Source organism: Mercurialis annua, linkage group LG2, assembly GCF_937616625.2.
Source record: "Mercurialis annua linkage group LG2, ddMerAnnu1.2, whole genome shotgun sequence".
NCBI classification, from domain to species: domain Eukaryota; kingdom Viridiplantae; phylum Streptophyta; class Magnoliopsida; order Malpighiales; family Euphorbiaceae; genus Mercurialis; species Mercurialis annua.
The window spans coordinates 34,749,474-34,893,652 of NC_065571.1; the positions used below are offsets into that span (position 1 = coordinate 34,749,474).

Here is a 144,179-nt window from a genome sequence, read left to right on the forward strand (position 1 = left end):
GCAGAACTAGTATATATATTGATTATCGTACTTTAGATTGTCGGATTGGTCTCATTGTTTTATTATTACCTTTGGCATGTATACTCTAAATTTATCTTGTTATATATAAGGCATGCTGTTGAGACTCGGTTCAGCTGAGCATTTCAGATATTTAAGTTTTCTATGTTAGAATTGTGATATAAATTGCTAGATTTAGGTTGGAGTCTCGGTTGCCCCTGAGCAGTGTTTCTGTAGGTTTATATGTTTGATTGTTTTTTGCAAGACTTGCTACATGTTTTGGTACGACCATACCCATACCCTAGCGCCGGTCGCGATCCATGAAATTGGGTCGTGACAGATTTGTTTGGTAACGTTTGCAAGGTTTGGCTAAACGTTTTCAAACGTTTGGCTTAAAATGCTAAAAAGGTGAAACGTTTGAATTTGTTTCGTAACGTGTTAAAATTTTGTTTTTGTTTCGTAACATTTGTAACATTTGGCTTAAATTGCTAAAAAGGTGAAACGCTTGGATTTGTTTCATAACATTTGTAAACGTTTGGCTTAAATCGCTAAGAAGGTGAAACGTTCGGTTTTGTTTCATAACGTTTGTAAACATTTGGCTTAAATCGCTAAAAAGGTGAAACACTTGGATTTGTTTCGTAACATTTGTAAACGTTTGGCTTAAATTGCTAAAACGGTGAAACTCTTGGATTTGTTTCGTAACGTTTTAAACGTTTGGTTTAAATGGCAAAAAGGTGAAACGATTGGATTTGTTTTGCAACGTCTTAAACGTTTGGCTTAAATCGCTAAAATGGGGAAACGTTTAATTTGGTTTCTTAACATTTTAAACGTTTGGCTTAAATCGCTAAAATGGGGAAAAGTTTGGATTTGTTTCGGAACGTTCGTAAACGTTTTGCTTAAATCGCTAAAACATTTAAAAACGTTTGGTTTTGTTTTGTAACGATTGTAAACGTTTGGCTTAAATCGCTAAAACGTGAAATGTTCGGTTTTGTTTCCTAACGTTTGTAAACATTTGGCTTAAATAACTAAAAAGGTGAGACGTTTGGTTTTGTTTCTTAACGTTGTAAATGTTTTGCTTAAATTGCTAAAAAGTTGAAACTCTTGGATTTGTTTCGTAATGTTTTTAAACGTTATGAAACAAAACCAAACGTTTCACCTTCTTAGCGATTTAAGACAAACATTTACAAAGGTTACGAAACAAATCCAAACGTGTCACCTTTTAGCAATTTATGCCAAATGTTTACAAACGTTACGATACAAAACTAAATGTTTCACCTTTTTAGAAAATTAATCCGAACGTTTGCAAACGTTACAAAATTAATCCAAACGTTTCACCTTGTTAGCGATTTAAGATAAAGGTTTATAAACGTTTAGAAACAAATCCAAGCGTTTCACCTTTTTAGCGATTTAAGCAGAACGTTTACAAACGTTATGAAACAAATCCAAGCGTTTCACGTTTTAGAAATTTAAGCCAAACGTTTTCAAACGTTATGAAACAAATCCAAACGTTTCACATTTTTAGCGATTTAAGCCAAACGTTTACAAATATTATGAAACAAAACCAAACGTTTCACCATTTTAGCGATTTAAGCCAAACGTTTACAAATGTTACGAGACAAATCAAAACGTTTCATATTTTTAGCGATTTAAGCCAAACTTTGGATTTGTTTCGTAACGTTTGGATTTGTTTTGTAATGTTTGTAAACGTTTGGCTTAAATAGCTAAAAAGGTGAAACATTTGAATTTTTTTCATAACGTTTGTAAACGTTTGGCTTAAATCGCTAAAAAGGTGAAATGTTTCGATTTGTTTCGTAACGTTTTTAAACGTTTGGCTTAAATTTCTAAAAATGTGAAACGTTTGGATTTGTTTCGTAACGTTTGTAAACGTTTGGCTTCAATCGCTAATAAGGTGAAACGCTTGGATTGTAAAATTTTTGTTTTAAAACGTTACGAAACAAAACCTAACGTTTCACCTTTTTAGCGATTTAAGATGGATATTTAATATAATATCCGCAAGTTTTGGTTAATTTCAATTTATTTTAAGAAAATTTCCATTAAATATAAATTAAGGACTCTAGGGTTGATATTTAAAATAATATCCGTATTTTTCGTCATTTGGATTATTTTAAGAGAATCCATATATAATTGGAATATTAATTTTTAAATATGGGTTTAAATGCGACAAATAAATTATACGGTTAAATAATAAGTTTTAGGAAAAAGGCAATGTTTAATATTCTGGATTAAGAAAAGGACCCTATATAATTTATAGTCGTTTTAAAAATTGGATTTAAGCTCGACATAATAACGACGTGGTTAATCGATGACATTAATTATTATGGATTTAAAACTAGATATAAGTGAAAAGAAGAGTTTAAGTGATTTGAGTTGTTTGAGGATTAGATTAGGAGAGCCCATTTGAAATAATAAGCACAATTTCTTTTCTTTTAAGTCTAGACATATAGCATTTCCAGAAACTTTAATCTCTCAGAACATTCATCTTCAACCTTCTACATTCAAGAACATGGAGAAGATAAGGTCCATGATTTGGTTTCAAATTCAAATACCATTTCTGAAAAGGAAAACATTGGCCATCTAGCATCCAATAAAAGCTGAAATTAAAGGTTCGTGGTTCTAATTCATGGTTATATTTAATAATTAAAGAGTTAATGTTTATGATATAAATGAACAAGATAATTAAAGGTTTATTTGATGGTTTATACATGTTTATGAGTGAGTTTGCAAGAAATTTATGATAAATTCTTATGAAAATTGAAGTGAATTGCTTAGGTGATGATTTAGGGTGATTATTGGCTGAATTAAAGGACAAAATAGGAGCTGAGTGCAGGCCATGGGAGGCCTGAATCCGACATGCTGACAAGAGCAGAGTCAGCTTGCTCGACGAGCAAGCAGGGCTGCTTAGAGAGCAGACCCTACTGTCTGCCCTGAGAGCAGCCCAGGTCTTCTATAAAAGCAGACCTTCTCCGGCCAATGGATAGGCCAGAGATGGTGGTGGTGGTGATGGTTAGGTGCCAACCTAACCACGTTATTTATCGAGCTAAAATGTTGATAATTTGGACAAGTTGTTAAAGGTAAATTGTATGTGATTGAGCTTGAAGTTTGTGGGTTTAAGTAAACCTTTAAAATATAAAGGATTTGGCAAAGATAAATACGAAAGACGTTAAGTAATTTCGTATGAAAATGCTAGATATTCAAAAGTGTAGTTTAAGAAAGAAAGTGTTTAAGTGAAGGAATAGTTTTAAACTCAAGTATAAATACTTGAATATGGATTTTAAGATAGTTTATTTAAACAAATTGTTAAAAAGATAAATTGAGAAGATTACGTGTGTTTAAGAAGAAAAGCGTAAAGAAAGGGTTTATGTCGATTCAAGTTCATATACTTAAATATAAGTTTTAAGTTTATTAAAGGAACTCAGTTCATTAATAAAATATAATATAACATTATATTTTTATTTATAGATTCTACGAACCAGTTGACTGACGATTCGAAGGAAGTGGGCGATTAAGCGACATGCAGTTCCTTTTATTTGCTTGTTATTATTTTTGGAATAAGTGATCAAAGTGAGTTCGAGATTTACTTTCGAGTATTATTATTTTTATTTATTAATAGATACATGTATTTGATTGAATGTTTTAGTTTTAAACTTTTGTATTTATTTATAGAACTGATATTAATACTACTGAAGTTTCATTAAAGTATTTTAAATAATAAGTTTATGGCTTTTATTAATACTTTATTTTATGCATAAACGATTGAAATATATTATACTTTATTAAAGGTCGCATAAATTGAGTTTGAAATATATTGAAAAAATGTTTGATACTAGACTTTGATTTTCTTAAGGATAATATGATTTATAGTTGGCGATGCCTAGATCGTGAGATCGCCTTTGAAATAGCATCGTTTATTTCAAAAGAGCATGTTTTATTTAATTAATGCTCTTTATTTTTTTTAATTCCTTTAAGCATGTATATTACTATAGAGAATTTGAGAATTTAATCATAGTACTTATTATTTTAATAGCTTCGCTATGTGTATGTTTATTATAAGAACTTATAAATCGTTTGTCTTGCGGAGTTATTATTTAAATCCAATAAGTGATCCGAGGGAAACGAGCTACCTATTGGGCGTCAAGAGGCTGTGTGATCATCAGTACTAATACGATTCTAGGCGTCTATGGTCAATAAATTGCAATGATAAATTATGAATATCGATGGAATAAGGAAAAGAAGGATAAAGAGAAATTTGATAGACACGAGGTTTAACTCGGTGGAACTATCTCGGGACCCGTGTCAAGCGGGTTTACTCGGTCAAACTATTTCGGGACCCACAACTTGGGATTAAGAGATGGTTGTGGTTTACTCGGTGGAACTATCTCGGGATCCAACCACTTGGACGATATGATCGAAAAAGTCATTATCGATGCATTAAGTAAGTCGTAGCATTTGGGTTTAGGGTTCCAAACGGATCCAATATTGGAAACTATTAAATTATATTTTATATTGATTTATGTTTAGTTAATCGTTTATTATCGAAGTATGTTAAATACAAGTTTATTGTTTAAATATTTAAAAAAGTATGTTTTATCGTTAATGCGACCTTGTTTTAATTATAATACAGTTAGTAAATTTTGAAGTCACTCAGCGTTGTCTGATCCCCCAACAGTGTTATCTTTCAGGATTAATATATGACGATGTGGTCGAGCATCCATTCGTTGTTCCGGAAGTCTCAGTTATGGGAGGTCTTATTCTTCTTAGAGCTGCAGTAGTCATGATAGTAGACCTAGCTAGTAGCAAATGATTTATGTTTATTTTATGTCCTGGCAAAATGATGTATTTTGGGAAAGTGAATTATCCATGAATTTAATATACGGTTAATTTGTTTTTTATACAGGGTGATTTGATAGGTGAGGTTTATTAAATTTTCAGGCGTTACATTGCCGATTTTTCAAAAACAGTTTTACTAAGTATTATATGATTTTAAAACGCGAAAAAGTTTTAACTAATCTAGGCTTGCTACGGGTTTCGGAGCTACCACTCCCATTTTCTAGTGCCAGTCGCGGCCCTCTATTTCGGATCGTGACAAAGGTGGTATCAGAGCAGTTGGTCCAGGATACCACTGCTTATGTGTGAGCCTACCTAGGAAACTACTGCAGCATATAGGATTCGAGTCATGTCTTTTGCATGTTGTCTTTTGTTTTTTGTCGTTTCAGCCTTCCTATTTAGGATATAAGTCCGCAATTGTTTTGTGTGATTGTGGGTGAACTAAATAATTAGTATTTATGCGATTTGATGACTAGGCTTACGTATGAAGTAGTATATGGTGCAAGGATGGTATGATAAGCATACGATATAAGCGTTAAAGGGTGATTGACAGAAAGGCGTGGATTCAAAGAGGTAGGGGAACTTATCAAGTTACAGAGTTTAATGTCTGAAGAACTTACAAAGTTGATGATTTATGATTTAAAGTTAATTATTTAAAATGGTTTTAAAACCATAATTGTGCCTATACCCGAGATAAAAATGCATTATTGCCACGGCATGAATAGAATTGCATCACTACATACACATTAAGTGTAAAGAATAATAAATGGATTCATACATTAGTAGGACATGCATCATGCTGATTTGGCTCAGGCAAGAGGTGGGTTGTGGCAACTCTTTGGGGATGAGAGACGTCATCACCCTAGAGCACAATTATGCTAATCAATAAAGGATTTGAATATGATTTAGGAAGGGTCATTTTCTTTGAATTGCAAAGATAATTGAATTATTTTTAAAAAAGATTTGTTTTAAAATGTAAGTATACCTAGACCGGAACTCTGTAACGAAGGTAAAATGGTCGAGGTCAAGCTGCAAGCAACTCGCGAAGGCACAACAAATGGGCATTAGAATACTAAATGAAGATTTACGTTTTGATTATACCAGGTTTGTCGTGGTTCAACGAACTATATTTAGTGCGAGTAAAATAGTAAGATGTATCTGTATATCGATGTATATACTATTAAGCGGTAAGCTAGGACGTTTCTATCTGTAAATGAGGTTTTTAGGATATCATGCTATAAGAGAGTAGATGTATAAAGAAAGATAGCAGAATCTAGTAAGCGAATTGAAAGATTAAGGTAATAACGATATGGGGGAAGTCTTTACTAACTAAAGAAGCGAATTTTAGGCGATACCGGAAAATTGCCAAGATTAGTAAAACAAAATCTTTTGATGGAACCATTGGATTGGTTTGACGTCGGAGTATGACATTCCTAAGAAGGTTACTTAGGAAGGAACCGGGGTGATCGTCAAACAAAGAATCACGCGAAAGTGTTTATGAAAAGTATACTAGAAGACTTATATGAATAGAAACGGCCAGGCTAGTGAACCAGCTGTGGGGATATAAGATATATTGAAATTATTTATGGAAAATCCATATAAATACGAATGATGTGAAGTATTTAGTTAGTGAGATTAAGAGACGGGACATGTGTATTATAGGGAGTAAGTTAATAAAGTTAGAAATTCTGATCAAGAAACTAAGGAACGTATATATGAAAATGTATGAGAAGTGTATTTAAAATATAAGATCACGAGACCCTAATCTGAATGGTGAAGAATGAAAGTTATAGTACAGTAGCTATAAAATATTGTCAATGACTTTTAAAGGAGAACATGAACGCTGCATGTGAAAGGTTAGCACATGTTAGATATCGCTGATGGTACTAAATATATAATTTAAAGATTTGTATATTAGGATCAATGAAGGAACCAAAATAAACTTACGTTTAAAGTATATAAAGTATTAAAGACAGAGGTAACTGGATAAGAACCTTGTGATGAGGATAAGAAAAGGAATAACTTAATGCAAGTAAGAAAGGTAGAAAATGGTGTATAATGCATATAGAGATGCAGTGGAGCTCAACGAGAAAGAAAAGTACATAAATCGATTTAGGCACAAAGGTTGTAAGCATTTGACATAAGAATTAACCATGTGCGGGATGAGTGACAGTTACGAAAGAATCATTCATAACAGTATTAATGAAAAGGGTGAGATACCTAAGGTTAAATATATGTTAAAGATAGATGAGCAATGATTCTCAAATCAATAGACGGTGATGAGAACAATAAGGGACATGAAAGTATAACTAAGAACAACAATAATAAGAATATAAGTCGTGATGATAGTTATGAATAAGGAATTGAATAGGTGAACCTTTAGAGTTAGGACACTGATAAGGATATGATGTATGAGCATGTACAGGATCGGATGCGAGGAAGACAAAAAACGTCAAGAAAGATGACGTCGAACTCCGATAACTATAAGGTTTACACGATGTGAGAAAGAAATAGCAATTTATCATGAAGTATATTAGAAAATAACAGTTGGAATGGGATGTGGGAAATGATTCATGGTGGAATAATACAAGCTACTTATAACGTTCTCAATAATGATGAAGACGTAAGGTTAACAAAAGCTACATGAAAGACGCAAAGGTACGCAAACTTACTGGAAAAGATTGAGGTAAGGAAACTTCACAAGTACCAAAGTTATACTATAGGTTAGCTAAATCTCGTTTTATAATAAATGTTATTTAAATATATGCTCTTGACCAATGAAATAGGACGGAAAGATGGTATATGAGTTGTAAAACTTTAATGAAGAGACAAGCCATTAAAGTAGTTGTATAAGGTCATAGTAGAAGAAGAGATATGGAGGAGCCAGTAAGCATATTAGCTGTCGGCATTAAATTATTAATGAAGTTATAATATAAGGTTCAGGCGTCCGCGGAATGGATGCAGACACTAAATAAAAAGATTTCAATGGATTATTCTGTCACGACCCAATCTCATGGGCCGAGACCGGCGCTAGGGAATGGGAGTGGTTTCTCCGAAACCCGTAGCAAGCCTAAAAAAGTAAAACAATTTTTTCGCGAAAATAAACGTCATGCATGACATACATAAACATAGACATCATGCAGAAGCACACATGCCAGGCACACATATCCTCTGGCAATCACAAATATCACAACGCAGCAAGCGTAAACGTTTAAAACTTTAAAACGTTAAAGTTATATTTACAGAAAACTACACATACAAGCTGACTTACAAAACACTTATCTACTGCAGCTCTAAGAGTAAAGTACTGTTACTTTACATACTCAAAAATACAGACTTCTGGAAGTAGGATAGAAGTCCGTTGCTTCAAAGCGTCTTTATCCTGAAAGGAAATCTGTGAGGGGTCGGTATATTGGGATATACTGAGTGAGTTCATACATTTACCAATAAGTATTCAAATAAAATCATAAACGATACTTAATCGTATGCAGCCAAGTACAGGATCCGATTGAAACCTTAATCCTCAAACATACTAATAATCAATCGAGCAACCCAATCATAAATATCAATTGCGAGTCCAACTCGCTGGTGGCCCAGCCACTAGATACGAGGACTCCAGACTACACCGTAGCCGAGTGCTCTCTCGTATCAAAATCATAAACCCAATCGTAAATTTCATATTCATCATCAGCTCCCAGCTGAGTCATATCAAAACTGGTGATCACACAGTCCTATTGTCGCCCAATAGGTAGCACGTTCTATCGGATCAATGCTGGTTTCAAATCAAGCATATGCAATTCATAAAAAGAATTCGCATCGCAATTATGCAAAACAAACATAAAGCAATATAAAATATTTGCTTAAATAAATACTTTAAAAGCAAATCATATAAACTCACAGAAAACGCTTATCCAAAAATATGTCGGGGCTTTGGAACGTCAAGCTTCCCGAACTACTGGTCCAGCTGCTTCTTGCCTCGCCGGATCTAAAACAATTTTAAAACATTTGACTCATATCAGAATCCTATTCTAAGATTAACTCTAGACTCGAGACACGACACGCTAAACTTATTAACAGTTGTGCTCCTCACGCAATATTCCGATTAATGGTTTCTAACTCGTTTATGAATCGTATCTCTTTCCGAATCCATTCTCATGTATTGTGTCCAAATTTCACTTTTTCAAAGTCCATAGGTCAAAACCAAGCTGAAATATATCGCGTCGGATCTCGGAATGCATTCCCCATCTCAAAATGGGTTTGGCATGTCGTGTCAGGCCCTCCTCACGTCGTGAGGGCCTTCCTCGCGTCGTGAGGCATGCCCTCACGTCGTGAGGGACTGTCCTCACGTCGCGAGGACGTGATTCCGACTCCGAAACTTGATTCCGATGTGTTTTAGCTCAAAAACGACCAATTTCACATTCCCAATGATGCTACAATGCTTAGAAACATCCACAACATACAATCCAAGCTTAAAACGTCAAAAATCGAATTCAAAATCGTTGAAATAACAAAACCGCTCGAAACCTTAAACTTTAAATCGATTTTCCATCAAATTCACTCAACCAAACACTAAAACGACGAGCTTACCTTGATTACCGGTTGAAATACGATCGATTCGAGTAATAGAACGTCGAAAACGGACGAGAAACGGAGACGTACGAAAGAAACGTAAATGGACGATGAAAGGAACGAAAGAGATGAAGATCAGCTTCTGGATCCTTCATCCTTAAGGTTATATATATATCTATAATTGGCTAATTTGTACTTTGGTCCTTGAAACTTTTTAAAAGTTGCAATTTAGCCCAAAACCTAACCGCGTCCAAATTTTAAACGGTCTCCGATTGACTCGAGACTTTTTCCATAATTACTATAAATTATTCCGCGGACTTTGGCGAAATAATTATCGTCACGGGGTTTATATTTTATTTTATATTAATTTTCGAAGTTATATCTTTAAATCACGTAAATCCACTTAATAAAAATTATTCTAAATTCCTGATATAATTAAATTAAATTCTCCTTAATTTAATTTATCGGAATTCACGACACGTGGCACGACTTAATTACCTTAAAATATTTTGGGGTATTACATATTCAATGGCAATGTGAGGTGAAGGTGAGCGTAACTACGAACATTTCACATGGACTTTGGTTATATATTAAGTGGAATAATCCAAAACTTATAACTACGTTTGGACTAGTGCTTAATTTTGGATAAGTTCAAAAAAACAAATTCAACAATAGAAAATACATGTCGAATTAAGAAAAGTTTAGATGCCAGGGGTAGGTAGTTTGGACAAGCTTTCTGACCCCTTACGCTTGTCAAAAGTCAATTCAAGTCTAAATTGATATTGTAGAGAAAGTTGTAGAATGCATTTGAAGAAAGTAATAAACAATCAGACAATTTTAAATGATTCATTTAATGGTTTAAAGCTATCATTAAATCATCAACATTTTGGAATACATCGACTTTGACAGAAGTTATAATATTAAAATTTTAACAATTAGAGTACCACGAATTTGTTTATAATTGAGGTATTAGTTCATTTGTGTTTGGAACGCAATTTTATATTGAAATTGGTTAAAGTTAAGGGAGTTTATTGGATTTAGGATGTGAAGGGAAAGAATCAAAATAAGTGATTAAGATAGCTACTTTGGAGGCAATTTTGATCGTGTTCACGGAAACATATTATAATTGTTTTTAATTACATGCGAAGAGGGTATGTCGGAAAGGATAACGACAAGCTCGAATCGGTCCCGAAAAGCAACACCTGCCTTAGGCAAGCAGGCAAACATACACACTTAAGTAAGCCTATAAATTAAAGGTTAAGTATATTTTAAAGCTAATCTAAGAATGCTACTTCTGGATAAATTTTAGATCCCAAGAAGTGTTATTTTGGATCTAGGACCAAAATGAAAGTTGTAGGCGACGTTGCATAGGATAAATTTCAAGTGACAAATTAAAAATTTGGACAGATTTAGACGTTGGTTTTATGGCTTGAAGTTGGCTAAAAACCTACATTTACAAAGTTGAAAAAAAGCGATTTTTAATTAGTTTGAAAAACTAACTATGTGATATTCGGATAACATAAAATGAAAATGAACACATGATTCGGAAAATAATAGAATAAGATATTTTATGAGATTATGCTCTAAGGAAATGGCAGAAGTAATTAGCACTAACAAATAAAAAGGCGATATTAAAATAATTAAACGATAAGTATTTTTAGAAAATTCGAGGACGAATTTTTCTAAGGGGGGAAGAATGTAATACCCCGTATGCTGGGTAAAAGAATAAATTGAATTATTTATATTATTTTAGCTGATTAGAGCTAAAATTTAAGGATGTCTCCGGAGTTAAATTAAAAAATTAAAATTTTGTCTCGTATTTGGGTACTAATATTTAGCATGTCAAGATTTAATGGAAAATTGAAGAAAATTCCACTAAATCAAATTTATAACCTTAAGATGGATATTTAAAATAATATCCGCAAGTTTTTGTTAATTTGGATTTATTTTATGAATTTTTTTAATAAATAAATTAAGGACTCTAAGGTGGATATTTTAAATAATATCCGTATTTTTTGTCATTTGGATTATTTTAAGAGAATCCATAAATAATTGGAATATTAATTTTAAAATACGGGTTTAAACGCGATAAATAAATTATACGGTTAAATAATAAGTTTTAGGAAAAAAGCAATGTTTAATATTTTGGATTAAGAAAAGGACCCCGTATAATTTATAGTCGTTTGAAAAATCGGATTTAACCTCGACATAATAACGACATGGTTAATCGATGAGATTAATTATTATGGATTTTAAACTAAAAATAAGTGAAAAGAAGAGTTTAAGTGATTTGGGTTAAGTTTGAGGATTAGATTAGAAGAGCCCATTTGAAATAATAAACCCAATTTCTTTTCTTTTAAGTCTAGACATATAGCATTTCCAGAAACTTCAATCTCTCACAACATTCATCTTCAACCTTCTACATTCAAGAACATGGAAAAGATAGGGTTCATGATTTGGTTTCAAATTCAAATACCCACTTCTAAGAAGGATTAAATTGGCCATCTAGCATCCAATTGAAGCTAGAATTAAAGGTTAGTGTTTCTAATTCATGGTTGAATTTTATAATTAAAGAGTTAACATTTATGAGATTAAAGAACAAGATAATTAAAGGTTTAATTGATGGTTTGTACATGTTTATGAGTGAGTTTGCAAGAAATTTATGATGAATACTTATGGAAACTGAAGTGAATTGCTTAAGTGGTGATTTATGGTGATTATTGGCTGATTTAAAGGACAAAATAGGAGCTGAGTTCAGGCCATGGGAGGCCTGAACCCGACCTGCTCGCAAGAGCAGCAGGTATTGCTCTTAGGAGCAGAGTCAGCTTGCTCGACGAGCAAGCAAGGTTGCTCAGAGAGCAGACCCTAAGGTCTGCCCTGAGAGCAGCCCAGGTCTGCTGTAAAGGCATACCTTCTCCGGCCAATGGACAGGCCGAAGATGGTGGTGGCGGTGATGGTAAGGTGCCAACCTAATCATGCTATTTATCGAGCTAGAATGTTGATAATTTGGACAAGTTGTTAAAAGGTAAATTGTATGTGATTGAGCTTGGAGTTTGTGGGTTTAATTAAAGGGTTAATGTCATAAAAATTCACAAACTTTACACATTTTCTCATTTTAATCACGTAGTTTAAATTTTCTCATTTTCATGCACGAACTACCACTTTTTCTCAAATTCATACACGATGCTGAGGTGTCACGGTTCCATTGGTGTAATTCATTGAGGTGGAGGTCATTTTACACCAATGAATGAGTGACACCTCAGCACCATGCATAAATTTGAGAAAAGTGGTAGTTCGTGCATGAAAATGAAAAAAATTTAAACAGTGTGATTAAAATGAGATGAAGTGTAAAGTTCGTAATTTTTTTTAACATTAAACCCTTCAAATATTAAGGATTCGGCAAAGCTAAATACGAAAAACGTTAAGGTTTTGTAATTTAAACAAATGTTTTGTACCGTTTTAAACGTTTGGATTTGTTTGTAACCAATCAGAATATTTCACCTTTTTAGCGGTTTAATCCAAACAATTACAAACGTTACGAAACAAATCCAAACGTTTCACCTTTTTAGCGATTTAAGGCAAACGCTTTATAAACGTTATAAAACAAAACCAAACGTTTACAAACGTCACGAAACAAATCCAAATGTTTCACCTTTTTAGCAATTTAAGCCAAACGTTTACAAACGTTTCGAAACAAAACCAAACGTTTAAAACGTTTCAAAACAAATCCAAACGTTTCATATTTTTAGCGATTTAAGCCAAACGTTTACAAACGTTACGAAACAAAACTAAATTTTTCAGCTTTTTATCGATTTAAGCCAAACGTTTATAAATGTTACGGAACAAAACCAAATGTTTACAAACGTTACGATACGAATCAAACGTTCCACCTTTTTTGCGATTGAAGCCAAACGTTTACAAACATTACACAACAAATTCAAACGGTTACATACGTTACGAAAAAAATCCAAACGTTTCCTCATTTTAGCGATTAAAGCCAAACGTTTACAAACGTTACGAAACAAGTCCAAACGTTTCACCTTTTTAGAAATTTAAGCCAAATGTTTACAAATGTTACAGAACAAATCCAAACGTTTCATATTTTTAGCAATTTAAGCCAAACGTTTGTGAAACGTTACAAAACAAATCCAAACATTTCACCTTTTTAGCGATTTAAGCCAAACGTTTACAAACGTTTCGAAACAAAACCAAACGTTTCCCCTTTTTAAAGATTTAAGCCAAACTTTTACAAACGTTTCGAAACAAATCCAAACGTTTCATCTTTTTAGCTATTTAAGAAAAACGTTTACAAAAGTTACGAAGCAAATCCAAACGTTTCACCTTTTTAGCGATTTAAGCCAAACGTTTACAAACGATATGAAACAAATCCAAATGTTTCACCTTTTTAGCGATTTAAGCCAAACATTTATAAACGCTACGAAACAAAACCAAACGTTTAAAACGTTACGAAACAAATCCAAACGTTTCATATTTTTAGCGATTTATGCCAAATATTTACAAACGTTACAAAACAAAGCCAAACATTTAAAACGTTACGAAAAAAATCCAAACGTTTCACGTTTTAAGCGATTTAAGCAAAACGTTTACAAATGTTACAAAAAAATGTAAATGTTTCACCTTTTTAGCTATTTAAGTCAGACGTTTACAAAATATACGAAAAAAATCCAAACATTTCCCCATTTTAGCGATTTAAGCCAAACGCTTAAAATGTTACAAAACAAATTCAAGCGCTTACAAACGTTACGAAACAATTCCAAACCTTTCACCTTTTTAGCGATTGAAGCCAAACGTTTAGAAACGTCACGAAACAGAACCAAACGTTTATGAACGTTATGAAACAAAACCAAACGTTTTAAATGTTACGAAACAAATCCAAACGTTTCACAATGTTTGTAAACGTTTGGCTTAAATCACTAATAATAAGAAACGTTTGGTTTTGTTTCGTAATGCTTGTAAAACGTTTGGCTTAAATCGCTAAAAAGGCAAAACGTTTGGATTTGTTTCGTAACGTTTGTAAACGTTTGGCTTAAATCACTAAAAAGGTGAAATGTTTGGATTAGTTTCGTGACGTTTGGCTTAAATTGCTAAAAAGGTGAAACGCTTGGATTCGTTCCGTAACATTTGTAAACATTTGGCATACATTGCTAAAAAGGTGAAAAGCTTGGATTTGTTTCGTAACGTTTGTAAACGTGTGGCTTAACTTGCTAAAAAGGTGAAACGTTTGGATTTGTTTCGTAACGTTTCCAAACGTTTGTTTTGGTTTCGTAACGTTTGTAAACGTTTGTCTTAAATCGCTAAAAAGGTGAAACATTTTGTTTTGTTTCGTAACGTTAATAAACGTTTGTCTTAAATCGCTAAAAAGGTCAAACGTTTGGATTTGTTTTATAAAGTTTGTAAATGTTTGGTTTAAATCGCTAAAAAAGTTAAATGTTTGGATTTGTTTGGTAAAGTTTGTAAACGTTTTGCTTAAATCGATAAATAGGTCAAATATATGGATTTGTTTCGTAACGTTTGTAAACGTTTGGCTTAAATCGCTAAAAAGGTGAAACGTTTGGATTTGTTTCGTAATGTTTGTAAAAAGTTTGGCTTAAATCGCTAAAAAGGTGAAATGTTTTAATTTGTTTCGTAATATTTATAAACGTTTGGCTTAAATTGCTAAAAAGGTGAGAGGCTTGGATTTGTTTTGCAACGTTTGTAAATGTTTGGCTTAAATTGCTAAAAACGTGAAACATTTGAATTTGTTTCATAACGTTTGTCAGCGTTTAATTTTTTTCGTAGTGTTTGTAAACGTTTGGCTTATATTTCTAAAAAGGTAAAACGTTTGGTTTTGTTTCGTAATGTTTGTAAACGTTTGGCTTAAATCAATAAAAAAGGGAAACGTTTGGATTTGTTTTGTAACGTTTGTAAACGTTTGGCTTAAATCGCTAAAAAGGTGAAACGTTTGGATTTGTTTCGTAACGTTTGTAAACGTATGGCTTAAATTGCAAAAAATGTGAACTATTTAGATTTGTTTTGTAACATTTGTAAACGTTTGGCTTAATTCGTTAAAATGGGGAAATGTGTGGATTTGTTTCGTAACATTTGTAAACATTTGGCTTAAATCGCTAAAATGGGGAAATGTTTGGATTTGTTTCGTAACTTTTGTAACGTTTAGCTTATATCGTTAAAAAGGTGAAACGTTTGGATTTGTTTCGTAGCGTTTGTAAATGTTTGGCTTAAATCCTAAAAAGGGGAAACATTTATATTTGTTTCGTATCATTTGTAATTGTTCAACTTAAATTGCTAAAAATGGGAAACGTTTGGCATTGTTTCATAACATTTGGCTTAAATCGCTAAAAATGTGAAACGTTTGGATTTTTTCATAACGTTTTAGACGTTTAGTTTTGTTTCCTAACGTTTATTTATGTTTGGTTTAAATCTCTAAAAAGGTGAAATGTTTGGTTTTGTTTCGTAACGTTTGTAAGCGTTCGGTTTAAACTACTAAAAAGGTGAAACGTTTGGTTTTATTCTGTAACGTTTGTAAACATTTGGCTTAGATCGCTAAAAATGTGAAACGTTTGGATTTTTTTTCATAACGGCTGTAAACGTTTTGTTTTGTTTCGTAATGTTTGTAAACGTTTTAAACGTTTTGCTCATAACGTTTTAAATGTTTGGTTTTGTTACCTAGCGTTTGTAAACGTTTGGGTTAAATTGCTAAACATGTGAAACATTTGGATTTGTTTCATAACGTTTTAAACGTTTGGTTTAGTTTCGTAATCTTTGTAAACGTTTGGCTAAAATCGCTAAAAATGTGAAACGTTTGGTTTTGTTTTGTAACGTTTGTAAACGTTTGGCTTATATCGCTAAAAATGTGAAACGTTTGGATTTGTTTCGTAACGTTATAAACGTTTGGTTTTGTTTCGTAACGTTTATAAATGTTTGGTTTAAATCGCAAAGAAGGTGAAACGCTTGGTTTTGTATCGTAACGTTTGTAATGTTTCACCTTTTTGGCGATTTAAGCCAAACATTTACAAACGTTACGAAACAAATCGAAACGTTTCACATTTATAGCCATTTAAGCCAAACATTTACAAACGTTACGTAACAAATCCAAGAGTTTCACCTTTTTAGCGATTTAAGCCAAACGTTTATAAACGTTACGAAAAAAAACCAAACGTTACACTTTTTAGCGATTTTAGCCAAACTTTTGCAAACGTTAAGAAACAAAACCAAGAGTTTCACTTTTTTAGAAATTTAAACCAAACGTTTACAAACGTAACGAAATAAATCCAAGCGTTTCATCTCTTTAGCAATTTAAGCAAAACGTTGACAAACGTTACGAAACAAATCCAAGCGTTTCACCTTTTTAGCTATTTAAGCCAAACGTTTACAAACGTTACGAAACAAATCCAAGAATTTCACCATTTTAGCAATTTAAGCCAAACGTTTACGAACGTTACGAAACAAATCCAAACGTTTCACCTTTTTAGCGATTTAAGCCAAACATTAACAATCGTTACGAAACAAATCCAAGCGTTTCACCTTTTTAGCGATTTAAATCAAACTTTACAAACATTACAAAACAAATCCAAACGTTTCACCTTTTTAGAGATTTAGGCCAAACGTTTACAAACGTGACGAAAGAAATCCAATTTTTTCACATTTTTAGCAATTTAAACCAAACATTTACAAATACTAAGAAACAAATACAAGTGTTTTACCTATTTTGCGATTTAAGCCAAACGTTTACAAACGTTACAAAATTTAAGCCAAACGTTTACAAACGTTACGAAATTTAAGCCAAACGTTTCCAAACAAAGCTAAACGTTTGCAAACAATACCAAGCGAATCCAAACGTGTACAAACATTGCGAAACAACACCGTACGTTTTATTTATAGCGATTTAAGCCAAACTTTTACAAAGGTTACGAAATAAATCCAAATGTTTCAACTTTTTAGAAATTTAAGCGAAACGTTTACAAACGTTACGAAACAAATCCAAACGTTTGAAATAAATTTTGTAACGTTTGTAAACGTTTGGCTAAAATCGCAAAAAAGGTAAAACACTTGGATTTGTTTCGTAACATCTGTAAACGTTTGGCTTTAATCGCTAAAAAGGGAAAACGTTTGGATTTGTTTCGTAATGTTTTTAAACGTTTGGCTTACATAGCTAAAAACGTGTCCCGTTTTGATTAAATTGGCTTAAATCGCTAAAACGGTTAAATCCCAACCTTTCACCTTTTTAGCGATTTAAGCATAACATTTAGAAACGTTACGAAACGAATCCAAATGTTTCACCTTTTTAGCGATTTAAGCCAAACGTTTACAAACGTTACCAAACAAATCCAAGTGTTTCACCTTTTTAGCGATTTAAGCCAAACGTTTACAAATGTTACGAAATTTAAGCCAAACGTTTACAAACAAAGCCAAACATTTACAAACATTAAGAAACAAATCAAAACGTTTACAAACTTTACGAAACAAATCAAAATATTTCATTTTTAGCGATTTAAGCCAAATGTTTACAAACGTTACGAAACAAATCAAAACGTTTCATATTTATTGCAATTCAAGCAAAACGTTTTGAAACGTTACGAAACAAATCCTAACGTTTGAAAAAAAAATTGTAACGTTTGTAAACGTTTGGCCTAAATCGCTAAAAAGGTAAAACGTTTGGATTTGTTTCACAACGTCTGTAAACGTTTGGATATGTTTCGTAACGTTTGTAAACGTTTGGCATAAATGGCTTAAAAGGTGAAACGTTGGGATTTTCTTCGTAATGTTTGTAAACGTTTGGCTTATATCGCTAAAAAGGTGAAACTTTTGGTTTTGTTTCGTAACGTTTGTAAATGTTTGTCTTCAATCACTAAAAAGGTGAAACGTTTGGATTTGTTTCGTAACGTTAGTAAACGTTTGGCTTAAAGGTGAAATGTTTGGATTTGTTTTATAATGTTTGTAAACGTTTGGCTTAAATCGCTAAAAAGGTGAAATGTTTTGTTTTGTTTGGTAACGCTAAAAAGGTAAAACGTTTGGATTTGTTTTGTAACGTTTGTAAACGTTTGGCTTAATTCAATAAAAAGGTGAAATTTTTGGATTTGTTTTGTAATGTTTGTTAACGTTTGGCTTAAATCGCAAAAAAAGTGAAATCTTTTGTTTTGTTTCGTAACGCTAAAAAGGTGAAACGTTTGGATTTGTTTTGTAACGTTTGTAAACGTTTGGCTTAAATCGCTAAAAAGGTGAAACGTTTAGATTTGTTCTGTAACATTTGTAAACGTTTGACTTAAATTGCTAATAAGGTGAAATGTTTGGATTTGTTTTATAAAGTTTTAAGCATTTAGCTTTGTTTCATAATATTTGTAAATGTTTTGCTTCAATCGATAAAAAGGTGAAACGTTTGGATTGGTTTCGTAGCTTTTGTAAACGTTTGGCTTAAATCGCTAAAAATGTGAAACGTTTTGGTTTCGGCCTGTAACGTTTGTAAACGTTCGGCTTAAATCGCTAAAAAGGTAAAACGTTTGGATTTGTTTCGTAACATTCGTAATCGTTTGGCTTAATTCCTTAAAAGCAGAAACCTTTGGTTTTATTTCGTAACGTTTGTAAACATTTGGCTTAAATCGCTAAAAAGGTGAAACGTTTGGATTTATTTCGTATCGTTTTTTAACGTTTGGTCTAAATCGTTAAAAGGGGACATGTTTTGTTTTGCTTCGTAACGTTTGTAAATGTTTGCCTTCAATCGCTAAAAAGGGGAAACGTTTGGATTTTTTTCGTAATGTTTGGCTTAAATCACTAAAAAGGTGAAACGGTTGGATTTGTTTCGTAACGTTTGTAAACGTTTAGCTTAAAGTGCTAAAAAGGTGAAATGTTTGGATTTGTTTCGTAACGTTTGTAAACGTGTAGCTTAAATTGCGAAAAATGGGAAACTTTTGGATTTGTTTCGTAACGTTTTAAACGTTTTTTTGTTTCGTAACGTTTGTAAATGTTTGGCTTAATTCGCTAAAAAGGTGAAATGCTTGGATTTCTTTCATAGCGTTTGTAAACGTTTGGCTTTGTTTCGTAATGTTTGTAAACGTTTGGCTTAAATCGCTAAAAATGTGAAACTTTTGGATTTGTTTCGTAACGTTTGTAAACATTTGGTTTTAATCGCTAAAAAGATGAAACGTTTGGCTTTGTTTCGTAAGGTTTGTAAACATTTGGCTTAAATCCCTAAAAAGGTCAAACGTTTGGCTTTGTTTTGTAACGTTTGTAAACGTTTGGCTTAAATCGCTAAAAAGGGGAAACATTTGGATTTGTTTTGTAACGTTTGTAAACGTTTGGCTTAAATCGCTAAAAAGGTGAAATGTTTGGTTTTGTTTCGTAACGCTAAAAAGGTGAATCGTTTGGATTTGTTTTGTAACATTTGTAAACATTTGGCTTAAATAGCTAAAAAGGTGAAACATTTGGATTTGTTTCGTAACGTTTGAAAATATTTGGCTTAAATTACTAATAAGGGGAAACGTTTGGATTTGTTTTGTAACGTTTGTAAATGTTTGGCTTAAATGGCTAAAAAGGTGAAATGTTTGGTTGTGTTTCGTAATGCCAAAAAGGTGAGACGTTTGGATTTGTTTTGTAACATTTGTAAACATTTGGGTTAAATATCTAAAAAGGGCAAACGTTTCGATTTGTTTCGTAATGCTTGTAAATGTTTTGCTTAAATCGCTAATAAGGTGAAACGTTTAGATTTGTTTTGTAACATTTTAAACGTTTGGCTTTGTTTCGGAACGTTTGTAAACGTTTGTGTCACGACCCAAACTATTGAGCCGCGACCGGCGCTATGGAACGGGAGTGGTAGCTCCGGAACCCGTAGCAAGCCTAAAACCACTGTAAATTTTTCGCGATTAAAACATATTATTATATATAATACATTATCAGAAATTTTCTTTAAATAATAATTCAATTATTAAAATATCGTATTCCTTTTCTGAAAACATTCGCGAAACAATTCTTAGAAACCAGGGTCTTACCGAGCGATATCTCATATCCAGCACCGCCCTGTTTCTGATCACAAACATCACCAATTCCACTCATGGCAATTGGTATCAATTTCAAACGGATAAACGCCATCTTTCTAAATAACTTATCTATAAAATTTATATCAGAGTTCACATTTTAAATACCGTTTGAAATCAAATCACAAATCTTATTTTGACACCTATTGACTTCTGCAGCTCTAAGGACTCGTACTTTGTGCAAGTCAGAAGACTTCCAACACAAAGGAGATGGTCTGTCTGATCCGACTCCGATCACCTGAAATAAAACACTGTGAGGGAGTCAGTATTTTGGAAAATACTGAGTGAGCTTGCAAGTTACTAACGGTATTAATATAAAAATATAACATCGCATCTCAATAAAACATATAAACAGGTATTTGATCCGTACGAAACTAATATCCTAGCATGCGACACAACTCTCGAATAATCATATATCGTTCAACCCAATCGTATATCTCAAGTTGTGAGTCCAACTCACTGGTGGGCCCAGCCCACTAGATACGAGGACTTCCAGGCTACACCGTAACCGAGTTCACTCTCGTATCGAATTCATATCCAATCATTTCTCAAATGCAAACACACTAGACTGACTCAATACTGGTGATCACACAGCCTATTGACACCCAATAGGTAGCTAGTTTCTTCGGATCGCATACTAGTTCTCGTATATACATTTGATAGAAACATATAATATTTAATCAAATCATATAACATGCGATGCGTATAAACAGTATATATCTATATAAAATAACTTTATATATATAATACACGAAAGTAAATTGCAACTCACAGTGACCGCTATCCAATCTATAATGCACTCGATATGCTGGTCAAACACTGCTAATCCCAAAACGTCTATCTCGTAGCTTGCCGGTACGTCTGGTACATATACAAACCAAATACACGTTTAGATTATAAACGTGAACCTCGTAAACCTAACGTCCTAGGTTATAGATTTAGGTTTTCCCAATTCATTCTTATCGATTTCCAATTACCCGTTATATTTATTACAAAACCCTAATCATATCCTCCATGTTCTATGTCCGAATTGCACATTTTCAGAGTCCGTAAGCTCTTATGGACTTAAGATATGATACGTCTAACTCCCATGCAGCAACTGGGCCGAAAACGATCAAGGCAACCTTGCCTTGGTGTTGGCACGTCGTGCCAACCATTGGCGCGTCGTGCTAATCATTGGCGCGTCGTGAAAATTTTGGCACGTCGTGCGGCCGTCGTGCTGACCACGACAGCAAGCTTAAATCTCCACAAAATCGATCAAAAACCCATTCCGACTTTCTTGAGACATTCCCGCACATACCCAACATCATTTTTACACAAAATCGATATTAAAAACCGTCAAAAACGTTAAATTTAAATTCAAATTCGATCCTATCCCGAAACAGCCAAATATATCAATTTTAACCAAGATTCTCGAATATTTACCTTGGAATGAAGCTTAGGATCGATAGAGGATTCGATTCTGAATAAATCGCCGCGAAAATCGCTCGAATCGGATGTCGAACGGAGAAACGGCGGCGAAACGACGGTATCGCTCGTTAACTCTCAAACTCTCTCGATCATTCTTCTCCCTTCTCTGATCCAATTTTCTTTATATACTAGTACATAACCCTCGCTATGCTTCGGGATTTTTAATAATTATAATTAATATGTAGCTAATTAATTAGTGAATTGTATTTATTAAGATTAACTGACATTATAGCACAGATAATTAATTCAAAACATAAATGTTTCAGAAAAAATATATTTGCTCATTAATGTTGGATATATTTTTATTAAATTTTTTTAATGTTCCACTTCATGTTAAAGACCAAATAATTTTTTTATCATTTTTTCTTTCTTTTTATTTCTCTAACACCTCATTCGATAGGTGCATGAATTTTTTATAGACCGAGTCTATGTAAGAATTTTTCATATTAATAATTGAAAAAAGAATATAGCTTCACTTTAGTACTACGGCTAAACAATAATTTACTTTAAAATAACTAATTGTAATGATATAAAAAATAACTTTTAATGAAAATGGTATTTAATCATATATGCTGCTAAATAAGTGATCCAAACAATACCAATCACAATCAATTAACTACCCGTCAAAGCTAAACTCAGATATTGGGATTGAATTTCAGTTTAAATACCAAATCTTGTCAATTTGGACACCAAATTGATTGATAAACTTCAAGACTTGTTTTGGGATTAAAATTTAATTTAAATTAATTTAAATGAATAACAATTTAAGTAATAAAAATAAATATCAAGTTTATTGCAACCTTGGACATCAAGTTTATGGATAAACTTGAACACCAAATTTGTGGATAGCCTCTTAAAAAAATAACGATAAATTTAAACACTTGTTTTGAGATCAAATTTTAATTTAAAATAGTGAGTTACTCCAAGTAATACAAACAAATATCAAGATTATTGTTAACTTGGATACCAAGTTTGGAATTAAATTGGCAAAAAAATTTTAGGATTAAATTTACATTTAAAATAATTTAAGCAGAAGTCCAATTTCAGTATTAAAAATAATTGTAAATTTGAACACCACATCAAGTTTATGGATAAACTTTTACACTTACTTTAGAAATGAATTTCAATTTAAAACAATTTGAATAAATAAACAATTTTAGCAATAAAATAAATGTCAAGATAATTTGTAAACTTGACAGTAAGTTTACTGCTATACTTGGATAGCAAATTTATTGTTAAACTTAGAGTCTTGCTTTTAAATTGAATTTCAATTTTAAATAGTTAGAATAAATAAATAATTTTAAATAGTTAGAATAAATAAATAGTTTTAGAATCTAAATAATATATTCAATTCCATTTCATAATTATTTTATTTCCAAGTACATTTCTAGACTTGCTTTTAATTTGAATCACATTCTGAGCGCCGATCTCATTGATTTTTAAAAATTGGAAGATTAGAGAAATCATTATCCCTATATATTAAATAAACATAAAAATTAAAGAAACAAAATTTATAAATTTTTTAAACGGTCGTGTCAATCTGGACATAGAAAATTACAAACAAAAACATAGGAAGGAAATGAAAGAAAATTAAGTGAGATTTTGTTGCTACTAATAAATTTCACAACAGTAAAATCAAGGAGTACATGATTTAGCAAACAATATCATAAAAAAAAAGAGAATACAACTTTTCTATCGTACAATCCAAACAGTCATTTTAGTAATTAAATAACCTCACATAAAATTTGTAGTCTTATAATTAAATAACCTAACATAAAATATGTAGTCTTTAGCTAAAGGACCTCTTCTAACTGTAGCAAAGGCCAAAGAGAATCAATTATCAACTCTTCTCTTTATGAATTCCTTTGAATTAAAATCAGTATTTGCAATTTCACTGATCATCTATAGCTCCCTGCAAAATAAAAATTGCATTATCACTAAACATCATCTAGACGTCAGGTGCTTTCATTAAAAAAACTCGAGGAGCAATTAATGTTAACTATGCCCATGTGTTTGTAAACTTTCATCATAAAAAAAAGTACAGAACCAAGAATGTTAATGAATATTAATAAACAAAACATAAGTTTGATTTCAAAAAGTTAACTTCAGTGCAAGTAATATAGATATATAAATTTATGTAACTTTTACATGTTAGTATAGTTCCGTCAATTTAAATAATTGAGGGATAACAATAACATTTAAAATCTATTAAACAAAAACTTTAGATTTGTGTAATATCACGATGACTCACTGAAAAAACAGAGAATTTAATGAAGAACCCAAATATATGAAGGGAAAAAAAAGCAAAGTTGTCGATGCAAAGGAGAGAATTTGGTAGATCTGGCAGTGGAGGTGCCCATAATGATGAGTGAATCAGATGGTAGAAGATGTGGAGATACTTGAAGAGAAATCTTCATCAAGTCCAAGAATCTGATAGCATAATAGAGCAAAATATACATAAGAAATCTAAAAAAACTTGAGATCAATTCATCAGATAAGTTAAATAAAAAATAAAGAATTCTGAAAAATCTTACTAAAATTCTAATAAATTTTCTTCTCGAATTATAGACAACAACGACAGGCCTGTTGTTCATAAAAAAAACAGGCTTGTTATCCATCTCCTCTCCAGATGAGATATTTTTCACATAGAACAGTTTTAATTTTTAAGTGGCTGCAAGTAGAGCATACAACTTTACCAAAAATATTCACGAAAGCTTCATGTTGGCGTGGTGTCTGTAGACTTACCTGAAAACAAAAATAAATAAATGGTAAATATCAGCATAAATAAAATACAATAAAGGAAGTTCTGAAATAATATTACCGGAAAAAATAATATATGAAGGTGTTTACACCGGCCCAAATACTTACCGGATAGAACTTCATGTGGGCTTATCAGGGATTAAGGCCCAACGGAAAGCCTGTTTATTATTGCTTTTTTCTGTTTTATAGGAATTTGTAACTTATTAGGAGTGATTCTCTATTAGAGTTTTAGTCTTAGTTAAATTAGGAGTCTCGATTGTGAGGAGCTATAAATAGCTCAGAGCTTCATTATTTTTGTGTCAACAAATCAATCAATCAAAAACCAAGCCCAGTGCTTTTTATCTCGCAATCTCCGGATTGTTTTAATTTAGGAGTAGTTTTCGGTATTAATCTCGCCTGAGTTCTTAACTCCCAGATTATTACTTCTTAGATCACGTGGTTAAGTGTCTTTAACCAAACAAGCCCTGTGAATATCTGCATAGGTTCGTTAAAGTATCAAACCTCAAACCGATCCCGATTATAAATTCAAAGATTCGAGTCCGGAATATTTCCAGGCGAACATCTTTTGGCGACTCCACTGGGGACTAGTTTATGGTTAGCACAAAAACGGACTTTAAGGACGATTCCAGGCACGCTCGGTCCATACGCCGACAACAACGGAAGGAAGGTGACATAGTAGACGAATCAGATTCGGATAGATCAGAAACCATGGCCAAGGACAAACAGGTGAACCAATCAAGCAAGGTGCCGAATACAACGGATACCGAAGGAAACCTACCTAAGGACAAGGTCGACGACGCGACCGATGACATGATAGACTACTCGCGCCAGCTTCCTCCCTCTCGCCCTTCTTTATCACAGGCCGATTTCTCGGCCATGAGGGGCGAGATAGCGCAGGAGAACAAACAAATGTTCGACGGTGCTATGCATCAGATGTCCGAAGTAATGAGGAACATCATGGCCGACCAAACGTCGGTCCAAAGGCAGATCCAAGGGAACTTAGACGGCCTCAACAAGGCAATGGAAAACCTAGGGCGATTATTTTCTGGGCAATCCACGGCCGATCAGGGATACAGGAGGGCCGAACAGAACCAAACACCGAGCCGTGTTGGTCAACCAGGTTGTTCGGCCGAACAACAACCCAGCAAGATGGGGTATACATATGGTTCCGTTAAGCTCTTAACGAGGAACGAGGCCGAGTTCTCAGGAAGGGCCGATCACCCGGGGGCAAGCTCGTCCAACCCACAAGGCGAAGCTAGACCACAAGGGGGAGCTACTGGGTCCAACACCCAGGAGCCCAACACGGGCGAACGATCGTACTCCGAGGGAGGCGATCCAAATATATACAATCAAGGGCAACTCGTGGACATGCTAGAAAGGCTCGGGGTGGACCTGCGACCCATGCCTCGCCCATCGTACATGAAACCGTATCCGGACTGGATCGACAAGTTATATCCTTTCCCAAGAGGGTATAAAGTGCCGGAGTTTAGTCTGTTTTCAGGCGAAGAGAAGGGCCAATCTACGGTTGAACATGTCGCCCAATTTTCAGCCCAATGCGGCGAAGCAGCCGCTCACGATTTCTGGAAGCTCCGGCTTTTCGCCAGCTCTTTGACAAAAATGGCGTTTACATGGTACTCTAGGTTGTCGCCCAATTCGGTTGACACATGGAAGGACCTCGAAATCCTCTTCCATGAAGAGTTTTACAGGGCACCACCTGATGTCACCTTGGCCGACCTCGCCCGAATCTCGCAGCTACCAAGCGAATCGGCAGAGAAGTATATCGGCCGATTTTGAAATCTCAGGACTAGGTGCTCCACCAAAATGTCAGAGGCCGATTGCGTACCTATGGTGGTAAGAGGGATGAGTTTCGCCATGAGGGAGCACTTCGAGGGCCACAGGTTTCGTGACTTGTTCGAGCTAACGAACAGGGTGACGAGCTACGAAAGACTCCTCCAGGAGAAAGAACAGAGGAGAGGCGCATCTAAAGGGACCTATTACAAAGACCAGCTTGACGTGGCCTTGGTGTCCGATAGCGAGGATAGTGGTTCCGAGGATGAAGTCAACATGGCCGAATTTTTGGGAACGAAACCCCTGGAGTGTTCGGCCTTGCGAAAGCCTGGCTTTGTTAAGAGGAATAAAACTGCGGTGGTACAAAAGGAGTATTCATTCGACCTGACTAAAACCGACGACATATTCGATGCCTTGTTGAAGGATGGACAGATCGCCTTAAGCGAAGGGCATACAATTCCACCGTCGGAGGAGCTGGTCGGTAAGGATTACTGCAAGTACCACAATTCCTGGAGGCACAGCACGAACAATTGCGTAAATTTCAGAAACGTGATCCAGAAGGCGATTAACGAAGGGAAACTTCTGTTCCCAACAAAGAAAGAGGCCGATGCTAAATACGTGTCTATTAACACAGTTCGGCCTCACTTTGATAGCTACCTAGAGCAAGGGCAGATACAAAGCAAGTGGAACCCTAGAAGGCCCAAGCCGAGAGTAGAGACCGACGGTTCAAAGTGGCGAGGAGAAAAAGGACGACCTCAGCAACAGAAGAGGAAGCGATACAGCTCGCCCACTGCAGATATGACATGCCCATCATGCAGAACGTGTTTTGAGGTCAAGGGAGGCGAGAAGACGAGAAAGCATCCCAAAACCTTTAAACCGAGATCGCCCACAGAGCAGTGGCAGAGGCATGAGCCACAGTGGAGGCCTACTACTAACGTATTCAAGAGGATATTTCGGCCAACGGAGGAGACCCCTCGTATGACGAAAACCCAGAAAAGGCGAATGCAAAGGCTGCGACAAGAGTCGCGGGCGAATCACGGGGCAGAATCGGCTCCCAGAGAGCAGCACGGAAATAGGCCAATAGCCGAGAGACTGGGGGCAAGGAACCAGGCCGATGCGGATACCAAATCACCTGATAGGCGAAATGCCAAGGTAAGGAAGGTATGGATGCCGAAGGGCGAAAAACAAGCGGCCGATGTGTCCGTTACGGCAGTAGTTCACGAGGATGACGAAGATTCCAGCGGCCGATCGTCCTACAAGGACGTACTCGTATCACACCAGGGTGGCCAGCTTAAAGCAAGATTGCCCAAAGACCGCGAGGTCGTTGTCTCGCACAAGAAGGGCGTGTTGAAAGCCTGGGTCCCGGTGGTAAGGGACGAATACGGAGTAAAAGTGGTCACGCTCCCCAGCTCATACAGAAGTAAACCTGGGCAGAAGGCAACGTTGGAAGGCGATGTAATCGTACCAGAAGGAGATAGCGCCGATAATACCGCGGTAGTTTCTCTTAGCAAACCTCCAACAAGGATGACTAGGCACATTCGGCCACTGTACATCAAGGCCGATCTGAACGGGGTATCGATTAACAGAGTCCTCATTGATAACGGGGCTGGCGTCAACATACTACCGGCGAAAATGCTCAAAAAACTGGGCATATCGCGGGATCAGCTTGACCCGACCGATGTTTACATGACCGACTTCGCAGGGGGCGAGACGCCGGCCGAGGGGTACATCACCCTCAGAATCAAGATAGGGCGTGTGGAAACCGAAGAAGGGTTTTTCGTATTCAACGCCCGGAGCAACTATAACATTTTGCTCGGCCGCGATTGGATACACTCCAACATGTGTATACCGTCGACTATGCATCAAATGCTCTTCATATGGCGAGATGACGGCGAGGCCGAAGTTGTGCAGGGTGACCCCAACCCTTTCGGCGAGGACCATAACGTACTCGAAGCACGGTTATACGATGAAGAGGTGCACAACATACAATCCCTTAGTTCGAAAGGAGAGACGAGCGTTCCTCGCTTGCTTGTTAACTCGGATCGGCCGGCATCAGTGACCCTCGGGGGCAAAGGCCGATCCATCATCCTCAAAGATTCAAAATGATAGCACGACATAAAGAGTTGAGGGAGAAAATTAGGCAGTTAACCCCGCTGCATGATATTACATCGGCCGAATGCATCTATGAGGACCAAGATCAAGACCCAACAGGATCGTTGCGGATTGGGGACATACGATTGGCGACCGGGAAGTTAGAAGATGATCCCGCCCAAGTACAGGACGATCTCCTCGAAATCAATCTGGGGACAGCTGAATCGCCTAAACCTATATATATCAACGCAGGACTGGACGAAGGATTCAGAAAGCAGCTGGTCGCCCTACTCATTGAGTTCCGCGACTGTTTTGCCTGGTCATACGATGAAATGCCGGGCCTTGATCCTGACATCGCCGAACACAAGCTTCCATTAAAGAGTGGGTTTCGGCCATTTCGGCAACCTCCCCGGCGAATGTCCAGGGAAGTGGATAATCTCATCCAGGATGAGATTAAGCGGCTGGAAGACGCCAAGTTTATTCGGGAAGCCCAGTACACCGAATGGCTCTCTAACATCGTACCAGTAATGAAGAAAAACGGGAAGCTACGAGTATGCGTCGATTTTCGGAACCTCAACCTGGCCACACCCAAGGACGAATACCCGATGCCTGTGGCCGATATGCTAATCGACAGGGCAGCTGGACACACGATACTCAGTTTCCTCGATGCGCACTCCGGGTACAACCAAGTTCCAATCAGCAAGGAAGACATCTCCAAAACGGCTTTTAGATGCCCCGGGCCGATCGGAGCCTACGAATGGGTCGTGATGCCTTTTGGCTTAAAAAACGCGGGGGCAACATATCAGAGGGCGATGAACAAGATGTTCAGAGGCCTTGACTGCCTTGAGGTCTACATCGACGATGTCGTAATCAAGTCAAATACCGGCGAAGTTCATCTGGCCGATCTCCGGAAAGGTTTCGAGCGTATACGACGCAATGGGTTAAAAATGAACCCTCTGAAATGCGCGTTTGGCGTTTCGGCTGGAAACTTCTTGGGTTTCTTGGTTCACCAGCGGGGAGTAGAAATAGACAAGAACAAAGCCAAGGCGATTATCAATGCTGAACCACCCAAAACCAAGAAGCAGCTCCAGAGGCTCATCGGTCAAATCAATTTTTTAAGAAGATTCATAGCAAACACAGCGGGCCGACTTCGCAGCTGGAGTGTTTTGCTGAGAGGAAAAGAGACCGACGAGTGGATATGGACGGACGAGCAACAGAGGGTGTTCGACGATTTGAAAGGTTACTTGGCAAAACCTCCGGTTATGACCCCTCCAAAGCCGAATAAGCCGTTGTTGCTACACCTATCGGCTGCACACGAATCCCTAGGATGTATGCTCGCCCAAGAGGACGATGGGGTCGAGAGAGCAGTCTACTACTTAAGCCGAGGATTGACGGACACAGAGATTCACTATACTGACATAGAAAAAATGTGTCTATGCCTGTACTTCACATGCTGCAAGCTGCGATACTATATGTTGCCGGTCGTAGTGTATGTATTGTCCCAGACCGATATCATTAAGTATATCTTATCGAAGCCATACCTGAGGAATCGGATTGGAAAATGGGCGATTGCTATGTCCGAATTTACGTTGGTATATGTTCCCCAAAGAGCAGTAAAAGGACAAGTATTGGCAGATTTCCTGGCCGATCACCCTGGTATTACCCTTAAGGAGGAAACGGTCACGTTTTGCGACATCGCCATGTGGGAGATGTGGTTCGATGGGTCCAGAACAAGCCAGGGGGCAGGCGCCGGAGTTCACATCATCACACCCTTGGGGGCATCCTACCGGTTGTCATTTTCACTCCAGTTCGAATGCACGAACAATCAAGCAGAATATGAGGCCCTGATATTCGGTTTCGAGATTTTAGCCGAGCTGGGGGCAAAGGTGATCAGCGTCAAAGGAGATTCTTTACTAGTCATCAAGCAAGTGACAGGAGAATTCAAATGTGAGTCCGAGCTATTAGTGAGATATTGCAACAAGGCGAAACACTTGGTCGAAGGCTTTCAGGATACGAGGATAGAATATACAGAGAGGGCCGATAACAGCGTTGCAAACGACCTAGCTCAGCACGGTAGCGGTTACAAGGTGAACCATCAGTTCGATGCTATAGAAAGGGAAACGCCGAATCTCCATACCGGGGGCATCACCATCAACGAAAGGATATTTTCGGCCTACCAACTCGACGTTAACCAAGATTGGAGAAGCGAAGTATTAAATTGGTTTGAAAAGCCAGACCATACGAATAGAAGGTTGAGAACCTTGGCACTAAACTATATAGTTCTAGCAGGCGAACTATATAAAAAGGGCTTTGAAGGGCTACTTTTTAGATGTATCGGCCCTAAGGAAGCAATGCTAGCGATGGCCGAAGTTCACGAAGGAATAGCCGGTGCTCACCAAGCGGGTCCTAGAATGAGGTGGTTGATCCACAAATACGGTTTTTATTGGCCGAAAATGGAACAGGACTGCATAAGGTATGCCAAAGGTTGTGAAGCCTGTCAAAAGTTCGGCCCAATACAACACGTCCCGGCCGAAGACCTGCATTCTATTATCAAGCCGTGGCCATTCAGAGGATGGGCAGTCGACCTGATAGGAAAAATATACCCCGGCTCATCAGACGGTCATACTTTTGTAATTATCGCCACGTGCTATTTTACCAAATGGGTCGAAGCTAAACCTTTGAAGTCGCCGACACAAGAAGCGGTGATCAAATTCTTCAAAGAATACATCGTCCACCGACACGGGTTACCCGAGTCTATAACCACAGATCAAGGGACGATGTTTACGGGAAGCGACATGAGTTGGTGGGCCTCCCAAATGAAGATAAAAATGTTGCACTCAACACCGTACTACGCCCAGGCCAACGGACAAGCCGAAGCCACGAACAAAGCCATCAAGCTCATAGTTCAAAAGATGATTGAAGAAAACCCAAGGCAATGGCATGTGTTTTTATCAGAAGCTGTTTGGGCGAATAGAACCAGTCAGAAGTCGGCTACTGGGACCTCGCCTTTCAGATTGGTTTATGGCTACAATGCGATGTTGCCAATGGAGCTGACCGTCACGTCTACTCGCCGAAGATACCAGAGCGAATTATCCAAAGAGGATTACTTTGACAAGATGGTGATAGATTCTCTTGACCTTGACGAAGAACGTTTGACGGCGTTAGATCACTTAGAAGCTCAGAAAAGGAGGGTCGAGAGAGCTTATAACAAACGGGTAAAACGGAAAGTTTTTGCGGTGGGCGATATAGTGTGGAAAGCGGTCTTGCCTATCGGCCATAAAGACACTCGGCTTGGTAAATGGAGCCCGAACTGGGAAGGCCCCTTTATTGTGGTCAACAAGCTAACAGGCGGAGCATACTTGTTGGCGGATATTGATGGGGAAGAACACGACAGGGCGATCAACGGTCAGTTCCTGAAAAAGTACGTTCCTAGCTGTTGGGAGGGCGTAGACCGTCGGTTATTTGGAGCCGACGAAGAGTAATGCTGTTTGTAATTTCCCGCCGAGCATCCTGGAATGTCACAATTTACAGAGTATGCGGCGAATATAGGTAAACGCCGATCATTTGGTAGTACCATTTGCTTTTTCGGCGTTTCACATCAGTTGAGTTTTTTCAACGGGTTCTCCGTTTTTCTCAACACCTTGTAATTGTTTTTTTTTTTAGCTTAATAACATTATTTCGTATCGGACTAACTATGGGCCGATAATATAAAAATAATCAAACAAGGCGCAAATGTGAAAGTGAAACTTTCGGCTCTGTGGCCGAATGAGCATTGAAATTGCAAAAACAATATACGGCCCCCAGGCCGATCAAAGGGTTTTAATATTCAGAATTAACATGAAAATACAAAATTGTAAAATTGTTATGGACTTAAAATGTTAAAAATGACTAAACATGTCGCCTATCTCACTACGAAGAGTGCTGAATTGAGAGCGGGCGTCTGCCACCTTTGACTTCATCTTCGCAAGACTTTGCTTCAGGGCGTTTCGATCTTTCTTGACAGCGATACCCTCAAGCAAGTCCTTGTCCATTGCCACTTCAAGATCGCCGATGGATTGTTCTTCCGCCTCCAACTCAGACTTCATCGCAGCGATCTTCTCCTGGAGCTCTTTGGCATGATTCCGACGAGACGTGAGAGTCGACACGGCCGATTTTACATTTAACTTCAGCCCATCCAGTTTTTCCTTGACAGCATTCTCTTGGGCGAAGAGTTTGTCATGCTCGGATTGTATCGCCGTTGACTCGTCATAGATAGCCTTGAAAGCGGGGAGCGAGGCCGACAGCTTGACCATAGCGCTACGAGCCTTCTCACTTAAGACTTCTGGAGGAGCGTCGGCCAAAGCAGTCGCCGATTTTTGTAGTTGCTCAACATCTTTAGGCGACTTAAAAAGGGAGACGCCTTGGGACTTCAAAGCAGAAACAGCATCTAAATGATCGCCCCAGCTTTCAGAGCCTTTGGCTTCTTTTGGCACTTCAGTTTCTTGGACAGGCGAATCATCCATATCGCTGTCAGAGTCCAGAAAAGCAGCAGCTTTCGCCGCAACGTCGTCGCAGCCAGCGGTGTCGTCGGGGATCTGCCAGGTTTGACCATAATAAAAGATCAGCTGATAACTTTACTATTGAAGCAAAGTAAAGCGGATATGAGGTACCTTAGTATTGGAAGCAAGCTTTGCCGGCAGATTGGCAAGAGACGAGCTCAATGGAGACAGCAGCTTCGGCATGGGCGAAAACGCCAGCATCTGGGACACGGTAGGTGTCACCGTGGAATTGGATTTCTGAGAAACCACCGGCTCCACTGATCGGCCCTCGTCTCCAGTGAGCTCCTCGGCCGTTTCAGTATCGCCCCGAGAAGAAGATTGCGCGCTTGAAGGTCTGGTGAGTGGGGTTTCAACAAGTGCAGGGTCGAACATCCGGGACCCCGATGTATCTTTTTTCGCCCTCTTCGCTTTAGGCTCCTTCTTAGAGGGTTTCTTGGCAGGACGTTTTTGTTTCGCCCTCTTAGATTCGGAGCGCTCCTCGCCGTCGGTGTCGAATACATCTCCCTTACCCCACTTAGGAACGCCAACTGAGAAAAGAAACAAAATTAGAGGGCGAATTCAATAAGAATAAATGGAAAAATAGGCAAGTTACCTGGTATCCTATTATAGCCAACTCGAACAAGTTCGGCTATCGCCTCGACATCAGAAGGGCATCTGATGCCGGTATATGTTACACCTTCGCTCGTTATTTCAGGTTTTCGCCTTTTTAATTTTTTCTTGGGAAGTTTTATTTGATCGACGGTGGACATGTTAACTTTGGGTACTGGTGGGCTCTTATATTTAAATTTAGGGCGAATATGAGCAAGATAAAATTCATAAGAGTATTTTTGTTCGTAATGTTCTTTCCACACTTTCTTCATTTTTTCATCATATTTTGCCCTAGCCATTCGTCTATGTTTTTGCATCCTAAGGTTCATACCAGGGCGATCTAAAGGGTCATATTTGAACTTATAGAAACGCTCAAATTTAGCTATTTCGAAAAGATGAAAGAGATTACCTTCATATTTCGGACGTTTTGGTGCCTGCAAAAGAAACAGATCGGCATGAGTAGGGTTTCGTGATAAAGGAGGCAATGAAAAATTATGAAGACTGAGGATTTCTTTGGGGGAGAGATCGAAATAAGACTCTACGACTGAAGCCCACCAGCTTTCATACTCAAGTGTCCGAATCATTGACAAAGAAGGGCGAGAGATTTCGGAAATGGGGGGAAGATAGGCTCGGTTTAGGCGACAGATAAACTGGAGGTCTGGGTAATTTTCTAAAGAAGGTTTATAGGTCCCGCGATTATTGACGGAGATCAATAAAGGACAGGGAATCCCTTGACTATAGCCGAATTGATGGGCGACATAATTCGGGCAGTATGCTTCAATGCTACTGCGGTTGTATTCCAGCCCGGCGATTAGGTTTCGTGATTTTAAGGCGCTACCCCAGTTTTGACCGCCGAGTTTTAACCGAGGATCGGCCATTGCTTCTTCAGAATCGGCGCCATCCCAAGGGAGATACAACCAAGTAGGGGGATATTGAAGGGATAAAATGGGGCAGAACAATTCGGCAGTTCTGACTGAGTTGGTGAAAACTTCCAGTACGTCTAGTACGTGGGGGAGGCGAGTACCGGCAGCAATCAATTGGTAACCGCATAATTCGGCTTTTATTTGTGGACCAACTTCAAAGAGTTCCGGGAAATAAAGAGCCAGCCATAATTGTAACACCCATAATGGACCACTTGGGCATTGGAAGATCCGTTTGTCTCCGTGAGGGGCGATTTCATTCAAACTCCTGTATAGATGGGCGAGCATGAATTCTCCAAGATTGCATTTTCGGCCTTCAGCAAGGGCGGAAGCCAAGGTGAAACAGTCTGTGGTAACTCTGAAGGAAGAGGTGCAAAGGACGAATTTTGCTATGAAGAACGCCAAGAAGGCGATGTGTTCTCGGGTATCCGGCTTGTAATGTTCTTCGCCCATAAAAAGCTTGACGAAGGGACCATAGCTTCTCTGAGCCTTCGTTAGTTTGAACTGGGGGACTTCGGCGTCCAGGTTGGGCGAAACGCGTTCGCCAGTGATGGGGATATTTAGCATGACCGCCATATCAAGCAGAGTAATTGTCATCATGCCGAACTTGAAGCAGAAGCAGTGGACGACAGTAGACCAGAAAAGTGAGGAGCCCATGATGTAGTGTTTGGCGATAGGCCTGCTTGCCTTGCAGAGACCAATCATGTCATAGATGCCGACGTCCTTCCATAATTGGCCGAAATGGGGTTTCAATCTATTTACCCAATCTTGGTACCCTTTGTGTTCGGTCAGCCAGTTTCTGAACATTGTGTTGACCCAAACGGAGGACTGATGAGGTAATGAAAAGCGTGGTGGGACTTCTTCATGAAATAGAGTTGCTATTTTGCAGAGATGACTGGGCGAGACAATTATTGGACCAACACATTCTTTGTCGTCGTTGGTTTTTACTATTACCTGAAGATCGGTATTTGGAGCAGCAGCGTGAATTTCGTTCATCTTATCGGTCACTTGAGCGGCGATAGCATCATTAGGAGCAGCCATGATAACTGCAGAATGAAGTACCTCGGTTAGACGAATATTTGGGAGGGCGATTCAAATGTATGAGGGGCGAGGATAGTTACTTACCAAGCAGTAATACGGAGAGCGCTTGAGATTTGTCTAGAGAGAGAAAGCTTCACAAATGCAGAGAGTAAGTGAGAGAGAAAATGAGGTTGTTTTTCTTAAAAGATAAAATTAAAGGAAGCCGAAAGGTCGTGGGGGCCAAAACGTGGCATCATGGAGAACAGCTGGAGATGACGTGGCCCAAAGGGGGTACCGAAAGGTTTATAGATGCGCACCCCTTTAAATTTTTTCAAAATGATTTGGGCCTCGGTAGTGGGCTTGGAAGTGCTGAGAAAGAAGAACAAGCCTAAAAGATAAACATTTCAGACTTGTTGGGGGCATTGTTTACACCGGCCCAAATACTTACCGGATAGAACTTCATGTGGGCTTATCAGGGATTAAGGCCCAACGGAAAGCCTGTTTATTATTGCTTTTTTCTGTTTTATAGGAATTTGTAGCTTATTAGGAGTGATTCTCTATTAGAGTTTTAGTCTTAGTTAAATTAGGAGTCTCGATTGTGAGGAGCTATAAATAGCTCAGAGCATCATTATTTTTGTGTCAACAAATCAATCAATCAAAAACCAAGCCCAGTGCTTTTTATCTCGCAATCTCCGGATTGTTTTAATTTAGGAGTAGTTTTCGGTATTAATCTCGCCTGAGTTCTTAACTTCCAGATTATTACTTCTTAGATCACGTGGTTAAGTGTCTTTAACCAAACAAGCCCTGTGAATATCTGCATAGGTTCGTTAAAGTATCAAACCTCAAACCGATCCCGATTATAAATTCAAAGATTCGAGTCCGGAATATTTCCAGGCGAACAGAAGGTAAAAGAAAAAAACGTGAACCATGAAGAAAAAGAGGAAGGTATGATGATGAAGAAGAAGAAGAAGAAAGAAACAGGAGAGAGAAGATTTTCTTTTTAAATTGATTAGGGATAATTTATTCACGGGATTAAGAGAAGCAGAAATGAAAAGGATATTAGAATTAACTTTTTTTAGCAGATTATATTGGTGGATGACACCTGAGAGACAGGTGTACCAACATGCAATTTAAAATGGACAGATGGCAGCCAACTCGTCAACCACGATTTGTGGTGTCAAGAGGAGATTGGAACTTGCAAAATAAGCAAAACGACATTAAAGTATCTTTGACAAAAATATACCCTCAGATTTATAGATCTTAGAGAGAATTTTGTGAAAATAGATCAAGAGTAAAGGGTTTTTATTGGCAAAACTAATATCCATGTGAAGACAAAATAGACAGGTGATAATTTATGCTGGTTTTTTCGAAAGTAAATAGAAAAGTTAGGCTTAACTCATTAAATAAATTAGGAAGTTACCTAAAAGACCAAAAGCCAAAACAAATGTGATGATGGTTTTTCTGTAATAAAATCAAAAGGCTTGGGCTAAACCCAAAAACACTGTTAAATGTACAGTTTTTTTGGGTATATATAGATATATAGATATATTTTGGCAAATATACCACTTTGGTCCTTGTTCTTTTTATTTATTATCATTTATCTTTTAAACTTTTCTTTCGTACGATTTAGTCCATAACTAAATCGATAAACTCTTAAATTTTTACTTTTACGTATTATTTATATCCGATAAATAATACGAAGCTCGATATTAATACTTTCCCGTCAAAATCTAAAATTTACGTTTTCGACACAAAGTGGCTAAATTACCACTTTGGTCCTTATACTCTATTTCGAGCTTTTCTTAACATTTTTCCTTTTAATTCCAATTCTAACTTTAGAATTGACTTATAATATTAAATTCCTCGCATATAATCCTTTCCGAAACCGACCTACTAAAATTTAATTATCGGAAACTTTCCGATTTTACCACTCTGGCAAATCCAGACTGGACACGTGCTCAAATTAGATAATTAAATATTTTGGGGTATTACATTCTTCCCCACTTATAAAAATTCGTCCTCGAATTTTCCTTAAAATTGTCCTTACACTTTCTTCAGTGTTCATTAGTACGTTTTAGTTGCAGCTTTTTCTATTACATAACTCGTAGCTTCCCATACACAGCTATAACTTTATACTTATTGCTGATTGATTGTCTATCTTACTCATAACTTCTTGCCGCTGTGGAATTGAGAATCTTCTCATTATCACTTTTATCCTATTCGTCATCTTTCTAAAATAGTGTGGCTCAAGGCGTATCACCGATATCGTAATCCCGACATCTTGTACAACTGGTTGTGATCTTTCTTCTGTTCCTCATTAGCGTCGATTAATCCTCACTTTATACTCTCCCAGTCTACTGTTTCATTCTTAATTGTTATCGGGTCGCTACTTGTCTCCTCTGTACGTGACTAGTCACGACGTGTCAGTTACATCTTTAATGATGTGCTTACCTTATTCATACTCCCATGAGTATTTCCTCTTACAAGCACAGTCTACGACTTTTAATCCTTGCTATTATCTAACGATGTCATCTTTCTTCCTTAACTGATTATCGTCGTTTCTTACTTCTCTCTATCGTTATCTGACATCTCATTCCTAATTAGCTAATCTCTTTCAACTTGTACCTTGTTTATCACACTTGCTATTTCTTAACGTAGTTGAGACTGGTACTTCCTTTACTCCCTTCAACTCCTCCTTTCTTTGCTTTTATCCAATATGTCTAGTTTTAGCTTCATTCCTTGTTGAGTGATGTAAACTCTCAAATGGCTCGTGCTTCACTACTTACGTAGTTCCTTCCGCATTAATGCTACTGTTGTCTGATTACTATTCGTCGTGGTGATGGGAATTTAATCCCATTGTCCTCTATCCTCGTAAGTCTTATTTACTTACCTTATGCAACTTCATCCTTTACTATCGTCGTTTATCGACGGTCATCTATGAGATGCTCCTCATGACGCGTCCTTATAATGTCTTTGTTTTCCCTTTAGTGACTTACTCGATCTTTCTCCTTCTTACGTTTTTACACCTTATGTACTGCTTCTTTCGCCGTATCCTTATATGCGTTGTACTTTCTTGTCGCTAAGTGTGATGCACTAAACGTTGAAATTTCTTATCTATTCTTATTTCACATCAATCTGTTTCATCTTTCATTCATTACATTCTTGGATAACTGTCTTTGTTATCCTGTCCTTTATTCCACTTCATGATTATTGCTAACATCTTTTAAAGATTGTTAGTCTTACATTATGTTTCTTTATACCACAGATGCTCGCACATTATTGCTTAATGTCTTATAGGAAAGAGATATTTAATCTCTTTGTGAATCTTCTTAGTTCGAGCATAGCTGTTACGTATACGATATTCATAATAGTGGGACAACAATTGTCACCGCGTTGGAGCTCTACTCCCGATTTGTTCAATATACATCGTTTATTCATTTCCTATGAGGATCATTGATTCTTTCAACTATTGTCATCATGTATTGCCTTTAATAATATTGTCACTGTAATCATCTTCATTTATCGCATATATCTTTCACTAATCTTCCAATTCGTTAACCCATTCTCTTACTTGTTCAATTTCTCTCCGTATTTTTGCAAAGTTCTTTGTTTATACGTATTATGAATATAAACATTCTTTACGATTTTCATGACATATTGATCCTTATGACCATTACGATATTCAAATTCTTATTGCCACATTTGGCACTTTACAACCCCTTCACACCAATTTTCTTTTAGTGAGCGTTTCCTATTCGCTTTGTTGTAATCCATCTTTTGGAATTCCAATATTTAACTTCCGTAATAGTCTTTAGGTTATACTTGTCTTTAATTCCTTATTCATCTTTTTATATCATCTTAACTATGCTCTTCTTTCCATTAGCGTCTTCTTGACATCGATCGTCTTTCGATCCTCAGAAGTGCTTTTAACATTCATCGTTATAATCTAACTCTTTCTCATATCTATTGCTGCTTTTCCACATCGTGATGTGAGGTTTACTCCTTACTATCCACAGTCATGTTATTTTCACTCGTTACTTCTTTCTTATATCTATACCGTAAATATATTTCCTCATGTTTCTTCCTTGACTTCTTGTTCTTAATTAACCAGTAGGATTAATAGTCTTAATGCTACAACCCTATGGTACCCTTCTTGTGTTCCATATTTATGCTCTTATAGCGTTTCTCGATTATCTTCTCTTGTATCCTTTATCTTCCTCCTCATCGCATCTTGTATATCGTGTAGTTTTTCTTTTCACATGCACAACTTCGATCATGAATAATAAGTTGTAGTCCACTTCACCTGAATTCCTCGACGTGGTGTGTTCTCGATCGCGTACGTATCGTCCTATTACATGCACTGACATCATGACTGTCAGTAATGTCGATCACATACTCGTGTCATCTTTATCTCTCTTTATCTTTATGTATAACGACTACATAAAGTTTGATTCATCTAATCTTCTTGTCTACTCTTCACGTGACCTTCTCTTTTCCTTTATTCGATCACTCTTATCGGATTCCTTGCGACGTATGCGGATTATTCATACTTTCTTAATATGGCTCAATTTCAATATTGAGTTTCTTCTTCACATTCTTTCACGTATTTCGATATATAAGGCTTCATTCATATGCTCGATAAATTCGATGCTACATAATGCATCTAACTTTTCAAAGATTACTATTAATCTTCTATATCAATCGCACTATGCACTCTATTCCTTATTAGCCAAACTTGAAACTTAAGATCCCACGCTCTACGTACATCCATCACGTTTATACTTGCCCTAATCCTTTCATTCGCGTCATAATCGTAAATTTGTAATGGAAGTTCTAACTTCTAACTCATTTATTGCAACACTTGTCGTTTATCTCTTGATCTTTCTTATCGTATACCTCCCTATCCATTCTTATGCGAGATTGATGTTGGTTGTACTTAGTACGCCCATTCTTACACTTTAAACTATTCAATCCCATGCGAAACTGACATTAACTATATTAGTTAATCCACTTTTTATGCCTCGTACTTCATATTCTTGCCACTCATTTACTTAGTTCGTCGCTTTTATTCATATACGTCAATCGTTGATATTCTTATTAAAACTAATTCAAGTCCTCGGTTTGACAATCACAACGGTTAATACTTAGGTAATCATCTTAGGAACATCGTGTCCCAATAAGAACTTGATCCAACGGTCCAATCAGAAGTTATCACGGTTTTACTAACCTTCACGATTCGTAAATCATAGGTATAGCTTATCACGTCGATGCATAGTAAACTATGCATGTCCCTTGCACTATGATACGCATCTGTCAATCTTTCGATTATATCTTCTTATATACTTCTTCTCTTATATCGTAGTTTAATATCTTTGCGTCTCGTCAAACAGATACTCCCTTTCTAGCTTACCACTAATCGGGTACGCATCACTTTTCAATACATCTGTGATTTTTAGCTATATTCTAGCTCGTCAACTCGAAACTAAGCTCATATCCTAAAGGCATAACCTCTATGTTCTCGCAATTACGTATTCATTCGCCTCATGGTCTTGATTGCAGTTTGCTTGCGAGCACTTCACTTCCGTCACAGAGTTCTGGTCTAGATATACTTACATAAAGAAAAAACTCCTTGAAAACTTTTTCAAATAAAGCGTCTCGCTTCAAAATTTAAATCAAAATTACATTTAAATCTTAGCAAAATTGTGCACTAGGGTGATGACGTCTCTCATCTCCAAAGAGTTGCCACATCTCACCTTTTCGTCTGAGCATAATGCATATGATTCATATATTATTAATGCATGTATTCATTTATTGTTCTTTTCATTAGCAATGTATGTAGTGATGCACTTCTATCAATGTCGTGGCATTTATCAATGACTATCTCGGGTCTAGGCACAATTATGCTTTCAAAATCGTTTAAACAAAACAACTTTAGAAGGTTATAAAGTTTGAGTTTTGTAAGCTCTCTAGACCTTCAAACTCTGAATCTGGAAAGTTCTTCAACTTTTGTAACTTTGCATTCCTTCTTCATTTTGACACTTCGATCGATCGAATTCGACAGCATATGGCGTTATTCGATGCCAATCAAGTACGTGTTACTATCAAGTCATAATAACATCAGTTATATTCTAGTCATAGGGGGCATTGCATCTCCCCGAGATTCCATCTGGATATGCATGTCGCATATGCATATCCTATCGAAAACAAAATATGCGTATGCATCTCATATATGCATGTCACAAAAACAAACAAGTATTTAACAATCCAACCTATCGCACTTATCGCAAAACAAGCAATGCAAACTACTTGGATTAGACAAAACTCAACTCTATTGCTGCAGTAGTTCCTAGGTCACTTAACTAACAAAACGCATATTAGCAGAGGTAACTGGACCAACTGCTCTGATACCACAATTGTCACGACCCAAACTATTAAGCCCCGACCGGCGCTAGGGAACGGGAGTGGTAGCTCCGGAACCCGTAGCAAGCCTAAAACCACTGTAAATTTTTCGCGATTAAAACATATTATTATATATAATACATTATCAGAAATATTCTTTAAATAATAATTCAATTATTAAAATATCGTATTCCTTTTCTGAAAACATTCGCGAAACAATTCTTAGAAACCAGGGTCTTACCGAGCGATATCTCATATCCAGCACCGCCCTGTTTCTGATCACAAACATCACCAATTCCACTCATGGCAATTGGTATCAATTTCAAACGGATAAACGCCATCTTTCTAAATAACTTATCTATAAAATTTATATCAGAGTTTCACATTTTAAATACCGTTTGAAATCAAATCATAAATCTTATTTTGACACCTATTGACTACTGCAGCTCTAAGGACTCGTACTTTGTGCAAGTCAGAAGACTTCCAACACAAAGGAGATGGTCTGTCTGATCCGACTCCGATCACCTGAAATAAAACACTGTGAGGGAGTCAGTATTTTGGGAAATACTGAGTGAGCTTGCAAGTTACTAACGGTATTAATATAAAAATATAACATCGCATCTCAATAAAACAATAATATAAAACATATAAACAGGTATTTGATCCGTACGAAACTAATATCCTAGCATGCGACACAACTCTCGAATAATCATATATCGTTCAACCCAATCGTATATCTCAAGTTGTGAGTCCAACTCACTGGTGGGCCCAGCCCACTAGATACGGGGACTTCCAGGCTACACCGTAGCCGAGTTCACTCTCGTATCGAATTCATATCATATCATACATATCCAATCATTTCTCAAATGCAAACACACTAAACTGACTCAATACTGGTGATCACACAGCCTATTGACACCCAATAGGTAGCTAGTTTCTTCGGATCGCATACTAGTTCTCGTATATACATTTGATAGGAACATATAATATTTAATCAAATCATATAACATGCGATGCGTATAAACAGTATATATCTATATAAAATAACTTTATATATATAATACACGAAAGTAAATTGCAAATCACAGTGACCGCTATCCAATCTATAAAGCACTCGATATGCTGGTCAAACACTGTTAATCCCAAAATGTCACGACCCATTTTCATGAATCGCGACCGGCGCTAGGGTATGGGTATGGTTGTACCAAAACCCGTAGCTAGCCTTGCGGATAATCAATTTATAACATTTAAACAATGTACCTGCATAAAACCACATGCTCGGGGGCAACCGAGACTTCAGCCTAGTCTAGCAGTACATAAAGCAATATATATTTAAATTACGCTTATCTCAGAAAAATCTCCAACAGTATGGCAATATAATATAAATACCATAAACACAGTAATCATGCCAAAAGCGATAAAGTAATAGTTGGACAAATCCAACAACAATAGTCAAAAATATAAATAAAAGACTAAGACATGAATAACTGATACTACTACTGCGGTCTAAGAGTTTAAAACAGTTCGACTCTTTTATTCTGAAAATAAAATAAAACCTCCGAGAATGAAGAAACGGAGATCGACCAACGCTCAAATCATAAACCTGGAAAATTTGGGAAAACAACGGGGTCAGATTTACTGAGTAGAGTTTATATAACCATTTACATTTATTAAGTTAAAAACCTTTAAAACGTTTAATAAAACATTTTCATTATGGATTATCAATGAAACCCTAAACCACAATTCTAAATCCATTGTCGTGTCGGTGAGACGTATCTCAATAACCGATCCCCGACTATCACTTAATAAATAGTGAGCCCAGGAGACGTATCTTCCACCGGTGCCCTCACTAAGGTGAGACGTATCTCAAACCTACCTCAATACCATAATCTTTACCGGTGCGCACGCAGTCCCGATGATGCCCATCGAGTAGCACGTTCCAAATCAAATCCACAATGCCGAAAACAGTCCAAAGCTGCTTATACATATATATATATATACAAAATAATACATTTGCTTAATAAAGAGGTAAATAGAGATATAAACTCACTGCTTGCTATTTCACGTGAAACTTGACAAGCAATCTAACTCTGGTTCGCCTCTGAAGTACGAACAGTCGACGGGTCTAAATAAAATATTAAAATTATAATTAAAATCAGACCCTAACTCTAAAGAGTACTAGACACCACATAGGACTAGCACAACGCAAAACCAAGTCACATTTAATAAACACTTATATTAAATGCATTCCAAATATAACCCAAGTTATGAGGTACAAATCATATAAACATATTTAAAATGGTACATAGAATAATTAAATAAATCCGAGTTAAAATCCATATTAGTGAGTCAGCCGAGCTATTTAAAACTACCAAGCTTCTTCCCACTTGTTGGGCGACCACAGTCTAGCCCAAACCAAAACTTCATTAAATTATAAACCCGAGTTTATAAAGTAAAATATTTAATAAAAAGTTATCTATTTAAAAATAGAATTCAATATCATATAATTTAAGTAACCCAAATTACAACCAAAACTTAACTATTTTAAGTTTATAAAAGTTTAGGGACCAAACTATACTTTAGCCAATTAGGGACTAAACTGTACTTTAGCCAATTAGGAACTAAACTATACTTTAGCCAACTAGGAACTAAACTGTACTTTAGCCAATTTGATATTTAAAGTCAATTTAATTACTTTTGTTCATAATTAAAACAAAATATAAAGTTACCAACTAAATAACCCACTTAATTAAGTTATAAAAATATTCAAGGGCTAAATTGTAATTTAGCCAATTTGATATTCAAAATTAAATTTAATAACTCATTTTCAATTTACTAAATTATAAATCAAATAAAAGTCCAAAAGTTATAACTTAACTAAAATGAGTTTTTAGAAACTTTTAGGGGCTGAATCGTAAATTAGCCAAATTGGTATATTATTCAAAATGTAATATAATTACCCGAGTAATTATAACTTAAGTTGTAAAATACCTATCGATTACATTTTACTAGCCTTTAGATCCATTCCTAATTTAAAAGTTTAACTTTAAAGCAATAATAATAGATAACACAACTTGAGGGATTTAAAGATTCAAGGTAAAACACTTAGTGACCCTATTGGCTAATTGGCCATCTTCCTTATTTAAACAGAGTTCATACCCGCCATAGAGAATGCCATGAAAACCAAATAGCATAACCATCACATGAACACAAAACTAACAAAATCCTATAACAAACAAAACCCATCAATTTACAACAAGAACATAGCCATCGCCAACATGTAACAGTTACTATTAATTATAACTAAGTACGAATAATTCAACACGATAGTCGGCCATAGAGACCACGCATGGCAGCTATCAACGTACTCAGACGACGGCATAAATTAACAACAAGAATCATGCTAACACACATCCAAACGAAGGCAGCAATAAGATCAGAAACGAACGACAACAAAATTACAATAACACGACGAACCGAAACGGCGATGGAACAAACGATCTATGCGTACCTTAACAAATTTTGAAACGTAGCGATGATAGAGAACGTCGAATCGATGTGAATCGTCGAAGAATTTTCGGATTAGAAGCGTAGCTTGAACCAAATGGAGGGGAATGATGATTTGAAGTTTCAGATCTTGCTAATGAGGAATGGCGGCTGCTGTTGTTTAATAGAGAATGAGATTTAGGTTTAAGGATGAAAGAAACATAGCAGGTTACGTTTTGTAAGGAAGAAATGGTTTCATAAGCTGCCAATTTTCATACAAAATGAATATTGCTTATTCATATTACACAAAATGTGGGCTTTTCATAATTGCAAAAAAATGGGCCACGTTAAGAAAAGAGAAAGGAATGCATGGGCTTCATTTCATGCATGGAACATATTGTTTTTTTTTTAATTTAATAATACACACTAAACACGAATCGGACCACAATCGAATTAACGAGCGACTAAAATAAAATTAAATAACATTATTTACTAAAATAATATTAAATTACCTAAAGTTTGACGGAATACTAAATTTAAAATTTAAAATTATAAAAATATAATAATTTAAAAATACGGGATATTACATTCTCCCCAACTTATTGAAAATTCGTCCTCGAATTTAGAACACAAAAAAACTAAAAGTATAATAACACGTAAGCCACACAAGATCAAACAACGATAACGCATAATCAAAGATACACGTACCTCAAGGAAAGAGGAAGGGATAACGTTTCCGCATATCGGACTCCGTCTCCCAAGTGCACTCCTCAACAGAATGATTCCGCCACAGAACTTTGACCATCGGAATCTCCTTGTTCCGTAACCTACGCACTTGCGTATCAACAATCTCAACTGGCTGTTCCTCATAGGACAGCTCTTGGTCAATCTCGACGCTCTGGGGCACAATTACATGTGAAGGATCTGAGATGCACTTCCTCATCATAGAAACATGAAAAACAGGATGCACTAACGACATGTCTGGCGGCAGAACCAGACGATAAGCCACAGCTCCAATCCACTCTGAAATCTCATAGGGACCAATGTACCTCGGTGCCAACTTTCCCTTGACACCAAAACGAACCACGCCTTTCATAGGTGAAACCCGAAGAAACACAAAGTCTCCCACCTGAAACTCGATGTCTTTCCTCTTCGGATCAGCATAACTCTTATGCCGACTAAAAGCAGTCTCCAACCTCCGTTTTATCAACGGTACCTTCTCTGAGGTAATCTGAATAATCTCAGCACCAGACAACTTCCGCTCGCCGACCTCTTCCCAGCAGATAGGAGATCGACACTTGCGTCCGTACAGAGCCTCATAAGGTGCCATCTCAATACTGGCATGGTAACTGTTGTTGTAAGAAAACTCAATCAATGGCAAATGAGTATCCCAGCTACCCTGAAAATCAAGAATGCACATCCTGAGCATATCTTCCAATGTCTGAATAGTCCTCTCAGACTGACCGTCAGTCTGAGGATGAAAAGCTGTACTGAAGTCCAAACGAGAACCCAAGGACTCCTGTAACGCTTTCCAGAACCTCGAAGTGAAAACAGAACCTCTGTCAGAAACAATCGAAACTGGTACTCCATGCAAACTGACAATCCTGTCGATGTACAACTGAGCCAACTTCGAAGCAGGATACGAAACCTTGATCGGAAGGAAATGAGCTGACTTGGTCATACGGTCAACTATCACCCAGATGGAATCGTACCCTTGTCGAGTACGTGGTAAACCAACAACAAAGTCCTTGGCAATCCGCTCCCACTTCCACTCTGGAATAGGTAGTGGCTGCAGATAGCCAAAAGGTCTCTGATGTTCCAGCTTCACCTGCTGGCAAGTCAGACACTTGGAAACGTACTCTGCAACATCTTTCTTCATTCCGCTCCACCAATACGTACCCTTGAGGTTATGGCACATCTTGGTAGATCCCGGATGAACACTGTAAGCTGACCTATGCGCTTCCTCCAGAATCTGGTCTCTCAAACCATCTAAATCCGGAACGCACAGTCTAGAACCAAACCTGAGAACTCCGTCAACAAAAACAAACTCGGAATTCCCATCCAGATGGATCTCATCCATAATCCGTTTCAATTGTGGATCCTCAGCTTGTAAAGCTTTAATCCTATCAATCAAAACTGGCTGCACCTGCAGTTGTGCCAACAAACTCCCATTCTAAGAAACCTGAAAACCGTAGCCCGAAGCTATCAAACCATGCCACTCTCTAACCATAGGTCTACGTCCAACCTCAAAAATATGGGCCAGACTGCCCGAAGACTTGCGACTCAACGCATCGGCTACCACGTTAGCCTTACCAGGATGGTACTGAATAGTACAGTCGTAGTCTTTCAGCAACTCTAGCCACCTCCTCTGTCTCAGATTCAGCTCTCGCTGATCAAAGATGTACTTCAGACTCTTGTGATCAGTGAAGATCTCGCAAGTCGCACCGTACAAGTAGTGCCTCCAGATCTTCAGAGCAAAAACCACAGCAGCTAACTCCAAGTCATGTGTAGGGTAATTCACCTCATGCTTCTTCAGCTGACGAGAAGCATAGGCGATCACCTGTCCATGTTGCATCAACACGCAACCCAAGCCAATCCGAGAAGCATCGCAGTACACAGTAAAACCCTCAATGCCAGAAGGCAACGCCAAAACAGGAGCTGTAGTCAGAATCTCCTTCAGCTTCTCGAAACTTGCCTCACATCTGTCGGTCCACTCAAACTTAACACCCTTCTGTGTCAGCTTAGTCAAAGGTGCAGATATTCGAGAGAAATCCTGCACAAACCGACGGTAGTAGCCAGCTAACCCAAGAAAACTCCTGATCTCGGTAACTGACCTCGGCCTCTGCCAATCCATGACCGCCTCGATCTTCTTCGGATCAACCTTGATCCCATCCTTCGACACCACGTGTCCTAAGAAGGTAACCTGTTCCAGCCAAAACTCGCACTTTGAGAACTTAGCATACAATTGATGCTCTCGCAAGGTCTGTAGTATAGTCCTCAAGTGATAAGCATGCTCCTCCTCACTCCGAGAATAAATCAGGATGTCATCAATGAAGACGATAACAAACTGATCCAAAAACGGCTTGAAAACCTGATTCATCATGTCCATAAACGCTGCTGGTGCGTTAGTCAACCCAAACGACATGACTAGAAACTCGAAATGCCCATAACGCGTTCTGAAAGCAGTCTTAGGCACATCGACATCCCGAATCCGAAGTTGATGATACCCGGATCTCAAGTCAATCTTGGAAAAGCACTTCGCACCTTGCAACTGATCAAACAAGTCGTCGATGCGAGGAAGAGGATATCTGTTCTTGATGGTAGCCTTATTCAACTGTCTGTAGTCGATACAAAGTCGAAAGGAACCATCCTTCTTCTTAACAAACAGAACTGGAGCACCCCACGGAGAAGTGCTCGGTCTGATGAAGCCACTGTCCAACAGTTCTTGTAACTGCTCCTTCAACTCCTTCAGCTCAGCAGGAGCCATCCGATACGGCGGTATCGAAATAGGACCAGTTCCAGGAACAACGTCAATGCAGAACTCGATATCCCGATCAGGTGGTAATCCAGGCAACTCCTCTGGAAAAACATCAGTGAACTCATTCACTATAGGGACAGTGTTCATACTGCCCACCTCAGCATCCATGTCTCTAACCACAGCTAAGAAAGCTTGACAACCCTTACTCATCATCCGCTTTGCCTTGATCGCAGAAATCAGATTCTTCGGTGTCTCCGCCTTTTCCCCTTGAAAAGAAAAGGGTAGATCACCTGGAATCCGAAACTCAACTGACTTCCGTCGACAGTCGATCGAAGCATAATGGCGCGCCAGCCAATCCATCCCCAAAATCACGTCAAATGAAAGTACATCCAACACAACTAAGTCAGCACGTAAATCTCTTCCATAGATCACCACGGAACACGATGGATACACAACGTCCACAACCACACAGTCAGACAAAGGAGTAGAAACAGATAAAGGTTCACTCAGACTTGTTGGTGTTACACCCAACTTAGCAGCAAAACACGTAGACACAAAAGAATGGGTTGCACCCGCATCAAATAAAACAAGTGCATCTACGAAAGAGATCTGAAGAGTAACTTGCACCACTGCGTTAGACGCATGAGCATCCTGAGGAGTCAAGGCAAAAACTCTGGCCTGACCCTGACTCTGCTGCTGAGAGCTCTGCCCGGTACCATTACTGCTAGAACCTCTACCACCGTTGCCACGGCCTTCAAAACCACGCCCTCCAGAACCTCGGCCCCGCTGGCCACCAAAAGAAGCAGCAGGTTAAGGAAACCCTGCTGGTGTAGAGAACGCTGGTCTCTGACTCTGATAGGATGGCTGAGCGACACTAGCTGCCGACATCTGCTGTCCAGATGCTTGACACTCTCTGGCAAAGTGACCCGGCTGGCCACAAGTGAAACAACCCCCTGGTGCTAAACGACACACGCCTGGATGTCGACGTCTGCAATTTTGGCAGAAAGGAAAACTAGCACCTCCGCTGTTACCGCGCCCAAAACTGCGGCTGCTACCGCTGTTGCCTGAACTGTAGGTGTACGGCTAATAACTCTTCTTGAAACCCCTCTTCTTGTTCTTGTACTGAGAAGGTGCCGATTGGTAGCTACCACCACCACTCTGCTGTCCAGGGCCAGAAAACTTCTTGGTCTGAGAAGGACCAGAAATCTCCCCAAACTGTAATAACGAACTCTCCATACGCCGAGCACTGTCCACTACGTCTGTAAAGTCTCTGCGTGTCTCAGTCAGTAAACTCACAAAATCGCGCCCTAAGCCCTTTACGTATCTGTCGTTCACTCTTTGCGGATCTGCCTGTAAGTCCGGAGCGAACCGACCCAACCTCACGAATTCCGTCGTATACTCAGATACAGACCTATCATCCCTAGTAAGTGTAAGCAACCTGTCTCTATGACCCTCTGTCACTGAGAACGGCAAGAAGAAGGCTCTGAATCTCTCCACAAATTGAGCCCAAGAGATGGTAGCCATGTCAGCATGAACAGATCTACGAAACCAGTCCCCAGCTGAACCCTTCATAGACATCTCGACTAGAACGACGGTCTGACGCTCAGTAGCCTGTAGTCGCCGAGCATTCTGCTTAACCTCCTCGAGAAAGTCCAGTGCGTCTCCAGAACCGTCAAACTCTGTTGGTTTCAACCTCATGTAAGCCAAAACCAAATCTCTGTCAGTGGTTCCGACACCACCAACTGCTGCACCACCAGCCTGTGGTTGTTGCTGCTGAACAATCTGGCCCAACACTGCATACTGATCCTGCATGGCGACTTGTCCCGCCTGCAGCTGAACTTGGTTGAGTTGTAAAGCAGCAACTCCAGCCAAAAATGTGTTGAAGTTAAAGTCCTCCAACTCAGGTTGTGCCGCACCTGGTGCTTGAGCACCCCCTGCAGCACCGCGTCCTATGCCTCTGCCTCTACCTCTGCCAGCTTGGCCTCGGCCACCACGACCTCGACCAGCTCGACCCCGACCAGCTGGGCCTCTGCCTGCTAGTCCTCTACCAGCATGAACCTCTGGTTCATTCTGATCCACCTCCATAGAGATCGCGTCATCAGCCTCAGCATTTTGCTGAGCCGCAGCACGAGTACGAGTATTCATTCCTAAGAATGAAACAAGAACAATTTTAAATAACACAGCAAATTTCATACCCAAGCATGAAATAGAACAAGCACCAATTAAGATTTCCCGAGAAATCAACAACGATAAAAATTTTATTCACCCAAGTGAAAACAACCACATAATAAGCAATAAGCAATTAAATCCACACGACAGACTCACGACATTCCTATAGGAGTAGGCAGAAAGTTTTGAAAACAAAAGATGACGTTTCAAAGACAAGACTCGAATCCTAATTCCGCAGTAGTTCCTAGGACAATTTAGTCACTTAACATGCCAAACAATTAAACACTTAACAATTTAAAAGGCCTTGGTTTGAAACCAAGGCTCTGATACCAAGTTTGTCACGACCCATTTTCATGAATCGCGACCGGCGCTAGGGTATGGGTATGGTTGTACCAAAACCCGTAGCTAGCCTTGCGGATAATCAATTTATAACATTTAAACAATGTACCTGCATAAAACCACATGCTCGGGGGCAACCGAGACTTCAGCCTAGTCTAGCAGTACATAAAGCAATATATATTTAAATTACGCTTATCTCAGAAAAATCTCCAACAGTATGGCAATATAATATAAATACCATAAACACTGTAATCATGCCAAAAGCGATAAAGTAATAGTTGGACAAATCCAACAACAATAGTCAAAAATATAAATAAAAGACAAAGACATGAATAACTGATACTACTACTGCGGTCTAAGAGTTTAAAACAGTTCGACTCTTTTATTCTGAAAATAAAATAAAACCTCCGAGAATGAAGAAACGGAGATCGACCAACGCTCAAATCATAAACCTGGAAAATTTGGGAAAACAACGGGGTCAGATTTACTGAGTAGAGTTTATATAACCATTTACATTTATTAAGTTAAAAACCTTTAAAACGTTTAATAAAACATTTTCATTATGGATTATCAATGAAACCCTAAACCACAATTCTAAATCCATTGTCGTGTCGGTGAGACGTATCTCAATAACCGATCCCCGACTATCACTTAATAAATAGTGAGCCCAGGAGACGTATCTTCCACCGGTGCCCTCACTAAGGTGAGACGTATCTCAAACCTACCTCAATACCATAATCTTTACCGGTGCGCACGCAGTCCCGATGATGCCCATCGAGTAGCACGTTCCAAATCAAATCCACAATGCCGAAAACAGTTCAAAAGCTGCTTATACATATATATATACAAAATAATACATTGCTTAATAAAGAGGTAAATAGAGATATAAACTCACTGCTTGCTATTCCACGTGAAACTTGACAAGCAATCTAACTCTGGTTCGCCTCTGAAGTACGAACAGTCGACGGGTCTAAATAAAATATTAAAATTATAATTAAAATCAGACCCTAACTCTAAAGAGTACTAGACACCACATAGGACTAGCACAACGCAAAACCAAGTCACATTTAATAAACACTTATATTAAATGCATTCCAAATATAACCCAAGTTATGAGGTACAAATCATATAAACATATTTAAAATGGTACATAGAATAATTAAATAAATCCGAGTTAAAATCCATATTAGTGAGTCAGCCGAGCTATTTAAAACTACCAAGCTTCTTCCCACTTGTTGGGCGACCACAGTCTAGCCCAAACGAAAACTTCATTAAATTATAAACCCGAGATTATGTAATACCCCAAAATAATTAATCAGCTAATCGGACCACGTGTCCAGTTTTGAGTCGCAGAAGTGGCGATATTGGAAAGTTTTCCGATAAATAAGTTTTAGTAGGTCGTTTTAGAAAAGGTTATTATGGAGAAAACTTATATTATATTTCAATTCTAAAGTAAAATTGGAATTAAAAGGAAAAATGTTAAGAAAAGCCCAGAATAAAGTGCAGGGACTAAAGTGGTAATTTAGCCACTACGTCTCAAAAATGGAAATTTATAAGTTTGACGAGAAAGTATGAATATCGAACTTCGTATTATTTATCGGATATAAATAATACGTATAAGTCGTAATAAAAGAGTTTAACGATTTAGCTATGGACTAAATCGTAAGAAAGAAAAGTTTAAAAGATAAATGATAAGAAACAAAAAGAACAAGGACTCAAGTGAGCTTTTAACCAAATCATATATATTTAAGGAATTATGAATGAAGAAGAAGAATCAGAGTCCAGAAGCTTCAGTCGATCGATTTCCGTCGTTTCGCCGCCGTTTCTCCGTACGACGTCCGATTCACGTGATTTTCGCGGCAATCTCTTCGGAATTCAATCCTCTACTGATCTTGAGCTTCATTTCAAGGTAAAGTTTCGGATTTTTGGTGCTAAAAGCAAGTTATAGGCTATTTTAGTTTAGGAATTGGAATGATTGATTTAAACTCGATTTTTAACGTTTTTGGAGAAACAAAGTTACGGGTTTTATCGGAAACGAAGTGGTTGGTGTGTGTGGCAAGTGATAGCACGACGGGAAGCCCGGAAATGATGTTTCCGGGGACTGCGTGCAGATCGCACGTGGTGTGCGATCGCACACCCGTGGTGTGCGAACGCACACCTGTGATGGTGTGCGAACGCACACCACCTTGTGCAGACGCGTATTCCATGAGGGACTAAAACGGACTTTTGTCTGAGGGACTAAAATAGACTTAGCTCGACGTTTTACGCAAGTAACGATAATGTAAAGTATTAAGAGAATTATATAACTCTCGGATACAAGGAGTAGTAGTTGGTAAGTCGTGGATACGACTAAGGGTTTCTAAATACGAGAATAACACCAGAAATGAAACCAATATTTAAATTATGAAAGTATTATGCGTATTAAAGTATAAAGTGCACGTCTAATCCTAAACAATTTATCAGGCGTGTCAGCGAATAGTGGAGTCAGTAGAAGCGGACTAGTGAGGGTATACCATCAGATCGATCATATCATTTCTTGGATTGCGGTCACTGTGAGTTGTACTTTTACTTTCATGTATTAAAACTATTTTATATATATACTGTTTTCACGCATCGCATTATATATAATTGATTGAAATGTTATATGCTTTATTAATTTCTATATATGAGAACTAGTATGCGATCCGAAGAAACTAGCTACCTATTGGGTGTCAATAGGCTGTGTGATCACCAGTATCGAGTCAGTCTAGTATGATTGCATTGAGAAATGACTTGACACAACTGGGAGCTGTTGATGAATATGAAACTTACGATTGGGTATATGATTTCGATACGCAGAGTGAACTCGGCTACGGTGTAGCCTGGAAGTCCCCGTATCTAGTGGCTGGGCCACCAGCGAGTTGGACTCGCAATTGATATTTACGATTGGGTTGAATGATATATGATTATTTGAGAAATGTGTCGCATGCTAGGATATTAGTTTCGTACGGATCAAATACCTGTTTATATGTTTTATATTAATATTTTCTTGAGATGCGATGCTATGTTTTTATATTAATACTGTTAGTAAATGTCAACTCACTCAGTATTTCCCCAAATACTGACCCCTCACCTTTGATGTCTTTCAGGTGCTTAGCTTGTGGACTTAGCTAGAGGCCAATTTTGAAGTCCAGAAGTCAGTTGTATATATTTAGTATCTGACTTCTGTGAATGCTGCAGTAGTGGTCCCGTGTTGACAAAGTCGTAGCCTAGACAGCAGTACATTTTGAGTGTACATATTACTTGCTGTCCTGTTTATATGTTTTTGTAGGCTACGTGTTTTATATGTTGTGCACGGCACCAGATGCCGGTGATATGTTGGATACATTAACTGATGGATATAGTACCGCGAGGCCAGTTCGTACAGGGTACGGTAACTAGAGCCCGCGAGGTTTTTGAACAGTTAGTGTAAATGTTTGTGTATACATGTTATGTATACTTGGCTTCCGTTGTTTACTTATTATTTATTTATTATTTGCGAAAAATTAATTGTGGTTTGAGGCTTGCTACGGGTTCCGGAGCTACCACTCCCGTTCCCTAGCGCCGGTTGCGGCTCAATATTTTGGGTCGTGACAATGTTGGTATCAGAGCAGTTTGGTCCAGTTACCACTCTAAGGTTGTTTCAATGCTTGTTTGAGAGCAGTTTGGTCCAGTTACCACTGCTAGAGTTGTCTGATTGTTTGTTTGACAGGGAGTATTTGTCAGTAAGTATACCTAGGAACTACTGCAGCAAGAGTCAGACCGTGGTTGTCTGTAATTGTGTTATGTGTGCATTAGTAGTACGTGGCATTACGCGAGCGAACCAGGACTATTAAGTTAGTAAGTGAATAGTATCTGTTCATACGGACGACTAAGGCAATTAAATAATTGTTTCTTATGTTAAGATATAGAAGGTGGTTACATGTTTGCAAATTATGAATAATTGAGAGGGTTAAGTATTGTCTACTCGCGCTGAAATTGTTAAGTGATTATCTGCTTGCGAATTACGTGCAGTTGGATTAAATGCTAAATGTTTACAGCATTATATAAGCTGATTTTGGAATTGCGTGTGAAATGGGCTCAGATGGTCGCTTACGCTCGAAATTGTTTCTTTTCAGCATGTCTGGGCAAAACGGAGCTCAGTCGCATGCTGCGGAAGAACGGGAGGAAGCGCCTCCTATATTTCAAAACGGGTTTCATAATGAAGTGGGCGAACCATCTGGGGTCCATCAGAATGGATTCCACGCAAATCATGGAGCATCGCCAGAGATATATCAAAATGGCTATATGTCTGTATCGGAAATAGGTAGTTCTTCTAGAAACCGAGTTAGAATGCATTCACCGGAGATAGAGTACAGTGAAGGAGAGGAAGAGGAACCGGAGGAAGATCCGGAAGAAGATCCTGAAGAAGACCCTGAGGAGGATCCTGAGGAGGATCCAGAAGAAGAATTAGAAGAAGAAGCAGAAGAGGAAAATCCTCAGGAAGAAGAATATGAAGAAGAGGAGTTAGATGAGTTAGATGTTGAGGAATACAGAGGTGATTATTTCTGGTCAAGTGTGCGGAGGTACCGCAATTTGAGGGAAGATGCGGACATAGCTAACGGTCGGGCGCAGATAGCCCTAAATCAGGTTAGGAGGCAGATGCGTTCTTTTTCTAGAGGGATGTTAACTGTAGGAGCGTACTCTACTGATTTTCTGCGGATGGCAGAGGGAGTCCCTAATCTGAACGAAAGCAATAGAACCATTAATCGCAGATATGTCAGGGGTTTAGGACCTCAGTTTGATGAGCTGTATGAGCATGTGGACGAACATTTCAGCACGCTTACTACAATGGCCCGTAGGATTGAAACAGAGCATGAATGGTCGGGCGATCCAATACGACCTTATTACTTTAGACGTGAGTACCACCCGGATTACGTCAGTACGTCCTCCAGAACTACAACCAACCCTTATTTTGTGCAAAGAGGTGGACGAAACTCAGGTAGAACAGTTAGGGGCCGACATACTGGCGTAGTTATTAGGGAACCTAACGTTCCACACCAGGCACCTCCAGGTATTAGTGATTTATGTGCTTTAAGTAATTGTGTTTATATGTTTGCATTATTGTGTTTATATAATTGCTGCATGGCATAGTAGAATATCAGTAATAGGTATTGCCTTTAGGATAATACCTCAGAAAGTGAGAACCTATAGGAAGCGCTGTTATTAAATACGTGCCTAAGAAAATATATATAAATATAACTTACAGAAACAATAACATGAAAAACGTCACATCATATAATTATCGCAAACGTAATTCCTATATTACGTTTTTGAATTGAAGAAAGAGATGGATTACTTACAGGAAATCGATGTGAAATATCGGTATCTGCGTCTGTATATGACGTAGTTTAGAGTGTTGCAGAAGTGGATGTGGTGATTAAATCAGTAGAAAATTTTGAATTAAATTGAGTTGTCGGAGATATGGATAGAGAAGAAATGTAACAGAAGAACAGTCTGTAAATGACAGCAATACAAAAATTTGACAGCAATATAAAAATTTGAATTATACCCAATAAGTATAAAGAAATGCCGTTAATAATCGCAGAGCTTATAATCTAGAGTAAGACTTACGATTTTATGAAAATTTTGAAAGTTTTTATGATTTTTCAAAGTACAGTTATGCTCAGACATCGCATATAACATTGCATAATCACGATAGGAATGCATAAGAAATTGATTTCAAAATGTAGATCATGCATCATATCTTTACAATGATAAAGAAAATGCGATTTTGAGCAACTCCTTGGTGATGAGAGATGTCATCACTCTGAGCAACAATTGTACTGACAATTTTAAATGATTATGAAAAGTGGTTTAGAAAGAGCTGCGCAGCCAAAAGAAGTTTTAAAATCGTATTATTCAGTAAGTAAACTCGGATATAAAGCCCTGCGACAAAGAATAAAAGATTCTTATTAAATAAGAATAAAATTGTGAAAGAAACTCCAATAAAAGAATAAAGCCATGTTAACAATTATTGCAGTTAGCCTAAGGAAGATAAGGAGTGATCATCGGGAAGCATACACAGATAAGCTGCGATGCACTAGCAATGTTTAAGGATACAGAATTTATCTTTATACAAGAGTAAAGGATGGAACGACAGGGAGTCGTGCAAGACGAAAGAAACGTAACATATACATAAGGATGATGTGTGATTACTCTTATGATTAAGATAAACGAAGTAGCAATTGAAAGTTATAGTTGGAGGAATAAGATTAAAAGTATGAAGGACGAGAAGATGGTAATATGAACAATGACCATTAAGGAATATTTTAAGGATATAGTATTATCCTTATAACAGAATAAAGGGTGAAATGACGAAGGAGACAATTTTGTAAGACATGGAAGCTAAAAACTTGATAGATCGAAAGAGATGATGATGCTATATGACTAATATTAAGTAAAGTCACTAATATCAGCATTAAGAATTATAAATTGTGTTAACAGAAAGGAGAAAGGTACACGTATAGATATACGTATCAGTAAATGTAAGAATGGTGGATGATATGAAGAAAAGTGTAAGGGTAAAACTCAAATACCCTCAAAATTTAATAAGATGACTAGAGAAGTGAAAGTTTTAGAAATACGTCATAAGGATTGTCAGAATAGAGTAGCAGCAATAGAATTGCCATAAACGAAGGAAAGATGTAACAAATATAACAAGTAAAAGACAAGACAAGAGTCGATACTAGTACAAAGAGATAAAGTTATTTACAGACAATTAGAATCAAGATATAAGTGCTAAGGAAGCTTAAAGCGAATAGGACGACAGTGAAATGAAATTGTTCCCTGACTTTGGGAATTACAAAGTAAGTACAATATAAATGTTAAGAACAATCGGAAAACCCTTCAAAAGAAGACGAGAGATAGAATAAGAATAAGTTAAGGAACGATTACAATCAGTATTAAGATTGTATTGTAAAAGTGAAAATAAAGAATTGACAGTAAGAAGCAGAAGTGTAAAATAGAAAGAAAGCTGATTAACGAGAAAAGTTCTCGAAATAGTTAAATGCTAAAGAAGCATGTAGGATTCTTATGAGGTCATCTTGAATAAGGAACTGTGACGTAAAGGAAGAACATTTTTGAATGAAAAGTCAATAAGAGATTTAAGGTAAACTCCAAAGAAATAATCAGGTGAAAGTAAAGGGGATAAGAATATGAGTAATATTAGTGACCAACAGAACGACGTAAAGTTTACGATAGCTTAAAGAAGCAAAAGAATAAGAAGTGGAAGATAATGAAGGATGTATCAAGTTTAGCTATGTTAAAAGACGGTAAATGTGTTAGATGTAAAGTAAACTAACGAAAGTTGATTGATAAAGGGCGAAATGTCAGACAATGAAAGAAAGGAAAGTGATAATTACATATGATAATAACGATCATAACTACAAGTTATGATTACAAGGGAAAATATTTATAAGAATATGCCTAAGGTAAGTACGTCATTAAGATGAAATTAACACGTCGTGATCATTCACGTATAAAGAAGACTAAAAGCAACCAGTGGCTACTAATGCGATATCAATAATACATCCAAGGACCATTTTATCTCAAAAGAGATAACAGACGAGACGAAGGTACCAGTAAGAGGATTCTCAACGATGTAACAGCAAACAACTATTAAGAGTTGAATAGACAATCGATTAGCAACAAGTATGAAGTTGTAGCTGTGCATGGAAAACTAAGAGTTAAGTAAAAGGAAAAGTTGTGATCAAAACGTATTAATGGACGTCAAGGAAACTGTAAGGATAAGTTAAGATCCCAACAAGATTTATGAAAATTCGAGGACGAATTTTTATAAGGGGGGAAGAATGTAATACCCCAAAATAATTAATCAGCTAATCGGACCACGTGTCCAGTTTTGAGTCGCAGAAGTGGCGATATTGGAAAGTTTTCCGATAAATAAGTTTTAGTATGTCGTTTTAGAAAAGGTTATTATGGAGAAAACTTATATTATATTTCAATTCTAAAGTAAAATTGGAATTAAAAGGAAAAATGTTAAGAAAAGCCCAGAATAAAGTGCAGGGACTAAAGTGGTAATTTAGCCACTACGTCTCAAAAATGGAAATTTATAAGTTTGACGAGAAAGTATGAATATCGAACTTCGTATTATTTATCGGATATAAATAATACGTATAAGTCGTAATAAAAGAGTTTAACGATTTAGCTATGGACTAAATCGTAAGAAAGAAAAGTTTAAAAGATAAATGATAAGAAACAAAAAGAACAAGGACTCAAGTGAGCTTTTAACCAAATCATATATATTTAAGGAATTATGAATGAAGAAGAAGAATCAGAGTCCAGAAGCTTCAGTCGATCGATTTCCGTCGTTTCGCCGCCGTTTCTCCGTACGACGTCCGATTCACGTGATTTTCGCGGCAATCTCTTCGGAATTCAATCCTCTACTGATCTTGAGCTTCATTTCAAGGTAAAGTTTCGGATTTTTGGTGCTAAAAGCAAGTTATAGGCTGTTTTAGTTTAGGAATTGGAATGATTGATTTAAACTCGATTTTTAACGTTTTTGGAGAAACAAAGTTACGGGTTTTATCGGAAACGAAGTGGTTGGTGTGTGTGGCAAGTGATAGCACGACGGGAAGCCCGGAAACGATATTTCCGGGGACTGCGTGCAGATCGCACGTGGTGTGCGATCGCACACCCGTGGTGTGCGAACGCACACCTGTGATGGTGTGCGAACGCACACCAGTGGTGTGCGAACGCACACCAGTGGTGTGCGAACGCACACCAGTGAAGGTGTGCGAACGCACACCTACAGTGTGCGAACGCACACCCCTGGTGTGCGAACGCACACCACCTTGTGCAGACGCGTATTCCATGAGGGACTAAAACGGACTTTTGTCCGAGGGACTAAAATAGACTTAGCTCGACGTTTTACGCAAGTAACGATAATGTAAAGTATTAAGAGAATTATATAACTCTCGGATACAAGGAGTAGTAGTTGGTAAGTCGTGGATACGACTAAGGGTTTCTAAATACGAGAATAACACCAGAAATGAAACCAATATTTAAATTATGAAAGTATTATGCGTATTAAAGTATAAAGTGCACGGCTAATCATAAACAATTTATCAAACGTGTCAGCGAATAGTGGAGTCAGTAGAAGCGGACTAGTGAGGGTATACCATCAGATCGATCATATCATTTCTTGGATTGCGGTCACTGTGAGTTGAACTTTTACTTTCATGTATTAAAACTATTTTATATATATACTGTTTTCACGCATCGCATTATATATAATTGATTGAAATGTTATATGCTTTATTAATTTCTATATATGAGAACTAGTATGCGATCCGAAGAAACTAGCTACCTATTGGGTGTCAATAGGCTATGTGATCACCAGTATCGAGTCAGTCTAGTATGATTGCATTGAGAAATGACTTGACACAGCTGGGAGCTGTTGATGAATATGAAACTTACGATTGGGTATATGATTTCGATACGCAGAGTGAACTCGGCTACGGTGTAGCCTGGAAGTCCCCGTATCTAGTGGCTGGGCCACCAGCGAGTTGGACTCGCAATTGATATTTACGATTGGGTTGAATGATATATGATTATTTGAGAAATGTGTCGCATGCTAGGATATTAGTTTCGTACGGATCAAATACCTGTTTATATGTTTTATATTAATATTTTCTTGAGATGCGATGCTATGTTTTTATATTAATACTGTTAGTAAATGTCAACTCACTCAGTATTTCCCCAAATACTGACCCCTCACCTTTGATGTCTTTCAGGTGCTTAGCTTGTGGACTTAGCTAGAGGCCAATTTTGAAGTCCAGAAGTCAGTTGTATATGTTTAGTATCTGACTTCTGTGAATGCTGCAGTAGTGGTCCCGTGTTGACAGAGTCGTAGCCTAGACAGCAGTACATTTTGAGTATACATATTACTTGCTGTCCTGTTTATATGTTTTTGTAGGCTACGTGTTTTATATGTTGTGCACGGCACCAGATGCCGGTGATATGTTGGATACACTAACTGATGGATATAGTACCGCGAGGCCAGTTCGTACAGGGTACGGTAACTAGAGCCCGCGAGGTTTTTGAACAGTTAGTGTAAATGTTTGTGTATACATGTTATGTATACTTGGCTTCCGTTGTTTACTTATTATTTATTTATTATTTGCGAAAAATTAATTGTGGTTTGAGGCTTGCTACGGGTTCCGGAGCTACCACTCCCGTTCCCTAGCGCCGGTTGCGGCTCAATATTTTGGGTCGTGACAGTTTATAAAGTAAAATATTTAATAAAAAGTTATCTATTTAAAAATAGAATTCAATATCATATAATTTAAGTAACCCAAATTACAACCAAAACTTAACTATTTTAAGTTTATAAAAGTTTAGGGACCAAACTATACTTTAGCCAATTAGGGACTAAACTGTACTTTAGCCAATTAGGAACTAAACTGTACATTAGCCAACTAGGAACTAAACTGTACTTTAGCCAATTTGATATTTAAAGTCAATTTAATTACTTTTGTTCATAATTAAAACAAAATATAAAGTTACCAACTAAATAACCCACTTAATTAAGTTATAAAAATATTCAAGGGCTAAATTGTAATTTAGCCAATTTGATATTCAAAATTAAATTTAATAACTCATTTTCAATTTACTAAATTATAAATCAAATAAAAGTCCAAAAGTTATAACTTAACTAAAATGAGTTTTTAGAAATTTTTAGGGGCTGAATCGTAAATTAGCCAAATTGGTATATTATTCAAAATGTAATATAATTACCCGGGTAATTATAACTTAAGTTGTAAAATACCTATCGATTACATTTTACTAGCCTTTAGATCCATTCCTAATTTAAAAGTTTAACTTTAAAGCAATAATAATAGATAACACAATTTGAGGGATTTAAAGATTCAAGGTAAAACACTTAGTGACCCTATTGGCTAATTGGCCATCTTCCTTATTTAAACAGAGTTCATCCCCACCATAGAGAATGCCATGAAAACCAAATAGCATAACCATCACATGAACACAAAACTAACAAAATCCTATAACAAACAAAACCCATCAATTTACAACAAGAACATAGCCATCGCCAACATGTAACAGTTACTATTAATTATAACTAAGTACGAATAATTCAACACGATAGTCGGCCATAGAGACCACGCATGGCAGCTATCAACGTACTCAGACGACGGCATAAATTAACAACAAGAATCATGCTAACACACATCCAAATGAAGGAAGCAATAAGATCAGAAACGAACGGCAACAAAATTACAATAACACGACGAACCGAAACGGCGATGGAACGAACGATCTATGCGTACCTTAACAAATTCTGAAACGTAGCGATGATAGAGAACGTCGAATCGATGTGAATCGTCGAAGAATTTTCGGATTAGAAGCGTAGCTTGAACCAAATGGAGGGGAATGATGATTTGAAGTTTCAGATCTTGCTAATGAGGAATGGCGGCTGCTGTTGTTTAATAGAGAATGAGATTTAGGTTTAAGGATGAAAGAAACGTAGCAGGTTACGTTTTGTAAGGAAGAAATGGTTTCATAAGCTGCCAATTTTCATACAAAATGAATATTGCTTATTCATATTACACAAAATGTGGGCTTTTCATAATTGCAAAAAAATGGGCCACGTTAAGAAAAGAGAAAGGAATGCATGGGCTTCATTTCATGCATGGAACATATTGTTTTTTTTTTAATTTAATAATACACACTAAACACGAATCGGACCACAATCGAATTAACGAGCGACTAAAATAAAATTAAATAACATTATTTACTAAAATAATATTAAATTACCTAAAGTTTGACGGAATACTAAATTTAAAATTTAAAATTATAAAAATATAATAATTTAAAAATACGGGATATTACACAAAACGTCTATCTCGTAGCTTGTCGGTACGTCTTGTACATATACAAACCAAATACACGTTTAGATTATAAACGTGAACCTCGTAAACCTAACGTCCTAGGTTATAGATTTAGGTTTTCCCAATTCATTCTTATCGATTTCCAATTACCCGTTATATTTATTACAAAACCCTAATCATATCCTCCATGTTCTATGTCCGAATTGCACATTTTCAGAGTCCGTAAGCTCTTATGGACTTAAGATATGATACGTCTAACTCCCATGCAACAACTGGGCCGAAAACGACCAAGGCAGCCTTGCCTTGGTGTTGGCACGTCGTGCCAACCATTGGCGCGTCGTGCCAACCATTGGCCCGTCGTGCCAAGCTGCACGTCGTGCTATTTTTTGGCACGTCGTGCCAAGCTGCACGTCGTGCTGACCATGACAACAAGTTTAAATCTCCATAAAATCGATCAGAAACCCATTCCGACTTGCTTGAGACATTCCCGCACATACCCAACATCATTTTTACGCAAAATACATATTAAAAACCGTCAAAAACGTTAAATTTCAATTCAAATTCGATCCTATCCCGAAATAGCCAAATATATCAATTTTTAACCAAGATTCTCGAATATTTACCTTAGAATGAAGCTTAGGATCGATAGAGGATTCGATTCTGAAGAAATCGCCGCAAACATCGCTCGAATCGGACGTCGAACGGAGAAACGGCGTCAAAACGACGTTATCGCTCGTTAACTCTCAAACTCTCTCGATCATTCTTCTCCCTTCTCTGATACAATCTTCTTTATATATATTTTGGCAAATATACAACTTTGGTCCTTGTTCTTTTTATTTATTATCATTTATCTTTTAAACTTTTCTTTCGTACGATTTAGTCCATAACTAAATCGATAAACTCTTAAATTTTTACTTTTACGTATTATTTATATCCGATAAATAATACGAAGCTCGATATTAATACTTTCCCGTCAAAATCTAAAATTTCCGTTTTCGACACAAACTGGCTAAATTACCACTTTGGTCCTTATACTCTATTTCGAGCTTTTCTTAACATTTTTCCTTTTAATTCCAATTCTAACTTTAGAATTGACTTATAATATTAAATCCCTCGCATATAATCCTTTCCAAAACCGACCTACTAAAATTTATTTATCGGAAACTTTCCGATTTTGCCACTCTGGTAAATCCAGACTGGACACGTGCTCCAATTAGATAATTAAATATTTTGGGGTATTACAGTTTGGCATCAATCGCTAATAAGGTGAAACGTTTGGATTGGTTTCGTAGAGTTTGTAAACGTTTGGCTTAAATCGCTAAAAATGTGAAACGTTTGGATTTGTTTCCTAACGTTTGTAAACGTTTGGCTTAAATCGCTAAAAAGGTGAGACCTTGGGATTTTTTTCGTAACGTTTGTAAACGTTTGGCTTAAATCGCTAAAAAGGTGAAACATTTGGTTTTGTTTCGTAACGTTTGTAAACGTTTGGCTTTAATCACTAAAAAGGTGAAACGTTTGGATTTGTTTGGTAACGTTTGTTAACGTTTGGATTTGTTTCATAACATTTGTAAATATTTGGGTTACATTTTTAAAAGGTGAAACATTTGGATTTGTTTTGTAACGTTTGTAAACGTTTGGCTTAAATCGCTAAAAGGTGAAATGTTTAGTTTTATTTCGTAACGCTAAAAAGGTGAAACATTTGGATTTGTTTTGTAACGTTTGTATACGTTTGGCTTAAATCGCTAAAAAGGGGAAACGTTTGGATTTATTATGTAATGTTTGTAAACGTTTGGCTTAAATCGCTAATAAGGTGGAACGTTTGGATTTGTTTTATAAAAATTTAAGCGTTTGGCTTTGTTTCATAATTTTTGTAAACGTTTAGCTTCAATCGCTAAAAAGGTGAAACGTTTGGATTGGTTTCGTAGCGTTTGTAAACGTTTGGCTTAAATCACTAAAAATGCGAAACGTTTGGTTTTGGGGTGTAACGTTTGTAAACGTTCGGCTTAATTCGCTAAAAAGGTGAAATGTTTGGATTTTTTTTGTAACGTTTTTAATCGTTTGGCTTAAATCCTTAAAAGGGGAAACATTTGGTTTTATTTCGCAATGTTTGTAAACATTTGGCTTAAATCACTAAAAAGGGGAAACGTTTGGATTTATTTCGTATCGTTTGTAAACGTTTGGCTTAAATCTCTAAAAAGGTGAAACATTTGGTTTTTCTTCGTAACGTTTGTAAACGTTTGGCTTAAATCGCTGAAAAGGTGAAACGTTTGGATTTGTTTCGTAACGTTTGGCTTAAATCACTAAAAAGGTGAAATGATTGGATTTGTTTCATAACGTTTGTAAACGTTTGGCTTAAATTGCTAAAAAGGTGAAATGTTTGGATTTGTTTCGTAACGTTTGTAAACGTTTAGGTTAAATTGCTAAAAATAGGAAACTTTTGGATTTTTTTCGTAACGTTATAAACTTTTTTATTCGTAACGTTTGTAAACATTTGGCTTAAATCGCTAAAAAGGTGAAACGCTTGGATTTGTTTCGTAGCGTTTGCAAACGTTTGGCTTTGTTTCGTAACGTTTGTAAACGTTTGGCTTAAATCGCAAAAAATGTGAAACGTTTGGATTTGTTTCGTAACGTTTGTAAACTTTTGGCTTTAATCGCTAAAAAGGTGACATGTTTGGCTTTGTTTCGTAACGTTAGTAAACGTTTGGCTTAAATAGCTAAAAAGGTCAAACATTTGGCTTTACAAACGTTTGGCTTAAATCGCTAAAAAGGTGAAACGTTTGATTTGTTTGTAATCGCCAAAAAGGTGAAATGTTTGGATTTGTTTTGTAACATTTGTAAACATTTGGCTTAAATCGCTAAAAAGGTGAAACATTTGGATTTGTTTCGTAATGTTTATAAACGTTTGGCTTAAATCGCTAATAAGGGGAAACGTTTGGATTTGTTTTGTCAGGTTTGTAAACGTTTGGCTTAAATCGCTAAAAAGGTGAAATGTTTGATTGTGTTCTGTAATGCTAAAAAGGTGAAACATTTGGATTTGTTTTGTAACGTTTATAAAGATTTGGGTTAAATATCTAAAAAGGTCAAACGTTTCGATTTGTTTCATAACGTTTGTAAATGATTGGCTTAATTCGCTAATAAGGTGAAACGTTTAGATTTGTTTTGTAACGTTTTAAACGTTTGGCTATGTTTCGTAACGTTTGTAAACGTTTGGCATCAATCGCTAATAAGGTGAAACCTTTGGATTGGTTTCGTAGCGTTTGTAAACGTTTGGCTTAAATCGCTAAAAATGTGAAACGTTTGGTTTTGCTCTGTACCGTTTGTGAACGTTCAACTTAAATCGCTAAAAAGGTGAAACGTTTGGATTTGTTTCGTAACGTTTGTAAACGTTTGGCTTAAATCCCTAAAAGGGGGAAACATTTGGTTTTGTTTCGTAATATTTGTAAACGTTTGGCTTAAATCGCTAAAAAGGTGAAACGTTTGATTTTGCTTTGTTACGTTTGTAAACGTTTGGCTTAAATCGCTAAAAAGGTGAAATGTTTGGTTTTGTTTCGTAACGCTAAAAAGGTGAAACGTTTGGATTTGTTTTAATACATTTTTAAACATTTTGCTTAGATCGATAAAGGTAAAACGTTTGGATTTGTTTCGTAGCGGTTGTAAACGTTTAGTTTAAATCGTTAATAAGGTGAAACTTTTGGATTTGTTTTGTAACGTTTGTAAACGTTTGTCTTAAATCGCTAAAAAGGTGAAAGGTTTGGTTATGTTTCGTAACGCTAAAAATGTGAAACGTTTGTATTTGTTTTGTAACGTTTATAAACATTTGGCTTAAATCGCTAAAAAGGAGAAACGTTTGGATTTGTTTCGTAATGTTTGTAAACGTTTGGGTTAAATCGTTAACAAGGTGAAACATTTGGATTTGATTTGTAACGTTTTAAACATTTAGCTTTGTTTTGTAACATTTGTAAACGTTTGGCTTCAATCGCTAAAAAGGTGAAATATATTGATTGGTTTCGTAGCGTTTGTAAACGTTTGGCTTAAATTGATAAAAAGGTGAAACGTTTGGATTGGTTTCGTAGCGTTTGTAAACGTTTGGCTTAAATTGATAAAAAGGTGAAACGTTTGGACTTGTTGTGCAACCTTTGTAAACATTTGGATTAAATTGCTAAAAAGGTGAAACGCTTGGATTTGTTTCGTAACGTTTGTAAACGTTTTGCTTAAATCGCTAAAAATGTGAAACATCTGGATTTGTTTCGTAACGTTTGTAAACGTTTGGCTTAAACCGCTAAAAAGGTGAAACGTTTGGATTTGTTTCATAACGTTTGTAAATGTTTGGATTAAATCCCCAAAAGGGGGAAACATTTGGTTTTGTTTCGTAACATTTGCAAACGTTTGGGTTAAATCGCTAATAAGGTGAAACGTTTGATTTTGCTTCGTAAAGTTTGTAAACGTTTAGCTTTAATTGCTAATAAGGGGAAACGTTTGCATTTGTTTCGTAATGTTTGGCTTAAATCGCTAAAAAGGTGAAACGGTTGGATTTGTTTCGTAACGTATGTAAACGTTTGGCTTAAATTGCTAAAAAGGTGAAACATTTGGATTTGTTTCGTAACGTTTGTAAACGTTTTTCTTAATTTACTAAAAATCTGAAAAGTTTGGATTTGTTTTGTAATGTTTTAAACATTTTTTTATTTCGTAACGTTTGTAAACATTTGGCTTAAATCGCTAAAAAGGTGAAACGTTTGGATTTATTTCGTATCGTTTGTAAACGTTTGGCTTAAATCGCTAAAAAGGTTAAACGTTCGGTTTTGCTTCGTAACGTTTGTAAACATTTGGTTTCAATCTCTAAAAAGGTGAAACGTTTGGATTTGTTTCGTAACGTTTAGATTAAATTGCTAGAAAGGTGAATTTGTTGGTTTTGCTTCGTAACGTTTGTAAACGTTTGGCTTAAATTGCTAAAAAGGTGAAATGTTTGGATTTGATTCATAACATTTGGAAATGTTTGGCTTAAATTATTAAAAAAGTGAAACATTTGTATTTGTTTCGTAACGTTTTAAACGTTTTTTTTTCGTAACGTTTTTAAACATTTGGCTTAAATCGCTAAAAAGGTGAAACATTTGGTTTTGTTTCATAACCTTTGTAAACGTTTGGCTTAAATTGCTAAAAGGGTGAAACACTTGGATTTGTTTCGTAACGTTTGTAAACGTTTGTCTTTTTTCGTAACTTTTGTTAACGTTCCGCTTAAATCGCTAAAAATGTGAAACGTTTGGCTTTGTTTCGTAATGTTTGTAAATATTTGGCTTAAATCGATAAAAAGGTGAAACGTTTGGATTTGTTTAGTAACGTTTGTAAACGTTTGGCTTAAATCGCTAAAAAGTCAAATGTTTGGTTTTTTTTGTAACGCAAAAAAGTTGAAACGTTTAGATTTGTTTGGTAATGTTTGTAAACATTTGGCTTAAATCGCTAAAAAGGTGAAACGTTGGATTTGTTTCGTAACGTTTGTAAACTTTTGGCTTAAATCTCTAATAAGGTGAAACGTTTGGATTTGTTTTGTAACATTTTAAACGTTTGGCTTTGTTTCGTAACGTTTGTAAACGTTTGGATTCAAACCCTAAAAAGGTAAAACGTTTGGATTGGTTTCGTAGCGTATGTAAACAGTTGGCTTAAATCGCTAAAAATGTGAAACGTTTGGTTTTGTTCTATAACGTTTGTAAACGTTTGGCTTAAATCGCTGAAAAGGTGAAACGTCTGGATTTGTTTCGTAATGTTTGTAAACGTTTGGCTTGAATCCCTAAAAGGGTAAAACATTTGGTTTTGTTTCATAATGTTTGTAAACGTTTCGCTTAAATCGCTAAAAAGGTGAAACGTTTGGTTTTGTTTCGTAACGTTTGTAAACGTTTGGCTTAAATCGCTAAAAAGGTGAAACGGTTGGATTTGTTTTGTAACGTTTGGCTTAAATTGCTAAAAATGTGAAACAATTGGATTTGTTTCGTAACGTTTTAGACGTTTTTTTTTGTTTCGTAACATTTGTAAACGTTTGGCTTAAATCGCTAAATAGGTGAAATGTTTGGTATTGTTTCATAACCTTTGTAAACGTTTGTCTTAAATTGCTAAAAAGGTGAAACACTTGGATTTGTTTCGTAACATTTGTAAACGTTTAGCTCTGTTTCGTAACGTTTGGCTTTAATCGCGAAAAATGTGAAACGTTTGGATTTGTTTCGTAACGTTTGTAAACGTTTGGCTTAAATCGCTAAAAAGATGAAATGTTTGGATTTGTTTCGTTACGTTTATAAACGTTTGGCTTAAATCACTAAAAAGGTTTGTGGTTTAGATTTGTTCCGTATCGTTTTAAACGTTTGGCTTTGTTTCATACCGTTTGTAATGTTAAGCTTCAATCGCTAAAAAGGTGAAACGTTTGGATTTATTTCATCGCGTTTGTAAACGTTTGGCTTAAATCACTAAATAGGGGAAACGTTTGGATTTGTTTCATAACGTTTTAATCGTTTGTCTTTGTTTCGTAACGTTTGTAAACGTTCGGCTTCAATCGCCAAAAGGGGGAAACGTTTGGATTTATTTTGTAGCGTTTCTAAACATTTGGCTTAAATCACTAAAAAGATGAAACGTTTGGGTTTGTTTCGTAACGTTTGTAAACGTTTGGCTTAAATCTCTAAAAAGGTGAAACGTTTGGATTTGTTCTGCAACGTTCATAGACGTTTGGCTAAAATTGCAAAAAATGGGAAACGTTTGGATTTGTATAATAACGTTTTATACGTTTGGTTTTGTTCCGTAACGTTGGTAAATGTTTGGCTTAAATCGCTAAAAAGTTAAAAGGTTTGGATTTGTTTTGTAACGTTTATAAACGTTTGGTTTTACTTGCTAAAAAGGTGACACGTTTGGATTTATTTCGTAGCCTTTGTAAATGCTTGGATTAAATTGCTGAAAAGGTGAAATGCTTGGATTTATTTCGTAATGTTTGTAAACGTTTGGTTTAAATCGCTAAAAAGGGGAAACGTTTGGATATGTTTCGTGACGTTTGGAAACGTTTGGCTTAAATTGCTAAAATGGGGAAACGTTTGGATTTGTTTCCTGACGTTTGTAAACGTTTGGCTTAAATTGCTAAAAAGGTGAAACGTTTGGATTTTTTTCGTAACGTTTGTATACGTTTGGCTTAAATTGCTATAAAGGTGAAACGCTTGGATTTGTTATAACGTTTGGCCTAAATCGCTAAAAGGTAAAACTTTTGGATTTGTTTCGTCACTTTTGTAAACGTGTGGCTTAAATCGCTAAAAAGTTGAAACACTTGGATTTACTTCATAACGGTTGTAAACTTTTCGCTTAAATCGCTAGAAAAGTGAAATGTTTGGATTTTTTTCGTAACGTTTGTAAATGGTTGGCTTCAATCGCTAAAAAGGTGAAACGTTTTGATTTGTTTCGTAGCGGTTGTAAACGTTTGCAATAAATTGCTAAAAAGGTCAAACGTTTGGATTAGTTTCGTAATGTTTGTAAACGTTTAGCTTAAATCGCTAAAAAGGTGAAACGTTTGGATTTGTTTCATAACGTTTGTAAAAGTTTGTCTTAAATCGCTAAAAAGGTGAATCGTTTGAATTTGCTTCGAAACGTTGATAAACATTTGGCATAAATCCCTAAAAAGGTGAAACGTTTGGTTTTAATTTGTAACGTTTGTAAACCTTTGGCTCCAATCGCTAAGAAGGTGAAACGTTTGAATTTGTTTTGTATCATTTGTAAGTGTTTGGCTTACATTGCTATAAAGGCGAAACGTTTGGATTTGTTTTATAACGTTTGTAAACGTTTGGCTTAAATCGCTAAAAAGGTGAAAGATTTAGATTTGTTTTGTAACGTTTCTAAACGTTTCGCTTAAATCGCTAAAAAGGTGAAACATTTGTTTTTTTTGTAAAACTAATAAGGTGAAACGTTTGGATTTGTTTTGTAACGTTTGTAAACGTTTGGCTTAAATAGCTAAAATGGTGACACGTTTGGATTTGTTTCGTATCGTTTGTAAACGTTTAACTTAAATCGCTAAAAAGGGGAAACGTTTGGATTTGTTTAGTAACGCTGTAAACGTTTGGCTTTGTTTCGTAGCGTTTGTAAACGTTTGGCTTACATCGCTAAAAGGTGAAACGTTTGGATTTGCTTTGTACTGTTTGTAAACGTTTGGCTTAAATCGATAAAAAGGTGAAACGTTTTGTTTTGTTTCGGAATGTTTGTTAACGTTTGGCTTAAATTGCTAAAAATGTGAAACGTTTGGATTTTTTTCGTAACATATTAAACGTTTGGTTTAGTTTTGTAACATTAGTAAATTTTTTTCTTAAATCGCTAAAAAGGTAAAATGTTTGGATTTGTTTTTTAACGTTTGTAAACGTTTGGCTTAAATTGCTAAAAAGATGACACGTTTGGATTTATTTCGTAATCTTTGTAAACGTTTGGCTTAAATTGCTAAAATTTTGTAACGCTTGGATTCGTTTTGTAACGTTTGTAAACGTTTGGCTTAAATCGCTAAAAAAGGGAAACGTTTGGATTTGTTTCGTTACGTATGTAAACGTTTGACTTAAATTTCTATAATCGGGAAACTTTAGGATTTGTTTCGTAACATTTGTAAATGTTTGGCTTAAATCGCTAAAAAGGGGAAACGTTTGGATTTGTTTCGTAACGTTTGTAAACGTTTGGCTTAAATTGCTAAAAAGGTGAATTGTTTTGATTTGTTTCGCAACCTTTGTAAACGTTTGGCTTAAATTGCTAAAAAGATGAAACGCTTGGATTTCTTTCGTAACGTTTATAAACATTTGGCTTAAATCGCTTAAAACGTGAAACGTTTGGATTTGTTTTGTACCGTTTGTAAATGTTTGGCGTAAATCCCTAAAAACGTGCAACGTTTGGATTTGTTTCGCAACCTTTGTAAACGTTTGGCTAAAATTGCTATAAACGGGAAACGTTTAGATTTGTTTCGTAACGTTTGTAAATGTTTGGCTTAAATCGCTAAAAACATGAAATGTTTGGATTTGTTTCGTAATGTTTATAAACGTTTGGCATAAATCGCTAAAAAGGGGAAACGTTTGGATTTGTTTCGCAACGTTTGTAAACGTTTGGCTTAAATAGCTAAAAAGGTGAAATGTTTGGATTTGTTTCGCAACGTTTGTAAACGTTTGGCTTAAATCGCTTAAAAAGGGAAACATTTGGATTTGTTTTGTACTATTTGTCCTAATTCGCTAAAAAGGTTAAACACTTGGATTTATTTTGTAATGTTTGTAAACATTTGGCTTAAATTGCTAAAAAAAGTGAAACGTTTGAATTTGTTTCATAACGTTTTAAACGTTAGGTTTTGTTTCGCAGCGTTTGTAAATGTTTGGCTTAAATTGCTAAAAAGGTAACGCTTGGATTTGTTTCATAATGTTTGTGTTTGGCTTAAATTACTAAAAAGGGGAAACGTTTGGTTTTGTTTCGTAACATTTATAAACGTTTGACTTAAATCGCTAAAAAGGCGAAATGTTTGGTTTTATTTCGTAACAGTTGTAAACGTTTGGTTTTGTTTTGTACATTTGTAAACGTTTGGCTTAAATTTCTATAAAGGTGAAATGTTTTGATTTGTTTCGTAACGTTTTAAATGTTTGGCTTTGTTTCGTAACGTTTGTAAACGTTTGGCTTCAATCGCTAAAAAGGTGAAACGTTTGTATTTTTTTCGTAGCATTTGTAAACGTTTGGCTTATATAGCTAAAAAGGTAAAACGTTTGGATTTGTTTCGAAACGTTTGTAAACGTTTGGCTTAAATTGCTAAAAAGGTGAAACGTATGGTTTTGTTTCGGAATATTTGTAAATGTTTGGCTTAAATCGCTAAAAAGGTGACATGTTTGGATTTGCTTTGCAACGTTTCAAACGGTTGGTTTTGTTTCGTAATGTTTGTAAACATTTGGCTTCAATCTCTATAAAGGGGAAACGTTTGGATTTGTTTCGTAACTTCTGTAAACATTTGGCTTAAATTGCTAAAAAGGTGACATTTTTGGATTTGTTTCCTAACCTTTGTAAACGTTTGGCTTAAATTGCTAAAAAGGTGAAATGTTTGGATTTGTTTCGTAACGTTTGTAAACGTTTGGCTTAAATCGCTAAAAAGGTAAAATGTTTGGATTTGTTTCGTAACGTTTGTAAATGTTTGGCTTAAATCTCTAAATAGGTGATACGTTTGGATTTGTGCCGTAACGTTTGTAAACGTTTGGCTTAAACGTTTGGGTTATATTGCTAAAGATGTGAAACTTTTGGGTTTGTTTCGTAATGTTTGTAAACGTTTGGCTTAAATCGCTAAAGAGGTGAAATGTTTAAATTTGTATCGTAGCATTTGTAAACGTTTGGCTTTAATCGCTAAATAGGTGAAACGTTTCTATTTGTTTCTTAATGTTTGTAAACGTTTTGCTTGAATCGCTAAAAAAGTGAAACGTTTGGATTTGTTTCGTAACGTTTGTAAACGCTTGGTTTAAATCGCTAAAAAGGGAAAACGTTTGGTTTTGTTTGGTAACCTTTGTAAACGTTTGGCTTAAATCGCTAAAAAGGGGAAACGTTTGGATTTGTTTGTTAATGTTTGTAAATGATTCGCTTAAATCGCGAAAATGGTGAAACATTTGGATTTGTTTCGTAACGATTGTAAATGTTTGACTTATATCGCTTAAAAGGCAAAACGTTTGGATTTGTTTTGTACTATTTGTAAATGTTTGGCCTAATTCGCTAAAAAGGTGAAACGCTTGGATTTATTTTGTAATGTTTGTAAACGTTTGGCTTAAATTGCTAAAAAAGTGAAACGTTCGGATTTGCTTCATAACGTTTTAAACGTTAGGTTTTGTTTCGTCGCGTTTGTAAACGTGTGGCTTAAATTGCTATAAAGGTAAAACACTTGGATTTGTTTCATAACGTTTGTGTTTGGCTTAAATTGCTAAAAAGGTGAAACGTTTGGATTTGTTTCGTAACGTTTATAAACGTTTGGCTTAAATTGCTATAAAGGTGAAAAGTTTGGTTTTGTTTTGTAACGTTTTAAACGTTTGGTTTTGTTTCGTAATGTTTGAAAACGTTTGGCTTAAATAGCTAAAAAGGGGAAACGTTTGGTTTTGTTTCTTAACATTTATAAACGTTTGGCTTGAATCGCTAAAAACGCAAAATGTTTGGTTTTGTTACGTAACGGTTGTAAACGTTTGGATTTGTTTTGTAATGTTTGTAAACGTTTGGCTTAAATCGCTTAAAAAGGTGCAACGTTTGGATTTGTTTTGCAACTTTTGTAAACGTTTGGTTTAAATCCGTAAAAAGGTGAAACGTTTGGATTTGCTTCGTAACGTTTGGCTTAAATTGCTAAAAAGGTGAAATGTTTTGATTTGTTTCGTAGCGTTTTAAATGTTTGTCTTTGTTTCGTAACGTTTGTAAACGTTTCGCTTCAATCGCTAAAAAGGGGTAACGTTTGGATTTGTTTCATAGCGTTTGTAAATGTTTGTCTTATGTATCTAAAAAGGGGAAACGTTTGGATTTGCTTCGTAACGTTTGCAAATGTTTGACTTAAATTGCTAAAAAGGTGAAACGTATGGTTCTATTTCAGAATGTTTGTAAATGTTTGGCTTAAATTGCTAAAAAGGTGAAACGCTTGGATTTGTTTTGCAACGTTTCAAACAGTTGGTATTGTTTCGTAACGTTTGTAAACTTTTGGCTTAAATCTCTAAAAAGTTGAAACGTTTGGAATTGTTTGGCCTAAATTGCTAAAAATATGATACGTTTGGAATTGTTTGGCTTAAATTGCTAAAAATGTGAAACCTTTGTAATTCGTAACTTTTGTAAAGGTTTGGCATAAATTGCTAAAAAGGTGACATGTTTGGATTTGTTTCGTAACGTTTGTAAACGTTTGGCTTAAATTGCTAAAAAGGTGAAATGTTTGGATTTGTTTCGTAACGTTTGTAAACGTTTGGATTAAATCGCTCAAAAGGTGAAACGTTTTGATTTGTTTCGCAACGTTTGTAAATGTTTGACTTAAATCTCTAAAAAGGTGATACGTTTGGATTTGTTTCGCAACGTTTTTTGGCTTACATTGCTAAAAAGGAGAAACGTTTGGATTTGTTTCTTAACGTTTGTAAACGCTTGGCTTAAATCGCTAAAAAGGTGAAACGTTTGGTTTTGTTTCGCAACGCTAAAAAGGTGAAACGTTTGGATTTATTTTGTTACGATAGAAAACATTTGGGTTAAATTGATAAAAAGGTGAAACGTTTGGATTTGTTTCGTAACGTTTGTAAACGTTTGGCTTAAATCGTAAAAAAGAGGAATCGTTTGAATTTGTTTCGTAACATTTTGAACGTTTGGCTTTGTTTCGTAACCTTTGTAAATGTTTGGTTTCAATCGCTAAAAAGGTGAAACGTTTGGATTTTAAATCGCTAAAAATGTGAAAAATTTGGTTTTGTTCTATAACGTTTGTAAACGTTTGGCATAAATCGCTAAAAAGGTGAAACGTTTGGTTTTGTTTCGTAACGTTTGTAAACGTTTGGCATAAATCGCTAAAAAGGTGAAACGTTTGGTTTTGTTTCATAACCTTTATAAAAGTTTGGCTTAACTCGCTAAAATGGTAAAACGTTTGGTTTTGTTTCGTAACGTTTGTAAGCGTTTGGCTTCAATCGCTAAAAAAGGGAAACGTTTGGATTTGTTTCGTAACGTTTCGCTTAAATCGCTAAAAAGGTGAAACATTTGGAGTTGTTTCATAACGTTTGTGAACGTTTTGCTTCAATTGCTAAAAAGGTGAAACATTTTGATTTGTTTCGTAACGTTTGTTAACTTTCGGCTTCAATCGCTAAAAAGGTGAAACGTTTGGTTTTGTTTCTTAACGTTTGTAAACATTCGGCTTAAATCACTAAAAAGGTGAAACATTTGTATTTCTTTCGTAATGTCTGAAAACGTTTGGGTTATATTGCTAAAGATGTGAAACTTTTGGGTTTGTTTCGTAATGTTTGTAAACGTTTGGCTTAAATCGCTAAAGAGGTGAAATGTTTAAATTTGTATCGTAGCATTTGTAAACGTTTGGCTTAAATCGCTAAATAGGTGAAACGTTTCTATTTGTTTCTTAATGTTTGTAAACGTTTTGCTTGAATCGCTAAAAAGGTGAAATATTTGGATTTGTTTCTTAACGTTTGTAAATGTTTTGCTTAAATCGCTAAAAAGGTGAAACGTTTGGATTTGTTTCATAACGTTTGTAAACGTTTGTCTTATATCGCTAAAAAGGTTAATTGTTTGGTTTCGTTTCTTAACGTTTGTAAACGTTTGGCTTCAATCGCTAAAGGGTGAAACGTCTGGATTTGGTTCGTAATGTTTGTAATCGTTTGGCTTACATTCCTAAAAAGGGGAAACGTTTGGATTTGTTTCGTAACGTTTGTAAACGTTTGGCTTAAATCGCTAAAAAGGTAAAATGTTTGGATTTGTTTCGTACCGTTTGTAAATGTTTGGCTTAAATCTCTAAATAGGTGATACGTTTGGATTTGTGCCGTAACGTTTGTAAACGTTTGGCTTACATTGCTAAAAAAGTGAAACGTTTGGATTTGTTTCGTAACGTTTGTAAACACTTGGTTTAAATCGCTAAAAAGGGGAAACGTTTGGTTTTGTTTGGTAACCTTTGTAAACGTTTGGCTTAAATCGCTAAAAAGGGGAAACGTTTGGATTTGTTTGTTAATGTTTGTAAACGATTCGCTTAAATCGCGAAAAAGGTGAAACATTTGGATTTGTTTCGTAACGTTTGTAAATGTTTGGCTTGAATCGCTAAATAGGTGAAACGTTTAGATTTGTTTTGTATTTTTTGTAAACGTTTGGCTTAAATCGCTAAAAAATTGAATCGTTTGGATTTGTTTCGTAACGTTTCTAAACGTTTGGCTTAAATTGCTAAAAAGATGAATTGTTTGGTTTTGTTCCAAAACGTTTGTAAACGTTTGGCTTAAATTGCTAAAAAGGTGAAACTCTTGGATTGGATTCATAACGATTGTAAATGTTTGACTTATATCGCTTAAAAGGCAAAACGTTTGGATTTGTTTTGTACTATTTGTAAATGTTTGGCCTAATTCGCTAAAAAGGTGTAACACTTGGATTTTTTTGTAATGTTTGTAAACGTTTGGCTTAAATTGCTAAAAAAGTGAAACGTTCGGATTTGCTTCATAACGTTTTAAACGTTAGGTTTTGTTTCGTCGCGTTTGTAAACGTGTGGCTTAAATTGCTATAAAGGTAAAACACTTGGATTTGTTTCATAACGTTTGTGTTTGGCTTAAATTGCTAAAAAGGTGAAACGTTTGGATTTGTTTCGTAACGTTTATAAACGTTTGGCTTAAATTGCTATAAAGGTGAAAAGTTTGGTTTTGTTTTGTAACGTTTTAAACGTTTGGTTTTGTTTCGTAATGTTTGAAAACGTTTGGCTTAAATAGCTAAAAAGGGGAAACGTTTGGTTTTGTTTCTTAACATTTATAAACGTTTGGCTTGAATCGCTAAAAAGGCGAAATGTTTGGTTTTGTTACGTAACGGTTGTAAACGTTTGGATTTGTTTTGTAATGTTTGTAAACGTTTGGCTTAAATCGCTTAAAAAGGTGCAACGTTTGGATTTGTTTTGCAACTTTTGTAAACGTTTGGTTTAAATCCGTAAAAAGGTGAAACGTTTGGATTTGCTTCGTAACGTTTGGCTTAAATTGCTAAAAAGGTGAAATGTTTTGATTTGTTTCGTAGCGTTTTAAATGTTTGTCTTTGTTTCGTAACGTTTGTAAACGTTTCGCTTCAATCGTTAAAAAGGGGTAACGTTTGGATTTGTTTCGTAGCGTTTGTAAATGTTTGTCTTATGTATCTAAAAAGGGGAAACGTTTGGATTTGCTTCGTAACGTTTGCAAATGTTTGACTTAAATTGCTAAAAAGGTGAAACGTATGGTTTTATTTCAGAATGTTTGTAAATGTTTGGCTTAAATTGCTAAAAAGGTGAAACGCTTGGATTTGTTTTGCAACGTTTCAAACAGTTCGTATTGTTTCGTAACGTTTGTAAACTTTTGGCTTAAATCTCTAAAAAGGTGAAACGTTTGGAATTGTTTGGCCTAAATTGCTAAAAATATGATACGTTTGGAATTGTTTGGCTTAAATTGCTAAAAATGTGAAACCTTTGTAATTCGTAACTTTTGTAAAGGTTTGGCTTAAATTGCTAAAAAGGTGACATGTTTGGATTTGTTTCGTAACGTTTGTAAACGTTTGGCTTAAATTGCTAAAAAGGTGAAATGTTTGGATTTGTTTCGTAACGTTTGTAAACGTTTGGATTAAATCGCTCAAAAGGTGAAACGTTTTGATTTGTTTCGCAACATTTGTAAATGTTTGGCTTAAATCTCTAAAAAGGTGATACGTTTGGATTTGTTTCGTAACGTTTTTTGGCTTACATTGCTAAAAAGGAGAAACGTTTGGATTTGTTTCTTAACGTTTGTAAACGCTTGGCTTAAATCGCTAAAAAGGTGAAACGTTTGGTTTTGTTTCGCAACGCTAAAAAGGTGAAACGTTTGGATTTATTTTGTTACGATAGAAAACGTTTGGGTTAAGTTGATAAAAAGGTGAAACGTTTGGATTTGTTTCGTAACGTTTGTAAACGTTTGGCTTAAATCGTAAAAAAGAGGAATCGTTTGAATTTGTTTCGTAACATTTTGAACGTTTGGCTTTGTTTCGTAACGTTTGTAAATGTTTGGTTTCAATCGCTAAAAAGGTGAAACGTTTGGATTTTAAATCGCTAAAAATGTGAAACATTTGGTTTTGTTCTATAACGTTTGTAAACGTTTGGCATAAATCGCTAAAAAGGTGAAACGTTTGGTTTTGTTTCGTAACGTCTGTAAACGTTTGGCATAAATCGCTAAAAAGGTGAAACGTTTGGTTTTGTTTCATAACCTTTATAAAAGTTTGGCTTAACTCGCTAAAAAGGTAAAACGTTTGGTTTTGTTTCGTAACGTTTGTAAGCGTTTGGCTTCAATCGCTAAAAAAGGGAAACGTTTGGATTTGTTTCGTAACGTTTCGCTTAAATCGCTAAAAAGGTGAAACATTTGGAGTTGTTTCATAACGTTTGTGAACGTTTTGCTTAAATTGCTAAAAAGGTGAAAAATTTTGATTTGTTTCGTAACGTTTGTTAACTTTCGGCTTCAATCGCTAAAAAGGTGAAACGTTTGGTTTTGTTTCTTAACGTTTGTAAACATTCGGCTTAAATCACTAAAAAGGTGAAACATTTGTATTTCTTTCGTAATGTCTGAAAACGTTTGGGTTATATTGCTAAAGATGTGAAACTTTTGGGTTTGTTTCGTAATGTTTGTAAACGTTTGGCTTAAATCGCTAAAGAGGTGAAATGTTTAAATTTGTATCGTAGCATTTGTAAACGTTTGGCTTAAATCGCTAAATAGGTGAAACGTTTCTATTTGTTTCTTAATGTTTGTAAACGTTTTGCTTGAATCGCTAAAAAGGTGAAATATTTGGATTTGTTTCTTAACGTTTGTAAATGTTTTGCTTAAATCGCTAAAAAGGTGAAACGTTTTGATTTGTTTCATAACGTTTGTAAACGTTTGTCTTATATCGCTAAAAAGGTTAATTGTTTGGTTTTGTTTCTTAACGTTTGTAAACGTTTGGCTTCAATCGCTAAAGGGCGAAATGTCTGGATTTGGTTCGTAATGTTTGTAATCGTTTGGCTTACGTTCCTAAAAAGGGGAAACGTTTGGATTTGTTTCATAACGTTTGTAAACGTTTGGCTTAAATCGCTAAAAGGTAAAATGTTTGGATTTGTTTTGTAACGTTTGTAAACGTTTGGCTTAAATCGCTAAAAAAGTGAAACGTTTAGTTTTGTTTCGCAACGCTAAAAGGAGAAACGTTTGAATTTTTTTGTAACGTTTGTGAATGTTTGGCTGAAATTGCTAAAAAAGGTATAACGTTTGGATTTGTTTCGTAACGGTTATAAACGTTTGGATTAAAGCGCTAAAAAGGGGAAACACTTGGATTTTTTTCGTAATGTTTTAAACGTTTGGCTTTGTTTCGTAACGTTTGTAAACGTTTGGCTTCACTCGCTAAAAACGTGAAACGTTTGGATTTGTTTTGTAGCGTTTGTAAACGTTTGGCTTAAATCGCTAAAAATGTGGAACATTTGGAATTTGTTCTGTAACGTTTGTAAACATTTGACTTAAATCGCTAAAATGATGAGACGTTTGGATTTGTTTCGTAACGTTAACAAACGTTTAGCTTCAATTGCTAAAATGGGTAAACATTTGGTTTGTTTCGTAACGTTTGTAAATGTTTGGCTTAAATTGCTAAAAAGCTGAAAGGTTTAGTTTTGTTTCAAAACCTTTGTAAACGTTTGGCTTAAATCGCTAAAAAGGTGAAACGTTTGGTTTTGTTTCGTAACGTTTGTAAACGTTTGGTTTCAATTGCTAAAAAAGTGAAATGTTTGGATTTGTTTCGTAACGTTTGGCTTAAATCGCTAAAAAGGTGAAACGTTTGGATTTGTTTCGTAACATTTGTAAATATTTGGCTTAAATAGCTAAAAAAGTGAAATGTTTGAATTTGTTTCGTAACGTTTGTAAACGTTCGGCTTAAATCGCTAAAAAGTTGAAACGTTTGGTTTTGTTTCGTAACGTTTGTAAACGTTCGACTTAAATCGCTAAAAAGGTGAAACGTTTTGATTTGTTTCGTAACGTTTGTAAACGTTCGGCTTAAATTGTTTAAAAGGTGAAACATTTGGATTTGTTTCGTAATATTAAAAAACATTTGGCTTAAATCTCTAAACAGGTGAAACGTTTGGATTTGTTTTGTAACATTTGTAAACATTCGGCTTAAATCTCTAAAAAGGTGAAAAGTTTGGATTTGTTTCGTAACGTTTGTAAATGTTTGGCTTAAATCGCTAAAAAGGTGAAACATTTGGATTTATTTCGTAGCATTTGTAAACATTTGTCTTATATCGCTAAAAAGGTGAAATGTTTGGATTTGTTTTGTAACGTTTGTAAACGTTTGGCTTAAATCGCTAAAAAGGTGAAACGTTTGGTTTTGTTTTGCAACGCTAAAAGGAGAAACGTTTGAATTTTTTGTAACGTTTGTAAATGTTTGGCTGAAATTGCTAAAAAGGTATAACATTTGGATTTGTTTCGTAACGTTTATAAACGTTTGGATTAAATCGCTAAAAAGGGGAAACGCTTGGATTTTTTTCGTAACGTTTTAAACGTTTGGCTTTGTTTCGTAACATTTGTAAACGTTTGGCTTCACTCGCTAAAAAGGGGAAACGTTTGGATTTGTTTTGTAGCATTTGTAAACGTTTGGCTTAAATCGCTAAAAATGTGGAACACTTGGTTTTGTTCTGTAACGTTTGTAAACATTTGACTTAAATCGCTAAAATGATGAGACGTTTGGATTTGTTTCGTGACGTTAACAAACGTATAGCTTCAATTGCGAAAATGGGTAAACATTTGGTTTTGTTTCGTAACGTTTGTAAATGTTTGGCTTAAATCGCTAAAAAGCTGAAAGGTTTAGTTTTGTTTCAAAACCTTTGTAAACTTTTGGCTTAAATTGCTAAAAAGGTGAAACGTTTGGTTTTGTTTCGTAACATTTGTAAACGTTTGGTTTCAATAGCTAAAAAAGCGAAATGTTTGGATTTGTTTCGTAACGTTTGGCTTAAATCGCTAAAAAGGTGAAACGTTTGGATTTGTTTCGTAACATTTGTAAATATTTGGCTTAAATAGCTAAAAAAGTGAAATGTTTGGATTTGTTTCGTAACGTTTGTAAACGTTCGGCTTAAATTGCTAAAAAGTTGAAATGTTTGGTTTTGTTTCATAACGTTTGTAAACGTTCGACTTAAATCGCTAAAAAGGTGAAACGTTTTGATTTGTTTTGTAAGGTTTGTAAACGTTCGGCTTAAATTGTTAAAAAGGTGAAACATTTGGATTTGTTTCGTAATATTAATAAACATTTGGCTTAAATCTCTAAACAGGTGAATCGTTTGGATTTGTTTTGTAACGTTTGTAAACATTTGGCTTAAATCTCTAAAAAGGTGGAACGTTTGGATTTGTTTCGTAACATTTGTAAATGTTTGGCTTAAATCGCTAAAAAGGTGAAACGTTAGGGTTTATTTCGTAACGTTTGTAAATGTTTGTCTTATATCGCTAAAAAGGTGAAACGTTTGTTTTTGTTTCTTAACGTTTGTAAACGTTTGGCTTCAATCGCTAAAAGGTGAAACGTTTGGATATGGCTTGTAACGTTTGTAAACGTTCAGCTTACATTGCTTAAAAGGTGAAACGTTTGGATTTGTTTCGCAACGTTTGTAAACGTTTGGCTTAAATCGCTAAAAAGGTCAAACGTTTTGATTTGTTTTATAACGTTTGTAAACGTTTGGCTTAAATCGTTAAAAAGGTTAAGCGTTTGGTTTTATTTCGCAACGCTAAAAGGCGAAACGTTTGGTAACGTTTGTAAATGTTTGACCTAAATTGCTAAAAAGGTGAATCTTTTGGATTTGTTTCGTAATGTTTATAAACGTTCTTGCATAAATCGCTAAAAAGGTGAAACGTTTGGATTTGTTTCGCAACGTTTGTAAACGTTTGGCTTAAATCGCTAAAAAGGTGAAACGTTTGGATTTGTTTCGCAACGTTTGTAAACGTTTGGCTTAAATCGCTAAAAAGGTGAAACATTTTGATTTGTTTTATAACGTTTTTAAACGTTTGGCTTAAATCGCTAAAATGGTTAAACGTTTGATTTTGTTTCGCAACGCTAAAAGGCGAAACGTTTGGATTTTTTTTGGAACGTTTGTAAATGTTTGGCCTAAATTTCTAAAAAGGTGAATCTTTTAGATTTGTTTTGTTACGTTTATAAAAGTTTGGCATAAATTGCTAAAAACGGGAAACGCTTGGATTTGTTTCGTAACGTTTTAAACGTTTGGCTTTGTTTCGTAACGTTTGTAAACGTTTGGCTTCAATCGCTAAAAATGTGAAACATTTGGATTTTTTTTCGTAGCGTTTGTAAATGTTTGGCTTAAATATCTAAAAATGTGAAACATTTGGTTTTGTTCCGTAACGTTTGTAAATGTTCGACTTAAATCGCTAAAATGGTGAGACGTTTGGATTTGTTTCGTAACGTTTACAAACGTTTGGCATCAATTGCTAAAATGGAGAAATATTTGGTTTTGTTTCGTAACGTTTGTAAATGTTTGGCTTAAATTGCGAAAAAGGTGAAAGGTTTAGTTTTGTTTCATAACCTTTGTAAACGTTTGGCTTAAATCGGTAAAAAGGGGAAACGTTTGGTTTTGTTTCGTAACGTTTGTAAACGTTTGGCTTCAATTGCCAAAAAAGTGAAACGTTTGGATTTGTTTCGTAACATTTGGCTTTGATAGCTAAAAAGGTGTAATGTTTGGATTTGTTTCGTAACGTTTGTAAACATTCGGCTTAAATCGCTAAAAAAGTGAAATGTTTGGATTTGTTTCGTAACGTTTGTAAACGTTCGGCTTAAATCGCTAAAAAGGTGAAATGTTTGGTTTTGTTTCATAACGTTTGTAAACGTTAGGCTTATATCGCTAAAAAGGTGAAACGTTTGGATTTGTTTCTTAACGTTTATAAACGTTTGGCTTAAATTGTTAAAAAGGTGAAATGTTTGGATTTGTTTCATAATTTTTATAAACATTTGGCTTAAATCGCTAAAAAGGTGAAACGTTTGGATTTGTTTCGTATCGTTTGCAAACGTTTGGCTTAAATTGCTAAAAAGGTGAAACGTTTGGATTTGTTTCGTAATGTTTGTAAACGCTTGGCTTAAATCGCTAAAAATGTGAAACGTTTTGTTTTGTTTCGTAATGTTTGTAAACGTTTGTCTTAAACCCTCTACATTTTCCTGGCACTGTCAATGAGTTGCACTAGAGTTCTTCCAATATATTATGTTAAGCTTACAAACTCGCGTCCTAAACCCTCTACAAATCTCGAGTTCACCCTTGCTAGATCTGTAGTCAGATCGGGTGCAAATCTACTCACTCTAGTGAACTCAGTCACAAACTCTTGCACAGACCGATTGCCCCTACTCAGGGTCAGCCACTGGTTACGGTAGCTTTCCGTCACCGCAAACGGTAAAAAAAATTCTCTATAGCAATTCACAAATTCAGCCCAAGTCATAGTGTCCATGGTTGGCTAAATATGATGCTGAAACCAGTCTTTCGCGGGTCCTCTCATAGACATTTCCACCATGATGATGGTCTGTCTCTCGTTAGCTTGTAGACGTCGAGCTTTACGTTCTACTTATTTGAGGAAGTCTAAAGCATATTTTGCACCTCAGCCAGATTGGCTTGCATAGCCGCGATTCCCGTAAGACATTGATTTAGATCAAAACCTACAACGTTATTTTGTTGGGCTTGCGCTTGCACCTCTGGTGCCCTTAGAATAGGCCTCTTGGCCTCCACCTCCTCCATGAACAGAAGACTCATCTTCAGCTTTTGGGTGTACATCATATGCCCCCTCAATAACATTTCGTGCTGCAGCGGCAGCTCGCTCCTCTTCTTGTCGTCGGTCAGACATCCTGACCAAGACAAAAAGAGATACATAGCCGCATAAACGCATATCATCGTAAACGTAAATAGTATTAAACGCGCATCTCATCACATGCGAACAACAAATTTATGACAGACTCACATCATAGAGGTAAGACTGAAAGTTTTGAAAATCAAACGAATACGTAACAAAGACAAGACTCGAATTCTATGCGCTGCAGTAGATTCCTAGGAACTTAATCACTTAACACTTAACCGAAATAAGAAATGGTAACTGGACCATGCTCTGATACCAACATTGTCACGACCCAAATCTCATGGGCCGAGACCGGCACTAGGGAATGGGAGTGGTTGCTCCGAAACCCGTAGCAAGCCTCCAAACGTAAAATAATTTTTTCGTAAATCATAAACGTCATGCATGACAAACACAAACACGTGTCATGCTAAAATCATGCCAGGCTATACATCCTCTGGAAGGGCAAACGGTGCAAGCGCGAAAACATAATATGTACATATGTTTAAAATATCAAAGTTATATTTACAAAAACTGTTTGATACAATCTGAAATATAAAACATCTATCTACTGCAGCTCTAAGAGTAAAGCACTATTTCTTTACATACTTTCAAAAATAACAGACTTCTGGAACAAGGATAGAAGTCCGTTGCTTCAAACTTCTTTCACCCGAGAGGGAAAACTGTGAGGGGTCAGTATATGGGAATATACTGAGTGAGTTCATACATTTACTAATAAGTATTCAAGTAAAACATAAAATAATACAATAGCGTTCAAATTACATGTAGCCAAGTACAAGATCAGATTGAAACCATAATCCTCGAACATGTCAAACGTATATAAACGAATCAAATTGATCCAAATGGTCCGACCCGGGAGCTATTCTGACTCAACCACGTCAGCCGCGACCAATCTCTTAATCCCAAAGTGTGGGTCCAACCCACTAGATAAGGGGCTCAGGTTACTTTAACCGAGTTCTCGCTCGTATCGTATTCATATATCCAACTTCAAAATTCATATTCATAATCAAATTTACAGCTGTATCGAATCAAAACTGGTGCTCACGGAGTCCTATTTTCGCCCAATAGGTAGCACGTTTCATCGGATCAATACTGGTTTCAAATCAAACATACATGCCATTCATATAAAGAATTCACATCGCAAATATTCAAATCAAACGTAAAGTAATATAAAATATTTTCTTTCATCTGATGAAGGTAATCATATATATATATATTGGTCAATTTTCACTTTGATCCTTGAAACTTTTCAAAAGTTTCAATATAATCCAAAACCTATCTGCGTCCAAATTTTAAAAGGTCTCCGATTGACTCGGAACTTTTACGATAAATACTTTAAAATATTTTGCGGACTTTGGCGAAATAATTTCCGTCACGGGATTTATATTTTATTTTATATTAATTTTTAAAGTTATTTCCTTAAATCCCGCTAATTTGATCAATAAAATTTATTCCAAATTCCCGATATAATTAAATTAAATTCTTCTTAATTTAATTTATCGGAATTCAAGACACGCGGCACGACTTAATTATCTTAAAACAATTGGGGTATTACATTCACCCCCCCCCCCCTTAAAATAAATTCATCCTCGAATTTAAAACTTTGGCACGTGCCTTAAGTGAACAAATATGGATATTTCTACTCACATCCTCTTCTGTTTCCCACGTGCATTCCTCTACGGACTGACTCCTCGAAAGAACTTTTACCATCGGAAATCCTCTTTGTCCGCAATTGTCGTATTTGTGTGTCCACGATCTGCACTGATTGTTCCTAGTAGGTTAATTCCTCGCTTATATCCATTTCTTGTGGTTGAATTACTCGAAAGGGATCAGATACATATTTCCGAAGCATGGAAATATGAAAGACAAGATGAACTTATGACATCTCTAGTGGCAAGTCTAACTTGTAGGCAACTGAGCCTATGCGCTCGATGATCTGATAAAGTCTGACGTATCTCGGGGCCAACTTGCCCTTCTTTCCGAAACGAATCAATCCCTTCATATGTGATACTTTGAGAAAAATGTAATCTCCGATCTGAAACTCGATGTCCTTTCTCTTGGGATCTCGTAGCTCTTCTGTCGACTGAAAGCGGTAGTCAAACCTTGCTTTATCAACGGTACATTTTCGGAGTAATCTGGATGATCTCTGCTCCAGTTAGCTTTCGCTCACCGACTTCATCCCAACAGATAGGGGATCGACACTTACGCTCGTATAATGCTTCGTAGGGGGCCATCTCGATACTTGAGTGATAGTTGTTGTTGTAAGCGAATTCGACTAAAGGTAGATAGGTATCCCAACTACCTCTGAAGTCTAATACACATAGTCGAAGCATGTCTTCTAAAGTTTGAATAGTCCGCTCAGACTGGCAGTCTGTCTGAGGATGAAACGCAGTATTGAAGTTTAATCGCGTTCCTAACAATTCTTGCAAACTCTTCCAGAAATAAGAGGTAAACACTGAACCTCTGTCTGACACAATTGATACTGGAAGTCCATGTAGGCTTATGACTTCATCGATGTATTCTTGAGCTAACTTTGCTGATGAATATGTCGTCTTTATAGGAATGAAGTGCGCTGACTTCTTCAAACGATCTATGATTACCTAAATGGAATCAAAACCTTTCTGCGTCTTGGCCAGTCCGACTACAAAATCCATCGTGATTTGATCCCATTTCCATTCCGGGATAGGTAACGGTTGAAGAAATCCATAAGGTTGTTGATGTTCCAACTTGACTTGCTGACAAGTCGGACAGTTTGACACAAATTCTGCGATATCTTTCTTCATCCCACTCCACCAATACGTTGTCTTGATGTCGTGGTACATCTTCGTGGAACTAGGATGAACGCTATAGATCGTTCCATGAGTCTCTTCCATGATCTTCTGTCTCAAGCCGTCAATGTCTGGTACACACAGTCGGTTGCCATATTTCAGTACCACGTTGACGATACTGAAATCTTGACTCTTTCCCTGTTCAACTTCCTCAATTAAATACTTTAATTGAGGGTCATCGGCCTGTAATTTTTTGATTTGATCTATCAACGTCGATCGCATCGTTAACTGAGCTATCAGGTTTTCGAGAGATGTAATCTCGAACTCCACTCCTTGGCTAAACAATGTATGAATTTCTTCGAATAACGGCCTCCTCCATACCGTTGCAACGTGCGCGAGACTTCCCGTCGACTTTCTGCTTAACGCATCCGCCACTACGTTAGCTTTGCCCGGATGGTATTGAATCGTACAATCGTAATATTTAACAGCTCCATCCACCTTCTCTGTCTAAGGTTCAACTCTCGTTGATCTAAAATATACTTTAAGCTCTTGTGATCCGTAAATATCTCGCACATGGCACCGTACAAATAATGTCTCCAGATCTTTAGCGCGAAAATTATCCCTACTAACTCTAGATCGTGCATTGGATATTTCATTTCGTGTTTCTTAAGCTTTCGCGAGGCGTACGTGATCACTCAACCATGTTGCACTAGGACACATCCTAGTCCAACTCTTGATGCATCACAGTAAACTGTGAATCCTTCCGTACCTTCTGGTAATGCTAAGACTGGTGCCGTTGTCAAACACTCTTTCAGTTTCAGGAAACTTAGTTCACACTGGCCCGTCCAATTGAATTTAGCATTCTTTTGCGTTAGCATCGTCAAAGGTACATCGATCTTCGAAAAATCCTGTACGAATCGTCTGTAGTATCTCGCTATGCCGAGGAAACTTTGAACTTCCATAACCGATTCAGGTTGTTTCCATTCCATTACAGCTTCAATCTTCTTCGGATCAACCTTGATACCGCTTTGCGATACTACATGTCCTAAGAAAGCTACTTATGTTAGCCAAAATTCACACTTAGAGAATTTGGCATACAACTGATGTTCTCTCATCGTCTGTAGTACTATTCGCAGATGTTGTACATGCTCTTCTTCCGTACATGAATAAATCAAAATATCGTCAATGAACACAATGACGAACTGGTCCAAGTATGGCTTGAATATCCTATTCATCAAATCCATGAAAGCCGCTGGTGCGTTCGTCAATCTGAATGACATAACAAGAAACTCGTAATGTCCGTATCGAGTTCGAAAAGCAGTCTTATGGACATCATCATCACGAATCTTCAGCTGATGATAGCCTGATCTTAAGTCAATCTTGGAGAAGTACTTTGCTCCTTCTAGTTGATCGAACAAATTATCGATTCTAGGTAACGGATACTTATTCTTGATCGTCACCTTGTTCAATTGTCAATAATCGATACAAAGTCGAAGCGATCCATCCTTCTTTTTCACGAATAGCACTGGTGCACCCCACGGGGATACACTCGGTGTAATAAAGCCACGATCAAACAACTCTTCTAGTTGATCTTTCAACTCTTTGAGCTCTGAGGAGCCATACGATAAGGAGGTACTGATATCGGCTTCGTTCCGAGAGCCAATTCAAGATAGAATTCAATCTCGCGATTTAAAGGTAATCCAGGTAATTATTCTGTAAAAAAACATCTTGATATTCAGATACCACTAGTACATCGCTTATAGTTATGCTTTTCTTCTCCACGTCTCGCACTATGGCTAGAAATCCTTGACATCCCTTGTTTTACATACGACAAGCTTTAAGAGCGGAAATGATACTCGTAGAAGATTCCATTTTATCGCCCTGGATTGAAATTGGTTCAATTCCAGGCATATTGAACGTTACCGTCTTCTTCCAGCAATCCACATTGGCACAGTGCTGAGCTAGCCAATCCATTCCTAGTATGACGTCAAATACTAACACCTCAAGAAAAATCAAGTCGACCAATAAGTCTCGTCCTTGAACTTTCATAGGACAAGAGGAATAGACAATACTAACTTCCACGCTGTCTCCTACTGGAGTGGCTACAAACAAGGGATTCCTAAGATATGTCGGTTGCACTCCTAACTTACTAGCAAAACTAGGCGAAACAAATGAATGTGTAGCACCTGGATCAAACAAAACTAATGTATCTTGAGAAGCGATTGGAAAGGTACCTTTCACAACATCATTGGAAGCTTGAGCCTCCTAAGGATTCAACACAAAAACCCTGGCCTGACTTCCGCCAGCCTATGAAGTCTGAGCAGTACCACGACCTCCGCCATTTCTTCCCCCGCGATTCACATAACCACGGCCTCTTGTTAGTAGTATGTGCCCTAGGGCCATTTTGTATTTATACTTGTATAAACAAATCCCATTGGCAATGATATATATGTTTTATTTGAACTAAGTGCCTCATCAACTAAGTGTTTATTTATTGCATATTGTCCATATCACATTGGGATAGAATCTATTCTTAAGGTGTTGAGAATATGAGTGACAGATTCTATTATACAAGTGATCTAAATAACCGTTCACGATCGATGGGGTCCTACGAATAAGGGCATCGCATTATCCCGGAAAGATCGTCACCTCTGTTTATTCTCCTAAATAGTAAAGAGTTATTAATTATAGGAAGCAGTGAGTCTCGTACTACTTGATGGGGATCAGAATAAACATATGGACACTCAAAGGGTTTGAGTGAGTCGAACAAGTGACGCTAGATGACTTATACATGGTATTTCATCAAAGTCAGTTTAATGTCATCTATTTCATAATTGTACATATGTCCTTTGACTTGTGGTGACACTATCTTGTATATAAGTGATTAGAGTTTGATACTCCTTATCCCTAGATCTTTCATGAGCTAGGGTCGCGCCATGTGTTGGCTCTAATTAGTTGTATATGGAGATAGGGGTTTAACCAAGAGAGGAATTATCACTCCGGATGAACGGAGAAAAGATTCTATACCATCTCAAATTGTTCTTGATGGATGATAAAACCTGCGCAGGTGTATATGACTTACTTAGAAAGTTGTTTCGAGTGGAAGTCATATTTATCAAGATTAAGAACTGAGATGAGGTCATATGATCAAGACAAACAATGTTTGACTTAACCGTGACACTAGTCGAGATCGGAATCTTAGATGAAGGGAATTTTGAGTGTACAGTAATTATGAACATTGGTTCATAAAAAATGCATCAAAACATTCATATCTATTTGGGAGTCGTGATATGTTGCTATACGTCACCCACGATCTACGAGAATTAATAATTAATGAGATTTAATCATTTAATATAAGAAAGGCGTTTCTTATGACTCTCGTTTCCATATAGATATGAACCTAGTTAGTCACACACAATAGGGTGTGCAACCGATTAAGTTTACGAGAGGCCGATTTCATATAGATACTAGCATATCTCGGAAATTAATGAAAGATGAGAAAACAAATACAATTCGGGAATAATTTGTAAGAGTTATAAATTAGTAGGCACCTAATTGTATTTTATCCAAGTTAATGTGATGATGTCATGTGATGTCACGACCCGAAATCTCGAGCCGTGACCGGCGCTTGGGAACGGGAGTGGTTTCTCCGGAACCCGTAGCAAGCCTAAAAACGAGTAAATTTTTTTTTCGCAATATAAAGTATAATATAAACAAAACAAACCATCATAAACATTTTCATAAACTTGAAATATTTACAATACTTATAACATCGTCCGAAAGCGATGTTCGATAAGCCAGGGTCTTATTATGCGATGTCACACATCAAGCATAGCCCGGTTTGCAAAATATAGTAAACGGTTAAAAGCGCAGTTTAAAACTTTATTTACATATCAGAGTTGGATAAAACATTAAAACCGTTTAACAAAGCCATATTCATAACTAGGACTTGACATCTACTGCAGCACTATCGATCGACGTCTTCTTATTTACATACTTCCAAAATACGGACTTCTGAACAAGGATAGAAGTCCGTCACGTCAAAATATTTTACCTGAAAGGAAAGACTATTTGGGGGTCAGTCAACGCTGAGTGAGTTTATAGTTTACAAATGAGTATTATTTAAAACAAAACAATGCTATAAACATTTATTCATATGCATCCAAACATAAATTCTGAATGAAACCCTACGCCCAAATAAATCATTCATATTCGAGAATCATTGTAACCATAGTATATAACATCATATCATTTGATCCTTAGTGGTACGGTCCTGAGATAGTTCGACCGAGTTACCGATACCACGTGGCATAGTCCCGAGATAGTTCAACCGAGTTACTTATGCCACTACTTAATCCCAAGGTGTGAGTCCCGAGATAGTTCGACCGAGTTACTCACTAGATACGGGTCCCGAGATAGTTCCACCGAGTTACTCTCGTATCTATCAAAAACATAATCCTCCTTCCGATTTCACATTTCACATTTCTAATCATAAAACGCTCAGATCAAAACTGGTGATCACACAGTTCCTGTTGCCGCCCAATAGGAAAGCTTGTTCCATCGGACTTACATTGGTTTCAAAACAATGATGCATGTCATTTATAATAAACATTTTAATAATAAAACAATGCTATGCAATTTATATAAAAGTTTTGCATTTATAAGTAATGCACAGTTAATACGTCAAATGTAAACATATATAAACTCACCGCTTGCTACTCCTAAAACCTCGATCGATTAACTGCCGTCTAGCTTAAGGTGCTCCTTGTCCGCTAGTTGCGTTCCTTGCCGGATCTAGATAAGATGTAAATTAACTTAAATAAGATTCTAACCCGATAGACCTATAGACTTTAGGTAAAACGCAACTTAATTTGCTATAGTTAAATCACGTCTAATCTTGACGTAAAACTAACAAAGTAGACCTTTTTAAGGTCTAATAAAAATTCTTAGTCGTTTCCATTGAACTTTAGTTCAACTTTTATTTCCAATTTCATACAATCCTAAGTCCAAGAATTTATTTAATAGAAGTTTACGAACTTCTAGCAACTTGACATGTTAATCGTCAAAGTTTTGCTTATCGACAAAGATTATAAATAATTAACACATTCCGAGCTCAAACTTGACACTTTGAATAGCTAACATTATGTTAGCATTCAATTCATGTCGAACCCTTAATCAACATTTAATAAATCCATTTTTGTTTTCCTTTAGGCGTTACGATTTTTTTTATCGTAACTTAAACTTCTAATTATAGCTTTTAACCTTTAACTAAATTCCATCATTTTTAAATCAATTTTTTAATATCATTTTAACTAACTAATAACTAATCTTAACTTAATCTAAAAATGTATATTCATATATATTTTTTTTTTCATTTCTTAAACCCTTCTATAAATCATTTTCTATTAACTTCATTCATCGCTAATAACGCGTCAAACTAGCGCTTAATCGCACCAATCAAAACTATTCAAACGAGGACCGATACACGTCAAATGTACCTCTCCCCCCGACGTCCGAGGGCTGCAATTGCAGCCCTCAAAGGCTGCCGCAGCTCTGCTCTTTAAGAGCAGAGCTGCTGCCCTGCGGCAGAATTCTGCCGAGGCAGAATTCTGCCCGTAGGGGCTGCTCATGGTGAGCAGCGTTTGCTGCTCACCGGAGCCAACTCCGGCCACCTATTTTCCATAAATTTCACACCAAAAAATCCGCCATAGCCTCCCCTAATTATTTGATAAATTTCAGCTCAAAATCAAGTCTTAAATTCATCAATTTATCAACACAATTCATCAATTATTAGAGCTGAAAATAAATTACCTAAAATTCCTTTATAATTCTCCAAAATCTAACACCAAATCATCCTATAATTAACCTTTATTAACCAACCAAACTTTAAATTAATGAAAGAAAAGAGTTTACCTTTGAGAATAGGATGATTTTCTCTCAAAATCCCTTAAGCTTAGAGTTGATTTCTTAGTGTGATGATGGTGGGGTGGGTCACGGCAAAAGGGGAGTCACGATGATGTCATGTGATGTCATGTGATGATGTCACTATTCCTTAATTATCTTGCGGGTTATTACATGTGATGATGTCACGATGATGTCATGTGATGATGTCACGATGATGTCATGTGATGATGTCACGATAATGTCATGTGATGATGTCACGATGATGTCATACGATGATGTCACGTGATGATGTCATGTGATGATGTCATGTATGTCTCTGATGTGTGACACCTAGCATCTTCTGTGTCAGATGGTAGCAACACCTATGCTTGATGTGTGACACCTAGCATCCGATGTGTCTGATGGTGGCAACACCTATGCTTGATGCGTGACACCTAGCATCCGACGTGTTAGAAGGTGGTAACACCTTTGCTTGGTGTGTGACACCTAGCATGTGAAGTGTTGCATTCTTAAGCAAAGCTCTATATAGAGGTTGCCTTTGCTCATTCTAAACACACCAGACTTAAGAGAGCATATTTGAAGGAGTTCAAGTAGTCATCAATCACAGAAAAGTTTGGAGAAAGTTTTTCATACATCCCAGCAAAGACGTAATCGAGGCGAGAGTTTGAGCTTAAGGTTGCTCGACAAGAGAAACTCTTGCAGATTACTTCAAGGCGAGGATTCAATCGGACGCATACTCGTGTGGACGAGGTTGAGGTCGCTGTACTATCGGGACTACAAGAATCGTCGGAGAATCGACATAGGTATTCTTCTTACGGTTTCTAGATGCGTGCTTTAATTACTAGATGATACGACGATCCATTTGTTATTGATATGATCAATTTCTGGATCCGAATTGTTGGAATTCCAATTTTAAACTGAAATATACGATTCAGACCCTCACGTCCCGCTGCACCAACAGTGGTATCAGAGCCACCGTATCAGCAAGTATTAAATCTTTACGATTGAATGCATGTATTAATAATCATGGACTTAGGATTATTTGTATTATAATTTTTAATTCCTAGGGCTTAGGTCTTGTTTGCAAAAACAAGCAAATGCTATTGTGACATTAATTACATTTGATTAAATTCTGTCTAGGAGATTGGTACTTAAGTGGTCCGCTAGTGACCCTCCAATCTATCTTGGGAATTTTTCTAATGTGATTATTTAACACAATACGTGACTCGCTTGTGCATTATATTGTCATCAACAAAACATGTGGAACAAGTAATAGTTTGCTCATTCTTTTGTGGCTAAAGAATGAGACCTAGGAAGTCCATGATCATACATGTGTGATTGCATGATTCATTTTAGCTTTAATATGTATAAGCTGCATGCTAAAATGTGTTGTGTGCTTAGTGAGACCGGAATAACTGAAAACCCTAAGAAATCTTCCTAAAAGTTAAAAGATTAAGTTTATATTGAATAATCATTAAATTGATTTTTCAATGGCTCTCCATTGGAGCAATAAACTAACACGCTTTGAGTTATCATCTTGTCGGCTATGAATATATAGGGGTGAGATGATATCATCAAGAGGCAGTTGTTGAGTTTATTGTCGAGCATGAGATGTTACGGGTGTATCGATATAGTACGCGGCAATAACGGCAATTAGGCGTACCTGAGTCTTGTATTATTCAAATTGATACATCTTAGTTGATTCAATGGGTTAAACTTAACTAATGCTGAAACCCAATAACGACAACGGGGTATCTGAGGGTGAATACATTAGGAGCTGGAAATGATTGAACCTCATATGAGATATGATAAACAAGTGTTGTTCACTTGTAGTACATTGTGATCCCAATAACGGCAATTAGGCATACCTGAGGGAAAGAGCAATGACTACAAGAATTCAATCACCCGCTTGAAATTTTTTCCAACAAAGATTTACGTTTCCTATTTTGGAAGTGTAGGATTCGAAAAAGATAGCGGGAGGCCATTTTGATAAAGACCAATCATCATGTTTTAAATATATAAGACAATAATACTAATTAGAGATCTTTGCTATCTATAGATTGATGAGATAAGATGAAATTGAATCCGTTAAGTAGCATTCTCGACAATAATCGCTTAGTGGGTCCTAACATTGTTTATTGGTTAAAAAATCTCAAAATAGTTCTTGCAAGTGAACACATAGCATATGTTCTTGAGACAAATGTTCCGGGACCATTGCCGATTGAGGCACCTCCCGAGGAACATGAGGCATTGCGCAAGTGGAAGTTAGATGACGAACAAGCCAAGTGCTATATGTTGGCATCTATGAATAATGAGTTGCAAAAGAAACACGAGAAATATCCGGGAGCTCGCAAAATATTGTTTCACTTACAAGAGTTGTATGTTGAATCAAGTCGTTTTGCTAGATATGAGATATGTAAGCAATTTTTTCGGGCAAAGCATTCTGAGGGAAAGGGTGTTGGAGAACATGTGAACATGATGATTCGATGTATCGAACGGCTAGAGGGTCTAGACTTCATCATGGACTTCAATCTCCAAACGGATATGATCCTTCAATCCCTTCCGCAATCGTATGGTAATTTAATCACGAATTACTATATGAATCGGATAGAATGTACACTTGCTGAGTTATCAAATATGTTGATAATTGCTGAAAAGAATAATGTTAAGGGAAAGGAAGTTTCTCTTGTGGTTGCTTCTTCTAGTAAGACTAAGAACAAGAAAACTAGGAAGAATGTTTTGAAGGCCCAAAAGGCCATTGCAAAAAAGAAGGGCACCTCGAGAACAAAGGAAAATGTTTCTTTTGTGAAGGCGAGGGACATTGGAAACAAAATTGCCCCAAGTATTTGGAATCCAAGGGCAAGAACATGAAGACTGAAAATCCCGGTAAGGGTGTGTCAATTTCTTGTTATCTCAACTCCGATAACGATAGCTCGTCCAAATCTTGGGTATTAGATACCGGAGCTAGTTCTCACATTTGTTCATCCTTAAAGGATCTAGCAAATGAGAGGAAGTTGGACAAGGACGAAGTGATCTTGAAGCTTGGAATTAATGCAAGCGTTGCGGCAAAAGCTATAGGATCATCTTCTATTTTGTTGTATAAACATGTTTTGTATTTGAACAATGTTTTGTACTTACCAAACGCTTATAGAAATATCATGTCAATTTCTTGTATGACAAGATTATGATATGATTTCCTATTTACAAAGGATGTTTGTAAAATTATCTATAATGAAATCGTTGGTTATGGTTATGTACAAAATGGTCTTTATTGCTTAAATAAAGTTGTTCACAATACAAATAATGTTTTAGAAATTAATACTACGGTGATCAAACCTCGAAACAACTTTGGCACTTACGATTAGGACATATTGCGGAAGATAGACATAACAAGTTTGATAAGATGGGAATCTTGTGTAATCTTGATTCCGCATCAATTTCAACTTGTGAGTCATATCATAAAGGCAATATGACCCGATCACCCTTTGTGGGACAAAGTGGTAGAGCCAAAGATGTTTTGGAAATCATACATAGTGATGTATGTGGTCCATTTAAAGAAATGGCACGAGGTAGTTATTCATATTTCATTACCTTCACCGATGATTTATCACGGCATGGGTATGTTGTTCTTATGAAGAACAATAGTGAAGCTTTTGAAAAATTTAAAGACTTCAAAAATGAAGTAGAAAACCAAATTGGAAAAAGTATTAAAATTCTTCGAAGTGATCGAGGAGGTGAATACTTGAGTACAAAATTTGGTACATTCTTAAAAGAATGCGGTATTATTTCCCAATTGACTCCTCCTGGAACACCAAAGTTGAATGGTGTATCAGAACGGAGGAATCGTACATTGCTAGACATGGTACGATCAATGATGAGCTATACTGATTTACCCATTTCATTATGGGGTCATGCACTTGTTAGTGTAAATTATATTCTAAATCGAGTACCAACTAAATCTGTTCCGAGAATACCTTATGCGATATGGTATGGTAAGGAACCAAGTCTTAAGCATATTAAGATTTGGGGATGTTCGGCATATATCAAAAAATTGATAACCGACAAGTTGGAATCAAGATCAATAATGGGAAGATTCGTTGGTTATCTTAAAGACAGTTTAGGATATTATTTCTATATTCCATCCGAACAAACAATTATTTTAGTCGGGATGCAGTCTTTCTTGAAAAACAATTTATTCAAGAAGGGGGCAAAGGAAGAAATATAGAATTAGATGAGGAGTCATCTAAAGACCAAAAAAATGATACAATGGAGATTGATCGAACCCATAGTGAATCAGAATTAGTAAAATCTACAGAAACACCTCGAAGATCAAGTAGAGTATCTCATCAACCGGAGAGAGATGGTTTTCTTCATGATATACAAGAGTTGTTTATTCATGGAGAAAATGATCAAATTGTTGATCCCTCTACTTATGAGGAAGTTATATGAGATATAGATTCTTCAAGATGGCTTGAAGCTATGAAATCCGAAATGGATTCCATGTACAGTAACCAATTTTGGGAGCTAGTCGATCCACCCGATGGTATTATATCAATAGGGAACAAATGGATCTTCAAGCGTAAAATTGGTGTTGATGGAAAAGTTGAGACTTTTAAAGATAGGCTTGTTGCAAAAGGGTTTCGCCAAAGGCAAGGAGTCGATTATGAAGAGACTTTCTCGCCTGTAGCCATGCTTAAGTTCATTCAGATTCTTCTTGCCATAGCTGCACATTTAGATTATAAGGTTTGGCAAATGGATGTCAAGACCACATTCCTTAATGGATATATTGAGGAGGAAATCTATATGGAACAACCTAAGGGTTTTGAATCCGAAGAAGGTTCCAAGGTGTGTAAGCTTAAACGATCCATATATGGATTGAAGCAAGCTTCGAGAAGTTGGAATCGTCGTTTTGATGAAGCCATAAAGAGTTACGAGTTTATCAAAAACGAAGATGAACCATGTGTTTACAAGAAGGTTAGTGGGAGCGCAATCACGTTCCTAGTCTTGTACGTAGATGATATTTTACTAATAGGAAATGATGTCGGTATATTAACCTCTGTAAAGCTTTGGCTATCCAAAACTTTCTCCATGAAAGACCTCGGAGAAGCAACTTACATTCTCGGTATTAGACTCTATAGAGATAGATCTAAGAGAATAATAGGTCTCTCCCAAAGTCTATACTTAGAAAAGATATTGAAGAAGTTCAATATGAAAAATTCTAAGAGAGGACTGATTCCCGTTAGGCATGGAATTCACCTTTCAAAGGATATGTCTCCAAAGACATCTGAGGAAAGAGATGAAATGGCAAAGATACCATATGCTTCGGCAATTGGTAGTCTTATGTACGCTAAGTTGTGTACTAGGCCGGATATTGCCTATGCGGTTAGTTTGACTAGCCGATATCAATCCAATCCAGGTTCAAAACACTAGATGACAGTTAAGAATATCTTTAAGTACTTGAGAAGAACTAAAGATATGATCTTAACATATGGAGGAGGTGATTTACAAATAAACGGCTTTACAGATTCCGATTTTCAATCAGATATAGACGATCATAAGTCTATATCCGGATTCGTATTCACATGTAATGGAGGAGCAGTGAGTTGGAAGAGTTCCAAACAAGAAACCACTGCGGATTTCACCACAAAAGCCAAGTATATTGCGGCATCAGATGCTGCAAAGGAAGCTGTTTGGATTAAGAAGTTCGTTTCTGAACTTGGTGTGGTTCCTACCATTGAGTCGGCGGTTCCTCTTTTCTGCGACAACAATGGTGCTATTGCCCAGGCAAAGGAACCCCGGTCTCACCAGAAATCCAAACACATAGAAAGGCGCTATCATATCATCCGAGAGATTGCTGGAAAGGGAGATGTGTCTCTCTAAAAGATAGCATCAACCGATAACACGGCTTACCCACTGACAAAGCCATGACCCAGAGTCAATTAGATTTACATCTTGAGAAGATGGGGCTTAGATATAGTAGCCAATGGCACTGGTGTAAGTGGGACATTGTTAGTAGTATGTGCCCTAGGGCCATTTTGTATTTATACTTGTATAAACAAATCCCATTGGCAATTATATATATGTTTTATTTGAACTAAGTGCCTCATCAACTAAGTGTTTATTTATTCCATATTGTCCTTAACACATTGTGATAGAATCTATTCTTAAGGTTTTGAGAATATGAGTGACAAATTCTATTATACAAGTAATCTAAATAACCGTTCACAATCGATGGGGTCCTGCGAATAAGGGCATCGCATTATCCCGGAAAGATCGTCACCTGTGTTTATTCTCATGATCAGTAAAGAGTTACTAATTATAGGAAGTTGTGAGTCTCATACTACTTGATGGGGATCAAAATAAACATGTGGACACTCCAACTGTTGAGAGAGTCGAACACGTGACGCTAGATGACTTATACATGGTAATTCATCAAAGTCAATTTAATGTCATCTAGTTCAGCATTGTACATATGGCCTTTGACTTGCGGTGACACTATCTTGTATATAGGTGATTAGAGTTTGATACTCCTTAACCCTAGATCTTTCATGAGCTAGGGTCGCAGGATGTGTTGGCTCTAGTTAGTTGTATATGGAGATAGGGGTTTAACCAAGAGAGGATTTATCACTCCGGATGAATGGAGAAAAGATTCTATGTCATCTCAAATTGTTCTTGATGGATGATAAAACCTGCGCAGGTGTATATGACTTACTTAGAAATTTGTTTCTAGAGGAAGTCATATTTATCTAGATTAAGAACTGAGATGAGGTCATATGATCAAGACAAACAGTGTTTGACTTAACCGTGACACTAGTCGAGATCAGAATCTTAGATGAAGGGAATTTTGAGTGTACGGTAATTATGAACATTGGTTCATAAAGAATGCATCGAAACATTCATATCTATTTGGGGGTCGTGATATGTTGCTAGACGTCACTCACGATCTACGAGAATTAATAATTAATGGGATTTAATTATTTAATGTAAGAAAGGCGTTTCTTATGACTCTCGTGGCCATATAGATGTGAACCTAGTTAGTCACACACAATAGGGTGTGCAACCGATTGAGTTTACGAGAGATCGATTTCATATAGATACTAGCATATCTCGGAAATTAATCTAAGATGAAAAAACAAATACAATTCGGGAATAATTTGTAAGAGTTATAAATAAGTAGGCACCTAATTGTATTTTATCCAAGTTAATGTGATGATGTCATGTGATTATGTCACGATGATGTCATGTGATGATGTCACGATGATGTCATGTGATAATATCACGATGATGTCATGTGATGATGTCATGTATGTCTCTAATGTGTGACACCTAGCATCTGATGTGTCAGATGGTGGCAACACCTATGCTTGATGTGTGACACCTATCATACGATTTGTCAGATGGTGGCAACACCTATGCTTGATGTGTGACACCTAGCATCCGACGTGTCAGAAAGTGGCAACACCTTTACCTGGTGTGTGACACCTAACATGTGAGATGTTGCATTCTTAAGCAAAGCTCTACCCTATAAATAGAGGTTGCCTTTGCTCATTCTAAACAATCCATACTTAAGAGAGCATATTTGAAGGAGTTCAAGTAGTCATCAATCACAGAAAAGCTTGGAGAAAGTTTTTCATACATCCCAGTAAAGACGTAATCAAGTTGAGAGTTTGAGCTTAGGGTTGCTCGGCAAGAGAAACTCTTGCAGATTACTTCAAGGCGAGGATTCAATCGGACGCATACTCGTGTGGACGAGCTTGAGGTCGCCGTACTATCGGGACTACAAGAATCGTTGGAGAATCGACATAGGTATTCTTCATACGGTTTCTAGATGCGTGCTTTAATTACTAGGTGATACGATGATCCATTTGTTATTGATATGATCAATTTCTGGATCTGAATTGTTGGAATTCCAATTTTGAATTGAAATATAGGATTCGGACCCTCACGTCCCGCTGCACCAACACCTCTCTGGCCAGTGAAGGTACTTCCTGTCTGATCATACCCTGACGTTGCCTGATGTGCAGTTCTCTGCTGTTGATAGGATGGTTGGACTACTGTAGTCATTGAGCCTTGAGGCCTCTGTCGCGGGGAAGTCTCTTACAGAATGACCTTGTGTGCCACAGTTAAAACACGCTTCAGAAATGCTACGGCTCACTCCATAATACCTCTTGTTGCAATTCATACAAATAGGTGCTCCACCTCCCATATCACTCATGGATCTGGCACCAAACCCTGTGCCTAATGCACTACCCCGAGATCCATGTGAAGTCCTCTTATGTCCTTGCTGACGTGGTGTAGGTCGAGAATAACTCCCAACTTTTGACTGGGTAGGTGCGCTCTGTACGCTGCGGAACGTATTACTTCTCGTAGGCGCAACATTAGAAGGATCGTGAATCTTTCCAAAATGGATAAGAGAAACTTCCATTTTCCAGGCACTGTCAATCAGTTGCACTAGAGTTCTTCCGATATCTGATGTTAAGCTTACAAACTCGGGTCCTAAACCCTCTACAAATCTCGAGTTCACCCTTGTTGGATCTGTAGTCAGATCAGGTGCAAATCTACTCAGTCTAGTGAAATCAGTCACAAACTCTTGCACAGACCGATTGCCCCTACTCAGGGTCACCCACTGGTTACGATAGCTTTCCGTCACCGAAAACGTTAAAAACAATTCTCTATAGTTAATCATAAATTCAGCCTAAGTCATAGTGTCCATGGTTGGCTAAATATGATGCTGAAACTAGTCTTTCACGGGTCCTCGCATTGACATTTCCACCATGATGATTGTTTGTCTCTCGTTAGCTTGTAGATGTCGAGCATTACATTCTACTTCTTTGAGGAAGTCTAATGCATCATCAGATCCGTCGAACTTAGTTGGCTTAAGGCGCATGTAAGCCAAAACAATATCTCGATCGGTGAAAGCAACATTACGTAATTGTTGATGCTGTAGTTGTTCACGATGCATATTCTGCATCTCAGCCTGATTGACTTGCATAGTCACAATTCTTGTAAGAAATTGATTTATATCAAAACCTGCAACGTTATGTTGTTGGGCTTGCGCTTGCACCTCTGGTGCCTCAGCATGGGCCTCTTGGCCTCCGCCTCCTGCATGAACAGAAGACTCATCTTAAGCTTCTAGGTGCACATCATGTGCCCCTTCAATAACATTTCGTGCTACAGCGGCAGCTCGCTCCTCTTCTTGTCGTTGGTCAGACATCCTGACCAAGACAAAAAGCGTTACATAGCCGCATAAACGCATATCATCGTAAACGTAAATCGTATGAAACGCGCATCTCATCACATGCGAACAACAAACTTATGACAGACTCACATCATAGAGGTAAGACTGAAAGTTTTGAAAATCAAACGAATACGTAACAAAGACAAGACTCGAATTCTATATGTTGCAGTAGATTCCTAGGAACTTAATCACATAACACTTAACCGAAATAAGCAATGGTAACTGGACCATGCTCTGATACCAACATTGTCACGACCCAAATCTCATGGGTCGAGACCGGCACTAGGGAATGGGAGTTGTAGCTCCGACACCCGTAGCAAGCCTCAAAACGTAAAGTAATTTTTTCGCAAATCATAAACGTCATGCATGACAAACACAAACACGTGTCATGCTAAAATCATGCCGGACTATACATCCTCTGGCAGGGAATACGGTACACGCGCGGAAACAGAATATATACATATGTTTAAAACATCAAAGTTATATTTACAAAAACTGTTTGATACAAACTGAAATATAAAACATCTATCTACTGCAGCTCTAAGAGTAAAGCACTGTTTCTTTACATACTTTCAAAAATATCAGACTTCTGGGATAAGGATAGAAGTCTATTGCTTCAAATTTTTTTCACCTGGGAGGGAAAACTGTGAGGGCTCAGTATATGGGAATATACTGAGTGAGTCCATACATTTACTAATAAGTATTCAAGTAAAACATAAAACAATGCAATAGCGTTCAAATTACATGTAGCCAAGTACATGATCTGATTGAAACAATAATCCTCGAGCATGTCAAACGTATATAAACAAATAAAATTGATCCAAATGGTCCGGCCCGGGAGCTATTCTGACTCAACCACGTCAGCCGCGACCAATCTCTTAATCCCAAAGTGTGGGTCCAACCCACTAGATACGGGGCTCAGGTTACTTTAACCGAGTTCTCGCTCGTATCGCATTCATATATCCAACTTCAAAATTCATATTCATAATCACATTTAGAGCTGTATTGAATCAAAACTGGTGATCACGGACCTATTGTTGCCCAATATGTAGCACGTTTCATCGGATCAATACTAGTTTATAATCAAACATATATGAGATTCATATAAAGATTATTCATCGCAAATATTCAAATTAAACGTAAAGCAATATAAAATATTTGCTTGTGTAAATACTTCAAGAGAAAATGTATATAATCTTACAAAAAAAGCTTATCTAAAAATACTTCGGTGCTCAGAAACATCAAGCTTCTCGAGCTCCTGGTCTAGCTGCTTCTTACCTCGCTGGACCTAAAACGATTTTAAAACAATTGACTCGCATCAGAATCCTATTTTAAGATTGACTCTAAACTCGAAACACGACACGTTACACTCATTAACCGTCGTGCTTCTCACGCGTATACGATAAACGGTTTCTAACTCGTTTACGGTTCGTATCTCTTTTCTAAAACAATTGTTCATTAACCTCATTCGGTCAACGTCTCAAACTAATCGATAATCAATTGATTTCAATCTCGATACGCGACTACGAAATGAAGTTCCAAAACAAAACAATCTGCCAACACGATTCTTATGCACGTTCGACTACGATTCCTATGCACATTCGACTACGAAATTGATTTCAATCTCGATACGCGACTACGAAATGAAGTTCCAAAACAAAACAATCTCGATATGAACCCCTGGTGAACGTTCGTGCACCTCGGTCGGTGCACGTTCGTGCACCTCGGCCGGTGCACGTTCGTGCACAGCCCCCGGAATTCGATTTCTGGGGCTTTCCGACGTGCTATTAACCTAATTCTGCACCCCAACACATAAACGATATCCCAACACATCGAAAACTCAAAATCTAAACTCAAAACAGCCAAATTCGATTCTAAAACTGTTAAAACGATAAAAATATTCCGTAGCCTAAAACTTTAACTCGATATATCATCCAAAATACTCAATCAAATGGTTAATTTTCACTTTGGTCCTTGAAGCTTTTTTGTCACGACCCAAATTATTGAGCCGAGACCGGCGCTAGGGAATGGGAGTGGTAGCTCCGAAACCCGTAGCAAGCCTATGACCACTAATAATTTTTAGCAAATACAATATATAAAACGTTTTCAGAAAACTCTTTTAGATAATACAATTATAGATATTAAAATTTTAATTTTAGTGTTTACATTCAAAATGAACTATTTGAAATCAAATCACAAGTCTTTTACTAACACCTACTACCTACTGCAGCTCTAGGAACTCATACTTTGTGCAAGTCAATCGATAGCGAAGCCAACCGATGTATCCTATATGCCTGACATCGATAGCGAAGCCAACTGTTGTATCCTATATACCTGACATCGATAGCAAAGCCAACCGATGTATCCTATATGCCTGACATTGATAGCAAACCCAACCGATGTATCCGATTCAACCCACACAAACCAATCTCATACCTTATACAAACCATAAACATCACCACAAGGTTGATATATCACATCAATCAAACATAACAAAATCCATACAAACAAATCATATAAATGCGATGTGACAGAAATACTTATCATATATGAAATTAGCTTTTATAAATAATACGCAAAAGCAAAGTGCAACTCACCTGGATCGGTAATAATCCAAAATAATAATAACTAAAATGTCGATTCTCGTCGAACTTCCTTGACTCGCCAAGTCCGTAGCTCGATATTTCGTCGTATCTTATTCCTTAGTGAGTTATCTTTCCATAGAAATTTAAATCATCGAAAACGGAGGTCGGATTGAGGAGTTATGGACCCCGTCGTCCTTTGCGCGCAAGAGAAAATGAAGGTGGCGATGATGATGCTTTTGCTTATGTAACCTTCTAAACTTCTTTTCTTTCCTTATTCATATCCTTATTCTTATCATATGACTCACTCAAATCCAGCTCTTGTAAGTTTTGGATAAATTTCACTTTAGGTTCAATTTGGTTAAATTACACTTTAACTTAAATCTTTATTTGATCGTCGCGTCTAATTTGTAAAATGGTTTGTAAATTTACAAAAGCGTGACGATAATTTCTTTATCGATAAATAAAGGACTCCACATTATTTACTTACTCGGATCTAGTTAATTATTTATTTTTCTTATTCCGATAAGTAAGTTCCACTAAATTCCAATTTATCGCATAATAATTAAATTATTACATTGCGAGAATTTTATTAGACCGCTTTGGTCTAATTCCTATTTCTTGAACTTAATTCCGACGTTCTTAATATTAAATTCTCATAATTATGCCTCGTGGCACTCTCCTTAATATCTCCAAAAGTACGGGGTATTACATTTTCAAAAGTTTTAATTTAGTCCAAAATCTATCCGCGTCCAAATTTTAAAAGTCTCCGATTGACTCGCAACTTTTACCATAAATACTTTAAAATATTTTGCGGACTTTGGCGAAATAATTTCCGTCACGGGATTTATATTTTATTTTATATTAATTTTTAAATTTATTTCTTTAAATCCCGCTAATTTGATCAACAAAATTAATTCGAAATTTCTGATATAATTAAATTAAATTCTTCTTAATTTTATTTATCGGAATTCAAGACACGTGGCACTACATGATTATCTTAAAATAATTGGCTACTACTGTTTTGTTTTGTAACTTTTGTAAATGTTTGGCTTAAATCGCTAAAAGGGTAAAACGTTTGGATTTGTTTTTTAACGTTTGTAAACGTTTGGCTTAAATTGCTAAAAATATTTGGATTTGTTTGGTAACATTTTTAAACGTTTGGATTAAATTGCTAAAAAGGTGAAACGTTTGAATTTGTTTCGCAACATTTGAAAAGGCTTGGCTTATATCGCTAAAAAGGTGAAATGATTGGATTTGTTTGGTAACGTTTGTAAACGTTTGGCTCGAATCGCTAAAAAGACGAAACGTTTGGATTTGTTTCGTAACGTTTGTAAACGTTTTGCTTAAATCGCTAAAAAGGTGAAACATTTGGATTTGTTTCGTAACGTTTGTAAATGTTTGGCTTAAATTGCTAAAAATGCGACACGTTTGGATTAGTTTCGTAACCTTAATAAACGTTTAGGTTAAATTGCTAAAAAGGTGAAACGTTTGATTTTGTTCCGTAACGTTTGTAAACGTTTGGCTGAAATTGCTAAAAAGATGAAACGCTTGGATTTGTTTCGTGACATTTGTAAACGTTTGGCTTAAATCGCTAAAAAGGGGAAACGTTTGAATTGGTTTTGTAACGTTTGTAAACGTTTGGCTTAAATCGCTAAAAAGGGGAAACGTTTGAATTGGTTTTGTAACGTTTGTAAACTTTTGGCTTAAATTGCTAAAAAGGTGAAACGCTTGGATGTGTTTCGTAATGTTTCTAAACATTTGACTTAAATCGCTTAAAAGGTGAAATGCTCGGATTTGTTTCGTAACGTTTGTAAACATTTGGCTTAAATCGCTAAAAAGGTGAAATATTTGTATTTGTTTCGTAACGTTTGTAAACGTTTGGCTTCAATCGCTATAATGGTTAAACGTTTGGATTTAATTCGCAGCGTTTGTAAACGTTTTGCTTAAATTGCTAAAACGATGAAATATTTGGATTTGTTTCGTAACGTTTATAAACATTTGGCTTAAATATCTAAAAATGTGAAACGTTTGCCAAAAAGATGAAACGTTTGGATTTTTTTTGTAACGTTTGCAAACGTTTGGCTTAAATCGCTAAAAAGGTGAAACATTTGGATTTGTTTCGTAACGTTTGTAAACATTTGGCTTAAATCGCTAAAAAGGCAAAACGTTTAGCTTGGTTTCATAACCTTTGTAAACGTTTGGCTTATATCGCTAAAAAAGTGACACGTTTGGTTTTGTTTCATCACCTTTGTAAACGTTTGGCTAAAATCTCTAAAAAGGTTAAATGTTTGGATTTGTTTCGTAAATTTAGGGATTTAAGCCAAACGCTTACAAACGGTAAGGAACAAAATAAAACGTTTCCCCATTTGAGCGATTTAAGCCAAACGTTTACAAACGTTACGAAACAAATCTAAACATTTCCTCATTTTAACAATTTATGCAAAATGTTTCCCCTTTTTAGCGATATAAGCCAAACATTTACAAACGTACCAAACCAAAGCGATTTTAGCCAAACGTTTACAAACGTTACAAAAAAAATCCAAAACGTTTCCCCATTTTAGCAATTTAAGCAGAACGTTTACAAAGGTTACGAAACAAATCCAAATGTTTCACATTTTTAGCGATTTAAACCAAACGTTTGCAAACGTTACGAAAAAAATCCAAACGTTTCACATTTTTAACGATTTAAGCCAAATGTTTCCAAACGATACGAAACAAATCCGAACTTTACAAATGTTACGAAACAAATCCAAGCATTTCACCTTTTTAGCAATTTAAGCCAAACGTTTACAAATGTTACGAAACAAATCCAAACGTTTCATAGTTTTAGCGAATTAAGCCAAACATTTACACACGTTACAAAACAAATCCAAACGTTTCACCTTTTTAGCGATTTAAGCCAAACGTTTACAAACGCTACGAAACAAAACCAAACGTTTGCAAACGTTATGAAACAAATCAAAACTTTTCACCTTTTTAGTGATTGAAGCGAAACGTTTAGAACGTTACAAAAACGTTTGGTTTTGTTTTGTTAGAATTGTTAACGTTTGGTTTAAATCGCTAAAATGGGGAAACATTACGAAACAAATTCAAATGTTTCTCCATTTTAGCGATTGAAACCAAACGTTTACAAACGTTACGAAACAAATCCAAACGTTTCGCCTTTATGGCAATTTAAGCCAAAAGTTTACAAAACCATATTTTAGCGATTGAAGCCAAACGTTTACAAACGTTTTGAAACAAATCCAAACGTTTCACCTTTATAGGGATTTAAGCCAAATATTTACAATAGTTACGAAACAAATCCAAGGGTTTCACCTTTTTAGCAATTTAAGCCAAACTTTTATAAACGTTCGGAAACAAATCCAGAAGTTTCCCCATTTTAGCGATTTAAGCAAAATGTTTCCCTTTTTTTCCGATTTAAGCCAAACGTTTGCAAACGTTACGAAAAAAATCCAAACGTTTACAAATGTTACGGAACAAATCTAAGCATTTCACCTTTTTAGCAATTTAAGCCAAACATTTACAAACGTTACGAAACAAATCCAAATGTTTTATAGTTTTAGCGATTTAAGCCAAGCGTTTACAAACGTTACAACACAAATCCAAATGTTTCATGTTTTTTGCGATTTAAGCCAAACGTTTACAAACGTTACGAAACAAAACAAAACGTTTGCAAACGTTTCGAAACAAATCCAAACGTTTCCCCTATTTAATGATTGAAGCCAAACGTTTAGAACGATACAAAAAAGTTTGGTTTTGTTTTGTAACGTTTGTAAACGTTTGACTTAAATCGCTAAAATTGGGAAACATTACGAAATAAATTCAAATGTCTCAAAATTTTAGCGATTGAAACCAAATGTTTACAAACGTTATGAAACAAATCCAAACGTTTCACCTTTTTAGCGATTTAAGCCAAACGTTTACCAAACCATATTTTAGCGATTGAAGCCGAACGTTTACAAACGTTTCAAAACAAATCCAAACGTTTCACCTTTTTAGCGATTTAAGCCAAACATTTACAATAGTTACGAAACAAATCCAAGCATATCACCTTTTTAGCAATTTAAGCCAAACGTTTATAAACGTTAGGAAACAAATCCAAAAGTTTCCCCATTTTAGCGATATAAGCCAAACGTTTCCCCTTTTTTGCGATTTAAGCCAAACGTTTACAAACATTACGAAAAAAGTCCAAGCATTTCACCTTTTTAGCAATTTAAGTCAAACGTTTACAAACGTTACGAAACAAATCCAAACATTTCATAGTTTTAGCGATTTAAGCCAAGCGTTTACAAACGTTACGAAACAAATCCAAATATAGAACCTTTTTAGCGATTTAAGCCAAACGTTTACAAACGTTATGAAAAAAACCAAACTTTTGCAAACGTTATGAAACAAATCCAAATGTTTCACCATTTTAATGATTGAAGCCAAACGTTATAACGTTACAAAAACGTTTGGTTTTGTTTTGTAACGTTTGTAAACGTTTGGCTTAAATCGCTAAAATTGGGAAACGTTACGAAACAAATTCAAATGTTTCAACATTTTAGCGATTGAAACCAAACGTTACGAAACAAATCCAAACGTTTCTCCTTTTTTGCGATTAAAGCCAAACGTTTAAAAAACCATGTTTTAGCGATTCAAGCCAAACGTTTACAAACGTTTCGAAACAAATCCAAACGTTTCACCTTTTTAGCGATTTAAGACAAACGTTTATAAAGGTTCGGAAACAAATCCAAAAGTTTCCCCATTTTAGCGATTTAAGCCAAATGTTTCACCTTTTTTGCGATTTAAGCCAAACGTTTACAAACGTTACAAAAAAAATCCAAACATTTACAAATGTTACGAAACAAATCTAAGCATTTCACCTTTTTAGCAATTTAAGCCAAACGTTTACAACCGTTACGAAACAAATCCAAACGTTTTATAGTTTTAGCGATTTAAGCCAAGCGTTTACAAACGTTACAACACAAATCAAATGTTTCACGTTTTTTGCGATTTAAGCCAAACGTTTACAAAAGTTACGAAACAAATCCAAACGTTTGCAAATGTTTTGAAACAAATCGAAACGTTCCACCTTTTTAGCGATTTAAGCCAAACGTTTACAAACGCTACGAAACAAAACCAATCGTTTGCAAACGTTACGAAACAAATCCAAATGTTTCCCTTTTTTAGTGGTTGAAGCCAAACGTTTATAACGTTACAAAACGTTTTGTTTTGTTTTGTAACGTTTGTAAACTTTTGGCTTAAATCGCTTAAATTGGGAAACGTTACGAAACAAATTCAAATGTTTCAACATTTTAGCGATTGAAACAAAACGTTCCGAAACAAATCCAAATGTTTCACCTTTTTAGCGATTTAAGCCAAACGTTTAAAAAACCATATTTTAGCGATTGAAGCCAAACGTTTACAAACGTTTCGAAACAAATCAAAACGTTTCACCTTTTTATCGATTTAAGCCAAACATTTACAATAGTTACGAAACAAAATCCAAGCGTTTCACCTTTTTAGCAATTTAAGCCGAAGGTTTATAAACGTTAGGAAACAAATCCAAAAGTTTCCCCATTTTAGCGATTTAAGCTAAACGTTGCACCTTTTTGCGATTTAAGCCAAAGGTTTACACACGTTACAAAAAAAATCCAAACGTTTACAAATGTTACGAAACAAATCTAAGCATTTCACCTTTTTAGCAATTTAAGCCAAATGTTTACAACCGTTACGAAACAAATCGAAACGTTTTATAGTTTGAGCGATTTAAGCCAAGAGTTTACAAACGTTACCACACAAATCCAAATGTTTCACGTTTTTTGCGATTTAAGCCAAACATTTACAAACGTTACGAAACAAAACCAAAAAACGTTTCACCTTTTTAGCGATTTAACCCAAACGTTTACAGACGCTACGAAACAAAACCAAACATTTGCAAACGTTATGAAACAAATCCAAATGTTTCACCTTTTTAGTGATTGAAGCCAAACGTTTATAACGTTACAAAAATGTTTGGTTTTGTTTTGTAACGTTTGTAAACGTTTGGCTTAAATCGCTAAAACTGGGAAACGTTACGAAACAAATTCAAATGTTTCAACATTTTAGCGATTGAAATAAAACGTTACGAAATAAATCCAAACGTTTCACCTTTTTAGCGAATTAAGCCAAATGTTTAAAAACAATATTTTAGCGATTGAAGCCAAACGTTTACAAAAGTTTGGAAAGAAATCCAAACGTTTCACCTTTTTAGCGATTTAAGCCAAACATTTACAATAGTTACGAAACAAAATCCAAGCGTTTCACCTTTTTAGCAATTTAAGCCAAACGTTTATAAACGTTAGGAAATAAATCTAAGCATTTCACCTTTTTAGCAATTTAAGCCAAACGTATACCACTGTTACGAAACAAATCCAAACGTTTTATAATTTTAGAGATTTAAGCCAAGCGTTTACAAATGTTACAACACAAATCCAAATGTTTCACAATTTTTGCGATTTAAGCCAAACGTTTACAAACGTTACGAAACAAAACCAAACGTTTTGAAACAAATCCAAACGTTTCACTTTTTTAGCGATTTAAGCCAAATGTTTATGTAATACCCCAAAATATGTAAGCATTTAATTGGACTACGTGTCCAGTCCTGTTTCGCCAGTGTGGTGATATTGGAAATAATTTTCGAGAAACTTAATATTATATTTCAATTCTAAAGTTAGAATTGGAATTAGAAGGAAAAAATGTCAAGAAAAGCTCGAAATAAGGTACAGGGACTAAAGTGGTAATTTAGCCACTACGACTTAAAATAGAAATTATTTCGCTAAGGTCCGCGAAATGTTTTATAATATATGTGGTAAAAGTTTCGGGTCAATCGGAGACCTTTTAAAAGTTGGACGCGGATGTGTTTTGGGCTAAATTGCAACTTTTGAAAAGTTCAAGGACCAAAGTGCAAATTAGCCAACTAAATTTCTAGAATAGTAATTAAGAGATCATTGACGGAAAATAATAATTTTGGGTTAGTATTATTTATATAGATATAAATAATACGTATGTAATAGAGTTAAAAGGATAATTTAACCATTTGGTTAAATTAGAAAGTTTAAAAGAGAAATGGTTTAAGTTAAAGAAGTGAGGGATCAAAATGACCTTTTTGCCAAAATATATATAAGGATCAGGAATGAAAGAGGAAGGATCGAGAGAGAAAGAAGAGGGAGGTATCAGATGAGAGAAAAAGTGACGATCACTTCGTTCCGCCGCCGTTTCGCCGTTTCTCGTCCAAATCGCGAGTTCTTTATATCGATTCGTTCAGAATTCGATTCTCTATCATCTTTGAGCTTCAAATCGAGGTAAGCTTGACGTTTTAGTTGCTGAAATTGAAGGTTTAAGGGCTGTTACGTTGCGATCGAATCGTATCAACCGTAATCGCGTAGTTTTTGACGTTTTTGATGATTATTAAGTTGAGTTTTATGATGTATTGATGTAGGAGCATGTCGGAATGAGTTTGGGGTGTCGGAAGCATGTCGGGATGAGTTTTGGAGCTGATTAAGGGTGTCTCACGACGTGAGACAATGTCTCACGACGTGAGACACAATCTTGCAAAATGAGCGAACTTGCAATCAGCGTAATTTCTTCGTTCGGATTCGGAATTGATCGATTCTTTTTGTGTTGGAAAGAGGAGAGGATTTTCTATCATCCTAGAGCATCAAATCAATGTAAGAATCAATGTTTGGTTTCTGAAAATAAGGTTTTAGTTGCTGCCTAGGTTTTGAATCAAGCGGTTTCATTGAATTCGCGTATTCGATTCGTTTGAGCATTTTCATCACGTTTTTGGTTGTTTGGAGTATTGTTATGATTATGGATATGTGTTAGGAGGTCGGAAACACATTGAGAACACGTCGGTATCGTATTTGGAGTCGGAAAACACATCCTCACGACGTGAGGATGCTCCCTCACGACGTGAGGGAGTGCCTCACGACGTGAGGGCAAGCCTCACGACGTGAGGAGACTCCTCACGACGTGAGGAAGGCTTGGCAAGGTATGCCAAGTCTGTTTTAAAGTGGGAATGGTGTCCCGACGTCCGACGCGAAGTGTTTCAACTTGATTTTTACTTACGGACTCCGAAAACGTGAAACTTGGACTAAGAACATAAAGAATGTGGTTAGGATGTTGATACTAAGTTTACGTTTATGAACGCGTGACTTAAATAGGTAATTGATATATCGACAAGATACCAGACCGACGAGCTGGAGAGGGCACGTGATTGGACAACGCATGGAGCTTACGCTTGCGGGATTATAATAATGCAGTTTTGGATAGCGGTCACTGTGAGTGGCAATTTACTTTCGCGTATTATTATTACAAAAGTTATTTTCATATATTATGAATATTATCATTAATACATCGCGTTTACATGATTTGTTTGTATGAGATTTTATGTTGATGAATTAGACTATATGAATGCCATTATATTCATTGTTTGAATATGAGTATCTAGTATGCGATCCGAAGAAACCAACTACCTATTGGGTGTCAATAGGCTGTGTGATCACCAGTATTTGAGTCAGTCTAGCGTGTCTAGATTGTCTATGAGATTACGAAATGCGCATACGATATGAATGTGATACGAGTGAGAACTCGGTTACGGTGTAACCTGAGCCCCGTATCTAGTGGGTTGGACCCACCAGTGAGTTGGACTCACACTTTCAGATTAAGAGATTGGTCGCGGCTGACGTGGTTGAGTGTGAACACTCCCGGGTCGGACCACTTGGATCAGTTTAATTTGAGTATTCGGAATGAGATAAGTTCAGAGTTTAAGATTAGGGTTTCGGTCGGATCTGCTATTTATGAATATTATGTTATTTTCATATTATATCGAGATAAATATATATATGTTTGAGTATGCGATGTGTATTTTGATAATAAGTTGCATACTCACTCAGTATTTTCCCAAATACTGACCCCTCACTCTGATGTTTGCAGGTATTAGAAGTCGGATCAGACAAGCCATCTCCATTGTGCCAAAAGTCATTGGACTTGCACAAGTATGAGTTCCTAGAGCTGCAGTAGTCAGTAGGTGTCAGTATAAGGATAGCGATTTAATTTCAAATAGTTTCTTTTGAATGTAAACTCTAATATAATACTTTGATATCTATAAGTATGTTATCTAAAAGAGTTTTCTGAAAATATTCTATATATATATAATAATATGTTTTTAAATGCGAAAAATTATTAGTGGTTTTAGGCTTGCTACGGGTTTTGGAGCTACTACTCCCATTCCCTAGCGCCGGTCTCGGCTCAATAATTTGGGTCGTGACAATTGTGGTATCAGAGCAGTTGGTCCAGTTAACTCTGCTAACATGTATTTGTTGGTCAAGTATCCTAGGAACTACTGCAGCTATAGAGATGAGATTTGTCTGATCCAAGTCGTGAGTTTGATTTAATTTGAGATAAGTATGATAAGTTGATTTGTGAAATGCTTACTTGTTTCTTGTGATACGTATATACGAGATATATACGTATATATTGTTTTGATGAGACATGCATATATGATATGCATTTGAGATGAAGTTTCTAGGAGATGTATTGCCTCCAATGAATAGAATATAATTGATGTGAATGTGATTTGATGTTATATATATGGGTGTTTAGTATCAGATAGCGTGAGAAAAGCTATAGAATTCGATCGATCGAAATTTCAGAAAGAGTGTGAAGAAGGAATGCAAAGTTGTAGAAGTTGAGGAACTTTCCAGAAGCAGAGTTTAAAGGTCTAGAGAGCTTACAAAACTCTAAGTTTATAACTTTTAAGAGTTATTTGTTTAACGATTCTGAAAGCATAATTGTGCCTAGACCCGATATAGAAATACATGATTGCCACGACATTGATAGAAATGCATCACTACATACATCAATACATGCATTAATAGGACATGCATCATATGCATTATGTTCAGATGAAGAGGTGAGATGTGGCAACTCTTTGGGGATGAGAGACGTCATCACCCTAGTGCACAATTTTGCTAAGATTTAAATGAAATTTTCAAATGAGTCGTTTTATTTGAAAGAGTTTTCAGGAGTTTTGTTTTTATGTAAGTATACCTAGACCAGAACTCTGTGACGGAAGTGAGGTGCTCGCGAGCAAGCTGCAGTCAAGACTATGAGACGAATGAATACGTATAATTGAGAAAACATAGGATTTGTGCCTCTAGTTATTGAACCTAGCCTTGATTAAACAGGCTAGTACACAGCTAGAATAATATATATGTTCGATTAATAATGTATAGAACATGTATGATGTGATTTGATACCCATGATGTTTAATTAAGTCCATGTGAGTGGAATGCTTGCAAGACTTAAGATGCGATATGTAATCAAGAAAATCTAGGGAACACTGATTTTCTTGAATCCGGTCAACATAGATGCTTATAGCTACGATAGTAATATGCATTTAACATATACAACGCGAGTATATGTTTAGATAATTGGCCAGTCTACGATGAGTCAGAACACTCATAAGACTTGCAATAAGAGACGTCCCTAGAGTCCAACGTACGTGGACATCGATTAGACGTGAAGATTAGTAAGGATTATATTTTAAGGAATTTATCAGTATTCCTTTATATAATCGCTATACTAGGAACGTAGAATTGCGCGAACGCGTGCTGTTGCACAGCAAGTATATGAGGCGCAAGAAGGAAGATCGAGGTGACAAAGGCGAATGCAACCTAGTCTAAGGCCTGCAAAGGTCTGAAATGCGATGAAGGTCAACGGGAACCTAACAAGGTAAAGTGAGAATGTACAGGCATCGAGAGTGCCGCAGTAACCCAACGTCATTATAAATCAGTTAGCCGTATAAGCAATTGATATAAGGAATTGTGTGCCAATGATAGGACGATGGATATAAAGATAGTATCAACGTGAAGAAAGGAACACCTATAGAATTTTGATGTTTGTATACTTAAGTTAAGACTAAAGGAGTTTGACGGATGAAGCGGTATGCTAGATCCACTAGGGAAGTGAAGTAAGATGCTAGTACACATCGAGCAGATGAAGGACAAACAGTAATGTCGATAAAGATGTCGATGAAAGGTTCAACCTATGATTAGTTCCGACATGCAATTAGAGCAATGAAAGACCAAATAACATGAGCTAAGTTTGTGACCCGATTTGGGAAATTCTTTCGACTATTAGTTCCGGTTAAGGATAATCGGGAAAGATCAAGGTACAAATGTAATGGATGCTTGTGAAGTGCTAAGCCTTAGACTTCAAGTTAGATCAAATAAAGAGTGACGTGATCAATATAGGAGATTGACTATGATCCTTAAAGGATTAAGATGTATTAGGCACGATCAAACTTGTTTGGTACATTCCCAGAAAGAGATCCTCAAGAAGAGGACTTCGGGAAAGAAGAGTTATCAGACGAGTTCAATGTCGAGAAGTACCGGAGCGAGTATTTCTGGTCTAATGTACGGAAATATCGCAATCCGAGGAAGGATGCAGAGATAGCCAATGGTCAGACATAAACGGCCTTGAATCAGGTTGGGAAGCAAATGTGCCCTTTTCACGAGGAATGCTACCAGTGGAATTGTATTCCACTGGCTTTTTGCGTATGGTTCGAGGGAATGCCAAAGGTACATGACGTGTATGATAAAGTAATTAGAGTTAAGGAAAGTACGGATAACCTGCGTATGTCGCAAGGAACTTGATAAGAGTTATTGAGAAATGAAAAAGAGAAAAGTCATGTGGAGAATTGACAAGGAAATTAGAGAAATGGAAATCTATGCAGTCATGGACACATAGAAACAAAGAAAGATAAAGAGGATAGAGTCATATGAATGGATCCACTGACAGTTAAGATGTCAGTAAGGGTACAATAGGACGATATGTAAGTAATGGAGAATGCACTACGTCGATAATTCAGGCAAAAGAATTGCGACCCATTATTTAATTGGTAATCGACGTTCAGAGTGCCGAAACAAGAAATATTAGGAATACGAGATGCGATAGAGGTAATACCCGCCTATGATCGGCTTTTTAGACGGCCATGATAATAGTACAAATACGATAAGATGATATACGTATACAATTGGGAACACACCACATCAGGAAATTTGGACGAAGAAGACCACAACTCTCTGTTAATGATCGATGTTGTGAATATTAAAAGTAAGTAGTACACTATGTACAAGATGCGCTAAGGAGGAAATCAAAGAATGCAATAGAAGATAATCAAGAAACGCGATAAGAGCGTGAATAAGGATCGCAAGAGGAGTACCATAGGATCATAGCAGTTAGACTATGAATCCTATTGGTTGACAAAGGACAAGAAGTCAAAGAAAAATTTCGAAGAAGTACATCTACGATATGGACAAAAGTAGGAATAGATAAGAAAGAGTTAGATTATGATGAATAAAAAGATCAAATATGGAGCAAGTAACGGTGTCATCAGAGGATATTCTGATGCAAGTATAAGATTAAAAAAGGATGAAGATCCTCATTTAGGGATTACAAATAAAGAAAGCTTACCTAAGTATTGGTCACGCGCTATCTTATTAAAATAAGAAGTCAGCGACCAATATGAGGATTCTATCTGATTGAGAACCAGATTGGTGAAACATATCGACGTGACGTAAGAAGGGACAATAAGTTTCAAGAATAGTGCGTCACGTCTAAGAAAAAGAAATAGATCAAAGGATATACAAACGAATATAGAAGAATACGGAATATGAAAACGCAAGAAAAAGGTTAAGTGAGTCCTACGGGAAAAAATAAAGACCTTATAAGGATATGTCATGAGGATTCACCTCATGAATAACCAGGATAAGCAACGATAAGAAGAGTGACAGAAATACATAAAAGAATAACGGATAGTGGGATGAAGATCCCAGTACGGTGATAAATAAAGATCAGACCGTGATTACGGTCATAAGAAAGAAACTATGTAAGTAAAGGAGTATGAGCTAATCGAGTATTCACATTACTCGACCAGGAAAAATGACAAGATTAGATGTAATGAACAAAGGTAAAGAATCAAGAACAACGAGTCGTAAACACATCTGCATACGACTAATATTATCGTAAGAAAAGATGTTTGAGATCAAGATCAAGTCGTAATAACGGCTGAATGAAGAAGACTGAATAGTGTGAACTAGAGAGTTTTCTACATCAGCCGGTGATGAATAAGAAAAACTCAAACCAGAACTATCATCTTTAATGATAAAGAACAGATGAAAGAATTATGTATCCAAGATACAAGAGAAGGAGGTTACAGGAAGATCGTCAGTGACGACTGACGGTAATGTACAAGAAGTACAGAACTGAAATAATGACTCCACGCGCCAACAAGTATCGTAAGGTATACGATATAATTATGATGAGGATTAAAATAAGTAAGAAAAGTATATGAAAATTCGAGGACGAATTTTTATAAAGGGGGGAAGAATGTAATACCCCAAAATATGTAAGCATTTAATTGGACTACGTGTCCAGTCCTGTTTCGCCAGTGTGGTGATATTGGAAATAATTTTCGAGAAACTTAATATTATATTTCAATTCTAAAGTTAGAATTGGAATTAGAAGGAAAAAATGTCAAGAAAAGCTCGAAATAAGGTACAGGGACTAAAGTGGTAATTTAGCCACTACGACTTAAAATAGAAATTATTTCGCTAAGGTCCGCGAAATGTTTTATAATATATGTGGTAAAAGTTTCGGGTCAATCGGAGACCTTTTAAAAGTTGGACGTGGATGTGTTTTGGGCTAAATTGCAACTTTTGAAAAGTTCAAGGACCAAAGTGCAAATTAGCCAACTAAATTTTTAGAATAGTAATTAAGAGATCATTGACGGAAAATAATAATTTTGGGTTAGTATTATTTATATAGATATAAATAATACGTATGTAATTGAGTTAAAAGGATAATTTAACCATTTGGTTAAATTAGAAAGTTTAAAAGAGAAATGGTTTAAGTTAAAGAAGTGAGGGATCAAAATGACCTTTTTGCCAAAATATATATAAGGATCAGGAATGAAAGAGGAAGGATCGAGAGAGAAAGAAGAGGGAGGTATCAGATGAGAGAAAAAGTGACGATCACTTCGTTCCGCCGCCGTTTCGCCGTTTCTCGTCCAAATCGCGAGTTCTTTATATCGATTCGTTCAGAATTCGATTCTCTATCATCTTTGAGCTTCAAATCGAGGTAAGCTTGACGTTTTAGTTGCTGAAATTGAAGGTTTAAGGGCTGTTACGTTGCGATCGAATCGTATCAACCGTAATCGCGTAGTTTTTGACGTTTTTGATGATTATTAAGTTGAGTTTTATGATGTATTGATGTAGGAGCATGTCGGAATGAGTTTGGGGTGTCGGAAGCATGTCGGGATGAGTTTTGGAGCTGATTAAGGGTGTCTCACGACGTGAGACAATGTCTCACGACGTGAGACACAATCTTGCAAAATGAGCGAACTTGCAATCAGCGTAATTTCTTCGTTCGGATTCGGAATTGATCGATTCTTTTTGTGTTGGAAAGAGGAGAGGATTTTCTATCATCCTAGAGCATCAAATCAATGTAATAATCAATGTTTGGTTTCTGAAAATAAGGTTTTAGTTGCTGCCTAGGTTTTGAATCAAGCGGTTTCATTGAATTCGCGTATTCGATTCGTTTGAGCATTTTCATCACGTTTTTGGTTGTTTGGAGTATTGTTATGATTATGGATATGTGTTAGGAGGTCGGAAACACATTGAGAACACGTCGGTATCGTATTTGGAGTCGGAAAACACATCCTCACGACGTGAGGATGCTCCCTCACGACGTGAGGGAGTGCCTCACGACGTGAGGGCAAGCCTCACGGCGTGAGGAGACTCCTCACGACGTGAGGAAGGCTTGGCAAGGTATGCCAAGTCTGTTTTAAAGTGGGAATGGTGTCCCGACGTCCGACGCGAAGTGTTTCAACTTGATTTTTACTTACGGACTCCGAAAACGTGAAACTTGGACTAAGAACATAAAGAATGTGGTTAGGATGTTGATACTAAGTTTACGTTTATGAACGCGTGACTTAAATAGGTAATTGATATATCGACAAGATACCAGACCGACGAGCTGGAGAGGGCACGTGATTGGACAACGCATGGAGCTTACGCTTGCGGGATTATAATAATGCAGTTTTGGATAGCGGTCACTGTGAGTGGCAATTTACTTTCGCGTATTATTATTACAAAAGTTATTTTCATATATTATGAATATTATCATTAATACATCGCGTTTACATGATTTGTTTGTATGAGATTTTATGTTGATGAATTAGACTATATGAATGCCATTATATTCATTGTTTGAATATGAGTATCTAGTATGCGATCCGAAGAAACCAACTACCTATTGGGTGTCAATAGGCTGTGTGATCACCAGTATTTGAGTCAGTCTAGCGTGTCTAGATTGTCTATGAGATTACGAGATGCGCATACGATATGAATGTGATACGAGTGAGAACTCGGTTACGGTGTAACCTGAGCCCCGTATCTAGTGGGTTGGACCCACCAGTGAGTTGGACTCACACTTTCAGATTAAGAGATTGGTCGCGGCTGACGTGGTTGAGTGTGAACACTCCCGGGTCGGACCACTTGGATCAGTTTAATTTGAGTATTCGGAATGAGATAAGTTCAGAGTTTAAGATTAGGGTTTCGGTCGGATCTGCTATTTATGAATATTATGTTATTTTCATATTATATCGAGATAAATATATATATGTTTGAGTATGCGATGTGTATTTTGATAATACCGATAATAAGTTGCATACTCACTCAGTATTTTCCCAAATACTGACCCCTCACTCTGATGTTTGCAGGTATTAGAAGTCGGATCAGACAAGCCATCTCCATTGTGCCAAAAGTCATTGGACTTGCACAAGTATGAGTTCCTAGAGCTGCAGTAGTCAGTACGTGTCAGTATAAGGATAGCGATTTAATTTCAAATAGTTTCTTTTGAATGTAAACTCTAATATAATACTTTGATATCTATAAGTATGTTATCTAAAAGAGTTTTCTGAAAATATTCTATATATATATAATAATATGTTTTTAAATGCGAAAAATTATTAGTGGTTTTAGGCTTGCTACGGGTTTTGGAGCTACTACTCCCATTCCCTAGCGCCGGTCTCGGCTCAATAATTTGGGTCGTGACAGTTTACAAACGCCACGAAACAAAACCAAACGTTTGCAAACGTTATGAAACAAATCCAAATGTTTCACCTTTTTACTGATTGAAGCCAAACGTTTATAACGTTACAAAAACGTTTGGTTTTGTTTTGTAATGTTTGTAAACGTTTGGCTTAAATCGCTAAAATTGGGAAACGTTACGAAACGAATTCAAATGTTTCAATATTTTAGCGATTTAAACCAAACGTTACGAAACAAATCCAAACGTTTCACCTTTTTAGCGATTTAAGCCAAACGTTTAAAAAACCATATTTTAGCGATTGAAGCCAAACGTTTATAAACGTTTTTAAACAAATTCAAACGTTTCAACTTTGTAACGATTTAAGCCAAACATTTACAATAGTTACGAAACAAATCCAAGCGTTTCACCTTTTTAGCAATTTAAGCCAAACGTTTATAAACGTTAGGAAACAAATCCAAAAGTTTCCCCATTTTAGCGATTTAAGCCAAACGTTTCATCTTTTTTGCAATTTAAGCCAAACGTTTACAAACGTTACGAAAAAAATCCAAACGTTTACAAATGTTACGAAACAAATCTAAGCATTTCACCTTATTAGCAATTTAAGCCAAATGTATACAACCGTTACGAAACAAATCCAAACGTTTTATAGATATAGCGATTTAAGCCAAGCGTTTACAAACGTTGAAACACAAATCCAAATGTTTCACAATTTTTGCGATTTAAGCCAAACGTTTACAAACGTTACGAAAAAAACCAAACGTTTGCAAACGTTTTGAAACAAATCCAAACGTTTCACCTTTTTAGCGATTTAATCCAAACATTTACAAACGCTACGAAACAAAACCAAACGTTTACAAACGTTATGAAACATATTCAAATGTTTCACCTTTTTACTGATTGAAGCAAAACGTTTATAACGTTACAAAAACGTTTAGTTTTGTTTTGTTACGTTTGTAAACGTTTGGCTTAAATCGCTAAAATTGGGAAATGTTACGAAACAAATTCAAATGTTTCAACATTTTAGCGATTGAAACAAAACGTTACGAAACAAATCCAAACGTTTCACCTTTTTAGCGATTTAAGCCAAACATTTAAAAAACGCTACGAAAAAAAACCAAACGTTTGCAAACGTTATGAAACAAACCCAAATGTTTCACCTTTTTAGTGATTGAAGCCAAACGTTTATAACGTTGCAAAAACGTTTGGTTTTGTTTTGTAACGTTTGTAAACGTTTGGCTTAAATCGATAAAATTGGGAAATGTTACGAAACAAATTCAAATGTTTCAACATTTTATCGATTTAAGCCAAACGTTTACAAACGTTACGAAACAAATCCAAACGTTTCATCTTTTTAGCGATTTAAGCCAAACATTTACAAACGCTACGAAAAAAAATCCAAACGTTTCACCTTTTTAGCGATTTAAGCTAAACGTTTACAAACGCTACGAAACAAAACCAAATGTTTCATATTTTTAGCGATTTAAACCAAATGTTTACAAACGCTACAAAACAAAACCAAACATTTCACCTTTTTAGCAATTTAAGCCAAACATTTACAACCGCTACGTAACAAATCAAAACGTTTCACCTTTTTAGCAATTTAAGACAAACGTTTACTAACGTTACTTTACAAATGCAAACGTTTACAAACATTACGAAACAAATCCGAACGTTTTACCTTTTTAGCAATTTAAGCCAAACGTTTACAAACGTTACGAAACAAATCCAAACGTTTTCCATTTTAGCGATATAAGCAAAGCGTTTACAAACGTTACGAATTAAATCCAGGCAATTTAAGCCAAACGTTTGTAAATGTTACGAAAAAAAAACAAACATTTAAAATGTTACGAAACAAATCCAAATGTTTCACATTTTTAACGATTTAAGCCAAACGTTTACAAACATTACGAAACAAATCCAAATGTTTCACCTTTTTAGCGATTTAAGCTGAATGTTTACAAACATTACGAAATAATTCCAAAACGTTTCACCTTTTTAGCAATTTAAGCTAAACGTTTACAAACGTTACGAAACAAAACCAAACATTTCACATTTTTTGCGATTTAGGCCAAACGTTTACAAACATTACGAAACAAATCCAATCGTTTCCTCATTTTAGCGATTTAAGCCAAACGTTTATAAACGTTACAAAATAAAACCAAACAGTTACAAACATTAAGAAACAAATCCAAACGTCTCACCTTTTTAGCAATTTATGCCAAACGTTTACAAACGTTACAAAACAAATCCAAACGTTTCACCTTTTTAACAATTTAAGCCCAACGTTTACAAACGCTATGAAACAAAACCAAACTTTTAAAACGTTACGAAACAAATCCAAACGTTTCACTTTTTTAGCGATTTAAGCCAAATGTTTACAAACATTACGAAACAAAACCAATCATTTACAAATGTTTCGAAACAAATCCAAATGTTTCACTTTATTAACGATTTAAGCCAAACGTTTACAAACATTACGAAACAAAACAAATCATTTACAAACGTTTTCGAAACAAATCTAAATGTTTACAAACGTTACGAAACAAAACCAAATGTTTCACCTTTTTAGTGATTTAAGCTAAACGTTTAAAACGTTACAAAACAAAACATTTACAAACGTTACGAAACAAATCCAAACGTTTAGCAATTTAAACCAAACGTTTACAAACGTTACGAAAGAAATCCAAACGTTACGAAATAAATCCAAACGATACGAAACAAAACCGAACGTTTCACCTTTTTAGCGATATAAGCCAAACGTTTACAAACGTTACAAAACAAATCCAAATGTTTCACCTTTTTAGCTATTTAAGCCAAACGTTTACAAACCTTATAAAACAAATCCAAACGTGTCCCAATTTTAGCGATTTTAGCCAAACGTTTACAAATTTTAAGAAAAAAAATCCATACACTTCCCCATTTTAGCAATATAAGCCAAACGTTTACAAATATAACAAAACAAATTGAAACGTTTCACATTTTTAGAGATTTAAACCAAACATTTACAAACGTTACGAAACAAATCCAAACGTTTAAAATGTTACGAAATTATTCCACACGTTTCACCTTTTTCGCAATTTAAGCCAAACGTTTCAGCTTTTTACGAAACAAATACAAATATTTCACCTTTTTAGCGATTTAAGCCAAACATTTACAAACGTTACGAAGCAAATCCAAACATTTCCCCATTTTAGCAATTTCAGACTTTAATTTTTCGTAACGTTTGTAAATGTTACGAAACAAAACCAAACATTTAAACCGTTACGAAACAAATCCAAACGTTTCACCATTATTAGCGTTTTAAGCCAAACGTTTACAAACGTTACGAAACAAAACCAAACGTTTAAACCGTTACGAAACAAAATGATATGAAACAAATCCAAACGTTTAGCAATTTAAGCCAAACGTTTAAAAACTTTACGAAACAAATCCAAACGTTTCATATTTTTAGGGATTTAAGCCAAACGTTTGTAAACGTTACGAAAGAAATCCAAACGTTTTCCCATTTTAGCGATTTAAGACAAACGTTTACAAACATTAAAAAACAAATTCAAACGTTTAAAACGTTAGAAACAAATCCAAACAAATAAAACGTTACGAAACAAATCCAAACATTTCATATTTTTAGCGATTTAAGCCAAACGTTTACAAACGTTACGAAAGAAATCCAAACGTTTCATATTTTTAGCGATTTAACCCAAACGTTTACAAACTTTAAAAAAAAATCCAAAACGTTTCACCTTTTTACCAATTTAAGCCAAACGTTTACAAACGCTACGAAAAAAATCCAAACGTTTCACCTTTTTAGCGATTTAAGCCAAACGTTTACAAACGCTACGAAAAAAAACTAAATGTTTCATATTTTTAGCGATTTAAACCAAACTTTTACAAACGCTACAAAACAAAACCAAACATTTCACCTTTTTAGCGATTTAAGCCAAACATTTACAACCGCTACGTAACAAATCAAAACGTTTCACCTTTTTAGCAATTTAAGACAAACGTTTACTAACGTTACGAAACAAATGCAAACGTTTACAAACATTACGAAACAAATCCGAACGTTTTACCTTTTTAGCAATTTAAGCCAAACGTTTACAAACGTTACGAAACAAATCCAAACGTTTTCCATTTTAGCGATATAAGCAAAGCGTTTACAAACGTTACGAAATAAATCCAAGCTATTTAAGACAAACGTTTGTAAATGTTACGGAAAAAAACAAACGTTTAAAACGTTACGAAACAAATCCAAATATTTTACATTTTTAGCGATTTAAGCCAAATGTTTACAAACGTTACGAAACAAATCCAAATGTTCCACATTTTTAGCGATTTAAGCCGAACGTTTACAAACATTACGAAACAAATCCAAAATGTTTCACCTTTTTAGCAATTTAAGCCAAATGTTTACAAACGACGAAAAAAAACCAAATGTTTCACATTTTTAGCTATTTAAGCCAAATGTTTACAAACATTACGAAATAAAACCAAACATTTCACCTTTTTAGCGATTTATGCCAAACGTTTACAAACGTTATGAAACAAATCCAAACGTTTCACATTTTTATCGATTTATGCCAAACATTTACAAACGTTATGAAACAAATCCAATAAATTCCCCATTTTAGCGCTTTAAGCCAAACGTTTATAAATGTTATGAAACAAAACCAAACGTTTACAAACATTATGAAACAAATCCAAACGTTCCATATTGTTTGCGATTTAAGCCAAACGTTCGTAAAAAAATCCAAACGTTTTCCCATTTTAGCGATTTCAGCCGAACGTTTACAAACGTTACAAAACAAATCCAAACGTTTAAAACGTTACGAAACACATCCAAACGTATAATATGTTATGAAACAAATCCAAACGTTTCAAATTTTTAGCTATTTAAGCCAAACGTTTACAAACGTTACGAAACACATCCAAAAACGTTTCACCTGTTTAGCGATTTAAGCGAAACATTCACAAACATTACGAAACAAATCCAAAACGTTTCACCTTTTTAGCAATTTAATCGAAACGTTTACAAACGTTACGAAACAAATCCAAACATTTCACATTTTAGCGATTTAAGCCAAACGTTTACAAACATTACTAAACAAAACCAATTGTTTCCCCTTTTTAGCAATTTAAGCCAAACGTTTACAAACGTTACGAAACAAATCCAAACGTTTCTCCTTTATAGCGATTTAAGCCAAACGTTAACGAACATTACGAAACAAATGCAAACGTTTCACATTTTTAGTGATTTAAGCCAAACTTTTATAAACGTTACGAAACAAAACCAAATGTTTACAAACATTACGAAACAAATCCAAACGTTTCACCTTTTTAGCAATTTAAACCAAACATTTAGAAAGATTACGAAACAAATCCAAACATTTCCCCATTTTAGCGATTTAAGCCAAATGTTTACAAACGTTACAAAATAAATATAAGCGATTTGAGCCAAACGTTAATAAACGTTACAAAAAAAACAAATGTTTAAAACATTACGAAACAAATCCAAATGTTTCACATTTATAGCGATTTAAGCCAAACGTTTACAAACGTTACGAAACAAAACCAAATGTTTAAAACGTTACGAAACAAAATGTTACGAAATAAATCCAAACGTTTAGCAATTTAAGCCAAACATTTACAAACATTACTAAATAAATCCAAACATTTCATATTTTTAGCGATTTAAGCCAAACGTTTGTAAACGTTACGAAACAAATCCAAACGTTTTCCCGTTTTAGAGATTTAAGACAAACGTTTACAGACGTTAAAAACAAATTCAAACGTTTAAAACGTTAGAAACAAATCCAAACAAATAAAACGTTACGAAACAAATCCAAACGTTTCATAATTTTAGCGATTAAAGCCAAATGTTTATAAACGTTATGAAAGAAATTCAAACGTTTCACCTTTTTAGCAATTTAAGCCAAATATTTACAAAGGTTACGAAACAAATCCAAACGTTTCCCCATTTTTAGCGATTTAAGCCAAACGTTTACAAACGCTACGAAACAAAACCAAATGTTTCATATTTTTAGCGATTTAAGCCAAATGTTTACAAACGCTACGAACCAAAACCAAAATGTTTCACCTTTTTAGAAATTTAAGCCAAACGTTAACAAACGCTACGAAATAAATCCAAATGTTTCACCTTTTTAGCGATTTAAGTCAAACGTTTACAAACGCTACGAAATAAAACCAAATGTTTCATATTTTTAGCGATTTAAGCCAAACGTTTACAAACGCTACGAAACAAAACCAAACATTTCTCCTTTTTAGCGATTTAAGCCAAACATTTACAACCTCTACGTAACAAATCCAAACGTTTCACCTTTTTAGCGATTTAAGCCAAACATTTAATAACGTTACGAAACAAATGTAAACTTTTCACATTTTTAGCGATTGAAGCCAAACGTTTACAAACATTAGGAAGCAAATCAAATCGTTTTACAAACATTACGAAACAAATCCAAACATTTACAAACATTACGAAACAAATCCGAACGTTTTACCTTTTTAGCAATTTAAGCCAAACGTTCACAAAGGTTACGAAACAAATCCAAACGTTTCCCCATTTTAGCGATATAAGAAAAACGTTTACAAACGTTACAAATAAATCCAAACGATTTAAGCCAAACGTTTGTAAATGTTACGAAAAAAACACAAACGTTTAAAATATTACGAAACAAATACAAATGCTTCACATTTTTAGGGATTTAAGCCAAACGTTTATAAACGTTATGAAACAAATTTAAATGTTTCCCCTTTTTAGCGATTTAAGCCGAACGATTACAAATATTACGAAATAAATCCAAAACGTTTCCCCTTTTTAGAAAATTAAGCCAAACGTTTGCAAACGTTACAAAACAAAACCAAATGTTTCACATTTTTAGCTATTTAAGCCAAACGTTTACAAACATTACGAAGCAAAACCAAACATTTCACCTTTTTAGTGATTTAAGCCAAACGTTTACAAACGTTATGAAACGAATCCAAATGTTTCTCATTTTTATCGATTTATGCCAAACTTTTACAAACGTTACGAAACAAATCCAATCATTTCCCCATTTTAGCGCTTTAAACCAAACGTTTATAAATGTTGTGAAACCATACCAAACGTTTACAAACATTATGAAACAAATCCAAACGTTCCATATTGTTAGCGATTTAAGCCAAACGTTTGTAAACAAATCCAAACGTTTTCCCATTTTAACGATTTCAGCCGAACGTTTACAAACGTTACAAAACAAATCCAAACGTTTAAAACGTTACGAAACAAATCCAAACGTATAATACGTTATGAAACAAATCCAAACGTTTCAAATTTTTAGCGATTTAAGCCAAACTTTTACAAACGTTACGAAACAAATCCAAACGTTTCCCCTGTTTAGCGATTTAAGCCAAACGTTTACGAATTTGACGAAACAAATCCAAGCATTTAACCTTTTTACCGAATTAAGCCAAACATTTATAAACGTTACGAAACAAATCCAAACGTTTCCCCTTTTTAACGATTTAAGCCAAACGTTTACGAACATTAATAAACAAAACTACACGTTTCCCCTTTTTAGCGATTTAAGCCAAACGTTTACAAACGTTATGAAACGAATCCAAATGTTTCTCATTTTTATCGATTTATGCCAAACTTTTACAAACGTTACGAAACAAATCCAATCATTTCCCCATTTTAGCGCTTTAAACCAAACGTTTATAAATGTTATGAAACAAAACCAAACGTTTACAAACATTATGAAACAAATCCAAACGTTCCATATTGTTAGCGATTTAAGCCAAACGTTTGTAAACAAATCCAAACGTTTTCCCATTTTAGCTATTTCAGCCGAACGTTTACAAACGTTACAAAACAAATCTAAATGTTTAAAACGTTACGAATCAAATCCAAACGTATAATACATTACGAAATAAATCAAAACGTTTCAAATTTTTAGCGATTTAAGCCAAACGTTTACAAACGTTACAAAACAAATCCAAACGTTTCACCTGTTTAGTAATTTAAGCCATACGTTTACAAACATTACGAAACAAATCCAAAACGTTTCACCTTTTTAGCAATTTAATCCAAACGTTTACAAACGTTACGAAACAAATCCAAACGTTTCACATATTAGCGATTTAAGCCAAACGTTTACAAACATTACTAAACAAAACCAATCGTTTCACCTTCTTAGCGATTTGAGCCAAACATTTACAACCGCTACGTAACAAATCCAAACGTTTCACCTTTTTAGCGATTTAAGCCAAACGTTTACTAACGTTACGAAACAAATGCAAACGTTTACAAACATTACGAAACAAATTTGAACGTTTTACCTTTTTAGCAATTTAAGCCAAACGTTTACAAAGATTACGAAACAAATCCAAACGTTTTCCCATTTAAGCGATATAAGCAAAACATTTACAAAGGTTACGAAATAAATCCAAGCGATTTAAGCCAAACGTTTGTAAATGTTACGAAAAAAAAACAAACGTTTAAAACGTTACGAAACAAATCCGAATGTTTCACATTTCTAGCAATTTAAGCCAAACGTTATAAAACGTTACGAAACAAATCCAAATGTTTCTCCTTTTTAGCGATTTAAGCCGAACGTTTACAAACGTTACGAAACAAATCCAAAACGTTTCACCTTTTTAGCGATTTAAGCCGAACGTTTACAAAACATACGAAACAATTCCAAAACGTTTCACCTTTTTAGCATTTTAAGCCAAACTTTTACAAAAGTTACGAAACAAAACAAAACGTTTCACATTTTTAGCTATTTAAGCCAAACGTTTACAAACATTACGAAATAAAACCAAACATTTCAGCTTTTTAGCGATTTAAGCCAAACATTTACAAATGTTATGAAACGAATCCAAGCGTTTAACATTTTTATCGATTTATGCCAAACGTTTACAAACGTTACAAAACCAATCCAATAATTTCCCCATTTTAGCGCTTTATACCAAACATTTATAAATGTTATGAAACAAAACCAAAAGATTACAAACATTATGAAACAAATCCAAATGTTCTATATTGTAAGCGATTTAAGCCAAACGTTTGTAAACAAATCCAAACGTTTTCCCATTTTAGCCGAACGTTTACAAATGTTACAAAACAAATCCAAACGTTTAAAATGTAACGAAAAAAATCCAAACGTATAATACATAACGAAACAAATCCAAACATTTCAAATTTTTAGCAATTTAAGCCAAACGTTTACAAACGTTACAAAATAAAACCAAATGTTTCATATTTTTAGCGATTTAAGCCAAACGTTTACAAACATTACGAAATAAATCCAAAACGTTTCACCTTTTTAGCAATTTAATCCAAACATTTACAAACGTTACGACACAAATCCAAATGTTTCACATTTTAGCGATTTAAGACAAACGTTTACAAACATTACTAAACAAAACCAATCGTTTCACCTTTTTATCGATTCAATCCAAACGTTTACAAACGTTATGAAACAAATACAAACGTTTCACCTTTTTAGCGATTTAAGCCAACATTTACGAACATTACGAAACAAATGCAAACGTTTCACATTTTTAGCGATTTAAGCCAAACGTTTATAAACGTTACGAAATAAACCAAACGTTTACAAACATTACGAAACAAATCCGAACGTTTCCCCTTTTAGCAATTTAAGCCAAACATTTAGAAAGGTTACGAAATAAATCCAAACATTTCCCTATTTTAGCGAATTAAGCCAAATGTTTACAAACGTTACGAAATAAATACAAGCGATTTGAGCCAAACATTAATAAACGTTACGAAAAAAAACCAAATATTAAAACGTTACGAAACAAATCCAAATGTTTCTTATTTTTAGCGATTTAAGCCAAACGTTTACAAACGTTACGAAATAAAACCAAATGTTTAAAACGTTACGAAACAAAATGCTACGAAACAAATCCAAACGTTTAGCAATTTAAGCCACACGTTTACAAACATTACGAAACAAATCCAAACGTCTCATATTTTTAGCGATTTAAGCCAAACGTTTGTAAACGTTACGAAACAAATCCAAACAAATAAAACATTACGAAACAAATCCAAACGTTTCATATTGTTAGTGATTTAAGGCAAATGTTTACAAATGTTACGAAAGAAATCCAAACGTTTCACCTTTTTAGCAATTTAAGCCAAACGTTTATAAAGGTTTCGAAACAAATCCAAACGTTTCCCCATTTTTAGCGATTAAAGTCAAACGTTTACAAACGCTATGAAATAAAACCAAATGTTTCATATTTTTAGCGATTTAAGCCAAACGTTTACAAACGCTACGAAACAAAACCAAAACGTTTCACCTTTTTAGCAATTTAATCCAAACGTTTACAAACGCTACGAAATAAATCCAACTGTTTCACCTTTTTAGCAATTTAAGCCAAACGTTTTACAAACGCTACGAAACAAAACCAAATGTTTCATATTTTTAGCGATTTAAGCCAAACGTTTACAAATGCTACGAAACAAAACCAAACAATTCACCTTTTTAGCGATTTAAGCCAAACATTTACGACCGCTACTTAACAAATCCAAACGTTTCATCTTTTTAGCGATTTAAGCCAAACGTTTAATAACGTTACGAAACAAATGCAAACTTTTCACATTTTTAGCGATTGAAGGCAAACGTTTACGAACACTACGAAACAAATCAAATTGTTTTAAAAACATTACGAAACAAATCCAAACATTTACAAACATTACGAAACAAATCCGAACGTTTTACCTTTTTACCAATTTAAGCCAAACATTTAGAAAGGTTACGAAACAAATCCTAACATTACCCCATTTTAGCGATAAAAGAAAAAGGTTTACAAACGTTACGAAATAAATCCAAACGATTTAAGCCAAACGTTTGTAAATGTTACGAAAAAAAACCAAACGTTTAAAATGTTACGAAACAAATACAAATGTTTCACATTTTTAGCGATTTAAACCAAACGTTTACAAACGTTACGAAACAAATCCAAATGTTTCCCCTCTTTAGCGATTTAAGCCGAACGTTTACAAACATTACAAAACAAATCCAAAATGTTTCACCTTTTTAGCAAATTAAGCCAAACGTTTACAAACGTTACCAAAAAAAACTAAACGTTTCCCATTTTTAGCTATTTAAGCCAAACGTTTACAAAAATTACGAAGCAAAACCAAACATTTCACCTTTTTAGCGATTTAAGCCAAACGTTTACAAACGTTATGAAACGAATCCAAATGTTTCTCATTTTTATCGATTTATGCCAAACTTTTACAAACGTTACAAAACAAATCCAATCATTTCCCCATTTTAGCGCTTTAAGCCAAACGTTTATAAATGTTATGAAACAAAACCAAACGTTTACAAACATTATGAAACAAATCCAAACGTTCCATAATTTAGCGATTTAAGCCAAACGTTTGTATACAAATCCAAACGTTTTCCCATTTTAGCTATTTCAGCCGAACGTTTAAAAACGTTACAAAACAAATCCAAACGTTCAAAACGTTACGAATCAATTCTAAACGTATAATACGTTACGAAACAAATCCAAACGTTTCAAATTTTTAGCGATTTAAGCCAAACGTTTACTAACGTTACAAAACAAATCCAAACGTTTCACCTGTTTAGCGATTTAAGCCATACGTTTACAAACATTACGAAACAAATCCAAAACGTTTCACCTTTTTAGCAATTTAATCCAAACGTTTACAAACGTTACGAAACAAATCCAAACGTTTCACATATTAGCAATTTAAGCAAAACGTTTACAAACATTACTAAACAAACCAATCGTTTCCCTTTTTAGCGATATAAGCAAAACGTTTACAAACGTTACGAAATAAATCCAAGCGATTTAAGCCAAACGTTTGTAAATGTTACGAAAAAAAACAAACGTTTAAAACGTTACGAAAAAAATCCAAATGTTTCACATTTCTAGCGATTTAAGCCAAACGTTTAAAAACGTTACGAAACAAATCCAAATGTTTCACTTTTTTAGCGATTTAAGCCGAATGTTTACAAACGTTACGAAACAAATCCAAAACGTTTCACCTTTTTAGCGATTTAAGCCGAACGTTTACAAACCATACGAAACAAATCAAAAATGTTTCACCTTTTTAGCAATTTAAGCCAAACGTTTACAAAAGTTACGAAACAAAACTAAACGTTTCACAGTTTTAGCTATTTAAGCCAAACGTTTACAAACATTACGAAATAAAACCAAACATTTCACCTTTTTAGCGATTTAAGCCAAACATTTACAAACATTATGAAACAAATCCAAACGTTTAACATTTTTATCGATTTATGCCAAACGTTTACAAACGTTACGAAACAAATCCAATAATTTCCCCATTTTAGCGCTTTAAACCAAACGTTTATAAATGTTATGAAACAAAACCAAAAGATTACAAACATTATGAAACAAATCCAATCGTTTTATATTGTTAGCGATTTAAGCCAAACGTTTGTAAACAAATCCAAATGTTTTCCCATTTTAGCTATTTCAACCGAACGTTTACAAATGTTACAAAACAAATCCAAACGTTTAAAGCGTTACAAAACAAATTCAACGTATAATACGTAACGAAACAAATCCAAACGTATAATACGTAACGAAACAAATCTAAACGTTTCAATTTTTTAGCGATTTAAGCCAAACTTTTACAAACGTTACGAAACAAATCCAAACGTTTCACCTGTTTAGCGATTTAAGCCATACGTTTACAAACATTACGAAACAAATCCAAAACGTTTCACCCTTTTAGCAATTTAATCCAAACGTTTGCAAACGTTACGAAACAAATCCAAATGTTTCACATTTTAGCGATTTAATCCAAACGTTTACAAACATTACTAAACAAAACCAATCGGTTCACCTTTTTAGTGATTTAAGCCAAACGTTTACAAACGTTACGAAAAAAATACAAACGTTTCACCTTTTCAGCGATTTAAGCCAACATTTACAAACATTACGAAACAAACGCAAACATTTCATATTTTTAGCGATTTAAGCCAAACGTTTATAAACGTTACGAAACAAACCAAACGTTTACAAACATTACGAAACAAATCCAAACGTTTCACCTTTTTAGCAATTTAAGCCAAACATTTAGAAAGGTTACGAAACAAATCCAAACATTACCCCATTTTAGCGATTTAAGCCAAATGTTTACAAATGTTACGAAATAAATACAAGCGATTTGAGCCAAACGTTGATAAACGTTACGGAAAAAAACCAAATGTTTAAAAGGTTACGAAACAAATCCAAATGTTTCTTATTTTTAGCGATTTAAGCCAAACGTTTACAAACGTTATGAAATAAAACCAAACGTTTAAAACGTTACGAAACAAAATGTTACGAAACAAATCCAAACGTATAGCAATTTAAGCCAAATGTTTACAAACATTACGAAACAAATCCAAACGTTTCATATTTTTAGCGATTTAAGCCAAACGTTTGTAAACGTTACGAAACAAATCCAAACAAATAAAACATTACGAAACAAATCCAAATGTTTCATATTTTTAGTGATTTAAGCCAAATGTTTACAAACGTTACGAAAGAAATCCAAACGTTTCACCTTTTTAGCAATTTAAGCCAAACGTTACAAAGGGTACGAAACAAATCCAAACGTTTCCCCATTTTTAGTGATTTAAGCCAAACGTTTACAAACGCTACGAAATAAAACCAAATGTTTCATATTTTTAGCGATTTAAGCCAAACGTTTACAAACGCTACGAAACAAAACCAAAATGTTTCCCCTTTTTAGCAATTTCAGCCAAACGTTTACAAACGCTACGAAATAAATCCAAATGTTTCACCTTCTAAGCGATTTAAGCCAAATGTTTTACAAACGCTACGAAACAAAACCAAATGTTTCATATTTTTAGCGATTTAAGCCAAACGTTTACAAACGCTACGAAACAAAACCAAACATTTCACCTTTTTAGCGATTTAAGTCAAACATTTACAACCGCTACGTAACAAATCCAAACGTTTCACCTTTTTAGTGATTTAAGCCAAACGTTTAATAACGTTACGAAACAAATGCAAACTTTTCACATTTTTAGCGATTGAAGCCAAACGTTTACAAACATTAGGAAACAAATCCAATCGTTTTACAAACATTACGAAACAAATCCAAACATTTACAAACATTACGAAACAAATCCGAACGTTTTACCTTTTTAGCAATTTAAGCCAAACGTTTACAAAGGTTACGAAACAAATCCAAACGTTTCCACATTTTTGCGATATAAGAAAAACGTTTACAAACGTTACGAAATAAATCCAAACGATTTAAGCCAAACGTTTGTAAATGTTACGAAAAAAAACCAAACGTTTAAAATGTTACGAAACAAATCCAAATGTTTCACATTTTTAGCGATTTAAGCCAAACGTTAACAAACTTTACGAAACCAATCCAAATGTTTCCCCTTTTAGCGATTTAAGCCGAACTTTTACAAACATTACGAAACAAATCCAAAACGTTTCCCCTTTTTAGCAAATTAAGCCCAACGTTTACAAACGTTACGAAACAAAACCAAACGTTTCACATTTTTAGCTATTTAAGCCAAACGCTTACAAACATTACGAAACAAAATCAAACATTTCACCTTTTTAGCGATTTAAGCCAAACGTTTACAAATGTTACTAAACAAATCCAAATGTTTCTCATTTTTATCGATTTATGCCAAACTTTTACAAACATTATGAAACAAATCCAATCATTTCCCCATTTAAGCGCTTTAAGCTAAACGTTTATAAATGTTATGAAACAAAACCAAACGTTTACAAACATTATGAAACAAATCCAAACGTTCCATATTGTTAGCGATTTAAGCCAAACGTTTGTAAACAAATCCAAACGTTTTCCCATTTTAACGATTTCAGCCGAACGTTTACAAACGTTACAAAACAAATCCAAACGTTTAAAACGTTACGAAACAAATCCAAACGTATAATACGTTATGAAACAAATCCAAACGTTTCAAATTTTTAGCGATTTAAGCCAAACTTTTACAAACGTTACGAAACAAATCCAAACGTTTCCCCTGTTTAGCGATTTAAGCCAAACGTTTACGAATTTGACGAAACAAATCCAAGCATTTAACCTTTTTACCGAATTAAGCCAAACATTTATAAACGTTACGAAACAAATCCAAACGTTTCCCCTTTTTAACGATTTAAGCCAAACGTTTACGAACATTAATAAACAAAACTACACGTTTCCCCTTTTTAGCGATTTAAGTCAAATGATTACAAAGTGACTAAACAAATCCAAACGTTTCCTCATTTTTGCGATTTAGGCCAAACATTTAAAACATTACGAAACAAATCCAAATGTTTCACCTTTTTATCGATTTAAGCCAAACGTTTATAAACGTTACGAAACAAAACCAAACGTTTACAAACATTACGAAACAAATCCAAACGCTTCGCCTTTTTAGCAATATAAGCCAAACATTTAGAAAAGTTACGAAACAAATCCAAACATTTCCCCATTTTAGCGATTTAAGCCAAATGTTTAGAAACATTACGAAATAAATACAAGCGATTTGAGCCAAACGTTAATAAGCGTTACGAAAAAAAACCAAATGTTTAAAACGTTACGAAACAAATCCAATGTTTCACATTTTTAGCGATTTAAGCCAAACGTTTACAAACGTTACGAAACAAATCCAAATGTTTCACCTTTTTAGCAATTTAAGTCGAACGTTCACAAAAATTAAGAAACAAATCCAAAAAGTTTAACCTTTTTAGCAATATAAGCCAAACGTTTCCAAATGTTACGATTTAAGGCAAACGTTTACAAACATTACAAAACAAAATCAAACATTTGACCTTTTTAGCGATTTAAGTTAATCGTTTAGAAACGTTACGAAACAAATCCAAACGTTTCACCTTTTTAGCGATTTAAGCCAAACGTTTACAAACGTTATGAAACAAATCGAAACGTTTCTCATTTTTAAAGATTGAAGCCAAACGTTTACAAACATTGCGAAACAAATCCAATTGTTTCCCAATTTCAACCATTTAAGCAAAACGTTTCTAAACGTTACGAAACAAAACCAAACGTTTACAAAAGATACGAAAAAAATCCAAACGTTTTACCATTTTATCAATTTAAGCCAAACGTTTACAAACGTTACGAAACAAATCCAAACGTTTCACCTTTTTAGCGATTTAAGCCAAACAGTTACAAACACTACGAAACAAATTTAAACGTTTCACTTTTTTCGCGATTTAAGCCAAATGTTTACAAATGTTATGAAATAAATCCAAACGTTTCACATTTTTAGCGATTGAAGCCAAACGTTTACAAACATTACAAAACAAATCCAATTGTTTCCCCATTTTAGCGATTTAAGCCAAACTTTACAAACGTTACGAAACAAAACCAAACGTTTACAAACATTACGAAACAAATCCAAATGTTTCACCTTTTTATCGATTTAAGCCAAACGTTTATAAACGTTACGAAACAAAACAAAACGTTTACAAACATTACTAAACAAATCCAAACGCTTCGCCTTTTTAGCAATATAAGCCAAACATTTAGAAAAGTTACGAAACAAATCCAAACATTTCCCCATTTTAGCGATTTAAGCCAAATGTTTAAAAACATTACGAAATAAATACAAGCGATTTGAGCCAAACGTTAATAAGCGTTACGAAAAAAAACCAAATGTTTAAAACGTTACGAAACAAATCCAATGTTTCACATTTTTAGCGATTTAAGCCAAACATTTACAAAGGTTACGAAACAAATCCAAATGTTTCACCTTTTTAGCAATTTAAGTCGAACGTTCACAAAAATTAAGAAACAAATCCAAAAAGTTTCACTTTTTTCGCGATTTAAGCCAAATGTTTACAAATGTTATGAAATAAATCCAAACGTTTCACATTTTTAGCGATTGAAGCCAAACGTTTACAAACATTACAAAACAAATCCAATTGTTTCCCCATTTTAGCGATTTAAGCCAAACTTTACAAACGTTACGAAACAAAACCAAACGTTTACAAACATTACGAAACAAATTCAAACGTTTCACCTTTTTAGCGATTTAAGCCAAACATTTACAACGGTTACGAAAAAAATCCAAGCGTTTCACCTTTTTAGCAATTTAAGCCAAACGTTACGAAACAAATCCAAACTTTTCACCTTTTTAGCGATTTAAGCGAAACGTTTACAAACATTACGAAACAAATCTAAACGTTTCACATTTTTAGCGATTTAAGCCGAACTTTTACAAACATTACGAAACAAAACCAAACATTTCACCTTTTTAGCGATTTAAGCCAAACGTTTACAAACGTTATGAAACGAATCCAAATGTTTCTCATTTTTATCGATTTATGCCAAACTTTTACAAACGTTATAAAACAAATCCAATCATTTCCCCATTTTAGCGCTTTAAGCCAAACGTTTATAAATGTTATGAAACAACACCAAACGTTTACAAACATTATGAAACAAATCCAAACGTTCCATATTGTTAGCCATTTAAGCCAAATGTTTGTAAACAAATCCTAACGTTTTCCCATTTTAGCTATTTCAGCCGAACGTTTACCAACGTTACAAAACAAATCAAAACGTTTAAAATGTTACGAATCAAATCCAAAGGTATAATACGTTACGAAACAAATCCAAACGTTTCAATTTTTTAGCGATTTAAGCCAAACGTTTACAAACGTTACGAAACAAATCCAAACGATTCACATGTTTAGCGATTTAAGCCATACGTTTACAAACATTATGAAACAAATCCAAAATGTTTCACCTTTTTAGCAATTTAATCCAAACGTTTACAAACGTTACGAAATACAAACGTTTCACATATTAGCGATTTAAGCCAAACGTTTACAAACATTACTAAACAAAACCAATCGTTTCACCTTTTTAGCGATTTAAGCCAAACATTTACAACCGCTACGTAACAAATCCAAAACGTTTCACCTTTTTAGCGATTAAAGCCAAACGTTTACTAACGTTACGAAACAAATGCAAAACGTTAACAAACATTACGAAACAAATCTGAACGTTTTACCTTTTTAGCAATTTAAGCCAAACGTTTACAAAGGTTACGAAACAAATCCAAACGTTTTCCCATTTTAGCAATATAAGCAAAACGTTTACAAACGTTACGAAATAATTCCAAGCGATTTAAGCCAAACGTTTGTAAATGTTACGAAAAAAACAAACGTTTAAAACGTTACGAAACAAATCCAAATGTTTCACATTTCTAGCGATTTAAGCCAAACGTTTAAAAACGTTACGAAACAAATCCAAATGTTTCACTTTATTAGCGATTTAAGCCGAACGTTTACAAACGTTACGAAACAAATCCAAAACGTTTCACCTTTTTAGCGATTTAAGCCGAACGTTTACAAACCATACGAAACAAATCCAAAAAGTTTTACCTTTTTAGCAATTTAAGCCAAACATTTACAAAAGTTACGAAACAAAACCAAACGTTTCACATTTTTAGCTATTTAAGCCAAACGTTTATAAACATTACGAAATAAAACCAAACATTTCACCTTTTTAGCAATTTAAGCCAAGCGTTTACAAACGTTATGAAACAAATCCAAACGTTTAACATTTTTATCGATTTATGCCAAACGTTTGCAAACGTTGCGAAACAAATCCAATAATTTCCCCATTTTAGCGCTTTAAACCAAACGTTTATAAATGTTATGAAACAAAACCAAAAGATTACAAACATTATGAAACAAATCCAAACCTTCTATATTGTTAGCGATTTAAGCCAAACGTTTGTAAACAAATCCAAACGTTTTCCCATTTTAGCTATTTCAGCCGAACGTTTACAAACGTTACAAAACAAATCCAAACATTTAAAACGTTACGAAACAAATCCAAACGTATAATACGTAACGAAACAAATCCAAACGTTTCAAATTTTTAGCGATTTAAGCCAAACGTTTACAAACGTTACGAAACAAATCCAAACGTTTCACATGTTTAGCGATTTAAGCCATACATTTACAAACATTACGAAACAAATCCAAAACGTTTCACCTTTTTATCAATTTAATCCAAACCTTTACAAATGTTACGAAACAAATCCAAATGTTTCACATTTTAGCAATTTAAGCCAAACGTTTACAAACGTTACGAAAAAAATACAAACGTTTCACCTTTTTAGCGAGTTAAGCCAACATTTACGAACATTACGAAAAAAATGCAAATGTTTCACATTTTTAGCGATTTAAGCCAAACGTTTATAAGCGTTACGAAACAACCAAACGTTTACAAACATTACGAAACAAATCCAAACGTTTCACCTTTTTAGCAATTTAAGCCAAACATTTAGAAAGGCTACGAAACAAATCCAAACATTTCCCCATTTTAGCGATTTAAGCCAAATGTTTACAAACGTTACGAAATAAATACAAGCGATTTGAGCCAAACGTTAATAAACGTTATGAAAAAAAAACCAAATGTTTAAAACGTTACGAAACAAATCCGAATGTTTCTTATTTTTAGCGATTTAAGCCAAACGTTTACAAACGTTACGAAATAAAACCAAAAGTTTAAAACGTTACGAAACAAAATGTTACGAAACAAATCCAAACGTTTAGCAATTTAAGCCAAACGTTTACAAACATTACGAAACAAATCCAAACAAATAAAACGTTACGAAACAAATCCAAACGTTTCACCTCGTTTTCGTTGAACGGTACGTGATCGACCTCGTTTCCATTCGCCGTACGGTTTTCAGTTTAGAAATGTCATAACTGTTATTGTTTGATATGTTTACTGCCGATGTTAATTCCTTCCATTGGCTTTGATTTCATTACCCTTCATGATCTTAGACCTCCAAGGGTGTTAGAGAATCATGAATGCGTTGTTGGGTTGTTTTATTTTCCGTTCGTTTCATCGTCACTTTGAAATTGAATTATGCCGTCTCTCCTTATTTTGCTACGGTTATGTGTTTGAGTATTGATTTATGTTGTTGATTGGCTTAGGATCATGCTAGAAGATTGAATTTCTTGTTAGGTTGCTTAATGATTTGGTTAGCTCATGTAGCATGTTCTGTAACTTCAATTATAGACATGGCGGGGTTGTTTGAGTTTGAATTGGAGAAGATGGTTGATTTCTCAATTTAGTCACCAAAGTCTTTTACTTAAATCCATTAAATCCTTTAAGTTTAACTTTACCTAATAACTTGGATTTTATTTTGATTTACAAATTAAATATTGAAAACGATAATTAATTATAAATTTAGTTAATATAATTACTCGGGTAATTCTTTTTAATTAAGAATATCAATTTGGCATGAAATTGGCTAAATTACAATTTAGCCCCTGAACTTACTTTATAACTTAATTAAGTGGATCGTTGGTTGGTTATTTTATATTTTGATTTAAATATAAATAAAAGCAATTAAATTGATTTTGGATATCAAATTGGCTAAAGTATAATTTAGTCCCTAATTGGCAAAAGTACAGTTTTGTCCCTAATTGGGTAAAGTACAATTTAGTCCCTAAAATTTTATAAACTTAAAATGGTTAGATTTTCGGGTTGTAACTTGGGTTACTTAAAATTGAAGTTATTGAGTTCCGTTTTTAAAATGGATTATTATTTCGTTGAATTGTTTTCTAAATATAAACTCGGGTTTATATTAATAAATGTTTGGAGTCGGGTTAGACTTGGGTCACCCGACAAGTGAGGTTAGCTTGGTAGTTAATGATAACTCGGCTAACCCACTATTTGGAAAATTATTTATTATTTAAAGATTATTAAATAATATTTATAAATTGGATTTTAAGCGAGAACTCAACAGACTTATATTAATTGGGCTTTATTACCTAGTGGGTATATTTGTGTGTTCTGGCTTGTATTATTCCGACGTGTTATTTGTGCTAGTCCTATGTGGTGTCTAGTACTCTCTAGAGTTAGGGTCTGTTTTTAATAATTATTTTATTTGTCTAGACCCGTCTATTGTTCGTGCTCCAGAGGGGAACCAGGATTAGTTGTTTGCCGGTATTCACGTGGATTAGCAAGCAGTGAGTTTGTACATACTATTTACCGCTTTATTAAGTAAATTGTTATTTTAATATTAAATATATATACTGTACGTATATTTCAGACTGATTTTATATTATGCCTTCTAGTTGGAACATGCTACCTAATGGGCATCATTAGGACTGCGTGCGCACCGGTAATGATCTGGGAAAGGTAATTATGGTAATGTGGTAACTCGGTGTGAGCATAGCTCTCGGGACCAGGTAGAGTAACTCGGTGTAGCTCAGTTCTCGGGACTCTGGTATAAGTGTGGTCAGTGGTAATTCAGTGTAGCTCAGCTCTCGGGACCAGACCTATTGGACTATGGTTATTATTTAGAATTGTGGATTAGGGTTCCAACTATTATTCGTAATATCGTTATTAAATGTTTTAAACGGTTTTAAAGGTTTTCCACTTAATAAATATAGATATTGGTATAAACTCATCTCAGTATATCTGACCCCGTTGTTTTCCCAATTTTCTCAGGGTTATGATCTGAGAGAGTCTGGTGATCTCCGCGTTTACTTTTCCACGGAGGTTCCATTTATTTTTGATAAAATGTAAAACTGTTTTATTCTTACACCGCAGTAGTAACTAGACGTCTTTATTATTATTATATATTTTGTCGGATTGGTTCGACTGGTTATATTGCTTTGACATGTTATATTATTTACATTGGTTTATGATAAATCTATATTAGACTCGGAAATTGGATAAGCATGTTATTTTAACTGTTGAATATAATAACTGCTAGATTTAGGTTGGAGTCTCGGTTGACCCCGAGCATTGGTTTTCTGCAGGTTTATGTGTTTATATGTTAATTGAAAGGTTAGCTACAGGTTTTGGTACTACATTACCCATACCCTAGCGCCGGTCGCGATTCATGAAAATGGGTCGTGACAAACTTGGTATCAGAGCTTTGGTTTCAAACCAAGGCCATTTGCTTGCTATGTGTTTGCTCTGTTAAGTATGGTTGTGTCTTAGGAACTACTTCGGATATAGGATTCTGTCATGTCTTTAAAAACGTCATCTTTTGATTTTTAAAATATTCTGCTTACACCAATAGGATTGCGTCAAGTCGGTCATTATATGTTGATTTGATGCTGTTAAATGTTAACTTTATTTCACTTGGGTGAATATTTTATTGCTGTTGATTTCTTGGGAAATCCTATATGTTGCTTGTTTTGTTCATACTTGGGTATGAAATATCTGTGTATTTAAATTGTTTTTATTCAATCCTTAGGATATGGACAACGTTGTTCGTACTCGTGCTCGTGTTGCGGCAGAGCAAGAAGCTGTGGCTGATGATGCGATTTCCATGGAAGTCGATCAGAACGTACCACCAGTTCCGGCCAATGCTGGACGTGGAAGAGGTAGAGGTGCTGGCAGAGGTAGAGGTAGAGGCAAAGGAGCTGGTGCTGGTAGAGGTGGAGCTAGAGGACGTGGTGCAGCAGGTGTTCAGGCACCGAATGTGCAGCAGGCACCGAATGTGCAGCCAGCACCGAATGTGCAGCAAGCACCAGAGGTGCAACAGGCACCGAATATGCAGGC

The 144,179-nt window shown here is 35.7% G+C and overlaps 1 protein-coding gene and 2 long non-coding RNA genes across 4 annotated transcripts; all 3 read right to left on the minus strand.

The window, feature by feature from the left end:
• Window positions 1-23,593: 23,593 nt before the first annotated feature.
• Window positions 23,594-36,662, minus strand: LOC126667466 (uncharacterized). 2 transcript variants are annotated; one of them, XR_007638199.2, is made up of 5 exons: window positions 36,558-36,662; window positions 24,623-24,671; window positions 24,461-24,509; window positions 24,178-24,356; window positions 23,594-23,838 (listed from the first exon to the last, which is right to left on the minus strand). It is a non-coding gene; the product is annotated as an uncharacterized LOC126667466 (long non-coding RNA). The 2 variants fall into 2 exon arrangements; XR_007638198.2 differs by lacking the exon at window positions 36,558-36,662 and having other exon boundaries at window positions 24,623-24,764.
• An 8,880-nt stretch (window positions 36,663-45,542) lies between these two features.
• LOC126668448 (uncharacterized) lies at window positions 45,543-84,995 on the minus strand. Its single transcript, XM_056104653.1, has 7 exons — window positions 84,803-84,995; window positions 84,589-84,673; window positions 59,141-59,226; window positions 48,952-49,410; window positions 47,830-48,723; window positions 46,873-47,043; window positions 45,543-45,778 (listed from the first exon to the last, which is right to left on the minus strand). Exons 1-7 carry the CDS (start codon window positions 84,993-84,995, stop codon window positions 45,543-45,545), a joined length of 2,124 nt encoding a protein of 707 aa, XP_055960628.1.
• Window positions 84,996-91,437: 6,442 nt separating this feature from the next.
• Window positions 91,438-92,523, minus strand: LOC126670375 (uncharacterized). The gene is made up of 2 exons (XR_007638718.2): window positions 92,437-92,523; window positions 91,438-91,794 (listed from the first exon to the last, which is right to left on the minus strand). It is a non-coding gene; the product is annotated as an uncharacterized LOC126670375 (long non-coding RNA).
• Between the last annotated feature and the right edge of the window lie 51,656 nt (window positions 92,524-144,179).

What these genes read in the sequence shown, in the direction of transcription:
- LOC126668448 (XM_056104653.1), bottom strand. Translation starts at nt 84,995, where the DNA reads ATGCGTTTATGCGGCTATGTATCTCTTTTTGTCTTGGTCAGGATGTCT. An exon ending in CGTTGAGAATCCTCTTACTG is followed by an intron (nt 49,411 to 59,140) that starts GTACCTTCGTCT and finishes TCTATGGAAGAG; the next exon opens with ATTTACGTGCTGACTTAGTT. An exon ending in GCAGTTACAAGAACTGTTGG is followed by an intron (nt 48,724 to 48,951) that starts ACAGTGGCTTCA and finishes AACTTCGGATTC; the next exon opens with GGGATGTCGATGTGCCTAAG.